Source organism: Mobula birostris, chromosome 7, assembly GCF_030028105.1.
Source record: "Mobula birostris isolate sMobBir1 chromosome 7, sMobBir1.hap1, whole genome shotgun sequence".
Lineage (NCBI taxonomy): Eukaryota > Metazoa > Chordata > Chondrichthyes > Myliobatiformes > Myliobatidae > Mobula > Mobula birostris.
Window position 1 is genome coordinate 186322498 of NC_092376.1, and position 144179 is coordinate 186466676.

The following is a 144179-nucleotide window of genomic DNA, read 5'->3' on the forward strand; positions in this document are numbered from 1 at the left end:
GGTGCTGGAACTCAAGTCTGTCATCCAGGTGCACCCCTGGGTACTTGTATGTCCTCACCACATCCACGTCCTCACCATCAGTAAAAACAGGGAACAATGCAAGTTTAGTCTTCCTATGGTCCAATACCATCTTATTTGTCTTACTGATGTTGAGCTGCAGGTAATTCAGCTTGCACCATTCAACAAAGTCCTCCACCAGGGCCCTGTATTCATCCTGCCATACTCTCTTTATACACTCAACAATTGTTGAGTCATCAGAGAATTTTTGCAGATGACATGACTCAGTGTTGTATCTAAAGTCCAATATATAGATAAACAGGAAGGGAGCCAATGCAGTTCCCTCTGAGGCCGCAGTTCTGCTTATAGCCATGTCTGGCACACTGCTCTGAAGCCACACAAACTGTGGTCTGCTAGTCTGGTAGTCCATTACCCAGGATATAATGGAAGTGCCAACCTGCACTGAATGGAGCTTTTCTCCCAGCAATGTGGGCTGTATGGTATTGCAGGCACTTGACAAATCAAAAAACATGATCCTCAGAGTGCCCTGTTTATCCAAACGGGAGTAGGCCCTGTTCAGCAGGTCGATAACAGCATCATCGACTGCAATGTTCTGCTGATAGGCAAACTGCAGGGGATCAAGCGCTGGAGTTAGGTCCAGGAGAGAAGCAGTGATAGGAAGAAGGAGGAGGGAAGAGGAGAAATTGCAACTGAAGCTTGGAGGTGAAAGTTGGAGGTGGGCAAGGTCTAGACTGGACCTAACTATTACTTAGCAGCTCTTGCTTCCCCTCTTCCTTTCACGGCTACATCCCCTCTACTGATGAAGGGTGATCATGCAAAATGTCAAAGGTCCATTTCCCTCCACAGATGCTGTTTGACCTGCTGAGTTCCTCCAATAATTTCTGTTTTGATCAAAGTACATTTATTATCAAAGTATGTATACATTATACAACCTTGCGATTCATCTCCTAACAGGCAGCCACAAAACAAAGGAACCCATTAAAAAAAACTATCAAACACCCTTAGTGTGCAGAGAAAAAAAAACAAATCATGCAAACAATAACCACAAGAAAATAGTGCTCTGAAGTCCAAAAAGAGAATTAGAGACACATAGTTCAGTGCAGAATTGAGTAGTTAGAGCAGAGCAGAGATTAAAAGTAACATTGGTTTAATACAGCACTAAGAATTCTCATAAATACAAGGGATTCTGCAGATTCTGGTAATCCAGAGCAACACACACAAAGTGCTGGAAGAAATCAGTAGATCAGGAGCAACTATGGAGTGGAATAAACAGTGAATATTTTGGGCCAAGTCCTGATGAAGGGTCTCAGCTGGAAGCATTGTCTGTTTATTCTTCTCCATAGATGCTGTCTGACCTGCTGAGTTCCACCAGTATTTTGTGTGTGTTATTAAGAATTCTAATACACTTTATGCAACACTCAAAGTTCAGAGTACTCTGCAGTAAGTGGAGTTACTTACTTACTGTAGAACTGAATAAACGGAACGTGAGAAGGCTGAAAATTATGGTATGGATGAGCAATGAATCATTGATTATGACTTACTGATTTTAGCACTCAACTGGACACAAGCGGTAATCCCAAAGGTGCACTCCATTTGGCAGTGTAATGACAGCAAACACTAACAGTTTCATTGTCACTTCAACTGGAACATCTAGGCAAACACTTCCAATAACATAGTAAAGTGTTTGACCAATCATGGGAGACGAATTAAGCTTTTGCTTTTCAACGTCACAAGTAAAAATAAGGCAGCTTTAAAACTGCAAGAGGATAAAGCAGGAAAGCACTGAGAGAGCTGTCGGCTACAATTGAACAGCTAAATGTGACACTAAACATATTTTCATTTTCAAATCATGTAAAATTAAAACCTATGCAGTGCTGACAATGGTTAAGCTCAATTCTCAAAATTAAGGTGCCATTTCTGAGGATAGCTAGGCCCTTTGAGTTTGGGATTGAGAGTGCAGCAACAATTGTGAATGTTGATTCTGAAAGTTAAGTGGCAGTGGCAGGGAAAACATATCTTTTTTTAATATAATTGGAGACTATGTAAAGTGTAGGACGATTGAGCAAATGACTCCAAATTCCTTCTGAAATGAGCATTCCAATCATGATTTTGCAAATAATTATTCTTTTGCTTGGAGCTTCTTTTCTAGGTTGCATACCACCTTTGGCTACCTTGGCCATCATTTGATTGTCCCTTTTCTGCCAAAGAATTACTAGGAATGCATTATCAAGTAGTCAGTCTTATACCCCTTGTGGAGTAATAATGGATTTGGCTACCAGCTGAAATCAATGCATATGGTCACTGTCTGTATACATCAGAGTTCAAAGTAAAATTTATTATCAGAGTACATATGCATCACCACATATAACCCTGAGATTCTTTTTCCTGCTGGTATACTCAACAAATCTATAGAACAGTAACTGTAAACAGGATCAATAAAAGCGCAAGAGCATAGAAGACGGCAAACTGTGCAAATGCAAGTATAAATAAATAGCAATGAATAACGAGAGCATGAAATATCAAGGTAAAGAGTCCTTAAAGTGAAATTATTTGTTGTGGGAACATCTCAAGAAATGTGTAATTATCCTCTTTTGTTCAGGAGATGGATGGAACCTACCATGATGGAATGGTGGAGCAGACTTTATGTGTCAAAAGGCCTCATTCTGCTCCTACGTCTTATAGACTTATATTTAAATTATGGAACTTCCTAGCAAGGAATACTGTTTTCCCTTTCAGAATATCATGGTTCAAGAAAGCAATTCAATGTAAATTTGTTGAGACCACAAGACTCAAGGAGGAGGAACAGGCCATTCAGCCAATTGGTCTGTACCAGCATTTGATCGTTGCCTACTTTATTTCCCTCTCAACCCATTTCCCTTGTCTCCTCCCTGTTACGCTTGCCAGCTTTACAAGTCAAGAATGTTTCGCCTGCACTTTAAGTATACCAAATGACTTGGCCTCCAGAACTCTCCGTCGTACTGAATTGTACAGATTCACCGCCCTATGTCAAAATAAGTTCCTCCTCACTTCTGTTTTGAAAGGACATCCTTCTATTCCAAGGCTGTGCTCCCTGATTCTCTGCTCGCCCACCAGTGGAACCATCCTATATGCATCTACTCTATCTAGGCCTTTCAATATTCGGTAGGTTTCAATGAGATCCCTCTCATTCTTCTAAATTCCAGTGAGCACAGGACTAGAGCCATTAAATGCGCCTCATACTTTAACTTTCATTCCTGGGATTATTCGCCTATACCTCCTCTGGACTCTGTCCAATGCATACATTTTTCATATGGGTCTCAAAACTGCTTACAATACCCAAAATATAATCTCACCAGTGCCTTATAAAACCACAATATTACATCCTTGTTTTTATATTCTGGTCCTTTCGAAATGAATGCTAACATTACATTTAACTTCCTTACCATTATCTTAACCTGCAAGTCAACCCTTAGGGAATCCTGCACTAAGGTACACAGGTCCATTTGCACCTCGAATATGTGAATTTGCTCTTCATTTAGAAAATAGTCTACTCCTTTATTCCTTCTACCAAAGTGTATGACTATACACATCCCTACCCATATTCCATCTGCCATTTCTTTACCCATTCTTCTAATCTGTCACGTCCTTCTGTAGATTCCCTGCTTCCCCAATACTACCTGCCCCTCCACTGATCTTTGTATCAACCAGAAACTTTAAAGTTCGAAGTAAATTTATTATCAAAGTATGTACAGTATATATCACTATATACTACCCTGAGATTCATTTTCTTGTTGGCATTCACAGTAGATCAGAAAATGCAATAGAGTCAATGAGAAACTATGCACTAAACAAAGACTGATGGACAACTAATACACAGTAGAAGACAATCTGTGCAAATGCAAAAAAATAAATACGGTCATGTGCAAAAGTCTTGGGCACATACTCTATATATAATTAGGGAGCCTGTGACTTTCGCACTGTACTGTTTTTTGCCAATATGTAAGTTGTAAATTTGGTGGGAGCAAAGGGTGTTGGAAATGGCGAGGGTGGAGCACAGCAGGAAGGGTGCAGGACAGGAGGCAGAGGGTGACATGGGTGCAGACACACCCAGCCCTGAGACACCAGACAGGGTCATTTGATTCCAGACAAGTAGTTTATTGATCATTACAGAATGTCTCCTTGGCTCTTCCTGCTCCCTATCCTCTCCCTTCTCCTTTTCCCAACTATGATTCCATTCTTCCTGCCCCCTTACCACCGTCTGTCCATATTAGATTCAGATCTATCATCATTCGCATACGTCATGAAATTTGGTTTTATTATGTGACAGCAGTACAGCGCAATACATAAAATTACTACAGTACTGTGCAAAAGTCTTGGATATCCTAGCTGTATAAATGTGCCTAGCCTTTTACACAGTACTTTAGATTTACACAGTACTTTAGACAGTAAATGAATAATACTGAAAACATGAGTTGTAGAGTCTATAGGCTGTGTAATCAATTCACTGTTGAAGTGAGTGAACTTATCCACGATAGCTCAGGAACCTGATAGTTCGAGGGTAATTACTGTCCCTGAACCTGGTGGTGAGGCTACTTTGCTTCCTTCTGGATGGCAGCAGTGAGAAGAGAGAATGGCCTCGATGGTTGTGGGGGGGGGGGGGGGTCCTCGATGATGGATGCCGCTTTCTTGTGGCCGTGCTCCATTTAGATGTGCTCAGTAGATCAATAAGCATTTGCAGGGTTGGATAATTAATAGTTAACATGTACCAGAAGATCTTCAATATGTAGTTGCTCTCTCAGGGAACCACATATTGCCAGGAAGAAACCAACCTGCATTTGTAAGTAAGTATATAACAACATATGGTATGTAAAAACTGCTATACATCAGCTAATAGAGAAAAAAAAACAAATGGGAAAAACACCCCTAAAGAATTGAATAAATAAAAAAAAAGCCAAATATACTGTGTATGTTTTTGTGTGAACTGAGGTGTAAGAATATGCACTTCAGAGCTAGAAGCAAGGCAAGTTCCTGAATCTATTCAACTGTGACCATATGTTACTTAAATATTGATACACGCTCTGGCAAACTTTTCCAATAAAGTGGATTGTTCTATTTGAATTGCACCTTCTGCAGCTAAAATATGTGTGGCTCCTCCAAGCTTGGAGAGTCTCGTGAGCCCTTGTAATAATCGTACAATATTTATGTAAAAGATTTCAGATCATTATCAATTCATGTGGAGTTGCACATCACGTTTGTTTTGCACACCTAACACTCATCTAAAATATAAAATAAGTTCCTTGTCATCTTCTTCCTCTTTCCTACTGCATAATTCTTTTCTCTGATTTTCTTTCTTATTTTCCAATTGTGTAGCCGCTATTAATTTAAATATATAAATGGCCAGGAGAGTTTTGTACTTTTCATATCATTTTTAATATGCTCAATGTCTTTTTTACCTAATTAGTTTTGAAGTGAGTTACTGTTGTAATACGGGAAGGATAGCTACTTATTTAAGTACAGCAATTTCCAACAAAACTCAAACTATTAATGATCATATCATCTGGGTTTCAATTGGAGATTCTGGGATAAATACTGGCTATTACATAACTTGGCTGTTCTTCATTGAAACTGTATAATAAAACAAATCATACCTTTCTATAAAGAGTGATGAATAATACCAGTTATTTAATACTTTTTAAAAATATTCTACATTCACATGAAAGAACTTCCAGTTTTAACATTTCATTCAAAAGAAGCATATTCAATAGGGCAAAACTGAAGAAAAAAAATTGTGGCTATTTAAAACTTTAAATAAAGGAAATTCACAAAATATTCAATATCTGCGGAAGGAAAAACAAAGCTAAGAACTGAACTGAAGAAGTGTTACTGACCTGAAATATTAATTCTGAATCTCTCTGCATAGGGAGGCATGGTAGCACAGCATAACAATTGGTGTATCATTTTACCATGCCAATGACCCAGGTTCAGTTTCTGCCAAGTGTGTAAGGAGTTTCTATATTCTTCCCACGACCATGTGAGTTTCCTCTGGGTGCTCTGGTTTTGTCCCACATCCCAAAGATATATGGGTTCGTAGATTAATTGGACACAAGTGTATTTGGGCAGTGTGAGCTCATTGAGCCAGACGGGCCTGTTACTGTGCTGTGTCTCCAAATAAAAATGAATGTCGCCTGCCCTACGGAGTAGGTTCAGCATTACCTCACTTAGTACTCCACCAGGCTGCCCACCTGCAGTTCTGTGGCAGGTAACTAGAAACAGGAACTTGAAATTGTGGAGGAAAGTTTAGAGTCTATCGGTTGGATTATGAATCTCCCCAAGGTAGCAACTGATAATGTTAATGCTGGCAATGAACAATACAAATAATTAATTCACATCCATATGTTTGGAAGGAAGTGACAAAAAGGAGGAAACGTTCAGTCTCCAAGTGCATCTGTCATTTGAAAGAAGACTTAGGTAATGTCTGAAAGCACATCAGAAAGAAAGAACGGCTCTCTTCAAACTAGTTCCAACACATGCATCCTTCTGAAACATGAATAAATTATAAAAGAAAGATGCCAGTTGTACATTACTTCAAACGATTGATGGACAGCCCCATGCAGCCAGCTCTTCAAAGCGAGGTGCCTTGAGGTACCTATGACAAGGGTTTCAATGAGGAGACTGCTCACTTGTTCCTAGTTTCATGTCTCTTGGGGAGAAGTCAGGGTTATCTTTCTTCACTACATCTCTACTCTCTCACATAATAAATAAACTTCAGGCAGATGATTAATGTTCTTATCCTGGGAACCTGAAATATTGACAGGTTGATGGAAAAGTAAGGAAATATTACTTAAGCAAATTATTGATTGTAATGAATCAGTGTCCAGTATTGGGAGTCCTCTGAATAGTAACATTTTAAGTATCTATTTTGGTATGTATAGAAATTAACTGAGTTTTTAATTTACATGAGACTATTTAATGATGTTGTTGATTTCAAAAGCCTCTTGCTCATTGTTTAACAAGTGGCCAAGAAAACATTAAAGCCTGTTACTCCATTCACATGGGGAATTGCTACATTTTTGTCATCGGTCCAAGTCTATTCCATCAGGGTTGTAAACCTCAGAGATAATAGAGTAGGGGAAATTATTATTTATGTGCAGTATAAAATGTGGATTTTCTGTGCCAATGTCCTCTTAATTGGTTGCATTTCTGCGCAAGAGAGTAGAGCAGGACATTGGGCATAAGGTATTGGATGTTATGTTGTGATTATATAAGATGTTGGCGAGGCCGCACTTGGATGCTGTGCATGGTTTTGGTCAAACCATATAGGAAATATATCATCAACCTAGAAAGAGTGCAAAAAAAGAATTACTGGGATCTTCCCTCAATTTGGGAGCCTGAGTTAGAAGGAGAGATTGTATGGATTAGACATTTATTTGCTGAAATGTAGGAGATTGATGCTTGACCTGATAGATAAACATGAAATCATAGGGGAATAGACAAAGGTGAAAGCATATAGTAATTTATTCCGAAGGTAGGAGTGCTCAACTAGAGAACATAGGTTTAAGATCAGAGCTGAGAGAAATACAAAGGAAAATCGAGGACAACTTGTCCACACAAAGGATGGTATGTTTTTGGAATGAGCTACCAGAGTGATCTTAATGGTGGCTTAACAATCACCATTATGAACACTGACCATGTCATCTCTCCCACTCACTTTGGCAAGTCTGATCAAATGTTGTACTTCTACTCCTGGTATATTGGTAGAAACTGAGCACTGCAGCATCAATGGTGAGGGATGCAAAAGATGGTCAAGGTAGGTGGAGGAGCGTTTACAGGACTGCTTTGAATCAGACTGGACAATATCTAGTGAGCAGTCTTCAGATCTTAATGAACGTACGGCAACTATCACTGATTTCATCAAGGCCTGCATGGTTGAGTGTGTGCCTTTGAGAAAATATAGTGTTTTCCTAAACCAGAAGTCCTAGATAACCAGGAGATTCATATTCTGCTGAGGGTGTTCAAGACTGGTGATCCAGAGACCTACTGGAAGTCCAGGTACAACCTATGGAAGGCCATCATGAGAGCAAAAAGACAATTCATTATGAAGTTAGAGACAGAATCAGATGCAAAAGAGCTGTGACAAAGTTAGCATTCCATTATTTCTTTTAATACCACAATTGTATAAGACATTAAATCAGAATTAGTCCATTTGTCCCATTGAGTCTGCTTCACCATTTCATCATGGCTGATCCATTTTGTCTCTCAGCCCCAATATCTGTGGAAATGTGCACAGCATCTTGCATTCCTGTGATTTCTGTTTCAGAGACTGACGTCTGAATAGCTTTCAAGGGGTGAACCTAGTGTGGTGTCAGGCCCTAATATTGTACCTGGCTGGGAACTGAAACCAACTGGCTGGAGTGTACAAGGACATCCTCAACCTCTTACTACTGAGGTCTGAGGAACTCAAACCTGCATCAAAAAAGTGTCAATCATACCAGTGCCAAAGAAGATCAAGGTGAGCTGCTTCAACGACTATCATCTGTCTGCACACACATCTACTGTAATAAGGTGCTCTGGGAGGTTGACTATGGCTAGAATTAACTCCTGGCTAAGCAAGAACCTGGAACCACTTCAATTTGTATTCCACCACAATAGGTCTACAGTGGACGCAATCTCACTGACTCTTCATTCTGCCTTGGAAAATCTAGAACCCTCTGTTGATCAGGGTTGACATAGAAACATAGAAACATAGAAACATAGAAAATAGGTGCAGGAGTAGGCCATTCGGCCCTTCGAGCCTGCACCGCCATTTATTATGATCATGGCTGATCATCCAACTCAGAACCCCGCCCCAGCCTTCCCTCCATACCCCCTGACCCCCGTAGCCACAAGGGCCATATCTAACTCCCTCTTAAATATAGCCAATGAACTGGCCTCAACTGTTTCCTGTGGCAGAGAATTCCACAGATTCACCACTCTCTGTGTGAAGAAGTTTTTCCTAATCTCGGTCCTAAAAGGCTTCCCCTCTATCCTCAAACTGTGGCCCCTCGTTCTGGACTTCCCAACATCGGGAACAATCTTCCTGCATCTAGCCTGTCCAATCCCTTTAGGATCTTATACGTTTCAATCAGATCCCCCCTCAATCTTCTAAATTCCAACGAGTACAAGCCCAGTTCATCCACTCTTTCTTCATATGAAAGTCATGCCATCCCAGGAATCAATCTGGTGAACCTTCTTTGTACTCCCTCTATAGCAAGGATGTCTTTCCTCAGATTAGGGGACCAAAACTGCACACGATACTCCAGGTGTGGTCTCACCAAGGCCTTGTACAACTGCAGTAGTACCTCCCTGCTCCTGTACTCGAATCCTCTCACTATAAATGCCAGCATACCATTCGCCTTTTTCACCGCCTGCTGTACCTGCATGCCCACTTTCAATGACTGGTGTATAATGACACCCAGGTCTTGTTGCACCTCCCCTTTTCCTAATCGGCCACCATTCAGATAATAATCTGTTTTCCTATTTTTGCCACCAAAGTGGACAACTTCACATTTATCCACATTAAATTGCATCTGCCATGAATTTGCCCACTCACCCAACCTTTCCAAGTCACCCTGCATCCTCTTAGCATCCTCCTCACAGCTAACACTGCCACCCAGCTTCGTGTCATCCGCAAACTTGGAGATGCTGCATTTAATTCCCTCATCCAAGTCATTAATATATATTGTAAACAACTAGGGTCCTAGCACTGAGCCTTGCGGTACCCCACTATTCACCGCCTGCCATTCTGAAAAGGTCCCGTTTATTCCCACTCCTTGCTTCCTGTCTGCTAACCAATTCTCCACCCACACCAATACCTTATGTCCAATACCATGTGCTTTAAGTTTGCACACTAATCTCCTGTGTGGGACCTTGTCAAAAGCCTTTTGAAAATCCAAATATACCACATCCACTGGTTCTCCCCTATCCACTCTACTAGTTACATCCTCAAAAAATTCTATGAGATTCGTCAGACATGATTTTCCTTTCACAAATCCATGCTGACTTTGTCCGATGATTTCACCGCTTTCCAAATGTGCTGTTATCACATCCTTGATAACTGACTCCAGTAGTTTCCCCACCACCGACGTTAGGCTAACCGGTCTATAATTCCCCGGTTTCTCTCTCCCTCCTTTTTAAAAAAGTGGAGTTACATTAGCCACCCTCCAATCCTCAGGAACTAGTCCAGAATCTAACGAGTTTTGAAAAATTATCACTAATGCATCCACTATTTCTTGGGCTACTTCCTTAAGCACTCTAGGATGCAGACTATCTGGCCCTGGGGATTTATCTGCCTTCAATCCCTTCAATTTACCTAACACCACTTCCCTACTAACATGTATTCCGCTCAGTTCCTCCACCTCACTGGACCCTCTGTCCCCTACTATTTCTGGAAGATTATTTATGTCCTCCTTAGTGAAGACAGAACCAAAGTAATTATTCAATTGGTCTGCCATGTCCTTGCTCCCCATAATCAATTCACCTGTTTCTGTCTGCAGGGGACCTACATTTGTCCTTACCAGTCTTTTCCTTTTTACATATCTACAAAAGCTTTTACAGTCCGTTTTTATGTTCCCTGCCAGTTTTCTCTCATAATCTTTTTTCCCCTTCCTAATTAAGCCCTTTGTCCTCCTTTGCTGAACTCTGAATTTCTCCCAGTCCTCAGGTGAGCCACTTTCTCTGGCTAATTTGTATGCTTCTTCTTTGGAATTGATACTATCCCTAATTTCTCTTGTCAGCCAAGGGTGCACTATCTTCCTTGATTTATTCTTTTGCCAAACTGGGATGAACAATTGTTGTAGTTCATCCATGCAACCTTTAAATGCTTGCCATTGCATATCCACCGTCAATCCTTTAAGTGTCATTTGCCAGTCTATCTTAGCTAATTCACATCTCATACCTTCAAAGTTACCCCCCTTTAAGTTCAGAACCTTTGTTTCTGAATTAACTATGTCACTCTCCATCTTAATGAAGAATTCCACCATATTATGGTCACTCTTACCCAAGGGGCCTCTCACGACAAGATTGCTAATTAACCCTTCCTCATTGCTCAAAACCCAGTCCAGAATAGCCTGCTCTCTAGTTGGTTCCTCGACATGTTGGTTCAAAAAACCATCCCGCATACATTCCAAGAAATCCTCTTCCTCAGCACCTTTACCAATTTGGTTCACCCAATCTACATGTAGATTGAAGTCACCCATTATAACTGCTGTTCCTTTATTGCACACATTTCTAATTTCCTGTTTAATACCATCTCCGGCCTCACTACTACTGTTAGGTGGCCTGTACACAACTCCCACCAGCGTCTTCTGCCCCTTAGTGTTACGCAGCTCTACCCATATCGATTCCACATCTTCCCGGCTTATGTCCTTCCTTTCTATTGTGTTAATCTCTTCTTTAACCAGCAACGCCACCCCACCTCCCCTTCCTTCATGTCTATCCCTCCTGAATATTGAATATCCCTGAACGTTGAGCTCCCATCCCTGGTCACCCTGGAGGCATGTCTCTGTGATCTCAACTATATCATAATCATTAATAACAATCTGCACTTTCAATTCATCCACCTTATTACGAATGCTCCTTGCATTGACACACAAAGCCTTCAGGCGTTCTTTTACAACTCTTTTAGCCCTTATACAATTATGCTGAAAAGTGGCCCTTTTTAATGCTTGCCCTGGATTTGTCGGCCTGCCACTTTTACTTTTCTCCTTACTACTTTTTGCTTCTACCCTCAGTTTACACCCCTCTGTCTCTCTGCACTGGTTCCCATCCCCCTGTTGTGAACTAACTTCCTCACGCCTAACCTCTTTAATTTGATTCCCACCCCCCAACCATTCTAGTTTAAAGTCACCTCAGTAGCCCCCGCTAATCTCCCTGCCAGGATATTGGTCCCCCTAGGATTCAAGTGTAACCCGTCCTTTTTGTACAGGTCATGCCTGCGCCAAAAGAGGTCCCAATGATCCAAAAATTTGAATCCCTGCCCCCTGCTCCAATCCCTCAGCCACGCATTTATCCTCCACCTCATCGCATTCCTACTCTCACTGTCGTGTGGCACAGGCAGTAATCCCGAGATTACTACCTTTGCGGTCCTTTTTCTCAACTCCCTTCCTAGCTCCCTATATTCTCCTTTCAGGACCTCATCCCTTTTCCTACCTATGTCATTGGTACCTATATGTACCACGACCTCTGGCTCCTCACCCTCCCACTTCAGGATATCTTGGACAAGATCAGAAATATCCCGGACCCTGGCACCAGGGAGGCAAACTACCATCCGGGTCTCTGGACTGCGTCCACAGAATCGCCTATCTGACCCCCTTACTATCGAGTCCTCTATCACAACTGCCCTCCTCTTCCTTGCCCTACCCTTCCGAGCTACAGGGCCAGACTCTGTGCCGGAGGCACGGCCACTGTCGCTTCCCCCGGGTAAGCTGTCCCCCCCAACAGTACTCAAACCGTACTGACCATGGATGTTGTGTCCCAGCTGACTATGTGGTAGGCAAGCCAATACACAAGCCAGGGCAGTACAATATGAAGAGCGAGCTGTTGCCAATGCAACAGGCTCCCCCCTCTTCATGGAGCTGATGAATCCAAAGGAACGGTGGTGACTGATACAGTTTGGCACCGGTGGCATCGCATGAGTTGCAATAAATGTTGAACTCAACTTAGACTTGCCTTAGGAACGCCAGCTCCGCATTTTTCCTCGGGGTTTACTCCAGTGTCCTTCTCCATGAGTGGGTATTGCTGCAAGGTAGTGGAGGTTTGAGATCAGAGTTTTTCTTCTCCTAGATGAACTGCCAACTATAGCTGATGATCTCCATCTGCCCAAAGCGACTGGTTTTAAAGAACCAGTAGCCCACTTTTGCCCCTTCTCCTGTTAGTAGAAATAGTTCCGCTGGGCTTAGTAGCCAATCCACAGTTGAATGCCAGGAGCTGGACTTAGTTGTCAGAGGCTATTTGAGAAGCACACCATTGGGAGCACTTTTGATAGGTAGTGGGGGCTTATCCCCACTATCACTGTCAGCTATAGTAATCTTAAGGAACCAAGTGGAGCATCCAGACAAAAGCAAGACATTTGCCAGGATTTACTGCTTAGCATTCAGCATCATTATCCCCCCGATATTAATCAAATTCCAAATTTGGATCTCTATGCCTCCCCCTTCACTATATTATCAATTTCCGGCTTGGGAGAAAATAGTCAGTGCAGATTGTTAACAACATTCCCTCCTCACAGACAATCAGCAATGGTACACTTCAAGGATGCGTGCTTAGTCTACTGATCAATTATCTCCACATCATGACTGTCTGACTAAGCTCAGCTGAAAGATCAGAACAACACACAGAAAGCGCTGGAGAAATTCAGCAAGTGAGGCAGCATCTATGGAAATGAATCAGTAGTCAACGTTTTAGGCTAGACTCTTTTTCAGGGCTGGAAAGGAGGGAAAAAGTTGCCAGAATATAAAGGTGGAGGGGAGGGAATGACGACTAGCTAGAAGGTGATAGGTGAAGTCATCTGGGTGGGAAATCTAAAGGGCAAGAAGAAGAAGGGAGCTTCTCCACAAATATCAGATAAAAATTTGCAGTGGACATCACTATTAATGGTAAAATATCGGATGGTGATGAGAAGGTGCACAGGAGTGAAATTGTTCAGCTGATTGAATGGTTTTGCTACAACGATCTTGTACTCAGTGTCAGCAATACTAAAGAATGGACTTTAAGATGAGGTAGTAGGGAGAATAGACATCAGTCCTCATTGAGGGGTCAATACGGTAAAGGGTGGGCTGCTCTAAGTTCCTGGGTGTCAACATCATGAAGGATTTATCCTAAACCCAAGTGTTTGATGCTAATACCAATAATGTTTTATTTAGAGTTGGAGGAGATTTGGTATGAAACTAAAAACTAGTAAATCTTTGCAGGGGGACAGTGGATATCATTCTGCCTGGTTACATTATAGCCTGGTTTGAAAGTTCCAAAGCATAGACTTGCAAGAGACAGCAGAGGTGTTGATGTTTGAATAAGTATTGGCAAAATGTCATGTATATGAAAGTAATAACTCAGCATTAACCAAATTGAGTCATCCTGACCTCACAAAAATATTGAAAGAGTACAGAGAAAATTTACAAGGACAGACTTGAAGATTTGAGTCATGGGGAAATAACTGAATAGGTTAAGACTTTATTCACTTCAGCGTTAGAAAATAAGGGGAGACTTGAAGAGATATACAAAATTATGAGGGTTATCGATAGGGTTAATGCAAGCAGGCTTTTTCCAGTGAGGTTGGCTGAGACTAGAACTAGAGGTCATGGTTTTATGGTGAAAGATAAAATATTTATCTGAACCTGAGGGGGGACTTCTCTCAGAGGGCCTTGCAAGTACAGAACAAGCTGTCATTGAAAGTGGTAGATGTGGGTTTGATTGCAATTTTTAAGAAAACTTTGGGTAAGCACATGAATAGGAGGGCTATGGAGAGCTATGTTCTAGGAATGGGTCGATAGTGTTTACTATTCATAAGCTGAACTAGTTTAGGCAACTCACAGGACAGCTCTTAATTAAGCAAAGCTTGCACTTTATTGTCTCTGAACAAACAACAACATAACTATGTTAACTCCAGGCTAGCAATGCAAAACATTAATTCTACTGTTCCTTCGGTACCTCTACTCACTCAAGCCACTTTTCCAATTTATAACACCGAAACAGAAGATTTTCTGTTGGCCACATAATCAACCTTTTTTTTGCTCAACCCCTGGCATGGGGGTTCGTCCTTGCAATAGTTAGTCTCCAGAGTTCTCGCCCCTTTGCATTTGAAGCTCCTGATATTTAAATTGCTCCTTGTCAATTCAAATGGTGTACTTCATTTGTGTTGGCTCTGGATCATCTGACTGACCTATGACAGATTCCCTTTGGATGTAGTCTAAAGGCTACAGCTACACAATTTCACAGTTTAGGTGACTTCTTTGGTTCTCATTGACTTTGGTACAAACCAGTCAAACCACATCACTCAGACACTGAGATAACAAGATTACTTTTGCAGACATGCCACTGTACGTAATACACAGCTTATCTAAGAATTCTCTCAGGATTTAACAGGTTAATAGCAGAAATTCCTCGTGTACATGTTCAAGTGCTTTGATTAAGCTATCCTCGAGCAAGAATTGGTTAATCAAACTGTTCACAAAATGGAAGTAACAGAGCAGCTTCACAAAATGGCAGCCTCCGTTCCTTCAGGCACATGGGAAGAATAAAGACACTTGGTTTGTCTGCTTCCATTGTCCTTGACCTATTCGTCTGGTGTTTACTTCTTCCTTCATGGCCAATGAAAGGACGAAACAGAATAACAGCTTGAAACAGACTAGATGGCCCAAAGGGCTTGTTTCTGTGCTCTAGTGCTCTATGACTAATTATTTCCTTTTATCTTGGTCCCTTCCCCATACTGTTCATTACATTTAATCCAAATGCTATCTTGATGTCAGTTGCTCTCATTTCACCTCCTGGCCTCAGCTATTTGTTGCATGTTTGGACCAAGCCTACAATGTGGACAGGAAGAATTTGACTCTATTAAAGTCCAAACTGACCATAACTGAGTGGCCGTAATGGTGATGTCTTCCATCGTTCTACTGACAGATGAGAGCAGCTGGGTTGTCTGGTAATTAGGCAGAGTGAGCTTGCCTGAATTAAGTGAATGGGCAATTTTCCACACTGACAGCTTGGCTGGAGATGCAGCTACTTCAGGTGCACAGGGTTTCCGTGAAACAATGGAGGTGGGGGGGGTGTTGTTTACTTCAGCAACCTTTGCTATGTTCACTGCTGTCAGCGCTTTCTTCATATCGTGTGGTGTGCCGTCTGAACTGTCTGAAGACTGGCTTCTGTGATTAAGTGTTCTCAAGAAGAAGTTGGAGAGAGAGCAAATCCTTGGCCTGTCTGAATAATTGTGAACACTTCCTTTAGCACGAAGAATCTGAACACTGCTACCATTGTGAAAGTGCTCTTCAATGCTCCTCTTTCTTTTAGCTGTTGAATTGCCCACCGTCATTCATGACAGGAAGGTGACAGTAACTCAAATAACCAACAGTAGTGGGCAGAAGAGTATCTGTGAACCGCACAACACGTCAAATCTTGAAATAGATGGGCTACAGCAGCAGAAGCCACACTAATAAAATGGCCACTGAATGTATCTATAATACATTACTAACACTGGGATGATTATTTGCGGCCTCTGCTCCATGTGCTTATAGATTCTGCACATGCGTACAACATACTGCAGATTCTCCAACTTATACACAGTGTGCTTAAACAGAAAATACACAGTACTCTTTAAATATGTGCCACAGTAACATAACATGACATAAATGGGCTCTCTATAGCAATGTTAGGAATTGCAGTCAGTCTGATCAAGTAGAGGTGGCACGGCAGCTAGTGGTTAGTGCAGTTACTTTCTGGGGTTAGCAATCACTGATCAGTGTTTGCTCCTCACTGTTGTCAGTAAGGAGATTTTACATTCTCCATGTTACTGAGTGAGCTTCCTCTTGGTATTCCAACTTCTCTCCAAAGATAAAATGGCTAGGGTTAGTGAGATGTGGGTATGCTGCATTGACAGCAGAAGTGTGGCAAAACTTGCCAACTATCTCCAACCCAATCCTCATTTCACTACCTGTTTTGATAGTTCGATGTTCATGTGACAACAGAAGCTAATCTGTAATCAATGCCCAAAACATCCCTTGCACGGAACGAGTGGAATTGGCTGTAAAATGGTCCTGAAGTGATAGGGCCCCAGAAGAAGTAAAGATGCAGAGCTTCTTATTGAACCAGGTTCAGAATTACTTACTCACTTACTGCCCATTATGCTGCTGGCACTTAGGGTAGCAATGAAAGTTCTCCATTCCTGTTGGTGCTCAGGGCTTTCTTCATCATGTCAGTAGCTTCCTCTCGATCCTTCCTATCAGTTATGCAAGCCCTGGGTAGAGATTCAGGAATACCATTGCACTCAAATGAAGAAGGATTCTTCATTGAAGCTTCCACAACAATTTTGTTTTACCGATCAGGGTTGTTAGCTCTGAGCTGGACCACTCTTAATCTGGCCTCTACTGCTTGATCTGTTTGGCATGGGTGACCCTAACTAAGAGCCAAATTACAAGACCCTGATGGCAGCTAACATAGATCTTTGGGTCATTGAGGCATGCAAGCCTCCAAAGCATATGAAGTTTGTGATCTTCTTGGGGGCTAGCTCTGAATGCTGCAGCCTTTCTCTCCACCTGCTGGAACCCCTTCTCAAGAAAATCAGGATCTTCTTGGAGTCTTTTCCTTCTGTGATCATTTTAATGTTCAGCATCAGTAATGGGTAGATATGGTGAGACTGTAGAACTTCAGTCTGATCCATTCATCCACTTCTTTCTGTCTATTGCAATTTGCTTTTGCTATTCAGCATACCTGCACATAGTATTAAGAAATGGAGAGGAGCCCTGACCCAAAAGCAGAGCAGTGGAGACAATTTAGGTGTAAATGATATTTTACTAATAAACTACAAAATAACAAGCCAAAAGTGACCTCAAAACAAGAGAGAACAGATACTTAACACAACCAGGCAACAAGGTAAATCAAGGCTAGAAGAAACTGATTGAGACTGGCTGGTTTGAATGAGTAAACAAAGGCTATAGCTTTTTCTTGGCTTTGTGGAATAATCTATGTTCCGTGCCTATTCTGGTATCTGTCCCCCACTTTTCCTTCGCTACATCAATGACTGCATTGGCGCTACTTCCTGCATGCATGCAGAACTCGTTGACTTTATTAACTTTGCCTCCAACTTTCACCCTGCCCTCAAGTTTACCTGGTCCATTTTCGACACCTCCCTCCCCTTTCCAGATCTTTCTGTCTCTGTCTCTGGAGACAGCTTATCCACTGATGTCTATTATAAGCCTACTGACTCTCACAGCTATCTGGACTATTCCTCTTCTCACCCTGTCTCTTGCAAAAACACCATCCCCTTCTCGCAATTCCTCCCTCTCCGCCGCATTTGCTCTCAGGATGAGGCTTTTCATTCTAGGACGAGGGAGATGTCTTCATTTTTTAAAGAAAGGGGCTTCCCTTCCTCCACTATCAACTCTGCTCTTAAACGCATCTCCCCCATTTCACGTACATCTGCTCTCACTCCATCCTCCCGCCACCCCACTAGGAATAGGGTTCCCCTGGTCCTCACCTACCACCCCACCAGCCTCCGGGTCCAACATATTATTCTCTGTAACTTCCGCCACCTCCAACGGGATCCCACCACTAAGCACATCTTTCCCTCCCCCCCTCTCTCTGCATTCTGCAGGGATCGCTCCCTACACAACTCCTTTGTCCATTCGTACCCCCCATCCCTCCCCACTGATCTCCCTCCTGGCACTTATCCGTGTAAGCGGAACAAGTGCTACACATGCCCTTACACTTCCTTCCTTACCACCATTCAGGGCCCCAAACAGTCCTTCCAGGTGAGGCAACACTTCACCTGTGAGTCGATGGGGGTGATATACTACGTCCGGTGCTCCCGATGTGGCCTTTTATATATTGGCGAGACCTGACGCAGACTGGGAGACTGCTTTGCTGAACATCTACGCTCTGTCCGCCAGAGAAAGCAGGATCTCCCAGTGGCCACACATTTTAATTCCACATCCCATTCCCATTCTGACATGTCTATCCACGGCCTCCTCTACTGTCAAGATGAAGCCACACTCAGGTTGGAGGAACAACACCTTATATTCCGTCTGGGTAGTCTCCAACCTGATGGCATAAACATCGACTTCTCTAACTTCCGCTAGGCCCCACCTCCCCCTCGTACCCCATCTGTTACTTATTTTTATGCACACATTCTTTCTCTCACTCTCCTTTTTCTCCCTCTGTCCCTCTGAATATACCTCTTGCCCATCCTCTGGGTCCCCCCCCCCCTTGTCTTTCTTCCCAGACCTCCTGTCCCATGATCCTCTCGTATCCCCTTTTGCCAATCACCTGTCCAGCTCTTGGCTCTATCCCTCCCCCTCCTGCCTTCTCCTATCATTTTGGATCTCCCCCTCCCCCTTCAACTTTCAAATCCCTTACTCACTCTTCCTTCAGTTAGTCCTGACGAAGGGTCTCAGCCTGAAACGTCGACTGCACCTCTTCCTAGAGATGCTGCCTGGCCTGCTGCATTCACCAGCAACTTTGATGTGTGTGGCTATAGCTGAGAGCTGGGTTTAAAAAGGTTGCAGGTGATGAGTTGGAAACGGGTGACATGTGACTCCTATTAACTGGGTGGGGTGTGAGAACTACATGCCTATGCAGGTAGTTCATGTAGTCCTCCTCACTGAAGTACAGTTAACTGGAATTGGTTTATTATTGTCACATGTACCAAGATACAGTAAAAAAGCTTGCCTTGTATACTGTCTACACTGATCAACTCATTGTACAGTGCATTATTTGTTGACATATCAAAACCTCTCGCCTATCTTAGTGTGATTTTTTTAAATGCTGCATTTGATCTCGAGTAAAAATTACACTGGACAACAATTTTTTCAAGTAATGCTTCCTCAGAATATTTTTTACTTATGATAGGCCACCTGAAGCTGAATACAAGTGTAATTTCAGACTACTGGTATTATGTAGGAATTTGGAGAAACAAGAAATTAGATGTTTTTGATTATAATGCATTTAATTGCAAAATGGTGCTGACACTTTGCAATAGTTCAACTAAGCTAACAATGTTCTGTTGATGATTTTCATTTGTACTTAGTGTCTGAGACTTCTTGCCAGCATTGACGGGTTCCATTTTTCCTGATACCGTTTCTCCAAGACGGAAATGTCCGGGTGACACCTTTCATCATGCTTGTCAATGACAAAGCCAGGATTTGCAGGGAAAAAAAGTCTAAATGGGAATGCAGAAAATGAACCTTTAGTGATATGTTGCACTTCATAGTCCTGTATACTTGGTGCATGTTGTCAGTTTGGTGATCTGTGGTACCCAAGAAAATTGTCAACAACATCCTTCCATATGATTTTTACCAGTCCACGAAAAGTTTTTCAAACTGCCTGTCATTGATGACCTTCTTGATTTGTGGACTAATAAAAATGCCTTCCTTAATCCTGGCATCAGTTATTCTGGGAAACATCTGTCCCAAATATTGAAATCCTTCACAGGAATTTATAGACTTTCTCAAATCTGTCCTGCCATTCAGCATCCACCATGCCTAAGCATGCCCAGGCATCCATGGACAAGATAGAAAACTGCACAGTTTACATTGTAGCCCAAATTTTAATTGACTTGAATTATGAATAGAAATGACAAACATAGAAATTTCAAACACTTGGTGTGTGATAGGGAAACATTATGGTGATTTTCATGATCAGCAGCCCAAAATCTATAAGATGCACCCAGAAGTATTCAAGAAGCAAAATCCAGTGCTGTTTTGTTTTCTTTTACACTTGTATACTGTCAATGACATTAAATAATCCTGAATCTTATTAACTTCCTTTAATCCCCTGTTCTTCTGATTTCAGTTGAGTCTTCCTTTCATTCACCTTTGGTGATTAAAACATTCAGATGAATGTGAAAGTCACTTACTTTCCAACCACCTACACTGCCTCCAAGGCCAGATAATTATCTGAATCTTTTAACTTCTTTTCACTCTTGAAAAAAATCTGTCCTGAAGCATATTTATATGACTAATCTTTAGGGCCATTTCCTAACCTTTTCCTGCATTGTTCAATTATTTGGGAAAGACTTGGCCCATTTATTTTCCCAATGTTGCTGTCATTGTTATTCTTGTTATTTGCGATCATACACAATTGTGTCTCGGTCTGTGGGTGGGACGAGCATTTAAACTCCCTGATAAGTGGGAGGAAAGGAAATAATTGCACAACATCACCCAATTCTTTGAGATGAATGTTTTTTTGTAAATGTTCCTATCAAAAGAAAAAAGTTGTTATTTCAAAATTTTTATTCAACATATATCTTTCCTTCCTTTTTTGAAATGAATGGAAAAGTAATTAACAAGCTGATAATGAATTTGATTGTCCAATGTCAACATACAGTAAATGTGGAGAGGTATTGAAAGGCATAATGCTGTACAATCTACAAAAGGAAGGAGAAATAATCTGCTCTCACCCAATCCTCTCGCCACCCCACTAGGGATAGGGTTCCTCTTGTCCTCACCTACCACCCCACCAGCCTCCATGACCAACATATAATTCTCCGTAACTTCTGGTATCTCCAGTGGGATCTCACCACCAAGCACATCTTTCCCTCCCCTCCACTTTCTGCTTTCCGCAGGGATCACTCCCTACGCGACTCCCTTGTCCATTCGTTCCATCCCTTCCGACCAATCTCCCTCCTGGCACTTACCCTTGTAAGCGAAATAAGTGCTACACCTGCCCTTACACTTCCTCCTTCACCACCATTCAGGGCCCCAGACAGTCCTTCCAGGTGACGCGAAACTTCACCTGTGAGTCGGCTGGGGTGATATACTGTGTCCGGTGCTCCCGGTGTGGCCCTCTGTATATTAGTGAGACCCAACACAGATTGGGAGGCTGCTTCGCTGAACACCTACGCTCTGTCTGCCAGAGGAAGCAGGATCTCCCAGTAGCCACACATTTTAATTCCACATCCCATTCCCATTCTGATATGTCTATCCACAGCCTTCTCTACTGTCAAGAGGAAGCCATACTCAGGTTGGAGGAACAACACATTATATTCCATCTGGGTAATCTCCAACCTGATGGCATGAAGATTGATTTCTCTAACTTCCCTTAATACCCCTCCTCCCCTTCTTACCCCTTCCCTTTTTTTCTCTCTCTTTCCCTCTCACAATGACTACTTGCCTGTACTCCATCTTCCTCTGGTGCTCCACTCCCCCCTTCTTTCTTCCAAGGCCTTCCGTCCTATGATAATCCCCCCTCTCCAGCCTTGTATCCTTTCTGCCAATTTACTTCCCAGCTCTTAGCTTCATCCCTCCCCCTCCTGTCTTCTCCTATCATTTCGGGTCTCCCTCTCCCCCTCCTACTTTCAAGTCTTGTACTATCTATTTTTTTCGTTAGTCATGACGAAGAGTCTCGACCCCAAACATCGACTGTACTTCTTCCTGTAGATGCTGCCTGGCCTTCTGCGCTCCACCAGCATTTTGTGTGTGTTGCGAGAAATAATCCTATTCCTTCTATTTCTTCCTTTCAAATCCTCAACTATTAAAACCTTATTTTCCGATGAGAGGTCACTTTACAAAGGTGTGACATAGATCATGTTGAAAATGACTGGTACGAACGGTCATAATTTTGAAGTGATAGGAGGAAAGTATCAGAGGTGACTTTTTTTGCACAGAGTGGTGGGTGTGTGAACGGCCCTGCCTGGGGTAATGTTTGAGGCAGATACTTCAGGGACATTTGAGAAACTCTTAGGTAGGCACATGGATGATTGAGAAATGGAGGAGGGCATTGTTGGATTCCAACAGAGAGAACGCAATTCTAGATTTAGTGTTGTGCAATGAACCAGATTTGATCAGGGACCTCGAAGTAAAGGAGCCATTAGGAGGTGGTGACCATAAAATGATAAGTTTTAATCTACAATTAAAGAGGGAGAAGAGAAACTTCTACAAGAGGGAGAAGGGAAACTCGGAAGTGTCAGTATTACAGTTGAACAAAGGGAACTATGGTGCTATGAGGGATTTGCTGGTCAATGTTCAATGGAACAATACCCTAGCAGGTATGTCAGTGGAACAGCAATGGCAAGTGTTTCTGGGAATAATGTGGAAGGTGCAGGATCAGTTCGTTCCAAAGAGGAAGAAAGATCCTAAGGAGAGTAAGGGGAGGCCGTGGCTGACAAGGGAAGTAAAGGACAGCATAAAAATAAAAGAGAAGAAGTATAACACAGCAAAGACGAGTGGGAAGCCGGAGGATTGGGAAACTTTTAAAGAGCAACAGAAGGTAACTAAAAAGGCAATACGCAGAGAAAAAATGAAGTACGAAGGTAAACTAGCCAAGAATATAAAGGAGGATAGTAAAAGCTTCTTTAGGTATGTGAAAAATTAAAAAATAGTTAAGACCAAAATTGGGCCCTTGAAGACAGAAGCGGGTGAATTTATTATGGGGAACAAGGAAATGGCAGACGAGTTGAACAAGTACTTTGGATCTGTCTTCACTGGGAAGACACAAACAATCTCCCAGATGTAATAGTGGCCAAAACACCTAGGGTAATGGATGAATTGAAGGAAATTTATATTAGGCAGGAAATGGTGTTGGATAGGCTGTTGGGACTGAAGGCAGATAAGTCCCTGGGACCTGATGGTCTGCATCCCAGGGTACTTAAAGAGGTGGATTTAGAAATCGTGGACGCATTGGTAATCATTTTCCAATATTCTATAGATTCAGGATCAGTTCCTGTGGATTGGAGGTGGGTAATGTTGTCCCTCTCTTCAAGAAGGGAGGAAGAGAGAAAACAGGGAATTATAGACTGGTTAACCTGACGTCAGTGGTGAGAAAGATGCTGGAGTCAATTATAAAAGATGAAATTACGACACATCTGGATAGTAGTAACAGGATTGGTCCGAGTCAGCATGGATTTACAAAGGGGAAATCATGCTTGACTAATCTTCTGGAATTTTTTGAGGATGCAACTATGAAAATGGACAAGGAAGAGCCAGTGGATGTAGTATACCTGGACTTTCGGAAAGCCTTTGATAAAGTCCCACATAGGAGATTAGTGGGCAAAATTATGGCACATGGTATTGGGGGCAGAGTACTGACATGGATTGAAAATTGGCTGGCTGACAGAAAACAAAGAGTAGCGATTAACGGGTCCCTTTTGGAATGGCAGGTGGTGACCAGTGGGGTACCGCAGAGTTCAGTGCTGGGACCGCAGCTGTTTACGATATATATTAATGATTTAGATGAGGGAATTAAAAGTAACATTAGCAAATTTGCCGATGACACAAAGCTGGGAGGCAGTGTGAAATGTGAGGAGGATGTTATGAGATTGCAGGGTGACTTGGACAGGCTGGGTGAGTGGGCAGATGCAGTTTAATGTGAATAAATGTGAGGTTATCCACTTTGGTGGTAAGAACGGGAAGGCAGATTATTATCTAAATGAAGTCAAGTTAGGAAAGGGGGAAGCACAACAAGATCTAGGTGTTCTTGTACAACAGTCACTGAAAGCAAGCATGTAAGTACAGCAGGCTGTGAAAAAAGCTAATGGCATGCTGGCCTTCATAACAAAGGGAATTGAGTACAAGAGCAAAGAGGTCCTTCTGCAGCTGTACAGGGCCCTGCTGAGACCACACCTGGAGTACCGTGTGCAGTTTTGGTCTCCACATTTGAGGAAGGACATTCTTGCTATTGAGGGAGTGCAGCGTAGGTTCATAAGGTTAATTCCCGGGATGGCGGGACTGTCATATGTCAAAAGATTGGAGCGAATGGGCTTGTATACTCCGGAATTTAGAAGGCTGAGAGGGGATCTTATTGAAACATATAAGATTATTAAGGGATTGGACATGCTGGAGGCAGGAAGCATGTTCCTGCTGATGCGTGAGTCCAGAACCAGAGGCCACAGTTTAAGAATTAGGGGTAGGCCATTTAGAACGGAGTTGAGGAAAAACTTTTTCACCCAGAGAGTCGTGGATATATGGAATGCTCTGCCCCAGAAGGCTGTGGAGGCCAAGTGTCTGAATGCTTTCAAGAAAGAGATGGATAGAACTCTCAAAGATAGCGGAATCTATGGTTATGGGGATAAGGCAGGAACTGGATACTGATAGTGGATGATCATCCATGATCACAGTGAATGGCGGTGCTGGCTCGCAGGGCCAAATGGCCTACTCCTGCACCTATTGTCTATTGTCTATTGTCTATTGGATTGATCTTTGAGTAGATTGACAGTCAGCATGTCATCAGCTGAAGGATTGTAAAGTTCTATGTCCTATGTTCATTTATAGAGCTAGAAATCTATTAAGTCAACCCCCATTCTAAGCTTTCTGGAGAATATAGATGGAATCCTTTAAATCCTTCAGTCTTTTATGATTATTATAACTTGAGGGTTTTCCTCCAATGTTTGCTCTATCTTTAGCACCTCTACCCTGATTTAGAATAGCAATCAAAATTAGGTATCAAGAGCATGTTTGAGTTACTTTTGTTTTGTCTTATTCTTCCACGTTTACTTTTCTTCTGTGGTAATCTTCACAAATACACCATTATCTGAAGGGATGAAATGGGAAGCCAGAGTTGTAGACTCCTAAAACAATGTGGATTTCCTCACTTACTTCAACATTGACACGATTCCACAACCGATGGGCTCACTCTCAAGACCTTACAACTCATGTGTTCAATATTATTTATTATTTATTTTTTTCATATTTTTTACAGTTTCTTTTTATTTGCACAAGGGTTATTTGTCAGTCTATTTTTCACTAATTCCATTATATTTCTCTGTATCTACTGTGAATGCACGCAAGAAAATTAATCTTGGAGTAGTACTTTGTGGTGACATATACTTTCTTCAATAATAAATTCATTTGAACTTTGAAGGTCAGTATTTGCAGAGAAGATGGAGAAATGGTTATTTCTCAGTGAAGGTATGATGCAAAGTAATTATATTACCTTCTTGACCAAATATTATAACTGCCTTTTTATGGGTTAAATTCTTGTTTGCTGAATATCAGAATGATGTGTGGATGGAAATCACTTTCAGAATTTTTTTTTTTATATGAAATGAAAAGGAAGTTAAGAAACCTACCTACAATGGGAACTATATGAAACACTACATATCAGATATTAGCATCACTGCTGTGTGTAAATAAGAAGGCTTGAAATAGAGTAAGTCAAATATTTCTATTTATTACCTTGTCCTCTGGATACACCCTCTCCATGTTATTGCCCTAAAGCTGGTCTGTTTAGTTTCACAGTGGAAGTGTGATAGCAGCAGGTTAAACCCTTTTTTTGTGAACTGTATTCTAGAAGCCTGACAGGTAGGTCCTCATGTGTCTGTCAGTTTCAATATATATGCTTCATTTTTAATTTTGTTAGTATTTCACCAAAAAAATCCAAACTGGAAGCAAATGATACGCTGTTGAATTCTTGTGGGGTCAATATATTCTTTATTTCTATCTTGAAGGGTAGTCTGAAATAAATTTGAGGAAATGGAATAATGTAGTCATTTCCTCTGCTTGATACAACTAACACCAGATTCAGGAACAGTTATTACCCCTCAACCATTTGGCTTTTGAACCAGAGGGAATAACAACACTCGACTTCACTTACCCCATCACCGAACTATTCCTATAACACGTGGACTCACTTTCAAGGACATTTCATCTCTTGTTTTTAATTTTTTTTTCTTTTGTATTTGTGGGGTTTGTTCTCTTGCACATAGTAGCTTGTCCATCCCGTTGGGTGCAGTCCCTCATTGATTCAATTATGGTCCTTGGATTTACTGATTATAACCGCAAGAAAATAAATCTCAGGGATGTATATTGTGACATATATGTACTTTGATAATAAATTTACTTTGTACTCTCTATTTTGTAAAACAAAATTACATCAGTCCATCTCCCAACCTCATTTATTTGTCAACATGGTGACCTCACTGTTATTGCGCTAACAATCTGCTGCAGTTTTGTGAATGAGTAATACAAGTTCGTAAATAACGTTTCTGATATAACTGAACGCAATGACAGATTGCCTGAAAATTACTTTGGCATAATTGAATCACCAAAGTACTTTGAAAAGCTAATAACACTTGTTAAGTTAGCAATTTCCTTCATGATTACAAGAAAGATTTTTGATTCACATGTGTTTGATTTGCAGACTTTTGACATGGTGTTACTTTGGCAGATTAATTACATTAATGGGTTCTCAATTAATGGGGTGCCATGGTTGGATAGGGATTAGCGCAGTGCTATTACAGCTTGGGGCATCAGATTTCAGAATTCAATTCTAAGGCTGTGTGTAAGGAATTTGTACATTCTCCCTGTGATTGTGTAGGTTTCCTCCAAGTGTTCCAGTTTCCTCCCATGTACCAAAAATGTACTGGTTGGTACGTTAATTGGCTATATGTAAATTGTCCTGTGACTAGGCTAAGGTTAAATAGATGGTTTACTGGGTGGTGCAGCCCATTGAACTGGAAAGATCTGTTCCACACTTTAAATTAACAAATGAACCATCACAAAAAATCACAGATTAATCACAGATAAGAGGTCAAATTGCCCTTTGTCCACTCGAAGATTTATACTTAGCGTCTTCAGTGAATTTTGGACCAAAACCCTAGAGTCAATAAAGAGTGGGGTAGCACAGTGTCACAAATGCATTTACTTGCACTGTACCTTCTCTGTAGTGGTAACAATTTATTCTGCATTCTGTTATTGCTTTTACCTTGAACTATCTCATTGCACCATTGTACTCAAATGATCTGAATGGACAGCATGCAAACAAGCTTTTCACAGTACCTCAGTGCATGTGAACCAATTCAATTCAATTAAATTGGGTGATGCTGTCTCTTAGCTCTAGGAATGTGGATTAGATCCTGACCTTTGGTCAAAGATCAATCTGGCCTTTCAGCCTAAGATTTCTATGCTGACCATCAAGTATGTATCTATGCTAAACTCTCAGTACTGTCTGCTTGGAATTGACAAATTCTCCCAATGAATATATGGAATTCTGTTGGATTTTCAAGTTTCCTGTCACATCCCCAAGTCATACAGGTAAATTAGTCAAGTACTCTAAGTTATCCTGAGTGTTCACCAGTACTACCAAAGTCAAAGTCAAAATACATTTATTATCAAAGTATTTATACTTCATACAACCTTGAGATTTGTCTTCTTACAGGCAGCTACAAAACAAAGAAACCCAATAGAACCCTTTAAAACAAAAGAAGACTGTCAAACATCCAATGTGCAGAGAAAAAAAAGAAAGAAAAATAAGTGCTACCAATAAAAGTAAGCAAATAGCATTGAGAACTATGAGTACGCACTTTGATATTTGCAGGCCACAACCACAGATGGGTGCAGATACGAGAAAACTTCGCGGAGCAATGAGTTGAGATTCAGCTCAGAGATGAGTAAATCTCGTGGAGCAGTGATTTGAACCAGCCCATGCCTCGCCTTCAGCCTTGAAACCTTGTCCTTTTGAATTTGGTCCACTGCTTAAATCATCCCGACCCTGCTCTCAGACCCGGATCCTGCCACTTCGATATGCTGTCGGGCTGGTGCTCCACCACCTCAATTCAGCCTGTACCCAGCTTTTCCACTTTGGCTCAGTGCTTAAATTGATCAAACCTTGTGCTCTTCCTCACTCTCAGGCCCGGGTCCAGGACTCGCCATCTCAACTCTGCATCACCTCGGTTCTGCTGAGTCAAATTGCCTCCAGGTTCATTCCAAGAATGGGCAGGTTCAAGTACAGAAAGATAAAAAAGAAAATTAGCTTTGTTTGAAACACGTACATCGAAACATGCAATGAAAAGCATTGTTTATGTCAAATCAAATCAGCAAGGATTTAGCTCGGCAGCCTGCATGTGTCATCACCCTTTTGGTGCCAACAGAGCATGGCTACAACTCACTAATTCTACCCATACTGTGCACGCCTCCGGGTCCAACATATTATTCTCCGTAACTTCCGCCACCTCCAATGGGATCCCACCACTAAGCACATCTTTCCCTCCCCCCCCCTTTGCATTCTGCAGGGATCGCTCCCTACACAACTCCCTTGTCCATTCGTACCCCCCATCCCTCCCCACTGATCTTCCTCCTGGCACTTATCCGTGTAAGCGGAACAAGTGCTACACATGCCCTTACACTTCCTCCCTTACCACCAATCAGGGCCCCAAACAGTCCTTCCAGGTGAGGCAACACTTCACCTGTGAGTCGACTGGGGTGATATACTGCATCCGGTGCTCCCGATGTGGCCTTTTATATATTGGCGAGACCCGACGCAGACTGGGAGACCGCTTTGCTGAACATCTATGCTCTGTCTGCCAGAGAAAGCAGGATCTCCCAGTGGCCATACATTTTAATTCCACATCCCATTCCCATTCTGACATGTCTATCCACGGCCTCCTCTACTGTAAAGATGAAGCCACACTCAGGTTGGAGGAACAACACCTTATATTCTGTCTGGGTAGTCTCCAACCTGATGGCATAAACATCGACTTCTCTAACTTCCGCTAGGCCCCACCTCCCCCTCGTACCCCATCTGTTACTTATTTTTATGCACACATTCTTTCTCTCACTCTCCTTTTTCTCCCTCTGTCCCTCTGAATATACCTCTTGCCCATCCTCTGGGTCCCCCCCTCCCCCCTTGTCTTTCTTCCCGGACCTCCTGCCCCATGATCCTCTCGTATCCCTTTTGCCAATCACCTGTCCAGCTCTTGGCTCCATCCCTCCCCCTCCTGTCTTCTCCTATCATTTTGGATCTCCCCCTCCCCCTCCAACTTTCAAATCCCTTACTCACTCTTCCTTCAGTTAGTCCTGACGAAGGGTCTTGGCCCGAAACGTCGACTGTACCTCTTCCTAGAGATGCTGCCTGGCCTGCTGCATTCACCAGCAACTTTGATGTGTGTTGTAGGGTATATGCAAACAAGCTTTTTCCAATAAGATTGGATGAGACTACAACTAGAAGGCTTAGGTTAAGGGTGAAAGGTGAAATAGTTAAAGGGAACATGAGGGGAAATTTCTTCAGTCAGAGAGTAGTGAGAGTGTGGAACGAGCTTCCAGCAGAGGTGGTAGATGTGACTTTTATTTCAATATTTAAGAGAAGAGTACATGAATGGAAGGCATATGGAGGGCTATGTTCCAGCTGCAGATTGCTGGGACTAGACAGCTTAAATGATTCGGCATGGACTGAAAGGCCTACTTCCATGTTGTAGTTTTCTATGACTATAATTATATCAAGGTGATAAAATGAAAACAAAGTGCATATATGTTATTGCAATTACATAAAAAATGCAGGGTAGCCAGACAAATAAGGAGCAAGGAACACATCAAGATAGACTGGAAGATCAAGTATTCAAGAGTTCATCCTTTAGAATATATGAGGTTCATTCAAGATAACAGATCTTGATTCCAGTGATATGTACTCCTGGGCTTTTGTATCTTCTGCCCAATGGGAAAGAGGAGAAGAGTGAATGATCAGGGTGGGAGGGGAAGGGGGGGGGGGGTCAATGATTATATTAGTTGCTTCCCTGTGGTAGTGGGAAGTATAGACAGAGTTAATAGAGGGAGAAGTTGGTTTGTGTGGTGGTCTGGACTGTGTTCACAACACGCTGTAATTTCTTGCAGATGCGGATAAAGCAGTTGCCATAGCAGGCTGTGTTGCTTCTGGATAGGATGCTTTCTGTGCTGCATCAATCAAATTGATAAGAGAATCCAGGAATTTCCTCAGGACCTGGTGTATGAAGTAGCTGGAGAAGCAAAGGAGAGCTTTTGGACCACTGAAAAATAATGGGCAACAGGGAACTAAGGAAGGAGAGAGGGGACTGATGAGATTCTCTTTATGGTGCTGACATGAACTTAGTGGACCATATCATATCTATCTATGTCATAATAAGTAACTATGAAATTATAGCATCATTGTCAATGCAATTTGGTTTGCTTTTACCATTCAAAGAAACTTTACATGTTCTTGATACAATACAGTCTTGTTTTTTATCAAGAACATCAGGATGGATTCCCCAATAAACAAGATTGGTGAAAAAGTGGCAGAGAAGAGAGATCACATGGGGCCCTGCGCTGTTCTGACGACCCATCTGGAAATTCAATATGGCTGCTGAGGCTTTACAGAACAGTGAATGGACCATTGCTTTCTCAGAGAAGTGGATTACAGATGGGCCAGAAATGATACACCAAGAAGCTTTGTGTAAATTCAAAACTCAATGCAAGTAATTTATAAAATAACTGATGAAAGACGGATTTCATAAATTTGGTAAAATACTAATTTTAAAGCTGATTAACAGGTAATTTCTTTATATAATATATGGGCTAAACATACGGGCATAATTAGGAGCAGGAACAGGCATCTCAACATCTCAGTCCACTCCAACAAGGTCATAATTAATCTACTTCAGTTCTGTTTATTCCCTTAGTGTCCTGAAATCTATCAATAGGGTGGCCAGTCTGAGATACTGAAGTGCTGGGTAATGGACTGTAGCTTTGATGGACTCTAGATTAAAGCTTCTGGGGGCTTTTGCTATTGCTTGCATGGTGGGGGCAGGAGGGTCGGTGCTTTTGCTGGTGCAAGCGGGGGTGGAGGGGAGCATTGATGCTTCTCTGGTGCTTGTGAGATGGGAGGTGAGAGGGGGGACTCAGGGTTCTGATGTCTCTATCATTCATTCTATGGTGTTTCTTGTTTCATGGATGTCTGTGAAGAGTAAGGATTTCAGGTTGTATACTGTATACATTCTCTGATAGCAAATTGAAATGTTTGAATCATTTGAAGAAGATGTATGGTGTGGTTGCTTTCATTAGTCAGTGTACCAAGTTCAAGGGTAAGTTTCACTCTGTAGGACTCTGGTTTGACCACATTTGCAGGTGAAGAGGTTTGACATAAAGCATCAACTGTATGTTGCCTGTCCTACTGAGTTCCTCCATCATTTTGTTGCTTTCGATTTCCAACATCTGCATAGTCTTTTGTGATTATGATTTGCCTCATTTGCCATATTGTATTCAGTTCTGGTTGCCACATTATAAGGATATGGAAGCTGTAGAGAGGGTACAGAGGAACTTTATCAGATTGCTGCCTGGATTAGAGTATATATCTCATGTGGAGAAGTTGAAAGAACTAGGACTTTTGTTTTTGGAGTGAAGGAGGATGAGAGGTGACTTCATATAAATGTATAATATGATATGTGGCATAGATAGAGTGGACAACCAGCACCTTTTTCCCAGGACAGAAATGGATAGAACTAGGGGACATAAATTTAAGGTGATTGGAGGAAATTATAGGGAGAAAGTGTCAGAGGTAGGTTCTATATATAGAGTGGTAAGCGCACAGATGCATTGTCGGGGTGGCAATAGAGATAGATACATTAGAGATATTTAAAAGCCTCTTAAGTAGGTATATAGATAAAAGAAAACTAGAGGGTTATATGGAGGGAAACATTAGATTGACCTTGCGTTAGGTTAAAAGGTGACACAACATCGTGGGTCAAAAGGCCTGCCCTGTGCTGTACTGTTCTATGTTCAATGTTCTGCGTTCTATACATTTCTGTTTTCAATGGATTCAATGGCTGAGATTCCACGCCTCTGCTGGGCAGAGAATTATAAACTGCTACACAAATAATTGACTCCTGAACTCGGTGCCCCATCTAATAATAGGATCGGAAGATGTTGAATCCTTGTGGGTTGAGTTAAGAAACTGCAAGGGTAAAAAGAACCTGATGGCAGTTATATACAGGCCCCCCAACAGTAGCTAGGATGTACTGCAGATTACAACGGGCAATAGAAAAGGCGTGTCAAAAGGACAATGTTATGATAGTCATGGGAGATTTGATTATGCAGATAGATTGGGAAAAAGAGGTTGGTAATGGATCTCAAGAGAGTGGATTTGTTAAATGCCTATGAGATGGCTTTATGAGCCTACCAGGGGATCATAGAAAACATAGAAAACTTACAGCACAATACAGACCCTTTGGCCCACAATACTGTAGAAATTACCTAGGGTTACCCATATCCCTCTATTTTTCTGAGCTCCATGTACCTATCCAGGAGTCTCTGCAAAGACCCTATCATATCCACCTCCACCACCATCACCGGCAACCCATTTCATGCACTCACCACTCTCTGTGTAAAAGATTTACCCCTGACATCTCCTCTGTACCTACTTCCAAGCACCTTAAAACTACGCTCTCTCATATAAGCCATTTCAGTCCTGGGAAAAAGCCTCTGAATCCTCCCCCATCTTTCATTCTTCAGTCCTGACGAAGGGTTCCGGCCCAAAACGTCGGCTCATCATTTCTAATTGATGCTGCCCAACCTGCTGAATTCATCCAGCGTACTGAAAGTGTTGCTTTGATCACAGCATCTGCAGATTATTTTGTGTTTACTATCCATATGATCAATGTGTCTCATCATCTTATACACCTCTATCAGGTCACCTCTCATCCTCCGCCACTCCAAGGAGAAAAGGCCAAATTTATTCAACCTATTCTCATAAGGCATGCTCCCCAATCCAGGCAACATACTTGTAAATTTCTTCTACACCCTTTCAATGGTTTCCACATCCTTCCTGTAGTGAGGTGACTAGAACTGAGCACAGTACTCCAAGTGGGGTCTGACCAGGGTCCTAGATATCTGCAACATTACCTCTCGGCTCTTAAACTCAATCCCACAGTTGATGAAGGCCAATGCACCAAATGCCTTCTTAACCACAGAGTCAACTTGTGCTGTCGTTTTGAGTGTCCTATGGACTCAGAACGCAAGATCCCTCTGATCCTTCACCCACTGCCAAGACTCATATCATTAATAATATATTCTGCCATCATATTTGACCTACCAAAATGAAACACCTCACACTTAGCTGAGTTGAACTCCATCTGCCACTTCTCAGTCAAGTTTTGCATCCTATTGATGTCCCGCTGTAAACTCTGACAGCCCTGCACACTATCCACAACACCCCCAACCTTTGTGTCATCAGCAAATTTACTAACCCATCCCTCCACTTCCTCATACAGTTCATTTATGAAAATCATGAAGAGAACAGATCCCTGAGGTACACAACTGGTCACCATTCTCTGTGCAGAATATGACCCATCTACAACTACCATTGCCTTCTGTGGGCAAATCAGTTCTGGATCCACAAAGCAAGGTCCCCTTGGATCCCATGCCTCCTTACTTTCTCAATAAGCCTCGCATGGAGCACCTTATCAAATGCCTTGCTGAAATCCATATATGCGACATCTACTGCTTTACCTTCATCAATGTGTTTAGTCACATCCTCAAAGAATTCAATCAGGCTCGTAAGGTACGACCTGCCTTTGACAAAGCCATGCTGACTATTCCTAATCATATTATGCCTCTCAAACTGTTCATAAATCCTGCCTTTCAGGATGTTTTCCATCAACTTATGAACCACTGAAGTAAGACCCATTGGTCTATAATTTCCTGGGCTATCTCTACTCCCTTTCCTGAATAAGGGAACAACATCTGCAAACTTTCAATCCTCTGGAACCTCTCCCATCCCCATTGATGATGCAAAGATCATTGCCAGATGCTCAGCAATCTCCTCCCTTGCCTCCCACAGTAGCCTAGGGTACATCTCGTCTGGTCCTGGCGATTTATCCAATCTGATGCTTTTCAAAAGCTACAGCACATCCTCTTTCTTAATGTCTATATGCTCAAGCTTTACAGTCCACTGTAGGTCATCCCTACAATCACGAAGATCCTTTTCTATGGTGAATGGAGGAACTTAAGGTGGGCAGTTATATGGGAGGCAGGGTTTAAGGATCGACACAACATTGTGGGCCGAAGGGCCTGTACTGTGCTGGACTATTCTATGTTCTATGTTCTAAGAATACTGACGCAAAGTATTCATTAAGTATCTCTGCTATCTCCTCTGGTTCCATACACACGTTTCCACTGTCACACCTGATTTGTCTTATTCTCTCATGTCTTACCCTCTTGCTCTTCACACACTTGTAGAATCAGCTATACTGGATTGGGTGTTATGTAATGAACCAGAGGTGAGTAAGGAACTTAAGGTAAAAGAACACTTAGGAGGCAGTGATCACAATATGATTGAGTTCAACTTGAAATTTGATGCGGAGAAAGGAAAGTCTGACATAGCAGTATTTCAGTGGAGGAAAGGAGGTTATGGTGGTATGAGAGAGGAGTTGGCCAAAGTAACTTGGAAGGAGATGCTGCCAGGGATGACAGCAGAGCAGTGATAGCTTGAGTTTCTGGGAAAAATGAGGAAGATTCAGAATAGATGTATTCCAAAAACAAAGAAATACTCAAATGGCAAAATTATACAACAGTGGCTGACAAGGGAAGTCAAAGCTAATGTAAAAGCAAAAGAGAGGGCACACAATAAAGCAAAAAATAGCAGGAAGCTAGAGAATTGGAGAGCTTTTAAAAACCTACATAAAGTAACCAAAAGACTCATTGGGAGGGTGAAGGTGAAATATGAAAGTAAGCTAGCAAACAATATCAAGTTGGATAGAAAAAGTTTTTTCAAGAATATAAACAATAAAAGAGAGATGAGAGTGGATATAGGACTACTGGAAAATGAGGTCACAAATAATAGCAGGGTCCAAGGAGATGGCAGATAAACTAAATAAGTATTTTGCATCAGTCTTCACTGTGGGTGACACTAGCGGTGTGTCAAGTATTGATGGGTGTAAGGGAAGAGAAGTGAGTGTAGCTACTATTACAAGGGAGAAGGTGCTCAAAAAGCTAAAACACCTAAAGTCACCAGGATCAGATAAACTGCACTAGGGTTCCGAAAGAGGTAGGAATAGTGATTGTGGAGGCATTAGTAATGATCTTTCAAAAATCATTGGACTCTGGCATTGTTCCGGAGGACTGCAAAATTTAAAATGTCACTCATCTCTTTAAGAAAGGAGGGAGGCAGCAGAAAGGAAATTATAGACCAGTTAGTCTAACCTCAATAGTTGGGAAGGTGTTGGATTCAACCATTAAGGATGAGGTTATGGAGTACTTGGTGACACGGGACAAGATAGAACAAAGTCAGCATGCTTTCCTTAAGGGAAAATCTTGCCTGATGAACCTGTTGGAATTATTTGAGGAGATTACAAGTAGAATAGATAAAGAGGATGTAATGGATGTGGTATATTTGGGTTTTCAGAAGGCCTTTAACAAGCAGGCACACATGATGCTGCTTACCAAGTTGAGAGCCCGTGATGTTACAGGAAAGTTACTAGCATGGTTAGACCATTGGCTGATTAATAGAAGGTAGTGAGAGGAAATAAAAAGAGCCTTTTCTGGTTGGCTGACAGTGACTAGTGGTGTTCTGCAGGGGTCAGTGTTGGGACTACTTCCTTTTATGCTGTATCTCAATTTAGATGATGGTATAGGTGGCTTTGTTGCCAGGTTTGTAGATGATACGAAGATTGGTGGTGGAGCAGGTAGTGTCGAGGAAACAGGAAGACTGCAGAAGGACATAGAGAGATTAAGAGAATGGGCAAGAACATGCCAAATGAAATACAATGTCATGCACTTTGGTACAAGAAATAAACGTGCAGACTATTTTCTAAATGGGAAGAAAATCCCAAAATCTGAGATGCAAAAGGACTTGGGAGTCCTTGTGCAGAACATCCTGAAAGTTAACTTGCAGTTTGAGTTGGTGGTGAGAAGGCAAATGCCATGTGAGCATTCATTTCAAGGGGTCTGGAATACAAGAGCAGGGAGGTGATGCTGAGGCTTTATAAGGCACTGGTGAGACTTCACTTTGAGTATTGTGAACAGTTCTGGGCTCTTCATCTAAGAAAAGATGTGCTGGCTTTGGAGAATGTTCAGAGGAAGTTCACAAGGATGATTCTGGGAATGAAAGGGTTATCCTACGAGGAACGTTTGATGGTTCTGTTCTTGTACTCACTGGAATTTAGATGGATGAGGTCTGATCTCATTGAAACCTTCCTAATGGTGAAATCATTAGACATGGCAGATGTGAAAAGGATGTTTCCCATGGTGGGGGAGTCAAGAGCCTCAGGATAGAGGGGTGTCCATTTCAAACAGAAATGCAGAGAAATTTCTTTAGCCAAAGGGTGGTAAATTTGTGGAATCCGTTTCCAAGGGCAGCGGTGGAGGTTGGGTCGTTGGGTGTATTTAAGACTTGGCTTGATAGGTTCTTGATTGGCCATGGCATCAATGGTTAAGGGGAGAAGGCTGGGGAATGGGACTGAGCAGGGAAAAATCGATCAGCTGTAATTGAATGGCTCAGCAGTCTTGATGGACCAAATGGCCTAATTCTGCTCCTATTTCTTATGTCTTATTGTTGAATGAATATAAGTATGTCATATGCCTTCTTTAATGTTTTATCAACCTGTGCATCAACTTTCAGGGATCTCTGGACTTGGACCTCAGGATACATGTATACATCAGTACTGTAAAGGGTCTTGCCTTAACAAGTCAGGATACATTTGGTCTCTCAAAGTTCAACACCTCATATTTGCCCAGATTAAACTTCATCAGACATTTCTTTGATATATCTGCAACTAATCTATATCCCACTGCAAACTTTGGCAATCTTCTACGTTAAACACAAAACCAACAATCTTTGTATCAGCTGTAAACTGACTAACCCATCCATTCACATTTTCATCCAAATCATTTTATGTACTTATCCCAAACAGCAAAATTTCCAGTGTGGATCCTTGCAGAACACTACCAATCATGGATGTTCAAACAGAATCATTCCCATTTACCACCATTGCGCCTTCTATGGGCAAGCTAATTTTGAATACATATGGCCAAGTCACCATGGATCTTATGCATCTTAATCATCAGGATGAACCTACCAAGGGATTCCTTGTCAAATGCTTTACTAAAATCCATGTAGACTACCTGCAAGCCTTACCAATCAAAGTAAAGTGATTAGCTAACTAGACATGCATTACCTTATACTAACTTAAGATTCAATTTCTTGCAGGCATTTACACTGAAAAGAACACAGAATTTACAAAAAATAACATATAAACAGACAAACAACTTCGAAAGGCCAGCTAAAGTACGTAGGGGTAGTCAGCAGACTTCATATCCAAGGGAGATAGGGACATGCCTATCCTAGCATGCATAGTTAGCTCCTGTGGACTGAGAAGATGAAATCAACGGTGAGTTATAATGGTTGGGAAGCTGTTTCTGCAATGTTCTGTGGCGAGTGAAGAGTGTGAGAAGGCACAAAAGAAGTCATACTCATCCGCTACAGCCAAGCAAGACCCTATTTGTGAAGACTACTCATATGATCGGACCTGGAATTCCAAGGTTGAGAGAGCAGAACTGCCGCAGTGCAATGGCTGTTCCACTTGAAAAGCTCTCCCGCACAGGTTCCAGTACAGTCAAATTCAGATATGATGAACAAATCAGTCAATGCCTAAAATATTCAAGGGCATTAATTTACATTATGCGCAATATACACTATTTTAGTTGATTGCTATGATTTTGCCCCAAACTGACCACAATGGCAGTCAAATTTTGTGTAATAAAATGCCTCTACCAGGCACCAAACCATATCCAATTTTGAAGCTGTAACCTACAGTCTTTACCCAGTCTGTCCCACTCTGCACTGTACTTTAACATGGAACCAATAGACCCTTTCAGTTCTGTGGAGGCCAGGTCATTGGGTATATTTAAAGCAGAGGTTGATATAGAAACCTTAGAAACCATAGAAACTACAGCACAGAAACAGGCCTTTTGGCCCTTCTTGGCTGTGCCGAACCATTTTCTGCCTAGTCCCACTGACCTGCACACGGACCATATCCCTCCATACACCTCCCAGCCATGTAACTGTCCAATTTATTCTTAAATGTTAAAAAAGAACCCACAATTACCACCTCATCTGGCAGCTCATTCCATACTCCCACCACTCTCTATGTGAAGAAGCCCCCCCTAATATTCTCTTTAAACTTTTCCCCCCTCACCCTAAACCCATGTCCTCTGGTTTATTTCTCCCCTTGCCTCAGTGGAAAAAGCCTGCTTGCATTCACTCTATCTATACCCATCATAATTTTATATACCTCTATCAAATCTCCCCTCATTCTTCTAAGCTCCAGGGAATAAAGTCCTAACCTATTCAACTTTTCTCTGTAACTGAGTTTCTCAAGTCCCGGCAACATCCTTGTAAACCTTCTCTGCACTCTTTCAACCTTATTTCTATCCTTCCATGTAATTTGGTGACCAAAACTGAGCACAGTACTCCAGATTCCACCTCACCAATGCCTTATACAACCTCATCATAACATTCCAGCTCTTATACTCAATACTTTGATTAATAAAGGCCAATGTACCAAAAACTCTCTTTACGACCCTATCTATCTGTGACACCACTTTTAGGGAATTTTGTATCTGTATTCCCAGATCCCTCTGTTCCACTGCACTCCTCAGTGCCTTACCATTAACCCTGTATGTTCTACCTTGGTTTGTCCTTCCAACGTGCAATACCTCACACTTGTCAGTATTAAACTCCATCTGCCATTTTTTAGCCCACTTTTCCAGCTGGTCCAAGTCTCTCTGCAGGCTCTGAAAACCTTCCTCACTGTCTACTACACCTCCAATCTTTGTACCATCAGCAAACTTGCTGATCCAATTTACCACATTATCATCCAGATCATTGATATAGATGACAAATAGCAATGGACCCAGCACTGACCCCTGTGGCACACCACTAGTCACAGGCCTCCACTCGGAGAAGCAATTTTCTACCACAACTCTCTGGTTTCTTCCATCGAGCCAATGTCTAATCCAATTTACTACCTCTCCATGTATACCTAGCGACTGAATTTTCCTAACTAACCTCCCATGCGGGACCTTGTCAAAGGCCTTACTGAAGTCCATGTAGACAATATCCACTGCCTTCCCTTCATCCATTTTCCTGGTAACCTCCTCGAAAAACTCCAATAGATTGGTCAAACATGACCTACCACGCACAAAGCCATGTTGACTCTCCCTAATAATTCCCTGTCTATCCAAATGCTTGTAGACGCTGTCTCTTAGTACTCCCTCCAATAACTTACCTACTACCGACATTAAACTTACTGGCCTATAATTTCCTGGATTACTTTTCGATCCTTTTTTAAACAACGGAACAACATGAGCCACTCTCCAATCCTCCGGCACCTCACCTGTAGACAGCGACATTTTAAATATTTCAGCCAGGGCCCCTGCAATTTCAACATTAGTCTCCTTCAAGGTCCGAGGGAACACCCTGTCAGGTCCCGGGGATTTATCCACTTTAATTTTCCTCAAGACAGCAAGGACCTCCTCCTTTTCAATCTGTACAGTTTCCATGATCTCACTACTTGTTTCCCTTAATTCCATAGACTTCATGCCAGTTTCATTAGTAAACACAGACGTAAAAAAACTATTTAAGATCTCCCCCATTTCCTGTGGTTCCGCACATAGCCGACCACTCTGATCTTCAAGAGGACCAAATTTATCCCTTACAATCCTTTTGCTCTTAATATACCTGTAAAAGCTCTTTGGATTATCCTTCACTTTGACTGCCAAGGCAACCTCATGTCTTCTTTTAACCCTCCTGATCTCTTTCTTAAGTATTTTCTTGCACTTCTTATACTCCTCAAGCACCTTATTTACTCCCTGCTTCCTATACAGGTCATACAACTCCCTCTTCTTCTTTATCAGAGTTGCAATATCCCTTGAGAACCAAGGTTCCTTATTCCTATTCACCTTGCCTTTAATCCTGACAGGAACATGAAAATTCTGCACTCTCAAAATTTCTACTTTGAAGGCTTCCCATCTACTGATCACATCCATGCCAGAGAACAACCTGTCCCAATCCACGCTTTTTAGATCCTTTCTCATTTCGTCAAATTTGGCCTTCTTCCAGTTAAGAACCTCAACCCTAGGACCAGATCTATCCTTGTCCATGATCAAGTTGAAACTAATGGTGTTATGATCACTGGAACCAAAGTGCTACCCTACACAGACTTCTGTCACTTGTCCTAACTCGTTTCCTAACAGGAGATCCAATATTGCATCCCCTCTAGTTGGTCCCTCTATATATTGATTTAGAAAACTTTCCTGAACACATTTTACAAACTCTAAACCATCTAGACCCCTAACAGTATGGGAGTCCCAATCAATATATGGAAAATTAAAATCTCCTACCACCACAACTTTATGTTTCCTGCAGTTGCCTGCTATCTCTCTGCAGATTTGCACTTCCAATTCTCTTTGACTATTGGGTGGTCTGTAATACAATCCCACTAATGTGGCCATACCTTTCCTGTTTCTCAGCTCCACCCACAAGGACTCAGTAGACAAGCCCTCTAATCTGTCCTGCCTGAGCACTGCTGTAATATTTTCCCTAACAAGCAATGCCACTCCCCCACCTTTCATTCCTCTGCCTCGATCACATCTAAAACATCGGAACCCTGGAATATCAAACTGCCAGTCCTGCCCCTCCTGTAGCCAAGTTTCACTAATTGCTACAACGTCATAATTCCACGTGTCAATCCACGCCCTCAACTCATCCGCCTTCCCCGCAATACTCCTAGCATTGAAATATATACACCTCAGAAGATTTTTACCACCACTCACAACCTTTCTATTAGTGGAACATATTAGTGGATATATTCTTCATTAGTCAGACAGTCAAAGGTTACGAAGAGAAGGCAGGAGAATGAGGTTGAGAGCATTAGTAAATCAGCCACAGTGGAATGGTGGAGTGGATTCAATAGGTCAAATGGTCTATTTTTGCTCTTATGTCTTATGGTCTCATGGACTATTAGTAGTGAACAAGTCAGAAAAATATTCCTGACATAGAAAATGTATAAAACAATATTCTTCTTGGATCATGTCTGATTATGTGATATTAAATGGGTTAAAATTATGTCTATACATTCCATACACCAAAATATTGAACGTGGTATTTTGCCTTAGAGCCAGCTCTGCCTTTGTCTTTGGTTCCAAAGCAACTTGTCAGGCATTCTTTCCCCAGCGAGCTCCATCAACATTGATGCCATGTTTATTCAGCACCTCAGGAACAAGAGGGCAGACAGAGAAAAGGTTATGATGCAAATCAGATTGAAACCAAGGATGAGCATGAAATAGTAAATATGTTAACTGATTGCTTCTTCACAGTATTCACAAGGGAAGATGTAAGCCTCGTGGCCTTTTGAAGAAAGGAATAACCAAGGCAATACTCATGACTTCAATATAAATGAGATAGATGTTATGGGCAAGTCTTAAAATAAATAAGCTCTAGGATTAGTTTGAATTTATTCCAGAGAGCTGGAAGAATTGAAGAAGCATATCTTTGAGATGTTAACGACTTTTTTAACAAGAGGGTCAATTGTCTTCGGTAAGGATACAGCAAAAGACTGTAGCAAAATTCTGTGAAGTGAGGATGCTTTCAAAAATAATGAAATGAAAAGTTTCTAAATATCAAAAAAATCATATAAAGAGCAGTAAACAATTTTTAAAAAAAAGCAAATCAAGTTAATATTTGGTGTGAACCCCCCCTCCTTTGTCTTTAAAACTGTATAAATTCCCTTAGGCATACTGCCATGCAGTTTTAAAAGAAAAACTGCTGGTAAATCATACCAAGCATTGTGGAGAACTTGCCACAGTTCTGCAGACTTTGGCAGTCTCGCTAGCTTCTTTCTCTCCAGGTAATCCCAAACAGCCTCGGTGATGTTGAGATCAGGGCTCTGTAGAGGCCGTACCATCTGAAACCATAGGTGCCTAAGACTTTTGCACACTACTGTATATTGGAAAAAGTTTAATTTAGTTCCCATATTCAGAATGGTTAACAGTTACAGACAACTAAGGCCTATTAGTCGAAGGAAAATTGAAGTCTTTGAGATTAGAAAGAAAATGTAGAACGGATATGAAATAGAACGAAGGTAAAAAGGTGAGAATTGTGAATAATTTGTATTCATTATGTAAGAGGCAATTTAACACAGATAAATGTATAGAAAATAGAAACATTCATTTGCATACATTCCGCATAAAATGTTGAAAATTTTAAATTGAAAATAATCTGTAGCAATTTTCCAAGAGTTTTCAAAAACGTACAAGGAGAACTAACAGAGAAAGTAAATCAATAAATGCAATATAAGATTGCGTTGAAATCTATGCTCCATAAGTATAATTTTATAAAACCCTGCACTTCTGCATCATGGCTTTATGAAGTCAGGAAGGTGTCAATACTTAAGGATCAGAATCAGAAGGAGGTTTATTATCACAGCGATATGTCATGAAATTTGTATATCTATAGAAGTCTTCAAGTGTTTTAGGTGACAAACCAAATCTCTTCTATCTCCTAATGAAATATAGTTGCTGTCTTGCCTTCTTTATAGCTGTGTTAATATGTTGAGACCAGGTTAGATCCTCAGAGGTCTTGACACCCAGGAACTTGAAATTGCTCACTCTCCACTTCTGATCCTTCTATGAGAATTGGTTGTGTTCCCTTGTTTTATCTTTCCTGAAGTCCACAATTAGCTCTTCCGTCTTACTGACATTGAGTGCAAGGTTGTTGTTGTGTCATCACTCAACTAGCTGGTATATTTAGCGTCAGTACACACCCCCATCTCCATCTGAGGATCAGAAAGTTTACCGGGATTTCATTGAAGATATCTGAAGTATTGCATATTGTTCTGGTTGTCCCATTATAGGAATAATGTCGTGGCTTTGGAGGAGGTACAAAAGGAAGTTTACCAGGATGCTGCCTGGATTAGCAGGCATGAGCTACAGTGAGAGGGTGGACAAACTGGGTTTTTTATCTGGAGTAGCAAAGGCCGAGAGTGGACCCGTTAGAGGTTTATGTGATTATGAGAGGCATAGATAGAGTAGACAGACAGTATCTTTTTCCCAGGGTTGAATTGTCTAACACCAGAAGGCATGCATTGAAGGTGAGAGGAGGTAATTTCAAAGAAAATATGAAGGGCGGGTTTTTTATTCAGAGAGTGATGGGTGCCTGGATTGTGCTGGCTCAGATTGTTGCAGACGCAGATACATTTGAGACTTGAAAGAGATATTTAGATAGGCACAGGAGAGGAAAATGGAAAGATATGGACATTGTATAGGCAGAGGGGATTATTTTAGTTGGCCATTTGATTACTAATTTAATTGGGCCGGCACATCATTGTGGGCCGAATGGCCTGTTCCTGTGCTGTACTGTTCTACATTCTATGTTCCATATTGCTGAAAGACTGACTGAACTTCTAGGAAAAGGTTACTGAGAAGTAGCACTGTGCATTAAGTGATAGTTTAATGATCTGAATTATTTAACTAATCTTTGCTGAGTTACTAATGTCCTTCCTTTTGAGGTAATCTGTCTTCAGCTTTTGGTTTCATAGGCCTCCAACCCTGCACAGCCATCTTCTACCTCCCTGCAAATATCTACAGACAGGACTACCTGGGTGGACAAACTTGGGATATTTTCTCTGCAGACAGACAGTATCAGAAAGGTTACAAGGCTTTCCTCTATTGAGTCACAGCTCTGATTCCATTGTTTTATAATTGTTTAATTGTTTAAATTTAATTTTTTGTTGGTTCATAAGGATGACTTTGGGGACAGTGAGGGAAATTAGGTGTTAAGTTAGAGTTAGGGCCAGGGATGTGGGGAATTCATGGTAAAGTTGAAGTCTCCACTCAACGTTTGAATATGAGCTACGGAGACAAAGACACCTGCGGTCGGATATTGGATGTCCGAATGCCAGAGACTGGTTGAGGGCCCTTCCAGTCCGTGAGTTGTCGGCAAGTTCTATGTGGACAGAAGGATCACGTTCCGATGACCTCCTCGGTTCATGAATCAGTGAGACCAGAGTTCGAGGCCTAGTGTTTAGGGTGCTATCATTGGTGACTCTACAGTTTGAGGTTTTGTGTTTGGTGATTGTCATGTCTTAGATTCGATGCTGAGGATTGAGGCCCAATGGATAAATCAGAAAACTGGAAATCGTGGCCTGTTGGCTAGGTCCAAGTCTGTGAATCTGTGTGAGTCTGCAGCGGAGGTCAAAGCCCAATGTCTGCAGGCCTGAGTCTGCCGGAGGCTGGAGACTGTGTATGTGCATGGCTGGGAAGGAGGAATAGGGCTTGAATTTGCTGGTGTTGTTCTGTTGCTTGCTACGTTCCGTTATTCTACTGAGCATTGTGGGCATGCTGCTTTGGTGGCAGAATGTGTGATGACACTGCTGGTTGCTAGTACATCACTGGGTTTGTACTTGTTAACACAAATGATGCATTTCACTGTATGGTTTGATGCACTCATGACAAATAAACTTAATTAGAGAAGTGAAATTCACTTCACCTTTGGTTAAGACAGTTAACTTTGATGTGTAGTGTTCAAGATTCTTCTTTACATAAGTTGCTTGGCATCTGCTCCCAACGTTAACAGTGTCTATGCCACCACCACTAGGGTTGCCTTTTGCATGTCTGACAGCCCAGATCCCATGTTCCATGTTCCACGTTGAAGCATAGCCAGTCATCATCAGTCATGTCTGCCACCTCCAGCTCCAAAGCTCCCTTTGCTAAAGCTCCAGTACCTGTCACCTCTAACTTACAACCTCTCCCTCAATTCTCTGTTCCCTCCCTCATTCCATGTTACACTTGGCTGCTGTTGCAAGTGTAGATTGAGTAAAGGCTTCTGCATTAGTCTCAGTAAAGCAGCTAACATAATCAAAGACCCTGCCCACATCCAACATTCTGTTTTCTCCCCTCTCCCATTGGGCAGAAGATACAGAAGTTTGATAGTACATACTACCGGCTCTCTCCCAGTGTTACCAGACTCTTGTTTAGACCTCTTGTACGATAAAATGGACTCCTGACCTCACAATGTACCTCCTTATGATCTTGCACTTTATTGTTTACCAGCATTTTCTCTGCAGCTGTTACACTTTATTCTGTATTATTATTGCTTTACCTTGTTTTACCTCAGTGCACTGTGTAATGATTTTATGAACAGGATGCAAGACAAGTTCTCACTGTATATGGGTACATGTGGCAAAAATAAATCAATACCAAAATCAATGTAAATAGTAATATCTATTCTATGCAATAGCTTGCTCCAATAACAACTTTTCTATTACACCTTCCATTTCACTGTTGGGTGATCTCCTTGCACCATGCCTTTCCCAGTGTGGAAAGATCTCTAGGCTGTCATTTCTTCACAGTAAGTGCCTTTTAAACTAGCATCTAAATTCCGAAATTCAATAATTAATGCCCCACTGGCTTTAAATAAGTAATGATGTTGACACCTACCATCACATTAATAACAACATTTTAACAAATGTAAATATACTCTGGCTTAATGGATCCACTAATCAGTTTATTGATGGATGCAAATTTATCGTGTAACACTTCATAATAATTGTATAAAACAAATTATTATAAGACAAAACAAATAAAACACTAACACTGAGCAAGTAAATACACAGTAGATTTAGATTGATTCAATAATTTAATAAACATGACTATTTGCTGTTAGAATCCTTTTCTTTTTCAATCTTTTTATTAATTTCAAAATATAGAAACAAAACATAGCAGTAATACAGATAATATGAGATGTATTGTTACATTTAAAAAAAGAGTAATTGCAAAACCAAATAGTGGAAATTACCAAAACTCCCATACATGTAGAACTGATCACTGATAATATAAAGCAAAAAAAAAGGAAAAAGACAAAAAAAAGAAAAAAAAACCCATCCCAAAGAAAGAAAAACAACTAAACTAAACTAAAAGACTTGGGCAAAACTAACAACTTAAAAATGGAAAAGAAGAAAACCTCAGCGTCGACGCCTCCATTCCCCTCCAACAACAGTACAGAGAAATAAAACCAGTTTGGAAATGATCAAATTACATCAAATGAAAATGCTGAATAAATGGCCTGTTAGATTTGCTGTTAGAATCCAAAAGTTTAAAATAGTTTAAACTCTTGAACGGAAAGAAAATGATGAGTAAACTGGCATCTCTTCTTCTTTCCAAATGGTTTCTTCAAGCCACAGTAATTACTTCTTAATTAATATAATTTTGTATGTATAGGGGTTGATGTTAACTTGGACTGGGCTTTATAGAGGAAGGACAAAGAAGTTGGGTTGGTTCTGCTCGCTGCTGTACAACATTTACTCAGCTCTGCAGTGACCTGAAGCTGTGGTCTGCACCAGCTGCAGTGATGCCTGACTTCCTGTATGTCAACTCTCTTTTGTTCTGAATGTTATTTGCCTACTGTTATTGCTTGTACGATTTGTTTCTTTTTCTCTCCCTGCACATTGGGTGTATGACGGTGTTCTTTTATTTTAATGATATCTTTTTGGTTTCTTTGTTTTATGGCTGCCTGCTGGGAGACAAAATCTCAAGGTTTATAATGTTTTTAATTCTTTGATGATAGATGTAATTTGGAATTTGAACTTTGATAAAATACTTCTTTGGGCTTAGGATTCCTTTAAGCATCAGCCTCCTGCACCAATGTGGATAACTTCACTCACCAGAACACTGAACTTATCACCAAACACAACCTATGGGCTCACTTTCAAGGACGCTACAACTCATGTTCTCAGTGTTATTTGTTTACTTACTAAATATTATATTTTTTTTCTATTTGAACACTTTGTTTTCTTTTGCACATTTGTTGCTTGTTAGTCTTTGAATGCAGTTTTTCATTGATTCTATTGTATATCTTTACCCTACTGTAAATGTCTGCAAAAGAATGAATCTCATTGTAGAACATAGGTATATACATACTTTGAAAATAAATTTACTTTGAACTTTGAAATTTGAACTTGGGATTCAGACGTTATTTGATAGATGCAACCTTGAATCCAATTGAGGTGCAAGGATGAAAGTATACAGTGGCTAAAAACAGAGCATAAGGTTGTTCTTCTCAAATTAGTGGCTTTCTGTGGAAGATGGAGACCTTCAGGGAAGTTTCAAGTGATGGAAATATCTTCTAGAATCCAGGACAGGGGAGGTGTTCTCTTCTTGCAAAGAAAGTCAGTGGTCACTGAGATAGATTCTTCATCCTTGTTGTTAACTTCCTGGAAATCCCAACTTCACTTGGAGTATTATGAGTAGTTTTGGGCTCCTCATCTAAGAAGCATATGTGTTGGCACTGGAAAGGATCCAGAGGAGGTTCAGAAGAATGATCCCAGGAATGAAAGGTTTAATCTATGAGAGGCATTTGATAGCTCCGGGCCTGCATTCACTGGAGTTCAGAAGAATGAGGGGGTTCTCATTTAAATCTATTGAATATTGAAAGAGTGGACATGCAGACAATGTTTCCTATAGTGAGGAGTCTAGAGCCAGAGGATACTGCCTCAGAACACAAGGGTGTGCCTTTAGAACAGAGATGAGCAGGAATTTCTTTAGCCTGAAGGAGGAGAATCTGTGAAGTTCATTGCATTGGACAGCTGTGGAGGTCAAATCATTGGGTGTACTTCAAGTGAAGTTTGATAGGTTCTTGATTAGTAACTGGATCAAAGATCATGAAGAGAATGTGGGGAATGGGGTTGAGAGGGATAATAAATCAGCCATGATGAAATTGTGAAGAAGATTCAAAGGACCAATGGCCTAGTCCTGCTCCTGTGTCTAAAACTAAACTCACTCACTTTCTGAATTAGGACATCATCGATGATTTTAATGGCATTAATGGGCATCAACTTATATTTATGCCTGATAACAACAAGAGTATCGTTCATCATCAAACACTGGATATCAGAAGAAGTCCAATGGAAAACTGAGTTCACTATTCACTCAATGAAACTTAAAACGTCTCATGATAAAATATAAAATAAGGCACTTCCTAGTTAATTTTGATAGATGGCAGCATAAAGAGTCTACCCTGCATTACTTCAAACAAAATTATATTTTGTCTCAACTCATTTCCTCTTTTGCAGCTACAACATCAGAAATTCACCCGAATTTCATTCAGCAAAGTGTCCATGTTAGACAATAGTAGCTGAACAATATACTCACACGAGATTCTGCAGATGCTGGAAATCCAGAGCAATGCATACAAAGTTCTGGAGGAACGCATCAGATCAGGCAGCATGGACAGAGAAGAATAAAGAGCTGATGTTTCGAGTTTAGACCCTTTAACTGAGTATTATACTTCAGTCTTGAAAACTGGCTATCATGTGTTTTTTTCACTAACCTCCTCAAAATGAGATTGAAGGTATTATGTCCATGGTACAGGCATGGATTTTATGATAATAATCTGTACTTTTGAAATGGCTTTATTAAAATAACTAGATGCAATTACCCATTGATAACATGTTCAATTAAATCCCATCAGGAAGATTCACATGACTGTAATAAGTATAATTAAGATTTTAAAGCTGTATAAAACACAGTCAAGCATTGATTAAAATCGTATTAGTGTTCTAACGTGAATTTTCCATCTGCTCAATTTGAAGTTTATCCCAAGATCTTGAGCCCACTGTTGGGAATGTGCACACCATACAGTGTGCTTGGCATTAGTGCAGGATAAGTATCGGCTGTTTCTACAATGAGCTTATTTTAATGGAGAGCCAAACTATTAAGTTGGCAATTCCTTAAATACAGCTTACATTTTTATGAATGAATACTCACAACCTGAACGCTCTTGTTCTGAGATTTAATGTCAGGTGTGCATTGGTGGAAAATTATTTTTTGCCCTCTGTAGGACGATAAGAGCAATATTAGGCCATTTGGTCCATTGAGTCTGCTCTGCTATTTCAGCATGGCTGAAGCATTTTCCTCTCAGCCTCAATCACCTATGTTTTCTCCATGTCCTTCTGCTTTAAATATACCCACTGACTTGACCTCCACAGCGGCCTATAGCAATGAATTGCATAGACTCACCACTATCTGGCTAAAGAAATTCCTCCACATCTCCATTTTAAAAGGGTATCCCTTTATTCTGAGGCTGTGTCCTCTGGTCTGAGATTCTGTCTTCCAAATCATTGACATATAATGTAAATGTGCCCCCAAGTACTTCAAAACCAGTAAACTCCAACATCTTCCCAACCACAGAGGTCAGACTGTCAGACTGACTGACCTATAATTTCCTTTCTGTCTCTGTCCCTTCTTGAAGAGTGGAGTAACATTTGCAAATTTCCATTCCTCCCAAACCATGCCAGAATCAATTGATTCTTGAAGGATCATTATTAATGTCTCCACAATCTCTTCTGCCACCTCTTTCAGAACCCTGGGGTGTACACCATCTGGTTCAGGTGACTTATCTACCTTCAAACCTTTCAGTTTCCCTACAACCTTTTCCCTTGTAATCGCAAATTCACACATTTCTGATCCTTGACCCTCTCAAACCTTCAACATACTGCTAGTGTCTTCTACAATGAAGAATGATGCAAAGTACTTATTCAGTTTTTCCTCCATTTCTTTGTCCCCTTTTACTACCTCTCCAGCATCAACTTTCAGTGATCTGATATTACTTTTGCCTCTGTTTTATACTTTATATATCAGAAGAAACGTTTGGTATCCTCTTTAACAATATTGGTCAGATTTTGTATTCCATCTTTTCCTTCTTTCTATGATTTTTTTTAGTTGTCTTCTGTTGATTTTTGAAAGCTTCCCAATCCTCTAACTTCTGACTAATTTTTGTTCGATTATATACCCCCTCTTTAGCTTTTATGTTGGCTTTGACTTCTCTTGTCAGTCACGATTGTGTCATCCTGCCTTAAGAATATCTCTGCCTCTTTGGAATGTATATATGCTGCACTTTCTGAATTGATCCCAGAAATATCAGGCATTACTGCTCTGCTGGCATCTGAAGCTTTGACACCCTTACTAATCAAGAGCACATCAACCTCTGCTTTAAATAAACATGATGGCTTTACCTCCAACGCTGTCTGTTGCAATGAATTCCATTGTGTCAAAATGCAAGATTCAAGATGTTTTAATGTCATTTCCAGTTCACAAGTGTAAAGGAGAACAAAACAATTGTTACTCTGGATCTGATTGGGCACAGAGAAAAGAAAAACACAATAAGATAAAGAACTTAATAATAGAACACAATAAATATAAACACAGAAGATAGCTTATATACATAGATTGAGTATATGTGATGCACAGGAATAGCTGTACATAGGTGATTGACAGGAAATGATAAAGTAGTGCTGGTCGGGGTGTGGAAGGGTGTGTTACCATGTTGAGGTATTGATCGCTCTTAATGATTGAAGAAAGTAACTGTTTTTGAGTTTGGAGGTCCTGGCTTGGATGCTACGTACCCTCCTCCCTGACAGAAGTGGGACAAACAGTCCACGAGCAGGCTGGGTGGGATCTTTGATGATGTTACTGTCCTTTTCTCTGACAGTTTTCTGTATATAGTGTATGTCCCTGATGGTGGGTCGGTTGGTACCAATGATGCACGAAGCAGTTTTGACTGCCCGTTGAAGAGCCTTGCTCTCTGCTGCACAACAGTTTCCATATCAAGCAGTGATGCAGCATGTTGGATGCTCCTTATTGTGCATCTGTAGAATGACATGATTATAGCTGTGCAGAGTCACGTGCTCTTCAGACTCCTCAGAAAGCAGAGATGTTGGTGAGCTTTTCTGATTGTGCAGAGTATGTTCTGGGACCTTGAGAGGTTGAATGAAATGTGAATTCCCAGGAGTTTAAAATGCTCTCAATTTCCACCGCTGAGCTGCTGGTGTAAAGAAAAGTGTGAGTTGTGTAAGCTCTCCTGATAGCCTTCTCCTTTGTATTGTTGACAAAGAACTTTAGCCTCTTACTAAATAAATTCCTCCTCATCTGTTCAAAAGGGATGTTCATTTATTCAGAAATTGTGTCCTCTGGCCCTAGACTCCCCAACTGTAGGAAACATCCTCTCCACGCCCACTCTGAGGTATCGGATGAATGGCCGATCATGGTCTTTCCACGACTATGATTGTTCTTGACAAATTATTCTACAGAAGTGGTTTGCCATTACCTTCTTTGGGCCAGTGTATTTACAAGATGGGTGACCCCAGCCATTACCAATACTCTCCAGAGATTGTCTGCCTGGCGTCAGTGGTCGCATAACCAAGACTTGTGATGTGAAACAGCTGCTCATATGATCATCCACAACCTGCTTTCATGGCTTTAAGCGACCCTGATCAGGGAGTTAAGAAGATGCTACATCTTGCCCAAGCGTGACCTACAGGCTAGTGCAGGAAGGAGCTCATTACACTTCTTTTGGTAGAGAATTATCTCCATATTCAATAGGTTTCAATTCATCTAAATTCCAATGAGTGCAGGCTCAGCCTTAACTTTACTGTAAATAACCAGAAGTACAAATGGATAAAACTTATAATCATCCTGTAAAAACAACACGAAGGAAACCAGAAATAAAACCAGACTGTGTTGGACATCCCCAGAGCAAGTCAAGCAGCAATCTTATCTTTTATTCATGCATGCAAAGTGGCCATCATTGGCAAGGCTGGCAGTTCTTGTTCAACCATGATTGCATAGTTATGAGGTACCTTCTTGAAACCTACATCTGTCTCCCTCACTACTGCTGAGTTGGGAGCTCCATGGTTTAGACTATATTTGAACAACAAAAGAGACATCCAGCATCAAATACTGGAGATCAAACTCTTCTAGAAGTATTGATTGAAGTTAACAGCAACCTTTGATGATACAAAGGTTGGGGCTGCTGTGGATAGTGTGGAGGGCTGTCAAAGGTTACAGCGGGACATTGATAGGATGCAAAACTGGGCTGAGAAGTGGCAGATGGAGCTCAACACGGATAAATGTGAGGTGGTTCATTTTGGTAGGTCAAATATGATGGCAGAGTATAGTATTAATGGTAAGCCTCTTGGCAGTGTGGAGGATTAGAGGGATCTTGGGGTCTGAGTCCATAGAACACTCAAAGCTGCTGCGTAGGTTGACCCTGTGGTTAAGAAAGCATACTGTGCATTGGCTTTCATCAATTGTGGGATTCAGTTTAGGAGCTGAGAAGTAATGTTGCAGCTATATCGAGCCCTGGTCAGACTTCTCTTGGAGTTCTGTGCTCAGTTCTGGTCGCCTCACTATAGGAAGGATGTGGAAACCATAGAAAAGGTGCAGAGGAGATTTACAAGGATGTTTCCTGGATTGGGGAGCATGCCTTATGAGAATAGGTTGAGTGAACTCAGCCTTTTTTCCTTGGAGCGATGGAGGATGAGATGTGACTTGATAGAAGTGTATAAAATGATGAGAGGCAATGATTGTGTGAATAGTCAGGGGCTTTTTCCCACGGCTGAAATGGCTAGCAAGAGAGGGCACAGTTCTAAGCTGCTTGGAAGTAGGTACAGAGGTGATGTCAGGGGTAAATGTTTTACGCAAAGAGTTGTGAGTGCGTGGAATGGGCTGCTGGTGACGGTGCTGGAGGCGGATACAATAGGGTCTTGTAAGAGACTCCTGGACAGGTACATGGAGCTCAGCAAAATAGAGTGATATGGGTAATCCTAGGTAATTTCTAAAGTAAGGATATGTTCGGTACAGCTTTGTGGGCTGAAGGGCCTGTTTTGTGCTGCAGATTTTCTATGCTTCTATGTTCTAACTTGTAGTTAGGTAGCACCAATGATGAAATGTGTTGAGAGATCTTCCACGGTTACTTGCAATCAAATTGTGACTCTAAAACCATCTCAGAATTGGTTAAGATTAAGATTAAGGTCATCTGTATTTGTCACATGTACATCAAAATATCAAAACATACAGAGAAATTCATTGTTTCTATCAACAGCCAATACGTTCTGAGGATTTCTGGGGACAGTCTGCAAATGTTGCCATGCTTCCAGTGCCAACGCAACATGCGCATATTTTACTAATCCTAACTTGTATATTTTACATTTTTGGACTGCTGAAGGATACTGGAGCACCCGGAGGAAATATACACAGTCACACACACATTCCTTACAGACAGCAGTGGGAATTGAACCTCGATTTTATGATCTTACCGCTAGCACTGTAAAGTGTTTTGTCAACTGCTATACTACTGTCCTGTCCCAATTACCACAAGTTCAGTTGAAAATATAGGAGAAATGGAATGGTTGGAAGGAAGGAATAGAGAAGTTTTAGGGAAGTGTTTTCATTATTCATGACGTGGATTGCTTCAGGCAAAGCTTGGCTGAGGGGAATCAAAGAGACCAGAAAAGCAGGAGGAATGGAATCCCAGAAAGTTGTAAAGCTGATGCAGACAAAATGAAGAAGGGAAGATTGAATCCTTGGGGGCTTTAAATAACTGCAATGAGGATAGATGAACAGCAGATGCCATAAATTAATTCCCTTTAGAACGACAAACACAGCAAATGGGAAAATGCAAATCAGCATTGTTACCGGTCCCTTGAGCACATAATCGTAATGCACCAGACCTCTGGGAAATGCAAAGCTTTGGCTCTATTGTCTATTCCTGCACTATCTGTGACCTCTGCCACCATGAAGGATGCCAGCATATGGGGACACCACCACCTGCAGATTTCCCTCCAATCATTCATCATCCAAAATTGGAAATAACTGCAAAGAAATAGTAATCAATGGACATCTGTGTAAAAAGAAGCATTTTTTATTGAACGTAGAACAGTACAACACAGGAACAGGCTCTCAGCCTACAATATTGTGCTGAACTAATTAAATAATTAGTGCCTAACTACACTAATCCCCTTTACGCATGGCACGATCTGTCTCAATGGTGTACAGAGTTTTTCACTGCACTGCATGCAGTGAACTTGTCAATAATAAACCAAACCTGAATACAGGACATTCAGCAGATGCTGGAAATCCAGAGCAACACACACAAAATGCTGCAGGAACTCAGCAGGTCAGGCAGCACCCATGGAAATGAATAAAGAGTTGACACTTGAACCAAAAATAACCACTACCACTCAAGTTTAAGTTCAAGTTTATCGTCACCTGACTGTAGACATATACACCCAAACAAAATAATGTTCCTCCGGACCTCAGTGCACCTACAAAATATATATTGCACACAGTGCTTAAATCAGTTGCCACAAAAATGTAAGTTAATAAAATAACATTCAAAATGTATGTGCATCAGAAGTAAACGGTAAGCAGTTCACCGTCCTAGTGATGAGCCTTGGTGGTGGCAGGGAATCCATTGGACTCACAGTGTAGTCTGGCATTCCTCGTCCTACTGCTCCTGTGCCTCCTTCCTGACATTAGTGGAAGAGATTGTGGGATAGGTGGTAGGGATCCTCAGCAATGGTTTGAGCCCTTCGTATACAACGCTCCTGGTAAATATCACAAATTTACATTAATTCTACAGTATTATATTGGGATTAAAGATTTAAGTGTACAATTCAGCTTCTCAAGGACATTTAAGAATTCGTAATAAATGCTGGATTGGCCAGTTTTGTCCACCTGCTGAAACAAGGAATATTAAACAATCAAGTTGCATATAGCGGCACACCTTTAAATATTTGGTCTCAAAATTTACCTTCAACCAGTTGTTTTCCCAAGCTTCCACTATGAACAGAAAATGTTTAATTCAGCATAATAGGGATAACTTATTTGCATTGCATCAGTCATGCATTTTTCTGAATTGCTACTCAGGAAAATATTTTGCATTTGCAAAATTCTCTCGGAGATTAATGAGAGAAGCCAAGCCAATGGCACTTAGAGGATAAGAAAGGATGTGTCAGAAATGGTTTGTGCTACTGTTCGGAGCTCAGGCAGATACAACATGGAGGGTTTGCACTTGCTGATACAAATGGTTCAAAGGTTCAAAGTGCATTTATTATCAAGGCATGTATACGTTATACAACCTTGAGATTCGTCTCTTAACAGGCGGCCACGAAACAAAGAATCCCAAAAGAACCCATAAAAAAGGCTGTCAAACAGCACAATGTGCAAAGAAAAGGAAAAAAAAATATGTGAGATGTTGCAAGATTTAAGTGAGAATGTCCAGTGTCCGGACAGGGTAAATGGATCTAGAATAATAACTCTCTTTACCTTGGTTGTGTAGGAAGAGTGATATTATTACGGAACATTGTCACCTGAGTTATAAGGAAAATTTGAACAGGTCAGAAACAGATTAAATATCACCGGCACTGTTGTGAAGTTTGTTAACTTTGTGGTAGCGGTATAATACAATACATAATAATTTTGAAAGTTAAATTCAGTTAGTAGCGTTTTTGGGTTTAATGTCCATTTAGAAATCAGATGGCAGAGGGGATGAATCTGTTCCTGAATCATTAGGACTTTATTCCTTGGAATGTTGAAGATTGAGAGGAGATTTGATAGAGGTATACAAATTATGAGGGGTACAGATAGGGTAAATGCAACCGAGTTTCTTCCTGTAGTGGAACTATAATTAGAGGTCATGGGTTAAGGGTGAAAGGTGAACATGAGGGGAAACTTCTTCACTCAAGGGGTCATGAGATTATGGAACAAGCTGCCAGCACAGGTGTTGCATGCGAGATTGATTTCAACATTGGATAGGTACATGATGATAGGGGTATGGAGGGCAGGTCAATGAGAATGGTGGATTAGGTGGACTGAAGAGTCTGTTTCTGTGTTGTACTTATCAATGACTCCATGACTCTATGTGGGTAATCACAGGAATCAGAAAGTTGACCTCTATTTAATGTATCAAGTGCTATCTACTGGAGTCACAGAAAAATACAACATAAAAACAGGCCTTTTGTCCAATGCATTGATGCTGACCAAGATTCCCATCTAAGCTAGTTCCACTTGGCTATGTATGGTCCATATCCCTACACACCCGGATATGAGAGACAACAGCACCAGTCACTGTAACACTATGATGCCACACACTCAGTGAAAGGTTTTCAATGAATAGTTCCTTCTCAAGATAGCCACAACAGTGGCTTAGGAACTTTGATCTCAATGTATAAATTTTCCCTCCACCATATACAAGAAGTAAAGGTAGTGTCTGCAACATGAATACTCCCCACTCCACCATACAATAGGCTTATTTTCTGCTCCTCCACACTCCTACAAAGCCATAGGTGCCTTGATATTTTTTTCCCATTCAAGGATTTAGGTTATTTTTCAGAGGTTAATGTATAGGGATTTCAAGTTCAAGGTTAATTGTCATTCAGCCAAAAATGAATACCCATGAATATGGCACAATGAAACAGTGTTCCTGCCAAACACAATCCCAACAGTTGTACACAGCACAAGGCACATATTGCTTGTTCATTATGTGCTGTATAATATGATGTGGGTGATCACAGTCTTTCCATGACCATGATTGTTCATGGGAAATTTTTCTACAGAAGTGGTTTATCATTGCCATCTTCTGAACAGTGTCTTTACAAAATGGGTGATCTCAGCCTTTATCGATAATCTTCAGAGATTTACTTCCAGGTGTCAGTGGTCACATAACCTAGACTTGTGATATGCACGAGCTGTTCATACGACCATGGCTTCACGTGATCCTGATTCTGGGAACGGGGGGATACTAAGCATGTACTACACTTTGAACCAGGGTGATGTACAAGCTAGTGGAGGGAAGGAGTGCCTTATACCTTCTTTAGTACAGTCGTATTCAACTCAAAGACACATATAGCACATATAATTATGTTAGCAGTGAGCATAGAATCACACAAAAAGAAATAATCTAGCCCTAGTTCATGCGTGTCATGTCCTGTAGATCAATAGTGCATGGGATGTTGTCAGCAAGAGCAAGAGTGCAGCCACTGACAAATGCAATCCAGTTTGTCATCCACCAAGCAAACACTGGCAAGGAGCACCTGTGGAAGGGGCCACTACACCGTCTCCAGTGTTTCCTCTCCTGGGTGGCTGCAGCAGATCTCCCTTGACGTGAGGGCCTGGTCTGCACAACACAAGCGGCCATACAGCTCCCTCGTCTTCAGTCCACCAGTGAAACAGTGAACCAGATCCATAGTGTATCAATGTCAAACAGGGTCTTAAGATCACAGGAAAAACATATAAGACTATCACTCTCACCATTTGTTAGTCCTTGCACCAACTCTGACGCCTTCCTGTACCAGGTGGCAATGTGAGTATGTTTCTAATTTTCTCTATCAATATTTAGTGCATTTTATTGTTTTTCTGAGGGTTGTTAAGGGGCAAAAAAAAAACTGGGTACTATAAAAAATCCTTGAATTGTACAAACTCTAGTAGTTTTGTTTCCTAACTACTATAACATAAATAAGACATTACAGCAGGAGTAGACAAACCTCCCAACACAATTTTAGTTTTGCTTTTATCCTCGTATCTCTTGACTGAGCATTACTGTGCACGTGAATTCCAAAGATTCACAACCCTAAAAGTGAAAACATTTCTCTTGATTTCTAACTTGAAATGGCAGGCCTTTTATTTTGAGGCAATGGTCCTGATTTCTAGGATAGGCAACTTTATCTGTTAAGTCCTAGCAATATTTTTTTTATAGTTTCAAATATGGTTGTCTCTCATTCAACCCTCTAATGTCTAGAGAATCTGGGCCATTCTGCTCAATACATAAAACAAAACATCATCTCACACCCGCATGTGCTGAGAGTTCTGATATAATACCAACCAAATAACTGAAACATTGACCATTCACTGCCCTCCAAAGGGACTTCTCTCCATACCTGACTGCTGAGTTCCTCCAGTACTCAGTATTTTCCTCTAAATTCAGTCTTTAATTGTACAAATATTTCAGTCTCCTTCCGGTGCTAAGGTTTTGGTATCTGCTTCTCAAACTCTCTTTCTCTTTTCCAGCTCTTTGAGCAAGATTTTGGTTACTGTTTCCTGTTGTACTCATTTGCCTGAAAATCAAGGTGGGTAGATGCCACTTGATAGCCCTGTGGGCCAGCCATAGTCTCCATTACTTTGCTGATGATTAAAAGGAGACAAACTTGACGGTAATCTGCTGGGTTGTATTTCCATTGCTCTTTATGAACAGGGCACATCTAGTAGATACCAGTACTGAAATGGTAATGAAACAGTTTGGCTAGATTAGTGCAGCTAGTTCAAGACTGCAGATCAGTTCAGGAACAATTAACATCTTCAACAATCAGCTTCCTGAACATCTGTGGATAATTTCTTTCACCTCAATACTGAAATGATCTCTAAATGCAGCCGATGGACTCACTTTCCAGGGCTCTATGATTCTGGTTCACAGTATTATTTATTACCTCTTTTTGTATTTTACAGTTTGTCTTCTTTTGTACATTGGTTGTTTGTGCTTATTTGTAATTTTTTATGAATCTCATTGCATTTCTTTGTTCCACCAATTCAAGCAAGTTTCTACAGAAATACCACGGAGAGCATATTAATTGGTTGCATCACCATCTGATATGGCCAGGACACCGCAGAGGAATGGAAAAGCTACTCAGTGTTGTAAACACGAGGAAATCTGCAGATGTTGGAATCTCAAGCAATACACATAAAAGTTGCTGGTGAACGCAGCAGGCCAGGCAGCATCTCTAGGAAGAGGTACAGTCGACGTTTCGGGCCGAGAACCTTCGCCAGCACTCAGTGTTGTAGACTATCATGGGCACTAGCCTTCCCAGCACTGAGGCCATATTCAAAAGGTGATGTCTCAAAATGGCGACATCCATAATCTTCTCTGTCTCCATTTCTGGAGACAAACTGTCCACCAATATCTTTTATAAATCGACCAATTTCCATGGCTATCTTGACGATACCTCTTTTACCCTGTCTCCTATAAAAATGCTTTTCCCTTTTTCAGTTCCTTTATTTCGGCTGCATCTGTTCTCTGCATGAGGCTTTCTCTACCAGGACATCAGAGATATCCTCCATCTTCAAAGAACAGGATTTCCCTTCCTCCACCATAGATGCTGCCCTCACCTGCATCTCCTCAATTTCCTGTCCCTTTTTTTCTATTCCCCAATTTGACCTCTTACCTCCTCTCACCTGTCTATCAACTCCCCTTGGGTCTCCTTTTCCTTTCTTTTCTCCTATGGTCAATACTCCTTGCCTGTCAAATTCATTCCTCTACAGCCCTTTACCTTTCCTACCCACCTGGTTTCAGCTATCAGCTTCCAGCTAGCCACCTTCCCCTCCCCCTGCCACCTTTTATTTTGTCATTTTCACGCTTCTTTTCTGGTCCTGGAGACGGGTCTCAGTCCAAAACATTGACTGATTATTAATTTCCATAGATGCTGCCTGACCTGCATTCCTCCAGTATTTTGCATATGTTGTGCTGGATTTCCAGCATCTGTAGAATTTTTCATGTCCATAATTAAGGACCCTATCATCCAGGACACGCGCTCTTCTCATTGTTACCATCGGGTAGGAGATACAGCAGCTTGAAGTCATAAAGTTAATGTTTTAGGAACAACTTCTTCCTCACCAACAAATTTTTGAATAGACAGTGAACTAACCCATGAACATTACTTCACTATTTTTCTTGCTCTCTTATTGGACTTATTTAGCTTTAATATATTTATACCTGCATATAGATGTTTCTCATTATAATTGATAGTATTTTTGTCTATTGACTGTACAACAAACTTCACGACATATGCCAATAATATTAAACCTGATTGATTCTGAATCCCTGCAGGAAAATGCATCTAAGAGTAGTATATGATGACATATATGTATTTTGATAATAAATGTACTTTGAACCTTTGAACTTTCAGACTTACCACTGAGTTGTAACCTGTTCCGGACGAGATATTAACTGTGAGCCCTCTTCTGGAGCAGGTAAAAGACCCAATGGCATGACATTGATGAAAGCTGGGAAGTTGTCTACGTATTCATGCTGGATATTTCAGTGTTTGACAGCTGAATCCTGATGAAATATCTTGGCCTGAAATGTCAACTGTTCATTCCTCTCCATGGACGCTGCCTGAACAGCTGAATTTTGTGTGTGTTTCTTTGGATTTCCATCATCAGCACATTGTCTCGTGTTCATTGCCTGAAAGTTGTTTCTTTTAGAGGTAGTTTGGTGAATCAAGTGTTCTGAAAGTCCTGCATTACATTTTTTTCTCATTTTGCTTTCCACATGTAGCTGGCAACCTCAGCTAGCATGCAGAATATTATTCATTTTAAAATATTCCCTTTTCTCCATTGACATTTTATGAGCTGCGTCTGATTCATTTGTATTTAAAATATAGCTCTGACCATGTTTTATTTAGTAGTCATGGTGTGAGAGTTGCAGAATGATAAAGAGTCTAATCAGCCTGAACAAACTGGTCAGGCATCCTTCAATGTTGGCTACTCATCTACTCTGAATTCAACATAAAATATTAACAATACCCCGCTGAGTATTCAATAACAAATTAGGCCACTCTTAGCTGTGACAAAACATACTAACAAACATGGGATTCCCAGAGATCCTAGATAATAACATCTTTTTCGTTGAGGAATTAGAGTTCACTGCGTGGAACTTGTGAACCCTGTAACCCCTGGATCTCAGACTCTGGAGCAAATCATCGCCTCATAGGCTCACCTCCAATGCATGGTTATTTGTGAAACAGAAGCTTGCAGCTTCTGCCATGTATTTCTTGAATAACTTAATTGATATGCTGTCTTGTATTAAGGAAGATTTGATTGTGGAAATATTGAAGTCTAATATCTGGAAACACAAGAGGTTCTGCAGATGCTGGAAATCCAGAATAACGCATACAAAATGCTGGGGAAATTCCAGCGCAGATGTCACGGTAGCATAATGGTTAGCGAGACAGCTCGGGGCTTCGGAGTTCAGAGTACAATTCCAGCATCATCTGCGGGTAGTTTGTACCTCCTCCTTGTGGAATCTGTGAGCTTTCCTCGGGTGCTCCAGCTTCCTCCCATGGCGTAGGATAATTGGTCATTGTAGATTGTACCATGATTAGGTTAGGGTTAAACGGGGTTGTCAGGGGTTGCTGGGGTGGGGTGGCTCAAAGGCCTGGAAGAACCTACAGTGAGCTGTATCACTAAGTAAATAAACTCAGCTGGTCAGGCAGCATCTATGGAAAGGAATAAACAGTCAACGTTTCAGACCGTTCATCAGGACTCCTTTCCTTTGATGCTTCCTGACCTATTGAGTTCCTCTAGCATTTAGTAGGTGCTAGTCTAATATTTGTGGCATTTCTTACTACATTCATAAGCCATACCCATAACTAATTTCAGCAAAAATTGAGGACCAATTATAACAAAGTCAATTTGTTGCAGAAAAAACATCTGTTTCAATGTCTTTGTAAATGTCTTTGTGAAAAAATCTACAGATGCTGGGAGTCTGAAATAAAAACTGATGATGCTGAAAATATTTAGCCGGTCAAGAAACATACATGGAGAAAGAAACCAAATTAATATTTCAGATCAGTGACATTCCTTCAGATATAAGGTCACAAACTTGAAACATTAATTCTGTTTTCATCTCCATGATATTCTTGATTTTAAACACTGTCTATTTCTGTTTATAGATCATAATGTTAACAAAAGTATTTTTAATGCACACAAAACTACAGACATGATATTCTGAAGATGGTGGAAATCCACACACAAAATGCTGGAGGAACATAGCAGATCAGGCAACATTTATGGAAATGAATAAATAGTCGTTGATTCGAGCCGACATTCTTCATCAGGACCAAGTACCACCAATCCTAATGAAGGGCCACCAGTAACTACACTTCCAGTCTCAAACAAAAATAGAAACTGTAGTTAAAACCCAGCAGGGCCTGCAGCACCTGAAGAAAGAAAGAGTCAATTTTTCTGGCAAGGCGTTGCAGGCCCAAAATGTAGACTATTTCTCCTTCCACACATGTTGGCTAACTGCAGATTTTTTCTCGGCACCTTCTATGTTTGTCTCAGATTTTTGACAGCTGCAGTTTCTTTTTTGATTTACACTTACAAAGAATAGTGGAATGTTCTGTGTGTGTGAAAAGTACTCCAGATATTTAGTTCTTTCCCACTATCCTGAACTCAAAATATTGATGCAGCTACAAAGAAGACACAAAAGCAGATACGTTTCATTAGGAGTTAGAGGAGATTTTGTATGTTACCAAAGACACTCACAGATTTCTACGGATATACCATGGAGAGCATTTAACTGGCTGAATCGCAGCTTGGATTACTGCACAGGATTGAAATAAGCTGCAGGGAATTGTAAACTTAGTCAGTTCCATCATGGGCACTAGCCTCCCCAGCATCTAAGATGTCTTCAAGGAACGATGCCTCAAAAAGATGGCATCCATCATTAAGGACACCCATACATTGGTCATACAAGTTCGTACCTTGTTTTCATTACTATCATCAGGAGGTGAAGAAGCCTAAAGACACACACTCAATGATTGAAGACCAGCTTCTTCCCCCTGCCATTTGGTTTCTGAATGAACATTGAACCCATGACATTACTTCACTACTTCTTAATTTTTATTTTTACAATACTTATTTAATTTAACAATTATATATATAGACGTATCTGCATACATTTACAGTAATTTACATATTTTCTACTATTATAATTTCACTCGATATGCCGATGATATTAAACAACTCTGATTCTATTAATAAAAGTTTCATTTTATAATAAGACTAAGCACAATCATTGGTCAGTAATATACAAGTTTCTGTGTGTATCTTTCATCCAGCTGGACCATTGGCTCAGCTTGGTTACTATCTTTATTTTCTTTCTTCCCTCTGGGATAGTCTAAGACAGTGGCCTTAGCCTCAGCATACAAGGACTTCCCCTTAGAACTGAAACGAAGAGTAATTTTTTTAGGTAGAAGGTCGTGAATCTGTGGAATTCATTACCACAGATGGGTGTAGAGGCCAAGTCATTGGATATATTTAAAGTGGAGATTGACAAGTTCTTGATTAGTAAGGATGTCAAAGGTTATGGGGAGAAGGCAGGAGAATTTGGCTGAGAGAGAAAATAAAGCATCCGTGATCGAATGGCGGAGAAGATTCGATGGGTTGACTGGTCTAATTCGGCTCCTGTGCCTTGTGCTCTTAGAGTCTTTTAGGTGTAAAGGATATACCCAATCAAGCCTGCATTTCACAACTTCTAGGTTCTTTTTAAAGTTCAAAGTTCACAGTAAATTTATTATCAAAGTACATACTGTATATCTCACCATATACAACCCTGAGATTCATTTTCTTATCTGCATTCTGAGTAGAAAAAAATATTATAGAATCAGTGAAAAACTACACACAAGCACCAATGATGTGCAAGAAGCCAAAGTGCAAATATGTTTAAAAACAACAAAATAATAATAATAAATAAGTAATAAATATTGAGAACATGAAAGGAAGAGTCCTTGAAAGTGAGTCCTTAGGTCATGGGAACAATTCAGTGTAAGTGAAGTTGAGTGAAGTTATCCCTCTGATTGAAGAGATTGATGTTTGAGAGATAATAACTGTTCTTGAATCTGGTGATATGGGTCCTGAGGATCATATATCTCCTCCTTGATGGCAGCAGTGAGAAGAGAGCATAGACAATATGAGGGGGATCCTTAATGATGGATAATGCTTTCCTGCAACAGCGCTCCATGGAGGTGTGCTGAATGGTGGGGTAGGGTGGGGAGTGGGTTAACTACGATGGATAGGACCTTATCCACCAATTCTCGTAGGATTTCTCATTCAAGGGCATTTCTGTTTCCATACCAAGCCACGATGCAACCAATCAGTATACTCTCCACTGCATATCTCCAGAAGTTTGTCAAAGTTTCAGATGTCATGGTGAATCTTTGCAACTTCTTAAGGGAGTAGAGGCACTGCCGTGCTTTCTGTGCAATTGCATTTACGTGCTGGGCCCAGGAGAGATCCTCTGAAATGATAACACTGAGGAATTAAAAGTTTCTGATCGCCCTCCACCTCTGATCCCCCAATGAGGACTGGGTTATGGACCTTTGGTTTCCTGCTCCTGTAGTCCATAATTAACTCCTTGGTCTTGCTGACATTAAGTGAAATGATGCTGTGGCACTACTCAGCCAGAATTTCAATCACATGAATCACAATCACAAATGCTAATTTGTCACCACTTTTGATTCAGCCAATGATAGTGAAGCCATCAGCAAACTTAGATATTGGAGCTGTGCTTATCCCCACAGTCAGAAGTATAACGTGAGCAGATCAGGGGGCTAAGCACATAAACTTGTGCTGCACCTGCATTGATGGAGATTGTGGAGGAAACATTTGTTTATGTTCTTCTACTTTCCTGCTAATTGCTCCCATTCACTCATTAACTCATTGCTCAGACATCCTTGTTTATGCCTCATCACTAAATCATAGAAATGTACAGTATTAAAATTGACCCTTACAGCCCATCTTGTCTATGCCAACCATGATGCTAATCACCTTTGCCTGCATTAGTTCTACACCCTTCTTCTCCTTTCCTATACAAGTACCTGTTCAGTGCCTTTTAATTATTTTAATCATATAAACCTCCACTCACTGCCTCCTCTGGCAATTCATTCCAAGCATTCCCCAACTCTGTGTGAAAAGCTTACCCCCGCTCCCCCCCCCCCCCCCGGTCTCCTTTAAATTTCTGTCTTCTCACCTTTCTTTCTAGACACCTGAGCTCCAGAAATCTTTAAGCTTCTTTAATATCATTTCCACTACACAATTGTACAGTAGAATGAAATTATTGTTACTCCAGTTCCAATGTAGCACAAAATAAACATAATATGAAATGTTAAAAAAATTTAAAGTCTGTCCCAAGACTTATGGCCCATTAGGCTAGTGCTTATGCCATTTTCTGTGGCGTGAAGCAACTGAGAGTATGAGACTCCCCCCCAGATAGGACGCCAGTCTATCGCGAGGTTAACCCCCAGCATTTGCTGGTACCCATTTTCAGCTGGGTGGACTGGAGCAGTGTGTGGTGAGGTGCCTTGCTCAAAATCACAACATGCTGCATTGGCCGAGACTCGAAACCATGACCTTCAGATCGTGAGCCCAATGCCCTAACCACTTGGCCATGTGCCACTAACAGCTTTTAAATGATGGGGAAAGTGAGTGTAGTTATCCTCTCTTGTTCAAGAGCCTGATGGTTGAGGGGTAGTAACTGTTCATTTGAGAAGGGCAAGCAGATACCTGGGACAAGAAGTTTTGGAGTTTACTTAGACACCAGAAGAGTAGTTCTTCATTGAAAACATATTTTTCAGTTACAGATGGAGTGGGAAGAAGATAAATTATTACTTGCCTTGATTTTAGAAACCATAACACTCAATAATTGAGTATATTTTCTGAAAGAAAATGAAGTAAATTTTGGAAAAAAAAACTTTCCATCCTGTCAATTCAAACACTAACACAAGTCTGAAATGAGATCGCATCTTGGGAATTAAATCTGTCATAATACAAACACCTTCATTTAATTAAAACTGCAGCTGGCAGACAGATCTCGTTCATTATGATAGATTGCCATATGAAGTTCTGAATATTATTAACAAACACAAGGGGAGAAACAAGGTAATAAATAATAAGATAGTAACAAGAAACTACGGATGCCCCAAACTGTAAGACCCTAAGATACAGGAGCAGAATTAAGCCATTTGACCCATTGAGTCTCAAACACAAGAAAATCTGAAAATGCTGGAAGTCCAAAGCAATGCACAAAAAAGGCTGGAGGAACTTAGCAGGTCAGGCAGCATCTACGGAAAAGAGTCCTGAAGAAGTGTCTCACTTCAAAACATCGAAAGTTTACTCTTTTCTATAGATGCTCCTTGGTCTGCTGAGTTCCTCCAGTATTGTGTGTGTGTGGCCCATTGAGTCTGCTCTGTTATTCCATCATGACTGACTTATTATCCTTCTCAACCTCACTCTCCTGCCTTGTGTCCATAACCTTTGATGCCCTTACGATAGCCTGTCAACCTCCACCTTAAATAAACCCAAAGATCGGACTTCCACAGCCATCTGTGACAACAAATTCCACAGATTCACCACCGTCTGGCTAAAGAAATTCCTTTTCATTTCTATTTTAAAGGAAGTCTTTCTATTCTAAGGCAGTGCCCTCTAGTCCTAGATTCCCCTGCTACAGGAAACATCCTGTCCACATTCACATCCACTCTATCTGATCTTTCAAATAGTAGTATTATAACATGGTCACCACAGTGTTTTCAGCTACATGGTGTTATGTTTAGTTAAATTTTGATAATCTGGCATACTTCAGACTTTGGTAATACTGGACAGGTACATTTTTCTGGATTTTTAGATGTCATTCCTTAAATTCACAACAACTTTTAAATTGGTTTTTAAGCATATTACAGAATATTACAATAAAATCTGTAGTAAATTTGGTAAGTTGCAACAGAGTGTTGGCACAGGGAACCCAGTGATTTTTGGACAAGCACAGGACCTGGAGAATCTCAAGTGCAAATCCTGGTACGGCCAGGGGGGACCTGGTATTGATGAGGCTCAGGGGAGCCTGAGGCCCAGTGAATCTCAGAGAGGGAAAGAAATCACAAGGACTAGTGAGTCTTGAAAGAAATTGGTAAATATGACCTAGTATGTTGAACTAGCAAAATATATGACTGACCATCGAGTACCTCTGCTCCATCCGCCACATCAGACAGGATCTCCCGGTTGCCACCCACTTCAATTCTGCTTTACATTCCCATTCGGGTACGTCCATACATGGCCTCCTCTACTGCCATGATGAGGCTAAACTCAAGTTGGAGGAGCAACACCTCATATACCGTCTGGGTAGTCTCCAGCCCCTTGGTACGAACATCGAATTCTCCAACTTCCGGTAATTCCCTCCCCCTCCCTTCCCCTACCCCAGTTTCACTCTGTCCCCTCCCCCAGCTGCCTATCACCTCACTTATGGTTCCGCCTCCTTCTACTACCCATTGTGTTTTCCCCATTTCCTTCTTCACCTTTCCTGCCTATCCCCTCCCTGCTTCCCCTCCCCAACCACTTTATCTTTCCCCTTACTGGGTTTTCACCTTGAACCTTCCAGCCTTCTCCTTCCCACCCTCCCCCCACCTTCCTTATAGGGCCTCTGCCTCTTCCCTCTACAGTCCTGATGAAGGGTTCCAGCCGAAATGTTGACTGATCATTTCCACAGATGCTGCCCGACCTGCTGAGTTCCTCCAGCGTGTTGTGAGTGTTTATATGACTGAGTGACTGACTATCAGAGTTTTATTTTACTCCTGTGGACGCAACACAGGAATGTGTACTATATAATGATATTCTGTGGTTAATTCATGAGGTTAAAATCTGGGAAATTACTCTCTGAATCATTATGATAAATTATAATAAATTTATGGTAAATAATAAACTTCTCAAAACTTATTGCTGAGCTCCAACTTTTACACTAGCCTTGCACCATACCCTTAGAGAGAACATGCAGCTGGAACTTCTTACTACAGATGGTGCTGCACATTGGCAGGGCCATCCGTAGGTAGAAGGGCAGATAACACCCTAACCCTGCCACAAATTAATTACTTCATTTTTCACAATCTGTTAAGCCACACTCTTAGGCAGAACCGACTGCTCAAAAAATCAAAAATGTACAAGTATTTCTGAAAATACTTGGTAGTAATATTCAAAAACTTTCAACAATCTTAAAGCATTTAAACTGTAATTTCACAACAGAAGATTGACTATAGATCAATAAAAATTTAATAGCAACCAAATAATAAATAATCTGTAACAACAAATAATCCATACTGTATGTTATAAATAATTTTTAATAATTGATTAATATGTAATATGTAATAGTGAATAACACTGCCTAATAAATAATATTACATTATTAATGAAAATTACATAATATTTAACAACCTATAATTTTAAGAAAAGGAAACCTCTGAAAATATTTAAACATCCACAAGAAAGTAAATAAATCTAAATTGAAATTTATTCCTGACATGTCTTTATCTGCATTGAAATCAGTGGAGAATTGTCCTACAGTGGCTACGGCTCCGGCTCAGTATCAGAGGTCCTAGTTTCTATCTAAGGTTTTACACTGTCCCTTGGGTAGCTATTTCAATGTATTATCTCTGGAGTGCTGGTCTTGTTCAATCAACATTAAAAGCAGACAACGTGTTCATTAACACATTACTATTTGTGAAGCTATTCTGACAATGAGATAATTGTCAGCATTATCTAATTGTCTGTCCATAGATGTTGCCTGACCTACTGAGTTCCTCCAATATTTTGCATGTTACTCTAGCAATTTGGTTTTGTTTTTCTTACAGCAGGAGATATCCTGAAACGGATGTGAAAAACTACAAGGTTTTGTTTTCCTCTCTTTCACAATTACATCCAGAATTTTCTGTTTTTCACATCCCTTGAACAAAATTGAGTTTGGTGTTATTTATGTATAGGTACCATGGTTAACTTCACTCGTTGTAAGTGGGCTATTAAATATACAAGCTATATTTTGAAATAAACCCATACTAACCATCAATGGACACCCAATGAGAGAACTGTCAAATCCAGACATCCCAACTCTCCCGGAAGTTCCGGGAGCCTCCCGCATATGAATAGTGGCTCCCTGATGCCCGCAAATTATATACAATATCACGGAAATCAATTTTTTTGCAAGCGAGAGAGCGAGAGAGAAAGCAAGCGACGGAACGAGAGAGCGCGCGAGTGAGAGAGAGAGCGCGAGAGCAAGCAAGCGAGAGAGCGAGAGAGAGGGAGAGAAAGCAAGCTACCTGAACACAAGTCATGGCTTGATCAACCATGGCTGGGTCATCTGGGTGAGAGTGCCTGATGCTGAAAGTGCTGAAGCACCCAATGACGCTAGGTTACATCACTGATGATGTGTTCAGAGTATTGTGAAATGTTTTCTTCAAATCAGGCCAGTTTGTCTGTAGTTAGCAAAATAAAGTGGTGCTGAGGTAAAAGTTGAAGTGGAAACAGTGCAATTGATAAAAGTAGTGAATCATTTGGTCAAGCAGTGGATTTCCAACAGAATATTTATTCTGACTGCCACCATTTCTTTAATATTATGTTCACACCTCACACAGCCTTACAAGGGATAAATCATATCTTTAACCACATTTACAAATCTTCGGCATGAAACCCGTTTTTACAGGATGTTTCTGGAAATGAAGCTCGTTAGCCCCTCACTAACAGCCAGAGGACCCCGTGGCAAGGAGACCACCTTTCTCAGGCTTAATATGTCTAAAGCGTATACGACTTTGGTCCCACCAAATCCGTGAGGCTGGGATGTCTTGCCCACCCAAACCCCGGTTTCTGTGAATGCTGTGTGATTTACTCCCCTCCCCCCAGACAACCGCCCATCAGCATGAAATAACCGATCATACATTGTATGCAATTATAAAGAAAGTATAAAGAAAGACTAGGCTTATACTCGTTGGAATTTAGAAGATTGAGGGGGGATCTTATTAAAATGTCTAAAATCCTAAAGGGATTGGACAGGTTAGATGCAGGAAGATTGTTCCCAATGTTGGGGAAGTCCAGAACGAGGGATCACAGTTTGAGGATAAAAGAGAAGCCTTTTAGGACCGAGATTAGGAAAAACTTCTTCACACAGAGAGTGGTGAATCTGTGGAATTCTCTGCCACAGGAAACAGTTAAAGCCAGTTCATTGGCTATATTTAAGAAGGAGTTAGATATGGCCCTTGTGGCTAAAGGGATCACGGGGTATGGAGGGAAGGCTGGTACAGGGTTCTGAATTGGATGATCAGCCATGATCATACTGAATGGTGGGGAAGGCTCGAAGGGCTGAATGGCCTACTCCTGCACCTATTTTCTATGTTCCTATGTCTCTATACTTAACTTAATCAAAGAGTTAGTTAAGAAAAGAAAGAAAAAAGTAAAAAAAAAGGGCCCATCATAATTAAACAGTCAAATGAATGGGGTTGAGTGGGATCCAGGATCAGCCATGATGGAAGGGTGGAGCAGACTTGATGGGCTGAATCGCCTAATTCTGCTCCTATGTCTTATGGTCTTATGATCTAAATGTGCATACGTTGGAGCTCAAATCTTCCCAAAGCGATATTCACAGGTCCTCTGTAGATTTCCACGCTTTGGACCCCATCGAATTGCGCATTCCCGTTGGAAAAAAATCCTACAGCTGGTTCTGTCCAGCGTCTTCTCTCCTCATCTCCCATTGAACAAAGCCCTCAACCTACACTGGTGTCAGTCACAAAACCTGCTCCCACAGCCTTCTCTAGAACCTTCTCCCAGTTCCACTCTCCTGATTGGATATTACATATTCCTAAGCATCTCTTATCTTTGATAATAACCCAGACACTCCCAGCAAACACATAGCTTCTACAGAAAGACCATTAGATGAAATACCCTGCAATATTAGCAGTAAAACCTTTACCAGGGCATTGCAAGTATTTGATGAATTCTGTAGTCTATGTTTTTTTTTAAATTTCATACAGCATGCTCTTGTTTACAGGAGACCAACCTCTTTTCTCACAGCTGCCATCTGGAAGGAGGGACAGGAGCCTTAGACCCTACACCACTGCATTCAGGAGCAGTGATGACGCTACAACCAGTAGACTCTAAACCAGCATGGATAACTTCAATCACCACAACACTGATTCCCACAATATATTGATGCACTTTCAAGGACTCTACAACTCATATTGTCAGCACTATTTATTTACTTATTTATCTATGGTGGCAGGATGGTGATACGTCTGAACCAAAGGAGATGCAATGTGCTCCTTGCATCCGCTAGCCTGCCAGTCGCCCTTGAACAAGGAGTAGCAGTTGCTTAGCTCCCTGATCAAGGTCACGTGAAGCCATGAGAGCCAGTGATAGATTAATCATAAGAGCAGATGCTGCATATCACAATTCCTGTTTTTGCGCTCACTGACAGCAGGCAGTTGATCTCTGAAGAGTATTGATAATGGCTGGGGTCACCCGTCTTGTAAAGCCACTGCCCAGAAAAAGGCAATGGCAAACCACTTCTGTAGAAAAATTTGTCAAGAACAATCATTGTCATAAGACAATAATCATCGATATCATATGGCACTGCGCATAATGATGATGACTTATTTATTTACTATTATTATTTGAGTTTTTTATATTTGCAGTTTGTCTTCTTTTGCACATTGGTTGTTTGTCTTTGTGTGTAGTGTTTCATTGATTCTATTGCGTTTCTTTGTTCTACTGTGAATAACTACAAGAAAATAAATCGCATGGTGGTGTATGGTGCCATATAAACCTTAAAGTTACTTTCAAATTTGTGGAGAGCTACCTAGTAAGAGATGGGAGAAAAATTCCTGTCCACCTTCCCTAGAAGAAAATGACGGCTTTCAAACGGTGAGTAAAGTGGGCACATAATATTTATACCAACATCTTTTCCTTAATGTTTTATAATGCTATATTCATGCATAATGTATTTAATGAAATAAGAGTGGACAAACCACTCTCTTTAAGTATAACGTATGGTGTCCGTATGTGCCACAGAGACACAAGAGATTCTGAAGAGACGCACACAATATATTGGAGGAATTCAGCAAGTGAGGCAGCATCTATCAGGGGAATAAACAGATGATGTTTCTGGCTGAGACTCTTCATTAGGACCGGAAAGGAAGGGAGGATAAGCCAGACTGGTCACCTCTCAGCTTCTTACATCATTCCTTTTCATCCCTCCTCCCATACCCGCTTAACTTTCCCCTATCAACTGGATTTACCAACCACCTGCCAATTATATAACCGCCCCCTCCACCCTTCACTTTCTTTTTCTGACTTCCACCCCCTTTCTTTCATGTCCTGATGAGGGTATTTGGCCTGGAATGTAAACTGTTTATTTCCGTGTACAGTTGCTGCCTGAATCGTTGAGTTCCTCCAGCATTTTGTGGGTGCTACTTAAGTATGATCTTTGGCCCCTTTGACAGCACTTTTCTAAGACAAGACATCTGGAGTGACACGGGTTACTGGGTCAAAACATTGCCACCAGTTATAAACTCAGTGACCACTTTATTAGGTACACCTGTAAACCTGCTTATTAATGCAAATATCTAATCAGCCATTCATGTGGCAGCAACTCAATGTTTAAGAGCATGCAGACATGACCAAGAGGTTCAGCTGTTGTTCAGAACAAACATCAGGATGAGGAAGAAATGAGATTGAAGTGACTTTGACTGTGGAATGATTGTTGGTGCCAGATAGTGTGGTTTGATTATCTAAGAAACTGTTGGTCTCCTGGGATTTTCATGCATAACAGTCTCTAGAGTTTACAGAGGATGGCGTGAAAAACATAAAACACCCAGTGAGCAGCCGCTGTGTGGGCAAAGATGCCTTGTTAATGAGAAAGGTCAGAGGAGAATAGCCAGACTGGTTCAAGCCTGACAGGAAGGTGAAAGTAACTCAAATAACCATATGTCACAATAGTGGTGTTCAGAAGACCATCTCTGAACACACAACATGTGGAACCTGGAAGTGGGTGGGCTACAGCAGCAGAAGACACAAACATACTTTCTCCGGCCACTTTACTTGTACCTAATAAAATGGCCACTAAAAGTAGTTCTCTTCATTTTACTCAATAACCTGACCTGAAAACACTTTCACTGTCCTGGAAATTCCCGCATAATAATTCTGTCGGAATACTTACAGTATATTCACACAACCACATAAAGGCAGTTCAACACCATCTTCTGAAGGATGTTAAGGATTAGGCAATGAATGCTGGCCTTATCAGTGATGTCCACATACTGTACCTTTAGAAGCCTTTAAAAAACAACTTCAGTGTGCCAGGCAAAGAAAGCAGGTCTAGGATTATGAATGAGTTACAGTTTGGCAGGCAGTAATTGCAGCTCTCTTTTTTCATGCCCTAGGTTCTGTATATTGCGCCATTGGAACACTTCAGTTTGGCAATCCCTAGAAAAAAAATTATCTTTGAGAGAGAAGATATGGGCGGCACATTGGACCTGGCTCCCATCTCCTGCTGGGCATATGCAATACCATCCTTTGTAAAAAAGGGCACAAGACAGAACAATTCCCTTCCTATTGCAAAGCCTCTGCCTTACTAGATAACTCAGTAGCTTTGTCTGTCATCCTGCTTCCTCTTTTCGCAGATTTGTTTCCCATTTTAACATTTGACTGCCACCACTGCTATTGTGCCACAATTTTTAACACTTCAAACATTCTTGTAAAAGATCAAGTATATTCTTTCATGCATTGGCAATTGTTCAATATTTTATAACTTTTTTTTCTAGGGCCTGATCTTTTTTATTTAATTTCACACAGTGAATTGTCCTCTGAAGTGAAATAACTGAAAAGACAGCGGAAACAGTTTCAATAAAAGTCTTCAATGGGGCTATGAATTCATACTTAGAAAGGAAAATATTGCAAAGATATGGGGGGCGTAGGGGGAAGAATCAAAGTACAGGATTGAGGACGGCTTATTTTTAAAGTGTTTCTTTAAAGAGTATGATGAGTTGAACCAAAGTAGCCAGTTTGACCCTAAACAAAAAATAAACTGCTTGAGGAGTTCAATGCTTCAAGCAACATCTGTGGAGACAAATGGTCGGTAACATTTTAGGTCATGACCTTGCATTTCTTGTGAAGCCATTTAACTCTGTGTGGCTTGAAGGTGTTAATTCTTACCATGTGACTTCAAAGAACTAATCTTAGCACAACACCAAATATTCATTTTTTTATTTATTCATTCCTTTATCTATTATTTCCTTTACTTTTCCTTCCTTCCTCCTTCCTTTCATTATTTCCTTCTTTCCTTCTTTCTTTCTTCCCTCCTTCCTTTCCTTCTTTTCTTCCATTCTTCCTTTCATCCTTTTTTCTTCTTTCTTTCCTCCTTTCTTCCTTGTTTCCTTCCTTTTTTTTTGCTTTCTTCATTCTTTCTAAGTCAGTAGTTAGTAGTTAGCAGTGTAACAGACCCATTTGGCCCAACAGGCCCACACCAGTCAGCTGCACCCATGTGACAAACTTCTTCTGTTCTTTATTCTTCTCTATTAATCTTCTCTCCTTCTTTGTCTCTATTTTCCTCCTTCCATCTTCACTTCCTCCTGAGCAAGGTTTAAGAAAGAGATCAGGAGAAATCCATGGAAGTTCAGCTGCCACTGCCAGTATTATCAGTAATAACCTGAGTCAGCGTACAGATTTGAACTGTTTCCTCTGACTGCCCAGGAAAATGTAAACAGACCTGGTTTGTTGCAATAGTAAAGGGCATGGAATAAAATCATTTGCAATAATTACTACACTCGATGCATTGATGTGTATTTTTTTCTCACTAATTACTGCCTTTGTGAATAAAATATCCAATTTATGTTAAACCATTTCCTCTGGGAGGCATTGACCCGGATAAGGGTGAATCTTGTTAATGCATCCTGGAGCATGGTGAGCAACTTCCTTTAATAAAGGAGGCAGAGAACACCATCATATATGGCCAATAGGGAAATATTATTAATGTATGCTCATATTCACAATGATATCCGAATATTTACCATGCAAGATACTTTGTAATGATGCCAGTCAGTGTGACTTTTGACATTTTCATCTGCCAACAGCCTCTTCACCGTATGCTCTAATTACATACATTTTATCTTATGTCTTGCTTTCTTTCAGAAGCTCATATTAAGTTGATCATTCACACATCTCTGCTGTTTGATGTTCTGATTTTCTTTTTACCCCTTTTCTCTTCCATTCTTTTATATTTCACCCATTTCCTTCCCCAACACCAACATTTCTCTGCTTTCTATTCCTTTCTGTGGATCCTTTCATTAGACTGAATAACAGAGAAGATACAAATTTAAAAAAGACAACAATGGGGCATGGAAATCAGAAATAAAATAAGAAAAAGCTGAAAAGTTAGCACTTATGGAAAGAAAACCCATATCAGAACCACAAGAGAAGTAAGTTCAAATTAATTCAATTCAAGATTAATTGTCATTTCACCATACACAAATACCCATGAATACAGGGAAATGAGACAGCACTGCTCTGGGGCCAAAGTGCAAAGCACAGTACTATCAGTTATACACATGTAAAATAGCAAGCACATAAAGATATCAGTAAGATACAGCCATACAAAAAAACTAGTCGAGATATGAACCATAAATACTGCAGAAATCTGCAGTCGACCACAATGCAGCTTGTTTTCTGCCGTGCTAACGCTGTTGGAGGGGAAGGGGGCAGGTAGCACCAACTCCAGCCTGAACACCACCCACACCATACCCAGAGGAGTGAATGTTATGTTGCAGAGAAGGTCAGTTAGAAATGGATAAGTCAAAAATAGATGAGTCAAAGGGAATTGACTCTATAACTTATCCCAACCACAACCTTAACCTCACCCTATCAGAAATATTTGCTTCTTCAGAGTCTCCTTCCACAGATATACTGCGTCCGGTGCTCCTGATGCGGCCTTCTATATATTGGCGAGACCCGATGCAGGCTGGGAGACCGTTTCACTGAATTCCTAGGCTCTGACTGCCAGAGAAAGCAGGATCTCCCAGTGGCCACACATTTTAATACCACGTCCCATTCCCATTCTGATATGTCTATCCATGGCCTCCTCTACTATAAAGATGAAGCCACACTCAGGTTGGAGGAACAACACCTTATATTCCGTCGGGGTTGCCTTCAACTGATGGCATGAACATTGGCTTCTCCAACTTCCGTTAATGCCCCACCTCCCCTTCGTACCCCATCCATTATTTATTTATTATTATTATTAAGTTTTTTTCTCTCTCTCCTTTTTCTCCCTCTGTCCCTCTCACTATACCCCTTGCCCATCCTCTGGGCTTCCCCCCTCCCCTTTTCTTTCTCCCTAGGCCTCCCATCCCATGATCCTCTCATATCCCTTTTGCCAACCAACTTTCCAGCTCTGAGATCCACCCCTCCCCCTCCTGTCTTCTCCTATTATTTCGGACTCCCCCTCCCCCTCCTACTTTCAAATCTCTTACTATCTCTTCTTTCAGTTAGTCCTGACGAACGGTCTCGGCCCAAAACGTCAACTGTATCTCTTCCTATAGATGCGGCCTGGCCTGCTGCATTCACCAGCAATTTTTATGTGTGTTGCTTGAAATTCCAGCATCTGCAGATTTCTTTGTGTTTGTGTTCAGGTAGCATGTGCTGCTGATCCCTATGAACTTGGTCTCCTCATCCAGAGCTGTCTTGAGGCTTTCTCTGCTGCCTCGGTGACGTTGCCGATGGCTCTCTGCCTCCTTGCACTAACGATGTCCAATGTGCAGAGGACTCTGTGAAGAGACTGTCCAGTAAATCAAAGCCCACCGTTGTCCTTGATCACCAATAATCTATTAGCATCATCATGATTAGCTTTATTTGTGGAATGTACATCAAAATATCGTAACGTTCAGTGAAATATATCATTTGTGATTTGCTAGGGACTGCCCACGAGCCTCTCTAGGCTTCTGGTGCATTTGTAGCGTCCCCGCAACTCATGAACCTTAACCCATACATTGTTGGAATTTGGGAGGAAACTGGAGCACTCAAGGAAAACTAGTTATGAGCAGAATGTATAAATTTCATACAGTCAACGGCAGCAATCGAAACCCACTCAGTGGTCATTGGCAATGTGAAGCAGCTGCGATATAGTCATAGTCATGGTCATAGTAATACTTTACTGATCCCGGGGCAAATTGGTTAAACATATTCACTGTGTTCTGATTGCTATCTGTGATTTTTATATTAACCAATAAAAAGTGATAGCCTTCGTTGGTCATGGTTGACCATGGATGCTGTGTACTAGCTGTTGAAGTCAATACACAAGTCAGTATGCAAGCCAGGGCAGGACTATATGGATAGCAAGCCAGAGTAGTATAATATGGACAGCACACCAGGGCAGGACAATATAGATAGCAAGCCAGGCCAGTATAATATGGATAGCAAGCCAGGGCAGGACAATATGGATAGCAAGCTGTTGCCTATATAGCAGGCTCCTCCTCTCCACACAGCTGATGATTCCAAAGAAATGACAAAGCCCAACACAGTTTGGCACCAGCAGCTTCACAGCTAGTCAGTATTCACTCAAATTACAGCTGCCTTCCGGACTCCAGCTCCAGACTTTTTCCTCTGGATTTACTCCCAAAGCCTTCCTCATGAATCGGTATGGCTACAAGGGAGCAAAAGTGTGAGATCAGTGTTTTTTTTTCTTCGAGATGAACTGCCAAACATGGCTGACAAGCCTCATCTACTTGAAATGACTGGTTTTATGGCACCAGGACCCCAACTTTGCCCCCTCTGCAGTCAGTAGAAATGGTTCTGCTGGGCTTAGGAACTAAGCCACACATGAAGGTCGGGAGCTGGACTTGGTTGTCAGAGGCTAGCTGAGACATACACCATTGGGAACATTTAACAGTGTCATGGTCTGGTCCGTGAAGTCCGCATTCCGGTTCACAGTCCGGTCCATTGTGCCTTATTCCAGGTTTTCCAGCTTTCCCTTGTCCTGTTGTGTGCCTTAATTGAGGCACATGATTCTCATTTTGGGCTGGCTACATAAACAGCTCCTGGGTTCAGCTTCAGTTGCTGGACTGTTCCCTTCCCTTCCTTCTGAAGTCTCGCATGCTACCTTCGCCTGAAGCCTCGCCTCCTACCTTCACCTGTGTCCTCGCCTGTAATGTCATCAGGTTCAACCGTCAGGGCAAGATCAGGGCCTTGCTGTGTTTGGAACTGTCTCTTTGTGTCCTCGCCTTCGCTAAGTAGGTCCAGCTGTGTACCGCTACCTTGGGTGGAGTTCTGTCTCTCAGTGTTCTGTGTATGAGTGCTGGCCCTACGTCCTACTCCCTAGGAGGGGTCCTGACTCTGTGTAGAGCCTCGGCCCCAAGTCCTGTTCCCAAGGAGGGGTCCTGGCTCTGTGTTCCTGTCCTCCCCCGACCAAGGCCCTGCGTCCCTGTCCTCCCCCGACCAAGGCCCTGCGTCCCTGTCCTCCCCCGACCAAGGCCCTGCGTTCCTGTTCTCCTCTGTCCAAGTCTAGGCTTTGTGTTCTTGTCCTGTCCATGTGCCTCGCCCAGCCCGGTGCTGGGGTTCTCTCATCCTGCCCAAGAGTCTCACATCCAGTCTTGTTGCCACGTCTTGTTCTGGCCTAGATCCGGAGTCCGAGCCCGAGCCAAGACCCAAGTTCCAGGTCCCTGTCCAGTCTCTGGCTCGGAGTCCTTGTCCAGGTTCCAAGTTCTTAGCTCCTCACCCAGGTCCCGTTTTCCTAGTCTAGTCCTGGCCCAGGCCTTGTATCCTAGCCTCGTTCAGGGCCTGTGTCTTGTCCAGCATCGTTTCTTCCCCACTTACCTTGCTTGCTTGACATTCCTAGTCCTGTTCCTAGTGCTTCGTGTCTGTGTCTTGCATTTGGGTCCGCTCCCAGTGCACTCCCCCCTGTTATGACAAATAGCTTATCCCCCCCCCCCCCGCCAGCTCTGACAACCTTAAGGAAACCCTACAAAGGAAACTGTAGCTAATACAGGTCAAAGGACTAAGCCAGAAAAAAAACATGCAAAGGATGATATCAAATGATGAAATACCTGTTCTTAGATATCTACAATGATGTGGATGGCTCCCATAAGCGAGTTCCATTTCTCCACCGGACTGGAAGGACGTCATGGACAACAGGAGATTGATTTTTTTCTTTTTGCTTTCCCACACTAGGACTGAAGTGATTTGGATCTTGGTCATTTGGCTGCAAGAAAATGAATGCAGATTGGAGCTGGGTCACAGAACCTCTTTAGTGGTATTATTCATTGTAGTGGTTTCAGTGTTGGTGCCAATTTCTTCTAATGTGAACCTGGCAACAATTCTGATGTAAACTTGCCAGATCCGGTAATGCCAAATGCTGGGTAGAGCCAAATAGAATTAATTCCTTGCACAAACTGGATTTAATGACAGGTGTACACTGGGATTCCTGCCTCCTGTGTGTAGCCAATAAATTGTAGTTGGACATCATTGCCATCAGCCCTCTTACAGGTTGATAAGGTCTTAAAGAAAGCTTTTGGCACATTGGCCTTCATAAATCAAAGTACTGAGTGGAGGAAATGTGATGTTGTTCAAGACGTTTGTGAAGCCTAATTTAAAGTATTCTGTGCAGCTTTGGTCACCTACCTGCAGGAAGGATGTAAACAAGGTTGAAAGAGTACGGATAAAGTTTACTAGATTGTTGCTGGAGCTGGAGGGTTGAGTTATAAGGAAAGACTGAATAGGATTAGGCTCTATTTGTTAGAATGTAGATGATTGAGGGGAGATTTCATAAAGGCATACAAAGTTATAAGCAGTATAATTAGGGCAAATGTGAGCAGGCTTTTCGCACTGAGGGGAGAGCTAACAAAAAGTCATGGGTTAAAGGTGAAAGTTGAAAAGTTTAAGGGGAGCCTGAGGGGAAACTTCTTCACTCAGAGGGTTGTGAGAGTGTAAAATAAGCTGCCAGTGCAAGTGGTGCATGTGAGATCAATTTCAACATTTAAGAGAAGTTTGAATAGGAACATGGATGCCAGGGGTATGGGGGGGCTATGGTCCCAGTACAGCTCGATGAGAGTAAGCAATTTAAATTGTTCAGCATGGACTAGATGGACCGGTTTCTGTGCTGTACTTTTCCATAACTCTATGACTCTAATTACAAAAACATTTGCTTATTATTCAGTTCTACACTGGCTCCTGATCTTCTCATCTCAACCTGTGGAATCTGTGCTGATGTGCTTTGATGGCTCGGGGCAGCTTGGTAACAGAGCGGTTACCTCAATGCTTTACAGCACCAGTGACAGGGATTCAATTCTCCCTGCTGACTGTAAGGAGTTCTCCGCATTACTCCCTTTTGGAGTTGTCTTTGTCTGGTACTTCTACAAGGCCTCATTAAAGTGAACAGCGTCTCTAGGTTTAATGAATTTAAACACCGTCCGCATCTTTATTGAATCTGAAACTTCCCTACAATATTAGGAAACAAAGTTTTACTTGCTTTCACAATGGGATGCATAACTTACACAAGAGATTCTGCAGATGCTGGCAATCCAGAGGAACACACACACAAATTGTTGGAGAAACTCAGCAGGTCTGGCAGCATCTATGGAACAGTATAAAGAGTCAATATTGCGGGCTGAGAGGTCTCATCAGAACTGGAAAGAAAAGGGGAAGAATCCAGAATAAGAAAGCGAGGGGAGGGGAAGTGTGTCAAGCTAGAATGTGGTAGTTAAAATCAGGTGAGGGGGAAGCTGGATGGGTGGGGGAAAGGGGAATGAACTGATGAGCTGGGAGGAGATAGGTGGAAAAAGTAAAGGGCTGAAAAGGGATCTGAAAGGAGTGTGGAATGGACCATGAGGCAAAGGGAACAAGGAGGAGCATGAGTTGGAGGTGATACGCAGTTGAGGAGAAGAGAAAGGGTAAGAGAGGAGCCATAATGAGGAATGCAAAAAGAAAGAAGGGAGAAGGGGGTAGAAATTATTAGAAGTTTGGGAAATTGATGTTCAAGCTGTCAGGTTGGAGGCTGCCCATTCGGATATTGAGATGTTGCTCCTACAACCTGAGAATGACCACATCATGGTAATAGAGGACGGACACGTTGGACTGGGAATGGGCAGTGGAATTAAAATGATTGCCACTGGGAAATACAGTTGGGTATAGAATAAAGGTGCTCGACAAAACTGTCCCCAATCATTAATTTCTTTTTATGAATTTGAGGCTTTGCCCACGCTGCACTTTGCAAATAAAACAGATGATGTAGTCATTTTTCCAACTGGATGTGATTAAGTCAGTACTTGTTTATTTAGAGCAACACCTAATGCTCACTGATGGTAAATACATCAAAAATATTGAAGCAGAATGTGTTCTGCTGCATTCCATTCACAGCTGATCAATGCGTTTTTTACAGAGTTCCAGCTCACTCATTCTGTGCCTCCTTATCGGTAAAAGACAATATGTCAGGAGCTCTTAAAATTAATAATTAGCCTGTCTTGGAAACAAGAGACTTTTGGACATATATTGACTATTTTCCAGATTTCTGTATATTGAGGAAGAATTGTATTACATGAATCAGAATTTGAATGGTGCCATTTTAATACTTCTGTACAAGGAGGATAGAATGTGAGACAAAAACATACCATACAAAATGAAAAATGAAAATAAAAGAAATAATGGACAAGTGATACCACAAAAGATTCTGCAGATGTTGGTATTCCAGAGTGACAAACACAAAATGCTGGAGGAACACAGCAGGTCAGGCAGCATCTACGGAGGCTATTTACATGATATGCAAGCTAGGGCAGTATGAAATGGAGAGCAAGCTGTTGCCCACGCAGCTGATGAATCTGAAGAGACGGCAGAGACTAGTACAGTTTGGCACCAGCCGCATCACAGGAATTGACAGTCAGTGTTGAATTCAATGAAGGACTGCCTTAAGGACTCCAGCTCTGGATTTTTCCTCGGGCTTTACTCCTGAAGCCTTCCCCGTGAGTGGGTACAGAGTTTTCTTTCTCTTAGATGAGCTGCCGAGTACAGCTCTTGAACCTCATTTGCCCGAAGCAACTGGTTTTAAGCCTCCAGTAACTAGCCTTTGCCCCTTCTCCTGTCAGTAGAAATGGTTCCACCAGCTTCGTAGCTAAGCCACATGTGAAGGCCTGGAGCTAGACATGGATGTCAGAGAGTGTGTGAGACTGAGGCTACTGGGGTTGGGGTGGCTTTAATAGGTAGTGTTAGCTTTTCTCCATGACCAACCCCACCCCCAGCTATGACATCCTTAAGGAACCAGCAACACCTATTGAGAGGAACAAACAGTCAATGTTTCAGGCCAAGAGCCTTCACCAGGACTGGAAAAGCAGGGAGCAGAAGCCAGACTAAGAAGGTGGATGAAGGGGAAGGAGTACAAGCTGACAGATGATAGTTGGAACCAGGTAGGGACCAAGTGAAAGACTGGGAGGTGATCGATGGAAGAGGTAATGGGTTGAAAAAAAAGGGAATCTGACAGGAGTGGAGGGAGAAAGGGAAGGAGAAGGTGCACCAGAGGCAGGTAAGGAGAAGAGATGGGGCTAAGAGAAAATATAGTAACTTAGCATGTCATTTATCATTTACAAACACAAAATAAGTATCAAGTCACAATTAGCAGTGTGAAATGGGACCTTTGTGATTTAGAATAAGGGAAACATTGTCTGAAATGACTCATTAATATCCAATTGCCTTCAGAGTTTGAGCTGTGTTGGATGTTTGTGTGGGTGGGGCTGATTTATGCTGGATGAAAGGAAAGTTAGGTTGATCAGCACTGGGTATGTGGGCAGGTGAAGCTGTCCTGTTAGTCTTCACCAATCTCACAGAGAACTGTAGACACATTTTATCACTGATTGGAAACATTGCTCCACGTCCTGTTCACAAAAGCTAATTGCTACTGATTCATTTCAGAAGGCTATTTATTACGTGCAATTTATGGTACACACTCAGTGGCCACTTTATTAGTTACACCTTGCATCTGCTTGTTTATGGTACACATTCAGTGGCCACTTTATTAGTTACACCTTGCATCTGCTTGTTAATGCAAATATCTCATTATCCAATCATGTATCAATGCATAACAGCATGCTGATATGGTCAAGAGGTTCATTTGTTGTTCAGAGCAAACATCAGCATGAGGAAAAAAAAGGACTTTCACTGTGGAATATTTGTTGGTGTCAGAGAGGGTAGTTTACTGCTGGATTTTCACATACAACAGTTTCTGGAGTTTACAGAGAATGGTGCAGGAAACAAAAGCACCCAGTGAGCAGCATTTCCATGGGTGAAAATGCCTTGTTATTGAGAGAGGTCAGAGGGGAATGACCAGACTGGGTCAAGTTGGCAGGAAGATGACAATAACTAAAATTGTCATGTTGTAGAACAGTGATGTGCCGAAGAGTATCTCAGAATGCAGTGCACATTGAACCTTGAAATGGATTGGCTACGGCAGCAGGAGAACACACCATATACCACTCCTGTACCTAATAAAGTGGCCACTGAGTGGGTATTCCAGCAGTAGCATTGGGTAGAATGGAAAAAAAAGTCTTTTATTTCCAATTGGATAAAATGTACCCTTTTTTAAATTCTCTTGTGTTATGCAGACATTCAATTGATCATAACTGCTTGATTGAATCACTACTGAGACCCTCGTCTCCCTTCCTGAAATGCTTGGAGAAGTACCCATGTCATCACTGGAGGAAGATTGCAAGAGTGTAGGTTGAAATTTTCCTGATATCTGGTCTGATAGACCAACATTACTGAAAAAGCTTTTCTATTCATTATTTCATTCCTATTTAGGGATCTTGTGTTTTTCAAATTGCCTCTTTCTTCATCAGAGCTAAGATGCCATTTCAGAAGTGTATCCTTAATCCTTACCCTCTGTGGGAAGTCTCAGTGTCACAAAATGCAACAAGGTGGGGAGGTTGGGAGGTTTCCTAACTAACCTCTGCATGGGAGGTTAGTTAGGAAAATTCAGTAGCTAGGTATACGTGGAGAGGTGGTAAATTGGATTAGACATTGACTCGATGGAAAAAGCCAAAGAGTGGTAGTAGAGAATTGCTTCTCCGAGTGGAGGCCTGTGACTAGTGGTGTGCCACAGGGATCAGTGCTGGGTCCATTGTTATTTGTCATCTATATCAATGATCTGGATGATAATGTGGTAAATTGGATCAGCAAATTTGCTGATGATACAAAGATTGGAGGTGTAGTAGACAGTGAGGAAGGTTTTCAGAGCCTGCAGAGGGACTTGGACCAGCTGGAAAAATGGGCTGAAAAATGGCAGATGGAGTTTAATACAGACAAGTGTGAGGTATTGCACGTTGGAAGGACAAACCAAGGTAGAACATACAGAGTAAATGGTAAGGCACTGAGGAGTGCAGTGGAACAGAGGGATCTGGGAATACAGATACAAATTTCTCTAAAAGTAACATCACAGGTAGATAGGGTCGTAAAGAGAGCTTTTGGTACATTGGCCTTTATTAATCAAAGTATTGAGTATAAGAGCTGGAATGTTATGATGAGGTTGTATAAGGCATTACTGAGTCCGAATCTGGAGTATTGTGTTCAGTTTTGGTCACCAAATTACAGGAAGGATATTAATAAGGTTGAAAGAGTGCAGAGAAGGTTTACAAGGATGTTGCCGGGACTTGAGAAACTCAGTTACAGAGAAAGGTTGAATAGGTTAGGACTTTATTCCCTGGAGCGTAGAAGAATGAGGGGAGATTTGATAGAGGTATATAAAATTATGATGGGTATAGATAGAGTGAATGCAAGCAGGCTTTTTCCACTGAGGCAAGGGGAGAAAAAGCCAGAGGAGATGGGTTAAGGGTGAGGGGGGAAAAGTTTAAAGGGAACATTAGGGGCGGCTTCTTCACACAGAGAGTGGTGGGAGTATGGAATGAGCTGCCAGACGAGGTGGTAAATGCGGGTTCTTTTTTAACATTTAAGAATAAATTGGACAGATACATGGATGGGAGGTGTATGGAGGGATATGGTCCGTGTGCAGGTCAGTGGGACTAGGCAGAAAATGGTTCGGCACAGCCAAGAAGGGCCAAAGGGCCTGTTTCTGTGCTGTAGTTTCTATGGTTTCTATGGTTAATTTATTATAAAAGTATACAACTTGAAATTCTTCTTCTCCAGGTAGCCATGAAAACCAAGAAAGAAAAGAAAGGCAGCACAATCATCAACCCCCAAAAATATCCCGTCACTCAGCACAAAAAAAGAACAAAAACAGAACGTGCATATCAACCCCCAAATCTGTCTTCCCACACAAAAAAAAATGAACAAAAACAGAACAGACACATCGACCACCAAATCCCTCCTCCTGCACGAAACAAACAAAATGAAACTGATCCATCAACCTCCAAATCCCCTTCCACACACAAAAAAACCCAAAATGGAACAGGCACATTAACCCCTAAATTGCACCTCCCGCAAAAAACAACGAACAAAATGGAAACCCAGTCCATCACCCCCAAATCCCTTTCCCACACAAAAAAGGCAAGAAAGATTGTATGAGAAACATAGAATTTTAAAAACTATAAGACAGAAAAAAACTATGTAAATATGATTGTTTTCTACATTTCTCTCTTTATTCCTTTGATTCAGCTTTCTCCTCCTTTTTCCTCCTTTCATAATGCTTTTCTTGATTGCCCAGCAATGTCAGGAGAAATGTGAAAAGTCAGGGTCACTAAGGTGTGGCACAGAGAGCTGACTTAAAACAGACTCTTCCTTTACTTCATTTTTAACAACTCCATCAGAAAGTCAATGGAGTAGAGTACCCTGATGTTTACCTAAATGACCGTCAGGACCAAGATGCAGAGGTCTGATTGAAGAGAGTGGAGACCCATTGGGAAAGAGGATTTACTTCTTTCCCACCTTCACTGCTATCTTGGTAAGCAGCAGCAGATGACATCATTTAATATTTAATAGCCATATTCAAAGTTCAAATTAAATTCATTATCAAAATACATATGTGTTACCATATATTATATTGAGATTCATGTTACTGCAGGAACTTACAGGAAAATAAAGAAATACAATAAAAGTTATGAAAAGCTCTTCATAACGGCCAACAAACAACCAATGTGCAAAAGAATATAAATCATCAAAATAATAAAAACAATAAATAAATAATACTGAGAACTTGAGTTGTAGATTCTTTACAAATAAGAATATACTCTAGGTTGTCAAGTCAGTTCAGCATTGAGGTGAGAGAAGTTATACACACTGGTTTAGCCGCCTGATGATGGTTGGCGGGTAATAACTATTCGTGAATCTGCAGATCTGTCTCTTGTACTCCTGCCTGATGCTAGTAGCGAAAAGAGAACATGGGCTGGATAGTGGCGTGGTCCTTCATGATGGATGCTGCTTTCTTAAAGCAGATTTCCTTGCAGATGGGGGGAGGACTGGCCAACAACATGACCTCACTTTCTTCAACTGCGAGCCCAATTCTAAAGAGGATTCTAGTTTCAAGGCAGAGCAGATTTAAAATGGGGAAGAGTTATGCCTCATTTTAGCTCCACAGCATGCACAGCACCATATTTGGCAATGTGGAGTAGAGAGCAAGTTTATAAATCTAGCGGGAGTAAAGGATGTTGGGAACGGTGAGGGTGGAGTGGTGTGGGATGGGTGTGGTACCGGTGGCAGAGAAGGAGTGCCATGGACAGGGTGTGGAGTGGGTACAGACACCCTCAAGTGTGAGACACAAGGCAAGGTCATTTGATCCCGAACAATTGGTTTACTGATCATTACAGAATGTTTCTGGTGCTTTCCACTCCCTCCCCTCTTCATTCTCCTTTTCCCAACCATGATAACCTCTCCCTGTTCCCTTCCCACTCTCAGTCCACAATAGAGACCCATATGAGAATCAGGTTTATCATTGCTCATATGTCACAAATTATTTTTTGTGGCAGCAGTACAGTGCAATACATAAAATTACTACAGTACTGTGCAAAAGCCTTCAGCATTTTAGCTACAGTATATATGTATGTGTGCCTAAGACTTTTGCACACTACTGTATTTTATATAAAATCAGCTCTGATATGTGTGCTAGGCAAAGGAAGAACAGTTAATAATTTCCTTTGTCTGTTGCAAAGCCAGGCACAGCTCAAATGATAGCACTCTCACCCCTGTGCTTTACGAGGGAGTGTTCAATTCTCACTCCACAGCTTTGCATAAAAGACAGCCTAGCTGAGAATGCATTGCAGTTCTGACCACATGTTCATGATTGGAGATGTTGACATTTTGATGCAAATTTATTTGGATGTAATAGATACTGACAAAACTGATTCAGAAGTACTGATTCCCTGAAAATGGCACTGCAGGTAGTCAAGGTTTTCAGCACACTGAATTTTGTTATGCTGGACATTAAATATAAAAGCTGGTATGTAATTTTGCATTTGTGGAGGGCAGTAGTGAGGCCACATTTGGAATACAGTAACACAGGAGGTTCTGCTGACCCTGGAGATCCAGAGCAACACATCACATAGTTTGGCACAGACGAGATGGACTGGAGGGCCTGTTCCTGTGCTATCGTTTTCCATGACTCTAAAATTCTGGGGGAGCTCAGCGGGCAAGGCAGCATCAATGGAAAGGAATAAACAGTTGCCATTTCAGGTCGAGACCCTTCTTCAGAGTTGGAAAGGAAGGAGGAAGACATCAGAATAAAAATGTGGGACACGGGGAAGGAGGCTAGCTGGAAGATGATGGAAGGACTGGAGAAGAAGTAACCTGATAGGAGAAAGTGAAGAAGGAGGAGCACATCGGCAGGCAACGAGAAGAGATAAGATACGTGGTTGTGATAGCAAATTCTGGTGAACAGTCTTGGTCCTAAACATCAGTATTTTATTCTGCTCTATAGATCAATAGTTCAATCATTCCATTTAATATCAAGAATATATACAATATAAAACCTGAAATTCTTGATTTTAGATGCTGCCTGACTTGCTGACTTCCTCCTGCATTCCATGTGTTCCATTTGGAATACTATGTTCAGTTTTAGTCACCCTGCTATGGGAAAGGTGCCACTTAGCTGAGTGCATAAGAGTGCGGAAAAAATCCTGCAGAGAAGTGCAGAATAATATGTGTTGATGTTACCAGTACTTGAGGGATTGAGTTATAGGGAAGTTTTGGACAAGATAGTATATTATTCCTTGGAGCACAGGAGACTGAGGGGTGATCTTATAAACATGTATAAAATCACAAGGGACATAGATAGGGTGATGCATACAGCCCTTTTGCCAGGGCTGAGGAATCAAGAACTAGAGGGCATAGATATAAGGTGAGAGGGAAACTTGAAGGGAAACTTTTTTCACACAGAGGGTGATGTTTGAATGCAACAAACTGCCAGAGAAGTGGATGAGGCCAGTTGGGTAAGAATATTTAACAAGCATTTGGATAGGTAATTCAAAGTAAATTTATTATCAAGTTACATATATGTCACCATCTATAACCCTGAGATTAATTTTCTTGTGGGCATGATCAATAAACCTATAGAATAGTAACTATAGCAGGATCAATGAAAGATCAACAAGAATGCAGAAGACAACAAACTGTGCAATTGCAACTGTAAATAAAAAGCTATAAATAACGAGATCTGGAGAAAGTGAGATAAAGAGTCTTTAATGATCATTGGTCGAGGGAACATTTCAATGATGGGGCAAGTGAGTGTACTTATCTCCTTTTATCCAAGAGCCTGATGGTTGAAAGGTAGAAACTGTTCTTGAACTTGGAGGTGTGAGTCCTGAGGCTCTTATATCTTGTACATAATGGCAGCAGTGAGGAGAGAGCATGGCCTGAATGTTGTGTCTCTAACGATGGATGCTGCTTTCCTATGACAGCATTTCATGTAAATGTACTGAATGGTTGGGAGGGCTTTATCCATGATGGTCTGGCCCGAATCCATGACCATTGTTTGCATTTTCTTGTGGGCATGATCAATAAATGTTCAAAGGCATTGGTGTTTCCACACCAGGCCATGATGCAGCCAGTCAATATACTCTCCACTACACCTCTCGATACATGGAGAAGAAAAGTTTAGTGTCATATGGGACATATGTGGGCAACTAGAACTGGAGTAGATGGACAGCTTGATCAGTATGGATGATTTGAGCCAAATGACCTGTTTCCATGCTTCATGAATCTGTGACTCTGAAGCAAGGGAATTGTCCTAAGTGCTTTGGCCATTATTTATCTTACACACAACCTTGCATTGACAGTAAGGGAGGAGAGCAGAAATCGCAGGAGAATAAATCAAAAAGGTACGTAACCTAAGGCTGCGATGTGCACAATAATGTTTATTCCATAATATTAAGAATGAAGCATTAAGTATGAGACAAACAAATATTCAGGTATTGCACATACCTCTGCTCAACAAGCCTCACTGTTGCAGGTCTGATTCAGAAATCAGATTGATTATCACTGATCTCCATTGTGAAATGTTTGAAAGATGATGTAATCACTGCTCTTTGTGTGATCTTACTGTACACATGATGGCTGTTGTGTATATAAAAAATATACAGTGCTAAGCTTCAGGAGCAATCAGAGGCTGTAAAAAAAAATGACAAACCATCGTTTGTTTCGGTCCAGAACCCATCCCTCTTCCTGCAGAAGTCGACTTGCCTCTTCTTGCTGCACAGAATGTATCTTCGAACCAGGATACAGTCTGCTTGTTTTCACAGCAGGGTTCAGGGAGCGTGCACCTCCGCTTGGGGTTCTGCCTATCGCAGATGGCAGCAGAGGCTGTGAAGTTGCACTTCATAACAGCAAAGGTCACAAATCGCACAGAGAATCCGTGGAGACTGGACTCCACAACACATGGTGAGGAACTGACATTTACCACTAATTCCAAAGCCTGCCAGCGTGATATTTGGGATGGAAATCGATTATCCTGACTCCATTGGCTTTGAAAGCCACTATAGTTTCAAATCTGTCACCTCAGTAAATATAACAGTGTTTGAAATTAGCATTTTTAATAACACCCAGTGTTTCTAAGTCTACATTGATAATATCCAAAAGCATATCCGCTAATCATGTCAGTTTGTGAAAAGGAATTTAATTTATCTATTTTTAAAATGATAAATTTCAATCATTCAGTTATACTATGTCATTTAGAGCTATTTTGTTTTTTTTCTGGCTTTGTATTGTATTATTTCCCAGCGCTCTATAGTTTGCCCTTTCACCTGGATCCAGATGAGCTTTAGCCGTAGAAGCAGGCCATTTGGCCCAACTCATCCATACTGACCAGCGTGCCTCCTAAGCTCCTCCCACTCTCCCACATATCAAAATACAAAATTATTATAAAAGGATGTACAGTATACCATGTGCAATCTTAAAATACATTTTCTTGCAGACATCCACAAAACAAAGAGACTACAGAATCCCTGAAAGACCACAAACTACAAAGCCAGACAAAGATCCAAAGTGCAAAAGTGGACAATTTATAAAAAAATAAACACATAATACATATGTAATTCCCTGGTTAGGATTTTTACTGTTATGCTGTAGGTATTTCATTATAATCAGTTTATTTCTGTAAAAGCAGTGTTCCATATTGGAAGCATGTTTTGGCTTTGACTAAGATAAGGACACGTTATCCAACTCAGGAATGTGAGGCAGCCCATCAGGATTGTGAGGAAGAGTTCTCTGAAGGACAGTAGTCTGGTTCGGGGGTCTTTCCGGCCGGAGCTGCGAGAGAATAGGTGGGAAGGTGGCTGAGAATGCCATCCATGTTGCACAAGATGCTTTGTGCAGGTGAAAGGCTCCAAGGAGCAAGAGCCTGTACTCCCGTGGGAGAGCCCACTTGTTTCAGATGGATTTCGAGTGACATTTGGAATATGGTGTGTGCTTTCATGTAGACTGTGGGTTCAGCATATGAGAGAAAAGAACAACTTCAAGCTGAGTACAACTGTATGTGCACATTTGGAATGGTCTAACTCTAATGGGCTTTATATATTTTTCTTTCCTTTTCTTTTTCCTACTAACTGTTCAACAGTGTTGAAAGTTGTAAACATACTTAATTTATAATTTTATACAGTGTATGATCTGTAATTTCTTGCTGACTGTCAATTGCGTATGGGCAGTATTCATGCAGCATTCACTCAGATTGGAACATCACAACATTCCTGTTTGGTTGAACCCCGAATCATACCGACCTAAGACGTATATCATTTATGAAAGGTGACCTTCTCATCACTGAGTCCCGTGGCTATCTGGGGGGCCTGCAATGAGCCAAGTTTCCATACGAGCACAGTGATGGGGTTGCACATAGAACATTAAGCCCAAGTTCAAGTTCATCGTCATTTGACTGCACTTATATACAACCAAACGAAATAATGTTCCTCTGGACATTCAAGCACCCACAATACATATATCACACATAGAACGTAAAACAGTACAGCTCAGGAACAGGCTCTCCTGATGAACCTGTTATAAAACATAGAAGACTTGACTCAAAATCAGAGCAGCAGAGATGTTTTGTAGTGAGCAATAATTTTAATAATAGACTGCAAGATGGCTAGTCATGAAGGGCCACAAAACAAGAGAGAACATAGACTGAACACAACAGGGAATGAGGTAACTGGCTGAGGCAGGGCTGGCTCGATGAATGATCGGACTATGGATGAGAACTGGGGTTAAATAGGCTGCAGGTGATGAGGGAGAAACAGGTGGCAGGTGACTCCTAAAAGCTGGGTAGAGACTGGTAGGTGCTTACCTGTGCAGGCCTGACAGGACCCTCTCCCCTACGGCTGGCTTCCGACAGCCATGATGACCCAGATGTGATTGGTAGAACTCCTCAAAGAGAGATAGATCCAAACATGTAACTGAATGGCACTAAAGATCTCTCCTCTGGGCTGTACTCTTCACAGTTGATCAATTACTACACACACCATTCACAATGATGTGAATCTATCACCTATATGAACTGAACCACCTTCCACTATCCTAAGTTGAGTTGAGTTGTCCACAGGCTTGAGGCACGACATATGGAAAGGTACTTGTGCTCTAAGCTGCTGTGATAGTAATGGACCAACAGCCCTTCTATACTCTGGCTACATTCTGCTGCAAGGGTCCGGAATTCCATGGCATAATCCAGCGCAAATGTTGAACCTTGATGCAGGTGAACTTTCTGATCTGGCGCCTTACTGGATGGTAAAAGTAAACAGCACATCTCAGCAGCGAGATCTTCATTTGTTGCAAATGTTTTTTTTTATTTTCTCAGTTAGCAGCTATCCCACTCAAGAGAAAAGTGACAAAGGCAATTTTGGCTCGGTCTATAGCAACACGGACAGCTGAAGCTTGAAGCGCAAGATGCACTGGGACAAGAAGTTGCGACACTGCGATTGGGATCCGTCAAAGCGTTCAGGCACGGGTATCTAGAGCTCAGAGGGAGGAGGCTGACCGGCGCAGGGTTGCTGTATTGTGGCAGTGTAGAAAGAGAATGACGAGCTGATGGTCAATGGTTTCCTGCTGCTTCTGGATCGTCAGCTCACATTGACGGAAAACTTTAGGTGAGCGTACTCTGCTGGGTCAATCAATGGCTAACTCATCCTGTCAGGAAATGGAGAAGAGGCTTGAACCAAATGCAGAGCAGTGGAGGCGAACAAGCGGTGAGTGATAACTTTAATAATAGACTGCAAAATAACAAGCCACAAGAGGCCGTAGTACAAGAGAGAACAGATACTAAACACAACTGGCAACTAGCTCAGAGCAACTGGGTGAGACCGACTAGTTCAATGAGTGAACAAAGACTGTGGATGAGAACTGAGCTGAAGTAGGCTGCAGGTGATGAGTCTGGAATGAGTAGCAAGTGAATCCTAATTCAGTGAAACCCCGTTATAACGCGATCGTTTGGGCCCATAAAATGTCATAGCAAAAAAAGCGGGGTCACGCTAAATCAGGGTTGTTGTTACTGTAGAAATTAAAACACAAATTAATTTTTAGTAAAGCTTTTTAATACACAAAACAACAAATAAAAACATACAAGAATATTAGCAATCATCATTTACAGTTTATTTCTTAAAAAAATGATCGAGTGTTCCTTGCTTGAACGTAGCATGTCACTGGCTGCGAGCGAAATCTAGAATGCTTCTGAGTTGAAGGTTCCAGCCACGAAGTGTTGAATCTGGTATCCTGAGGTCTTGTGCAACTTGAGTCTGAATTTTAGTCCTGATCACGTCAAGTGCACGAAGCTTATCTTTCACAGAAAAAGATTTTCTTTTTCTAGCAGTTTGTTCCATTATGAGCAAAAAAAAGTCCAATGACTCACACAAAATGCTGGTGGAATGCAGCAGGCCAGGCAGCATCTGGTTGAGACCCTTCGTCAGGACTAACAGTAAAAAAAGATCGTAAGAGATTTGAAAGTGGGAGGGGGAGGGAGAGACCCAAAGTGATAGAAGAGAGGAGGGGGAGGGATGAAGCCAAGAGCTGGGAAGTTGATTGGCAAAAGGGATACAAGGCTGGAGAAGGGGGAGTATGGATTGACATGGACATGGATGGACATGGAGTTCAGTGACTCATCGCATTATATTCGAATTTGTGTTAAATCGGGGCACGTAAAATCAGGGTTTCACTATAGTTGGGAGGAGACTAAAAAGTGTCTGCATGAGTAGTACTGACGGAACCAAATCAATTAATAATCAAATAGCCAATCGAAACTAATCGCTTATGCCTCTACCATCACCCCAGGCACTCACTTCGCTTCGTGCAAAAAAACTTGCCCTTCACATCTCTTTTTAAATTATCCCCTTTCATGTTAAATACATGCCCTCTGATATTAGACATTTCAGCACTGGAAAAAAATACTGTCTATCTACTCTATTTTTGTCTCTCATAATGTTATAATCATTTATTAGATCTCACCTCAGTCTCTGCCGTTGCAGAGAAAACAACCCATTTCTCCAACCTCTCATTATAACATATGCCCTCTAATTCAGGAAGCATCCTGGTAAGCCTCTTCTACCCTCTCTCCAAAACATCGACATCCTTCATGTGATGTGGAGACCAGAACTGATGAGGCCAAACTAATATTTTATAAAGTTGAAACATAACTCCCAGATTTTTTAACTCAGTACCTCAACAAATAAAGGCAAGCATGCTATGTGCCTTCTTAACCATCCTATTAACCTGCGTAGCCACTTTCAGGGAGTTATGAACTTTGACCTCAGATCCCTCTCCTCATCGACACAGCTACACTGGTAAAAGTCTTGCTCTTATTGTCTCTTTACATTTGACCTACCAAAGTGCAACGCTTCACATTCGGCTGTGTTAAACTCCATCTGCCATTTCAGCTGTAAGTGATCTACAGAGCTTAGAAAAGGTATTCAACACCTTTGGAAGTTTTCATCTTTTATTGTTTTATAACATTAAGTCGCAATGGATGTAACTTACCTTTTTTTTATATGATCAACAGTAAAAGACTGTTTTGTATCAAAGGGAAAACAGATGTCTACAAAGTGATCTAAATTAATTACAAATATAAAACACAAAATTGTTGTTTGCATGAGTTTTCATCCTCTTTAGGTCAGTATTTAGTAGATGCATCTTTGGCAGCAATTACAGCCTTGAGTCTATGTGGATAGGTGTGGGACCCATAGTGATGTGGAGCATATTAATGGACACTGGACACCCCCCTAATTTTCTTATATTATGTTCATATTATATTTATTGCTTTGGTTTGTTTTTTTGTTCATTCACAATTTGATTACTGTTCAGTTGCACTAGCAATGGTAATATTTTAGTGGGTTGGTTGATGGTTATAAGGGGCAAAGCTTGTACAGGGACTTGGGGCAGCTGAGGGGTCCTGGGGGCACGGGAGCGTGCACGTGATGGAGTAGACGGAGACACCCCCGCAGCATGCATGGTAAGCCGATGCGCTGTGTTCCTGTATTTCCAGAAAGGAAAATAAAGACGTTATTTTAAACTTCTGCACACTTGGAAGTCCCTTTTGTGACCAAATGTGCAACATAGGTCTCTATGAGCTTTGCACATCTGGACACTACAAATTATCCCCATTCTTCTTTACAAAACTGCTCGGTTTCTGTCAGATTGCATGGGGATCATGAGTGAAAAGCCCTTTTTAAGTCCAGCCACAATCTTTCAATTGGATTGAAGTCTGGACTCTGACGTGGCCACTCCAGGACATTAACTTTGTTGCTTTTAAGCCATTCCTGTCTAGCTTTGACTTTATGCTTGAGGTCATTGTCTTGTTGGAAAACAAATCTTCTCCCAAATCACAGTCTGCATGAGGTTTTCTCCAGGATTTCCTTGTATTTTGCTGCATTCATTCTGCCCTCTATCTCCACTATCCTTCCAGGGTCTGCTGTAGTGAAGCATTACCACAGCATGATGCAGCCACTGCCATGCCTTATGGTGTGATTATGATGATATGCATATTTAGTCTGATGGCCAAAAAACTCAATTTTGGTTTCATCAGACCATAGAACCTTCTTCCAGCTGACTTCTGAGCCTCCTGCATGCCTTCTGAGATTCTGAAACTCTAGCTGAGATTTCATGTGAGGTTTTTTCAACAGTGATTTACTCTTTGCTACTCGCCCATAAAGCTGCAACCGCTGAAGCACCTGGGCTACAGTTATATGCGCAGTCTCTCCCATCTCAACCACCAAAGCTTGTTACTCCTTCAAAATTATCATAGGTCTCTTGGTGGCTTCCCTTACTAGTCCCCTTCTTGCATAGTCGCACAGATTTGTGTGCTGGGGCAGCAGGCTGAGGGTAGCAGACACCAACAAAATCAACAAACTCATTCGGAAGGCCAGTGATGTTGTGGGGATGGAACTGGATTCTCTCACGGTGGTGTCTGAAGAGAGAATGCTGTCTAAGTTGCATGCCATCTTGGTCAATATCTCCCATCCACTACATAATGTACTGGGTGGGCACAGGAGTACATTCAGCCAGAGACTCATTCCTCCGAGGTGCAGCACAGAGCGTCATAGGAAGTCATTCCTGCCTGTGGCCATCAAACTTTACAACTCCTCCCTTGGAGGGTCAGACACCCTGAGCCGATAGGCTGGTCCTGGACTTATTTCATAATTTACTGGCATAATTTACATATTACTATTTAACTGTTCATGGCTCTATTACTATTTATTATTTATGGTGCAACTGTAACGAAAACCAATTTCCCGTGGGATCAATAAAGTATGACTATGACTATGACTATTTTGAGGATGGCCTGCTCTGGACAGATTTACAGCAGTGCCATATTCTTTCCATTTCTTGATGATTGACATAACTACTCCAAGGGATATTCAGTGACTTGGAAATGTTCTTGTATCCATCTCCTGATTTGTGCTTTTCAATAACAGTTTTGCTGAGTTGCTTGAGTGTTCCTTTGCCTTCATGGTGTAGCTTTTGCCAGGATACTGACTCACCAGTAGTTGAACCTTTCAGATACAGGTGTATTTTTGCTACAGTCAATTGAAACACCTGATTAATTATGTGACTTCTAAAACCAATTGACCGCACCAGTGATGATTTGGTGTGTCATTTTAAAGGGTGGTGAATACTTATAAAATCAATTATTTTGTGTTTTATATTTGGAATTAATGTAGATCACTCTGTAGAAATCTGTTTTCACTTTGACACAAAATCCTACACAAGGACTCCAAAGTCCCTTTGCACCTTAGTTTTTTTTATATATTTTTTCTCTATTTAGAAAATATTCAACCTTTTCTTTTCTTCTACCAAAGTGCATGTCCATATTTCTTTGTCCATTCTGCTAATCTGTCTACATCCTTCTGCAGCCTCTCTACTCCCTTAATACTCCTTGCACCCCCCAACTATCTTCATATCATCTGCAAACTTTGCAACAAAGCCATCAATTCTATCATCCAAATCAGAATTGATCCTGAAACAGACCACTGTGAAACACCACTAATCACTGGAAGCCAGCCAAAAAAGGCTCCTTTTCTTCCCACTCTTTTCCTCCTGCCAATCAGCCACTGATTTATCCTTGCTCGAGTCTTTCCTGTAATAGGCTCATAGCTTGTGAAGCAGCCTCCTGTTTGGAACCTTATCAAAGGCCTTCTGAAAATCCAAGTACACATCAACCAATTTTTCTTTGCCTATCCTGCTTGTTCTTTAGAAACATAGAAACATAGAAAACCTACAGCACAATACAGGCCCTTTGGCCCACAAAGTTGTGCCGAACATATCCCTACCTTAGAAATTACTAGACTTATCCATAGCCCTCTATTTTTATAAGCTCCATGTACCTATCCAAAAGTCACTTAAAAGACCCTATCATATCTGCCTCCTCCACCGTTGCCAGCAGCCCATTCCATGCACTCACCACTCTCTGCGTAAAAAAACTTAACCCTGTCATCTCCTCTGCACCTACTCTGAAGCACCTTAAACCTGTGGCAACTATTTCAGCCCCGGGAAAAAGCCTCTGACTATCCACACGACCAATGCCTCTCCTTATCTTGTACACCTCTATCAGGTCACCTCTCATCCTTCATCACTCCAAGGAGAAAAGGCCGAGTTCAGTTAACCTATTCTCATAAGGCATGCTCCCCAATCCAGGCAACATCCTTGTAAATCTCCTCTGCACCCTTTCTATGGTTTCCACGTTCTTCCTATAGTGAGGCGATAGAACTGAGCACCATGCAGCATTAACAATCCTTCCCGCTGGGATATTAGTCCTGCTCCAGGTCTGGTGCCAACTGTCCCTTTTGCACAGGACCCACATTCCCTAGAAGAGAGCCCAATGATCTAAAAATCTTATGCCCTCGTCCTTAAACCAATTCCTTAGATACATGTTAAACTGTATAATCTTTCTAGTTCCAGCTTCACTAGCACGTGGCACGGGAAGCAATCCTGAGATCACAACCCTGGAGGTCCTGCCTTTAACTGAGTCCCTAACTCCCTGAGCTCACTGTGCAAAATCTTGCCATTCATCCTGTCCATGTCATTGGTACCTACATGGACCATGACTTCTGGCTGTATGTCCTCATTCAACAGAGGTGTCACAGGTTGGATCATTTTGTGGGAACCCCATCATGCAACAAATAATTCTGGGAATGCTCAGTGGGTCAAGACGTCTGTGAAAAGAGGAACGGGGTCAACAATCTTTGGCCTGTAACATTAAGCCATCGACTGATTATAGTGACTCAGCAAAGGTATTTTAGTGGTAAAATTAAAGAGTAAGATCATCCCTTGAAATCATCAGACCTATGCCGTCTTACCCTACACTGTCCTAGGCATGGACTTCCACAGGAATTCATGATAAGAATACAGAAATGTGGTGCAGAGGAGAGTAGGACGCCATTCAGCATAAGTAGCCTGTTGTGTTCATAAAACCACTTTGACAACTGGCGGGGCCCTGCCTCTGCAAAGTTCACCAGCTGTCAAGGCTGTCAGCAACACACATAAAAGTTGCTGGTGAATGCAGCAGGCCAGGCAGCATCTCTAGGAACAGGTGCAGTCGACGTTTCAGGCCGAGACCCTTCCTCAGGACTAACTGAAGGAAGAGTGAGTAAGGGATTTGAAAGTTGGAGGGGGAGAGGGGGAGGCTGTCAGCAATATTGTCCATGATATTCACAAAAAAAATCCAAGTCATTTGGGACCAGTTACAAATCTTAAATGGTTGATAAAAAAAAGTACAAAAATCTATTTTGAGTAGTTAATCCACTAGAACATACAAACACACAGATCACACACACACTCACGCACACACAAACGCGGGAAGATACATAGAGACATGTAAACACACACACAAACAGAAAAACACATGCACACACTCAAACAATTAAATCAAATTAAAACTGTACAGATGTATTTTTGAATGCTTATGCGTTTCAACTTTGTATTAGTCCTACATCCATTCTGGCTTTGATTCATACAACCATAGGAACAAAAGACATTGGAGCAGAATTAGGCCATTCAGCCCATCAAGTATGCTCTGGGATTCTATCATGGCTGATTTATTGTTCCCTGGGTATCATGGCAGAGAATTCCACAGAACCACCACTTCACTTGGCTATAGGGATTCATCTTCATCCTTAATCTATAGGGACATCCAAATCTCAGTCTGTGCCCTCTGGTCCTGAACTCCCTCACTACAGGAAATATCCTCCCCACGTCCACTCCATCTAGGCCTTTCAATATTTGAAAGGTTTCAATGAGATTCCACCCTCCCCCCACCATTTCTTCTAAGCTCCTGTAAATACAGGTCCAGAGCCATCAAATGCTCCTCATACATTAACCCTTTCATTCCCAGTACACCTTCACTGCCCACTCCCATGCTACCACATCTTCTGTAGGGAGTTTGTACACTCTCCCCATGAAACATGCACATTTCCTCTGGATGCTCCTGTGTTCTCCAAAAGTCCAAAGATCTACCAATTAATAGGTTAATTAGTCAGCTTTGAAACAGTATGAATTGCTCATCTTCCTAAAACACTGTAGCTTGTAATATAACTGACACATTTTGGTGGCTTGCTCAACGGTTAGAAAAACGGTGATCAAACAGTGAAATTGCTGGACCAGTAAATCCAGAAGTCTGGGCTAGTAGTGCATACAACCAAGTCCAACTACTACCAGGGAAACCAAAGAATTTAAATTCAGCTTATAAATTCAAAGGCAAATCAAAGTAAAGTTACTATCAAAGTACATACATGTTACCAAGTATTACCTTGAGATTCATTTTCTTTCGAGCATTTACAGGAAAATACAATAGAATTTATTTTTGAAAATTACATTTAAACAAAGACTCACAACCAACGTATAAAAGAAGGCAAATTGTGTAAATAAAAACAAAATATGACTGAGTTGTATAGTCCATGACAGTGAGTTTGCAGGTTGTGGAATCAGCTCAGTGTTATGATGAGGAAAGTTGTCTGTGCCATTTCAGAGGCCTGATGGCTGAAGGGTAATAACTGTTCCTCAACATGATGGTGTGAGAACTAAGACTCCTGTACATCCTGCCTGAAGGTAGTAGCAAGCTAATTTGAAACAATAGCTAGCTTTAATATGGTGATTTTTTTCCAAACTCATCTAGTTAATTAATGTGCTTCTTGGGAGGAATCTGCTGTCCTCGCCCAGACTTTGCTATGATGCAACTCAGGCCAATCTCATGTAAATACCTCCTGAAATGGGCAAGTAAGTCAGTCAGTTCTAGATGCCTCATGCTTACATTCTCGAGGATAATCAGAGGTGAGCTATCAACTCTGGTCAATCCAGTGACATCCAGATTCTGAAGAGCAAGCTGAAAGTAGAAAGTCAATTACATAGGGTTTACATAATGCTAAAATGAGAAAAGAAATTGTAACTTCTTACCTAAAGGCACCAACAAACCAAATAAATTATTATTGCAATAAGGTTGCTTCACAGACGATTCTACTAACAGTTGATTTTTATTGCAGATTTATTTAATTAACTAAATGTAATTCATAGTGTGTTTTGAACTCATGGTGTCTTCAGCTCATTAGTCCAAGCCCCTGTGTTATCAACTCATCAATTTAACCAGAATGTTATTGTTCCCATAGTTCTAAAGTGGAGAGAGAGCTGATGGGGATGGTGATAAAAGAGCAATTTTTTTTAAAATATAGCAACCTGAGCCAGAAATATGTTAAAATGCATATTGCTAAAAGCAAATGACCACAAGCTAAATGCTAACGCTGGATTTGGAGAGATCAAGGAAAAAGGGCACTTTAAAAGTACATTCATATGTGCAATATGCAATAAAGTTGCCTGCTGTTCTTGTGGTGTTATTAAAATATGTATTAAAAAAGCTAGCATATATATAATGGTATCAAATTTTCAAAATGTCTCCAAGTCCTTCATACCTTAAATTACTTTGCAAGTATAATAACCTCCTAAAGTTCTGAAAGGAATTTTTTTCACCTTCTTAATATGTAAGCTTAAATACTCAGATCTGAAATTGAGAGTCATAAACTAGGCATTACATAGGAGGATTTAAATCTTCCCTTGGTCCCAGCCCCCATGACTCTGAAATCTTTATTCACCCTATAATTAAAGAAAAGATTAAGCATTAGCTTTATTTATCACATGTACATTGAAGCATCGAAGCATACAGTGTAATGTATCATTTGAGTCAAATCAATTCAATGAGGATTGTGTTGGTCAGCCAGCAAGACACTCACTCAATGATTCAGAAATAGCTTTATCTCCTCTGCCATACAAATTGTGAATGAACGTTGAACCCATGAACACAATCTCATGACTTTTTTGTTTCTATTTTGCACTAATTATTTAACAATTTAATATAAATATATTCACTGTAATTCACATTTTTTCTGTTATTATGTATTACATTGCATTGTTGCAGCAAAGACAACAAATTTCAGAGCATGTGCTGTTGATATTAAACCTGATTCTGAAGTGTCATCACACGTTCAGTGCTAACATTATCAAGCCCATAACTCATTAACCCTAACTGTACACCTTAGGAATGTAGGATGAAACTGGAGGTCCTGGAAGAAACCTACGTGATTATGGGGAGAATGTACAAACTCCTCATAGGCCTCAGTGGGTATTGAACCCTGATCAGTGATCCTGGCACCTTAAAGCATTGTGCTAACCACTATGCTACCGTGCCGCCACCTTAGCCTGGCCACTTTGACTCCCTACGAGGTAAGTCTTACACTCTAATTATGCCGCTATACCTCACTATTTATTTGTGTTTCCAATTTCCAGCATTGTCACACAGCATTGAAATGGGCATTTTGGCTTATCAAATCCATGGTGACCATCAAGCACACAGCTACATCTATATTATATTAACCCCACATTCTCATCAACCTGCCACTCACCGATACGTCACCGTATATGCCGTTTAATATGATGTGGGCTATCATGGTCTATCCATGACCATGATTGTTCTTGGCATATTTTTCTACAGAAGTGGTTTGCCAATGCCTTCTTCTGGGTAGCATCTCTACAAACACAAAATAATCTGCAGATGCTGTGATCAAAGCAACACTTTCAGTACGCAGGATGAACTCAGCAGGTCGGGCACCGTCAGTTAGAAACGATGAGTCGACGTTTCAGGCCGGAACCCGACGAAAGGTTCCGGCCTGAAACATCGACTCATCGTTTCTAACTGATGTTGCCCGACCTGCTGAGTTCATCCTGCGTACTGAAAGTGTTGCTAGCATCTCTACAAGACAAGTGATCCCCGCCATTATCAATACTCTTCAGAGACTGTCTGCCTGCTGCCATTGGTTGCATAGCCAGCACTTGGGATATGCACCATCTGCTCATATGGCCATCCACCACTTGCTCCCATGGCTTCATGTGACCCTGATTAGGGGTGGCGGAGGGAGCTAAGCAAGTCTACACCTGGCCCAAGGGTGACCTGCAGGCTAGCAGAGGGAAGGAGTGCCTTACACCTTCTTTGGTAGAGACGTATCTCCACCCCGCCATCCAATTGACAGCATCCAGTTGACCTTCCCACCTGTATGTATTTGGGATGAAGGAGAAATCCAGAGTACAAGGAGGAAACAATATGTTTTATGGGAAGTTGTGCAAACTCCACACAGACATCTCCTGAGATCAGGGCTGAACATGGGACTCTGGCATTAAGAGGCAGCAGCTTTAACTCTGCCATCCACTTCCCCGAAAAAAATTGTCATTCAGGAACAATTTGATTATATACAGATTCTGATCCGTTGCTTTATTGTTGATCCTTAGCTATATAATCAATTACCTGAACAAATTTAGCTGCCCCTAGTCCAATGGCAATAAATCTTGGCCTTTCTAGTTATGTACACAATAACGTAAAAAATCACCATGCCCCAAGTTATATTACTAGATGTTCTGTCCGATCTGATCCCATATAGAACATAGAACGTAGAACAGTACGGCACAGAAACAGTCCTTTCAGCTTAAAATGTTGTGTCGAATCAATTAAAATAGGAATCAAAAGCCCAAACAAACTAATCCCCTCTGCCTACACAATATCCATATCCATTCACATTCATGTGCCTATCTGAATGACTCTTAAATGTCCCAAATGTATCTGCCTCTACCACCACCACAGGCAGCAAATTTCAGACACCCACCACTTTCTGTGTGAAAAACATACTCTTCACATCTCCTTTGAAATTATTCCCTCTCACTTTAAATGCATGCCCTCTGGTATTAAAACATTTCAACACTGAGAAAAAGATACTGTCTGTCTATTCTCTCTATGCCTCACATATTCCTATAAACCTCAAACAGATCTCTTTACAGCCTCCGCCACTCCAAAGAAAACAACCCAAGGTTGTCCAACCTCATTATAGCACATGCCCTCTAATCCTGGCAGCATCCCAGTAAACCTCTTCTGTACCCTCTCTAACATCTCAACATCCTTCCTATAGTGGGGCAACCAGAATTGTATGTAATCCCTCAGATGTGGCCTAACTAGAGTTTAATAACGCTGCATCATAATTCTCTGACAATTGAATTTAGTGCTTCAACTAATAAAGGCAAGTAAGCTATATTTCATGATTTCAAAATTTCAAGAGATTTCATGATTGCTTAATGTCAATTTTTGTACACAAATTTTAAAGAGAGCAAAATAATTGTTACTCTGGATCCGATGCACACAACAACAAACATAAAAGATCAAGAATACCATAATAATAAAAAACACAATTAGTTGTACACCCATAAAGTGACGCTAAGCTGTATATAAGGTGACTAGCAGGAAATAATAAAGTAGTGGTGGAGTTAGTGAATGAAGAATTTGATCAGCCTTATAAAGGCATCCGTTAGTCTTGCGAGACCATGGATCTGCGCCTGGAAAGTCTTCACTCTCCAGGCTGCAGGCCTGGGCAGGGTTGTATGGAAGACCAGCAGCTGCCCATGCTGCAAGTCCCCCCTCTCCACGACACCAATGTTGTCCAAGGGAAGGGCATTAGGACCCATACAGCTTGGCACCAGTGTCGTCGCAGAGCAATGTGTGATTACGTGCCTTGCTCAAGGACACAACACGTTCCCTCGGCTGGGGCTCGAACTCACGACCTTCAGGTAGCTAGTCCAATGCCTTAACCACTTAGCCACATGCTCATACTGCTTAGGGAAAGTAAGTATTGTTGAGGCTGGTTATTCTGGTGTGGATGATTTGTGGCCTTTTCCCTGATGGGCATGGGACAAACAGTCATTGAGCAGGGTGGGTAGAATCATTCCTGATGTTACTGACCCCTTCTGTATGGTCGGTAGGCTGGTGCCAGTGGTGTGTTGGGTAGTCTTGACTACCTGTTCACCGCAAAGCCATTTCTGTACTAAGCAGTGACGCAGCTTATCATCCTACTCCCTACTGCACATCTGAAGATTGAAATGAATATGGAAACACACAGTCCAGCTCTCTTCAGCCCAATCAGAAAGTAGAGTCATTCTTAACCACTCTATCAACCTGTGTAGCTACCTTTGCAGACCTATGACCTTTGACCCCCAAATCCCTGAGCTCATCAATACTGTTAAGGGTCTTGTCCTTAATAATATACTGACTCATAACATTTGACCTACCAAAGTTGAAAAACTTCACATTTGGCTAGGTTAAATTCCACCTGCCATTTCTCTGCCCATATCTATAACTATTCTATATCCAGCTGTATTCCTTGACAGTCTTCTGTGCTATCCACAACACCACCAATCTTCGTATCATCTGCAAGTTTATTAATCCATCCATCTACATTTTCATCAAGGTCATTTATATACATCACAAACAGCTGGGGTCACACCACAGATTGTGGTGGCATTGACTTTGCTGACCATAAAGTTCTGAACCAAGCTGAAAACCTTATGCCCTATCAGGTATAAATAACTATGACTACTCTCACTAAAGGGAGATTATACTGTAACTATTCAATCTTTTAAAATGAATTTACTTCCCTTTTTATTCTCCATGGTATTGTAAGTTCAACTACTAATACCCACTTTCAAGTGATGGGATCCTCTCCCCACTGAGGAGAAGGTACTTCCAGCTAACAAAGCAGTCTAAAGCACAATTTTTTTTCAGTGATGTATGTTTAAATCCAACAGCACTCTTAAAACACATTTAAAACTCGCCAAGACTTTTGATCTTCAACATTTCCAATTTCTTATAGAGGATTCCTATCTTATGAAACACTTCTAAATTGTAAACTATTTCATAAACATAAAGGATATGTCACCAAGCACAAAGCATTTCTAAAATGCTAAGTATTAAGGATTGCTTAAGCTCAAAGGATAAAGCATTAAGGATTTCCAAAGCACAGGCACCATCCCTATAGACAAAAATGACACATCAATTTCCAGTGGGATTGCTTCCTCCAAGATTCCCTTCTCCATTCGGTCTTCCCTACTAATCTCCCTTCTGGCATATACTATTGCAAGTGACTGAAATGCTACACCTGTCTACGTACCTCCTCCCTGACTTCTATTCAGGTTCTCAAAGAGTCCTTCAGGTGACGCTACACTTCACCTGTTTGGGTCATCTACTGCTTCCCAGTGCTCCTGATGCAGTCTCATCGATACCAGTAAAATCCAATTTAAATTGGGAGACTCCTTTGTCGAACACCTCCACTCCATCTGCTAACAGCAGAATTCCCTGGTGGCTAACCATTATAATTCCGATCCACATCTCCATTCTGACATGTCGGTCCATGGCCTCCTCTTTTGCCAGAATGATGCCACTTTCAGGGTGGAAGAGCAACACTTTATATTCTGGGTAGCCTTCAAACTGATGGCATGAATATTGATTTCTCCTTCTGGTAAAATAATTTTTTCCTACCCCTTCCATCTTCATCCATTCCCCATTCTGGCTTCTTACCTCATCTGCCTTTCACTTTCCCTCTTCGTCCCTTTCTCCCATGGTCCATTTTTCTTTCGTATCAGTTTCTTTCTTCTTCAGTCCTTTATCTTTCCCACCCACTTAGCTTCACCTATCAGCTTTTCGCTAGTCCTCTTTCCCTCCTCCCACCTTTTTATTCTGGCATCTTCCCCCTTCCTTTCCATCCTGAAGAAGGGTCTTAGCCGGAAACATCAACTGTTTCTTAATTTCCATAGATGCTGCCCAACCTGCTGAGTTCCTCCATCATATTGTGTATGTTGCTCCTTTTAACACAGATGGATTAAAAGCTTTTAGCGGATAGCCTCAGTTTAATGTTCACAGTTCACAGTTAATGCTATAAAGCTAACTTCATTTGAGTACATCAGATATTGATACGCTAAATGATATTATCCATCTGTTCTGCAAGCTTCCTAGAACTAAGCAACCTAAAGGACAGCTTGTCTGTTTGAAACAACCCATTGCCTTACATTGGTCTTTGAACAACAAAGCAGGTGCAGAAACTCTTTACAATCAGAGCATCTTCAAAATAGAGTCTGTTTGCAAAGCTGTGTTTTTTTTTAACTTTAAGCTGATTACTGGTTTCCATTTACACCTGCAGAATTGAAGACAGACTTCCTTTTGTGACCAGAAACTAAACAAACTTACATCTGTTGTGATCTTACAAGTGGTTGTTTAGAAAATGAGCTTAGTAAAACATGAGAAGGAAAGCAAATGTCTATCAGAAGATCCTGGTAGAAACCATTCACCACAGACCTCCAGACATAATAAATTCCTTTAATCAGTATCCCTCTGACTTCTATGGACATGGACAGAGAACATCTTCAATCAAGCACAACTTCAAAGTATAGTGTCTCAAGATGACAGCATCCATCAATAAAACCCCTTCTCATCCAGGATATGTCCCCTTCACATTGTTAGCATCGGGGAAGAGGTACAGGAGCCTGATGACCCACACTCAACAATTTAGGAGCAGCTTATTCTCCTACACAATCAGATTTCTGAACAGTTGATGAGCCCATAAACCCTACTTCATTATTCATCTTTCACATTATTTATTAATTTTTGCATAATTCATTATAATTTGTGTTTCTTACATTGTTCTGCTGCTGTAAATTAATAACTTTCATAACATATCAGTAATAATAACACCATAAGACCTTAAGACAAAGGAGCAGAAATAGAAATAGGCCATTGTGTCTGCCACACCATTCTATGATGACTGATTCATTATTACGCTCAATCACATTCTCTTGCCTCTCCCTGTAACCTTTGACATCCTTACTAATCAAGAACCTATTAACTTCCACTTTAAATTTAGCTAAGGTCTTGGCCTTCACAGCAGTCTATGACAATGAATTCTACAAATTTGCGACTTTCTGGCTAAAGAAATTCCTCCTGATCTCTATTCCAAAGGGATGTCCTTCTATTATGAGACTGTTCCCTCCGGTCCTTTCCTAAAGTGTGTTTCTCACTATAGAAAACGTCCTCTCCAGGTCAACTCTATCACAACCATTCAATTTTCAATAGGTTTTAATGAGATCCTCCTTTCATTCTTCTAAACTCCATTGAGTATAGGCCAGGCAAGAGCTGTAATAAATCTGTTCCAGTTTCTGACTCTGACTCTGAACGTCCACTGAAGATCCTGTATTTACTTTTAAGAGAGTACCAGATTTTCTCTGTGTGATGTATGCGTGATCAGTCTTTGAGTAGCACTCCTAATGGTTTTTGGTGTTGAATGACTTCAAGTGATAAAGTGGAAGGAGACCCAAGTGCTAAGAGCATTGAAGAAGATTTATTTTATGTCTGTGAGTATTTTATATTAAACTTTGTCACTGGAATTTGTGAAAAAAATGGTTTACTATGATGGAACCTCTGCCATTTACAGTGCTGCTTCTTTCAGACTTGGCATATCTATCATGTTTGTTTTCTCGCTGCATTACTGAAGCTGTAGATAACACACTGGTTCCATGTGCAAAGGCAGAAAATAATAACTTGAATTCTAATTGGCTACTGTTCATTTATTTAACTTGCAGGCAAGATTAAATGTTTCAAACCATGATTGTGCTAAATGCTTTATGAAGGAGGCCAGAACTGAATACATGATGGGCTCCCTGATAGTTCCTGAGCAGTAGGAAAATTGCTTGAGCAAACCACCCTTATCCTTCCGATTCCAAAAGACTTCTACAACAGTTTTCCCAGGTGCTGTGGTAATGACCAAGGACATAAGCTATCAGTCTTCCAGGAATGATTTTCTCATGTGTGCTAGACTGTCTTTTGTTCTCTTCTGTCATCCAGTCTTCTAAATAGATCCTACTTACAGTATATTAAAACAGAGCTCCAGCCTGACCTTCTCAACATAAATTCATATAGAACTTTCTCAGTCCCGTTATTCTTTCAAAAGGGTTTAGTTGTCACATCCTTCTTTCTAGACATCTGAGTTCTTCCCACATACAGGTCTTTAATTCTTTTTTTTTTCTTTCCCTCATTTCTTAAATAGTGGAGTTATAACTACTATCCTCTAATCCACAGGAATCCAGAGAATCTTTACATTCAATCATCACAACATCCACTATCACTAAACCCACCTCTTTCTAAAATGGGATATACTGTAGAAAATCAGGTGTTTAGAATTTATCAGCTTTCAAGGTCATCAGCTGATTTTTTAAATAAAATCTTTCTTTCTTCAATTTCTCATTCTTATAGAGTCACAGAGAAAAAGCCATAAAACACCACAGTACAAAAAGGCCCTTTGTCCCATCTACTACATGTCCATGTGTTATTCTGTCTTGTCCCATCGACCTGCACCTGGACTTTCCAGTCATTCATCCCCCTCCAATCCATTCTTGCTCAGCTCTTGATTCTTGGGTATATCCAAAAGGTTTTGCACGACAAATTACCTGAAGACAGATGTAAAGTGTATTTCCTTATCCCCCATTATATATTCTTCTGTCTCTGCCTGTAAAAGACCCAGATTTTCCTTCACTATTTTCTTTTTTCCACTTTACTTAACTGTAAAAGATCACGCTTGCCAGTTTTAGATGATATTCCATCTTGCAGTTTTTAATCAATGCTCAGTTCTCCTTTGCTTTTCTAAGATGTTTCCAGTCCTAAGATCTTCTGCTCTATAAGGCTCTGATTTTGATACAATATTTTCTCTGGTTAGCTAAAGATGAACCACTTCTTCTTTTGGCATTTTGTACCAATAAATACACTCAGTGGCCACTTTATTAAGTATAAACGTTTGTACTTTATGCAGCCACTGAGTGCATGTTCGTGGTCTTCTGTTACTGTGGCCTATTCACTTCAATGTTTGAAGGGCTGTGCATTTCCACACACCACAGTTGTTATATGAGTTACTGTCAGCTTGTTCCATTCTGGCCATTCTCCTCTGACCTCTCTCATTACCAAGGCATTTTCACCCACAGAACTACCGCTTATTGGATTTTTTGTTCTGTTTTTCACTCCATTCTCTGTAAACTGTAGAGATTGTTGTGCATGAAAATTCCAGGAAATCAGCAGTTTCTGAGAAACTCTAACCATCCTGTCTGGCACCAATAACAATTCCACAATCAAACCCACTTCGATCACATTTCTTCCATACGAGTCTGTGGTGGCCAGTGCTATCATGTTTGTTGTTGTGTGCTGGGGCAGCAGGCTGAGGGTAGCAGACACCAACAGAATCAACAAACTCATTCGTAAGGCCAGTGATGTTGTAGGGATGGAACTGGACTCTCTCACGGTGGTGTCTGAAAAGAGAATGCTGTCTAAGTTGCATGCCATCTTGGTCAATGTCTCCCATCCACTACATTATGTACTGGGTGGGCACAGGAGTACATTCAGCCAGGGATTCATTCCTCCGAGATGCAGCACAGAGCGTCATAGGAAGTCATTCCTGCCTGTGGCCATCAAACTTTACAATTCCTCCCTTGGAGGGTCAGACACCCTGAGCCGATAGGCTGGTCCTGGACTTATTTCATAATTTACTGGCATAATTTACATATTACTATTTAACTATTTATGGTCCTATTACTATTTATTATTTATGGTGCAAGGTGTACCTAATATAGTGGCCACTGAGTGTATTTGTGCTTTGTGACAGGTACAACATTGCTTTAAATGCTAACTACTACCTTCTCAACATTGCACCTTTCAACCTACTCCAGTTAACCACAGCCGAATCCTTTCTTATAGCTTCTGTGTTTTAATTTAAAGTTAAATCTTATTTTCACGTTGACCTGTATCACTTTGTGTTGGGCACGTGGCCAAGTGGTTAAGGCATTTGTCTAGTGATCTGAAGATCGCTAGTTTGAGGTTCAGCTGTGGCAGCGTGTTTGTGTCCTTGAGCAAGGCACTTAACCACACATTGCTCTAGTGTCTGTGCGAGGAGTGGCACTCCACACAGACTTCCAATCTGCGGCTTGTAAGGCACGAAAATGCCTGACGCAGGCCTCTCATGGTCTGAGTCGATGTTCGCTCCCCTCTCCTCCCTGTATCACTTTCAAGCCCAATTCTATTATATCTATCAAATCTTCACCATAATACTGATTATTCTGTACTGGTTTTGAAATTGCAATTTGTTAAATTTTCAACTTTGCTTTTAATTATCTTGGCTGTTTTCTTCTCAAAGAAAAGAAAAGCATTCTAGTCATAGTCATAGTCATAGTCATACTTTATTGATCCCAGGGGAAATTGGTTTTCGTTACAGTTGCACCATAAATAATAAATAGTAATAAAACCATAAATAGTTAAATGGTAATATATAAATTATGCCAGGAAATAAGTCCAGGACCAGCCTATTGGCTCAGGGTGTCTGACCCTCTTAGGGACGAGTTGTAAAGTTTGATGGCCACAGGCGGGAATGACTTCCTATGACGCTCTGTGCTGCATCTCGGTGGAATGAGTCTCTGGCTGAATGTACTCCTGTGCCCACCCAGTACATTATGTAATGGATGGGAGACATTGACCAAGATGGCATGTAACTTAGACAGCATCCTCTTTTCAGACACCACTGTCAGAGAGTCCAGTTCCATCCCCACAACATCACTGGCCTTATGAATGAGTTTGTTGATTCTGTTGGTGTCTGCTACCCTCAGCCTGCTGCCCCAGCGCACAACAGCAAACATGATCGCACCGGCCACCACAGACTCGTAGAACATCCTCAGCATCGTCCGGCAGATGTTAAAGGACCTCAGTCTCCTCAGGAAATAGAGACGGCTCTGACCTTTTTTGTAGACAGCCTCAGTGTTCTTTGACTTGTTCAGTTTATTGTCAATTCCTATCCCCAGGTATTTGTAATCCTCCACCATGTCATGGCCAAGCAGCTACCATTCTCTGGTTAAATTAAGTGCACTTCAAGTTTCAATGTGAGACTGAATTGTCAGTTTTGGTACAAGTGTATTCTCTGAAAGACGAATATTGACATCTGACCAGGTTCTCAAAAAGACCCGGGAACGGGACTCACAACAGCATAAGTGCATAAGAGATAGGAGTAGAGCAGGAGTAGGGATAGACAAGGGTCTGATACCCCACAGATATATCCTGCCATTCAATATTATGGTTGATCTTCTGTTTCAACAAATGTCCATTGGGTGCCTATTTCCTTCAATTCCATTGACTTCAGTCTTGCAAGTATTCAAGTTATAAGCATGCACTGTCCTGTGAGGAGAAATTCATGTCCCTCTGAATAAAATATGTATCTGCCTATATTGTTGACCCCTAATTTTGTGATTATAATCCTGGTCATTACCCTAGTCTCTAGTCATAGAGTCACAGTGTCATGGTCCGGTCCGTGAAATCCACATTCCAGTTCACGGTCCGGTCCGTCGATTTCTTATTCCTGTTTTCACTTGTTCCATTGGGTGCCTTAATTGAGGCACCTGATTCTCATTCCGGGTGGCACATAAATACCTCTCAACCAAAGATTCCCTGCTGGACTGTTCCCTTCTCCTTCCTTCTGAAGCCTTGCCTGCATCCCTGTCAAGTTCAACTACTGGAGTGAGAGACTGGAGCCTTGCCACACCAAGATAAGGAACTATCTCTTTGTGTCCCTGTGTTTAGTGTTTGTGTCAACGAGGAGTCCTGGCCCTAGGTCCTGTTCCCAAGGAGGGGTACTGACTCTGTGTAAAGCCCTGGCCCTAAGTCTGTTCCCAAGGAGGGGTCCTGGCTCTCTGTTCTGTGTTCTGGTCCTGTCCACATCCAGTCCAGGAGTCCCTCATCCCGTCCACCTTGGCAAGTGTCCTTGGCAGTCATCCTGGCCCTGCGTCCTTGAAAGGATCTTGACCCTGTACTCAAGAGCCTAGCCAAGCTGAGTCTGAGGGCTGAGCCAAATCTAGTCCAAGAGCCTCATCCAGTCCATGTCCAAGACTCTGTGTTTCAAGACCAAGTCCAGGCGTTGTATTCCAGCCCTATCCAAATCTGAGCTTTGTGTCCTTATCTAGTTCCGGTGCCTCGCCCAGCCTAGGAGTTCCTTACCCAGCCTGGTGCTGGAGTACCTTGTCCTGTGCTGGAGTACCTCGTCCTGTCCCTGCGAAGATCCTAGTCCTGAGTCCTAGCCTAGACCTGGGTTCCAGTTCTGAGTCAAGACCCAGGTTCTAGATCTTGTCCAGGCTCTGGTCCCGGAGTTCTGTGTTCCTAGTCCAGGCTCCTCGTTCCTAGTTCCCCATCCAGGTCCTGTGTTTCTAGTCTAAGTCCTAGCCCAAGTCCTAGTCTCGTCCAGGGCCTGTGTCGTTTCTTCCTTACTCACCTTGCTATCTCAATAAACCTAGTCCTGTTCCTGTACTTCAGTGCCTGTGTCATACATTTAGGTCCGCTTCCAGTGTTCCCCGTGTAACACACAGAAATGTACTGCACAGAAATAAGCCCTTTGGCCCAGCTAGTTCATGTTGAATCATTTAAACTGCCCACTCCCATTGACCTACACCTGGACCATAGACTTCCATACTGTTCCCATCCAGATACCTATCAAAACATCTTTTAAATGTTGAAATCAACTCGTATGTACTACTTGTGCTGACTGCTCATTCCATATTCTCACAAACTTCTGAGTGAAGAAGTTTTTCCTCATGTTCCTCTTAAACTTTTCACCTTTCACCCTTAATCTGTGACCTCCAATTGTAGTCCCACCCAACCTCAGTGGGAAAAGCTTGCTTGCATTTACCCTATCTATACCCCTCATAATTTTCTCTACCTTTATCAAATCTCCCCTCAATCTTCTATGTTCCAAGGAATAAAGTTCTAACCTATTCAATCTTTCCTTATAACTCAGGTCCTCCAGTCCCTGCGACATCCTTGAAAATTTTCTCTGTACTCTTTCAACCTTGTTTACATCTTTCCTCTAACCCTAGACTTTGTAAGTGAATTGGAAACTCCTTTCCAATTTCTTTGCAATCATGTGTTATTTTTCAACACTTAAGCGAATGCTGAGTATTACTGCCCAATCTCTGTTCGTGGCAGGAATATCAGATAATGATCGTGACAATCAGATGAGGATCCTGCTGTAAATCCGTTTTGCCTTCATTTTCTATCATTGTCTTTTTTATAGCACTCTGAATAACAAGGAGATAGTCCATATAGATTTGATGGTCCCTCCTAAAATAGCTGCTCCCCCCATGTCAATGGATAGAGAAGTGGGTAACAGTATCCCCCGAACCAACACATCAAATATTAGTGAGATGTGGTTAGAAAGGAGAAGGCACAACAATCAAAGAAAATGGAACACATTTCTTTCCAGAAAGCAAGTGACTTGGACTCCTGATTAAGGCTTTATTTAAACAGGAAAGATTTTGATGAGGTGGTACTGGGGAAAGGGACCAGTTTTGTAGATGAGTCCTGAGCAGAGATTGTGATATCACCAATCCAAACTACACAGATGCTGGAAACCTGAATTAAATCTTTTATAGATGCGTTGTGAGAATATATTCACTGGCTGCATCACAACCTGGTATGGAAAAACCAATTACTTTGAATGGAAAGTTCTCCAAAAGTAGTGGATATGGCCCAGTCAGTCATGAGTAAAGCCCTCCCCACTATTGAGCACATCTACATGAAACACTATTGCAAGAAATCAGCAGCACACACAAAATGCTGGTGGAATGCAGCAGGCCAGGCAGCATCTATAGGAAGAGGTTCTTCCTATAGATGCTGCCTGGGCCTGTACCTCTTCCTATAGATGCTGCCTGGCCTGCTGTGTTCCTCCAGCATTTTGTGTGTGTTGCTTGAATTTCCAGCGTCTGCAGATTTCCTCGTGTTTGCGTTTTTAAATCCACTATCAGCGACCCCCACCACCCAGGACAAGCTCTCTTTTCACTGTTGCCATCAGCAAGGAGATACAGGAGCCTTAGGACTCACATCACTAGGTTCAGGAACATTTAATACCCCTCAACCATGAGACCCTTGAACCAAAGGGGTTAACATCACTCACCTTCACTTTCCCCATCATTAAAATGTTCCCATGACCAATAGACTCACTTTCAGGGACTCTTCTTCTCATATTCTTGATATTTGTGGCTTATTTGTTTGTTATTTTTATTTCTCCTTTTGTATTTGTACAGTTTCTTGTCTTCTGTAATCTGGTTGAACACCCTAGTTGGAAGTAGATTCTGTTGAAGTTATTATTCTGTAGATCTATTGAGCTTGCTCAAAAGAAAATAAATCTCAGGGTGGTACGCAGTGACATTTATGTATTTTGATAATAAATTTACTTTGAACTTTAAAACTAGAAAATTTTGGAAGTAGTCAGCATATTGGGAAGGGTCTTACTTAACTGGAAGTCAATATAGATAAGTAATTCTGAACGTGTGGCGGAGGGAGGAACTCCCATCAGCTTGGAAAACTTGGTGAACCTTTATGATCATGTGCAATATCTACTTCTGGATTATTGTTTAATTTGCCAAAACTGGCATGAAGTTGTTCTGTTCCACTCCCTGAGAAGATGTTCTATCTGTCTCTTTAACACTGTTCCAAAACTCCAATTTGGTGAAGGCTCTTGCACCTGAAACACGAAGTGTTTCATTTTCGACAGACACAGCCTGACCTGATGTATCTTTCCATCATTTTCTATTCTTATTTCAGATTTTCAGTATCTGTAGTTTTTTTTAAACCATGCTTATCATCATTTCTATTTTACTCATTTACATTTTTGACCAACAATCCACCCAAAATTACTTTTATCCCTACATCTCTTTCCTTTGTGAATGCCTCACATTTTCCAACTTCTCTTCAAAACAAGGGATCTGTATTGGGTCCAATGTTGTTTGTCATATATATTAATGATCTGGATGATGGGGCGGTAAATTTGATGAGTAAGTATGCAGATGATACTAAGATAGGTGGCATTGTGGATAATGAAGTAGGTTTTCAAAGCTTGCAGAGAGATTTAGGCCAGTTAGAAGAGTGGGCTGAAAGATGGCAGAGGGAGTTTAATGCTGAAAAATGTGAGCTGCTACATTTTGATAGGACTAATCAAAATAGGATATACATGGTAAGTGGTAGGGCATTGAAGAATGCAGTAGAACAGAGGGATCTAGGAATAATGGTGCATAGTTCCCTGAAGATGGAACCTCATGTGGATAGGGTAGTGAAGAAAGCTTTTGGTATGCTGCCCATTATAAATCAGAGCATTGAGTATAGGAGTGGGGATGTAATGTTGAAATTGTACAAGGGATTGGTGAGGCCAAATCTGGATTCTGTACAGTTCTGGTCACTGAATTATAGGAAAGATGTCAATAAAATTGAGGGAGTACAGAGAAGGTTTACTAAAATGTTGCCTGGGTTTCATCTCCTAAGTTACAGAGAAATGTTGAACAAGTTAGGTCTTCATTCTTTGGAGAGTAGAAGGTTGAGGGGGGACTTGATAGAGGTATTTAAAATTATGAGGGGGATAGATAGAGTTGACGTGGATAGGCTTTTTCCATTGAGAGTGGGGGAGATTCAAACAAGAGGACATGAGTTGAGAGTTAAAGGGCAAAAGTTTAGGGGTAACATGAGGGGAAACTTCTTTACTCGGAGAGTGGTAGCTGTGTGGAACGAGCTTCCAGCAGAAGCGGTTGAGGCAGGTTTGATGTTGTCATTTAAAGTTAAATTGGATAGATATATGGACAGGAAAGGAATGGAGGGTTATGGGCTGAGTGCAGGTCAGTGGGACGAGGTGAGAGTAAGAGTTCGGCACAGACTAGAAGGGCCAAGATGGCCTGTTTCCATGCTGTAATTGTTATATGGTTATAAACTGATAAGAAGGTAGAATTTGGTGAATTACTGTATGCAACACGGAGTCATAGAGTGATAACAGCTTGGAAACAGGCCCTCCAGGTTGACCAAGATGCATTTCTAAGCTAGTTCAATTTGCCTATATTTGGCCCTATCTCTCTAAACCTTTTCTATTCATGTACCTGTCCAGTTGAATCAGAATAGGTATCTGAATCTGGTTTAACATCACTGGCATATGCTGTGAAATTTGTTAACTTTGCACCAGCAATACATGATAGAGAAAAAACAAATAAGTAAATAATATAATAATAAATTAAGAATCGTGCGTAAAAACAGAAATTAGCTTTTTAAAAGTGAGTAGTGTTCATGGGTTCAATGTCCACTTAGAAATGGCATGGCAGAGGAGAAGAAGTTGTTCCTGAATCGCTAAGTGTGTGCCTTTAGGCTTCTGTACCTCCTTCCTGACAGTAACAATGAGAACAATTGTCTTTTAAATATGATTAATGAACGTGTGTCAACCACTTCTTGCAGACAATTCCATATATGGATCACCCTCTGAATGCAAAAGTTGCCACTCAGGTTCCGATTAAATCTCTCCCCTCTTACCTTAAGCATTTGCGCTCTAATTCCTGATTCCCAAACCCGAGAGAAAAGATCATTTCTCATTCTTCTACATTCCAAGGAAATAATTAAAATTTGTACAAGGATGCATTTAAAAGAAAACTCAAAACTGTATACAAGAGCGAGTCAAGGAGAGATCACCTGATAGTGGGACCCATGTCTGTGCTTTTTAAGAGTATGTAATTGCAGATACTTCATCCATTTTAGAAGCATCTAGTGTTGCAATATAAAGGCAAGCTGTAAGTACGACTTAATGCTTTGGGAAACGATAATACCAAGATATGCTGATATTACCAAGATAATGGTTAAGATTTGAGTGCCATGAGACAATTTTCACGATGGTAGGTTTTGCCTTGTAGGAAGTAATGGCTTGCGAGCCCTACCAGAGATGACATGCTTCCAATTCCATCTCTAACCTCAATCAGAATTTATTTTGCCTTTAAAATAGCCTTCCGGAAGTCATATCTGTACTACTTGTATCGTTCCAGATTACCGGTGTTGAATGTCACAGACAGACTATGAATGCCTCAGAAGACTATGAATCTCCTAGTTCATCCATAGTGCTCGGCTTGATCATAAGACTTAGGAGCAGAATTAGGCCATTTGGCCCATTGGTTCTGCTCTTCCATTCAATCAAGGATGATCCTTTTCTTCCCTCCTCAGCCCCATTCCGCGGTCTTCTCCCCATAACCTTTGATGCTGTGTCCAATCAAGAACTTATCAAACTCCGCCTTAAAAACACCCAATGACCTGGCCTCCACAGATGCCTGTGGTGATAAATTCCATAAGTTCACCACCCTCTTGCTACAGAAATTTCTCCGCATTTCTGTATTAAATGGATGCTTCTCTATCCTGGGTTTGTGCCCTTTTGTCCCAGCCTCCCTCGTCATGGGAAACATTCCTTCCACCATCTACTCTGTCTAGGCCTTTCAACCTTCAAAAGGTTTCAATAAGATCCCCCCTCATTCTCCTAAATTCCAGAAAGTACAGACCCAGAGCTATCAAATTTTCCTCGTATGATAACCCTTTCCTTTCTGGAACTATCATTGTGATCCTTCTCTGAACCCTCTCAAATGCCAACATGTCTTTTCTTAGATGAGGAGCCCAGAGCTGTTCACAGTACTCAAGGTGAGGCCTCACCAGTGCCTTATAAAACTTCAGCATCAGATCCCTTCTCTTGTATTCTAGACCTCTTGCAACGAATGCTAACATTGCATTTGCCTTCCTCACCACTGACTCTACCTGCAAGTTAACTTTTGGGATGTTCTGTACAAGGGCTCCCAAGTCCCCTTGCAACTCAAATTTTTGGATTTTCTCCTTCTTTAAAAAATAGTCTGCATATTTATTTCTACTACCAAAGTGTATCACTATGCATTTTCCAACATTGTATTTCATTTTCAACTTTCTTGCCCATTCTCCTAATCTGTCTAAGTCCTGCAACCTACCTGTTTCCTCAACCCTACCTGTCCCTCCATCAACCTTTGTAACACATGCAAACTTGGCAACAAAGCCATTTATTCTGTCATCTAAATCACGAATATACAGCATAAAAAGAAGTGGTCCCAACACCAACCTCTGCTGAACACCACTAGTCACTGGCAGTCAACCAGAAAAGGATCCTTCTATTCCTAATCGCTGCCTCCTACCAAACAGCCAATGTTCTAACCATGCCTGTAACTTTCCTGTAATACTATGGGCTCTTAAATTGGTCAGCAGCCTCATGTGTGGCACCCTGTCAAAGGCCTTCTGAAAGTCCAAATATACAACATCTACTGAAACCCCTTTATCTATCCTACTTGTAATCTCCTCAAAGAATTGCAACAGGATCATCAGGCAAGATTTTTCCTTAAGGTTTGATATGTCTGATATGTCCTCAAAGTTATACACTCATCCTCACAGGTTTTGATGAAGTTGGTGACAACTGTGGCATATTAATTCAGACACAACGATGAATTTAAGTTTATAGCTCAATTAAATCAACAGGTTGATTAGGTGGTTAAGAAGGTAAATGGCATGCTTTCCATTAGTAGTCAAGGTGTTGAATTCAAAAGTCGGGATATTTAAGTTACAGCTTTATAAAACTCTAGTTAGGCTGCATCTGAAGTATTGCATTCAGTTCTGGTCATCACATTTTAGGAAGGATTTGGAGAGGGTGCAGAAGAGGTTTACCAGGATGCTACCTGGATTAGAGTGCATGTGCTACAACAAGAGGTTGGACAAACCTGGTTGTTTTCTCTGGAGCACCAGAACCTAGAAATAAATCTGACAGAAGTTTATATGATTATGAAAAGCTTAGACAAATTCGACAAACAGCATCTTATCCCAGGGTTGAAAGTCTAATGCCAGAGAGTATGCTTTTAAGGTGAGAGGGGGTAATTTTAAAGGAGATATTAGGGGTATGTTTTTTTACGCAGAAAGTAGTGGGTACCTGAAAGAGCTTCCTAACTGTTTTCGAGTCTGGTGGTCCAGGCATGGATGCTACATAGCCTCCTCTCTGATGGGTGTGGGACAAACAGTCCATGAGCAGGGTGGGTGTGATCCCTTATGGTGTTATAGGGCCTTTTCCAACACCTTTCTGTATATATGTCCTCGATGGAGGAGCAGACTGGTGCTGGTGATGTGCTGGGCAGTTTGACTATCCATTATAAAGTCTTCCTGTCTGCCACTGTACAATTTTCGTACCATGCAGAGATGCAGCTTGTTAGGATGTTCTCTGCTGCACATATGTAGAATGACGTAAGTATAGATATGCATAGTACAGCTTTCTTCAGCCTTCTCAGAAAAGAGGAATTGGTGAGCTTTCCTAATTGTGTAGAATATGTTCTGGGACCATGAGAGGTTGTGTAAGATGTGCACTTCCAGAAGTCTAAAACTGTTTGCAATTTACATTTCTGTGGCATCAATGTAAAGAGGGGTGTGAGTGGCGTGGGTTCTCCTGGAGTCAGAAACCATTTCCTTTGTCTTGTTGACATTGAAGAAGAGGTTATTTGTCTGGCACTGGGTCTCAAGCTCTTCCACCTGTTCTCTGTAGGCCACTTAATCATTGTTGGTGATTACTTGATAAGCCCCACCATTTTTGTGTCATTGACTAAATGACAATGTGATTATCCAGGCGTTTGGTTGTGTGTGAGCAGAGCATATAGCAGTGGGCTCAGCACACAGCCCTGTGGGAGGGGAACACAGGCACCTGTGTTTAGGATATGGGAAGAGAGAAGTGCTTGTGCATCCTGACCATTTGAGGTCTGTTGGTTAGGAAGTCCAACAACCAATTACCTAGTGGTGTATTTAGACCTAGGTTTCTCTGAACTTATTTATAATCTTTCAGCATTTAGCTAATCATCCAAGTTTTAGTTCTTCTTACTGAAGAGCACGATCCCACATACCTCTACATTAAGCTCCGTTGCCTGTTTTCTGCCCGATCATTCAATCTAGCTATATCCATCAAAGGTTGATTTCACATACTTTTGGTAACCACTCACCTCTTGTTTTCCCTTATTCCTCTGTCCCTGTCACTCCTTCTGTTTCCCCTCCCCACGCTCATGACCTGCCATTGCCCATAGCTTCCTTTCTCTTGGTCCCCACCTCCTTCCCTTTATTCCTTGGTCTGTGTCCTCTTCTATCAAATACCTTCATCAGCCCTTTACATTTCTTACTTCCCTATTTATCTACCTTCGACCTTCTCACCTCGCCTGGATTCACCTATCACCCATTGGTTTGTGTTCCCTTGACATGCTGTGAGCAGAATTATCTGCAGCTTAATGTGAAAAAGACTAAGGAGCTGGTGGTAGACCTGAGGAGAGCTAAGGTAGTGGTGACCCTTGTTTCCATCCAGGGGGTCAGTATGGACATGGTGGAGGATTACAAATACCTGAAGATACGTATTGACAATAAACTGGACTGGTCAAAGAACACTGAGGCTGTCTACAAGAAGGGTCAGAGCCGTCTCTATTTCCTGAGGAGACTGAGGTCCTTTAACATCTGCCGGACAATGCTGAGGATGTTCTATGAGTCTGTGGTGGCCAGTGCTATCATGTTTGTTGTTGCGTGCTGGGGCAGCAGGCTGAGGGTAGCAGACACCAACAGAATCAACAAACTTATTCGTAAGGCCAGTGATGTTGTGGGGATAGGACTGGACTCTCTCACGGTGGTGTCTGAAAAGAGGATGCTGTCTAAGTTGCATGCCATCTTGGTCAATGTCTCCCATCCACTACATAATGTACTGGGTGGGCACAGGAGTACATTCAGCCAGAGACTCATTCCTCCAAGATGCAGCACAGAGCGTCATAGGAAGTTATTCCTGCCTGTGGCCATCAAACTTTACGACTCCTCCCTTGGAGGGTCAGACACCCTGTGTCAATAGGCTGGTCCTGGACTTATTTCATAACTTACTGGCATAATTTACATATTACTATTTAACTATTTATGGTTCCATTACTATTTATTATTTATGGTGCAACTGTAACAAAAACCAATTTTCCCCTGGGATCAATAAAGTATGACTATGACTACCTGCACCCTTTTATTCTTCCATCTGCCCTTTCTTTGTAGTCCAGATGTCAAGTCTTGGCCTGAAATTTCGACTCCTTTGATACTGTGGACCTTTTGATTTCCTCCATTATTTTATACTATAAGACCATAGGATATAGGAGCAAAATTAGGCCATTCAGCCCATCAAGTCTGCTCTGCCATGGCTGATCCCGGATCCCGCTCAACCCTCTACACCTGCCTTCTCGCCATATCCTTTGATGGCCTGACTGAACAGGAAATAATCAACTTCTTCTTTAAATATACCCAGGCACTTGGCCTCCAACGCAATATGTGGCAGTGCTTTCCACAGATTCTTTTGTGTTACTCCAAATTTCCAGCATCAGCAGGCTACCTTGTGTCTCTTTCGTTTCCCACCTTCTGTCTTCTTCCCCATTTGAGCTAGGGCATTGTCTGGTCTATTTTCCAGTCTTTTAGTACCACCTTTTGTAAGTTACGATGAAATAACTTGTGGATTCACTATATCTGCAGCCATTTACTTTAATTTGTGGATGCCATCCACTTTTTAGCCCCATCTAGTTTTTCCTTTTGACTTGGACTTTTACAAGTTCCTTCATATCTTTTGAAATTGGCCATCTTAGGAATGTTAGTAGTGTTCTCCATGGTGACCTGATGCAAAAATTCAATTTAACATACCCTACCATCATCATATCTGCCTCCTTCATGTCTCCAGGATAACCCAAAGCATTCTAAATTTACTGATGTGCATTTCAAATGGTCCCATTCTTACAATGCGGTAAATGGGGTGTGATGGAAAAATTTAGAAAGAAATAAGTGATTGACGGCTATAGATATTTTTTTTTTCCTGAAGGATAAATATTGTTGACAAATGGTCTTTTTAACTGTTCTATATGTCTGAGTAGAAAAATAAGTTTAAACATAAACATTTTCACAAATTATCAATAAAAATGGATTCAGATTCAGATTCATTGTTTCAATATGATGAATTAATCAGTGAAATTCTTTGTTTGTTTTAACAACAGACACAACCTAAGGATGTGCTGGGGGCAGCCGGCAAGTGTTGCAAAACATTTTGGTGTCAACATAGGTTGCCTGCAATCACAATATTCAGCACAAGCAAGAAGAAGAAGACAGCAACAACAAAACAATAGCAAAACAAGCCCATTTCCTCCCACCCATCCACTCACCCACACATTGACAATCCTCTAACTCCAGGACGGGCCATCTCTGAGCCTCCACCCTCTGGTAAACTCACAGACTTCCAAAATCAGGGCTTGAGCCATCAGAACTCGAGTTCCAGACTCGTCAAAGAATAAATGTATTTTTGAAATTTGCTTAACTGCTGCTCATAAGATAACACCTAAGGATAAGGTAAAATAAAAGTAAAGAAGCTGCTTCTTGTACCTCCAACATAAATCAAGGCGAGATGGTTCCTGCCTCTAACAGCACCTCTGCTGATATGAAGCTGAGGTGCCAGATGAGGTCCAGTTGCTATGGAATCAGAATCAGAATCTCACACTCAATGTTTTAGGAACAGCTTCTTCCAATCTGCCATCAGATTCCCAAATGGACTGTGAACCAATCTATGAACACTACTTCACTTCTTTTACTCTGCTTTTGCATTACGTATTTAGATTTTATACTTTTAGATTCTGCATTGGTCAGGGCATGAAGGGATATGAGGAGAAAACAGGAAATTGGGGCTGAGAGGGAAAACTGGATCAACCCTGATGAAATGGTAGAGTAGATCTGATGGACTAAGTGGCCTAATTCTGCTCCTGTATATATATATACTATATATCTTATTGTAATTTATAGTATTTTTAAGTATTGCACTGAACAACAAGCTTCACAGCATATATCAGTGACGTTAAATCTGATTGCGATTCAGAATCAGATTCAGGTTCAGATTTATTATTGCCTATTAATATGAAGTGAAATTTGTTCTTTTGTAGCAGTAGTACAAAAATAAATAATGCAAAATAAGAAGAAATAAAGAGTTAAAGCTCATGGTTTTATGAACAGTTTGGAAATTTGATGATGGAAGGGAAGAAGGTGGAAATAACTTGGAAAATGTGAAATGTGTAGGTTGGGTGGTTGGTGGCTGGGTTGAGTTGTTCTCCTTTTCTGAAAATGGTAGAGTGTGAGTGTCTAGGCTCTTGCACTTCCACTCCAAAGATAGTGATAACAGAGATCAGAGTCCTTATTGATGGATGCTGCCTTCTTGATCATTAGATCATAAAACATAAGATTCGGATCATTGAGTCTGCGCCACCATTCCATTACAGCTCATTTAATATCTTGAGACAATGCATCTTGAATATGTCTTTGATGGTAGAGAAGGTTGTGTCCGTGATGCAGCTGGCTGAGTCTACAACCGTCTGCAGCCTCTTGCGATGCTGCACTGGAGTCCAATGCCAGAGCTGGAGTATAAATGCATTGGCTTGTCACTATTTCCTGCAGCTTAATGACAAGGACAGAAAGAGAAAGATCCTTGTGGAGGACATTTCAAGTCTCAGCAGGAATATCGGCCAGATGTAAGCATGATTTGTTCCACTGAGCAGTGCAGTAATATTAACAGTAGCTTCCCATGAGTATGCATTGGAAGACATAAGGTCAAGTTCTGAATGATTCTCTGGCCTTTTGATGCAACTGTCTTGCTAATTGCATTGAGCCCAAGGTTGAAATCAGGACCAGATGGATGTTTATCCTAATAGCCCTGACCATGTAATGAGCAATCAGTACTGCGCCAAAGTTCCAGCTGAGGATGTGTGGTCAGGTTGAAGAGTGGGGTTTAAGCTTTGTCTTTCTGTCTTGTGTCACTCATTCAATAGTCCATAATGCGCTTAATTAAGAAATGCTCATTATGAACAAGAAATGGAAGAAGTGGGAATGTGTAACGTGTTTCTGTTCTATAAATTGTGATTTGTTTCCATCAATTACATTGCCCTACTCACAGCATCACATTAACAGAAACAAACTGGGGCAGCAGATTTGGAAACTAAGGAAATGTTCCCTATAAAAATTTGAAATCATTTACTATTAAGAAGTATGTGCATTTTTTGAGTAAACCATGGGGAACAGGCCCGAGACCGTATTGAAGTGGCAGAGCCTGGTTCTGAAAATGAGGAACAATCCAAGGTTTGGATGATTTAAGTGCCAGGTGTCATTGAAAAGGTCACAGTGTAGGAACCAGAGGCAAAGTTAATTCAGTTCTGCGCAGCACTGAGGCTGTGCCCTGTAACTAACGGGCTCCTGAATGGGCTACAGTGATGTCTGGCTTTGTGTCTGTGGACTGAACGTTACTTTCATTGTTTGCACGGTTTGTTTTTTTCCCTCCTGCAGATTGGGTGCTTGATGGTCTTTGATGTTCTTTTTAATGAGTTTTGTTGGGTTTGTTTATCTTGTGGCTGCCTGTAAGAGATGAATCTCAACCTTGTATATAGTATACATACTTTGATAATAAGTGTACTTTGAACTTTTTGACCTTAGTTTTTGCATCCACTGCTACTGCTTTACCAGCTGAATTCCTCCAGTGTTCTTTTCTTCTACTGACAAGGAAGTACCAGCCAGATTTGATCCCTTCAACAAGATTTATTATGGGGACTCGTTGAATGCAAACTGGCTGTCATGATTCTTGTGTTACAACAGAGAATGCACTTCAAAAAGCATTTCATTGGCTGTAAAATGTTCTGAGAGTGGCGTGGGAGGTATTGAATAAATAAAAGCCTGTCCCTTGCCTGAATCTGTCACTGGAGCACAAGACAGCTGCACAAGGCAGCTACAACAGGCAGGTAGAGGAAGGTGACATTTATTCACTGTGTTGGATTAGATTGCATAATTGTTACTTCCCTTGTATTTGAACTTTCTTATGATTGTGTCCTTATAAACAGTATTGTGTGCACCCTCTTACAGAGCTCAGTAGCTAACTGTGCTAACAGCCATGTGATTCAGCTGTGAAAAGGCCAACTTTCATATGCAATATACATCTAGGGTTGGTATGATTTGGGTTCAACCATACAGGAAAGTTGGAATATTCTGATTATGGAGCATTGAGGGCAGTGAAAACTGTATAAATACTCTTCCATGCAAAGTTATTGTTCCCCAGAAAATTAACAGATCATACACTGACATAAAATTACAAAGGAGATATATTTACCAAATTTTAAACTTTAACAAACAGTTACAGCGAAAGAAAAGAAAAATAAAAGAGCCCATTTCAGTTAAACCAGTCCAATGTGCACATAAATTTTGAAGCTCATTTTGGGAGTAGTTGGGTGTATCACTTTACGCACACGCTGAAACCTCCCCCCCCACACGCACATTCTTTGTGAAGGACACCAGCCACAGTTTGAACTTCCTTTAAAGACCATCTCGAAAGAAGTGGCTAATTCCGGAGTATTGACACTTCCTCCTTTGAACCATTCATCTGCACAAAGCACTTTTTACAATGGGGTCTCTCTTGCCCGCAGCATTCAGCAGGTATCTTCCCTTGTCCCCCACTCCCGCCAAAAGACCCCAAACCAGACTACTGTCCTTCAGAAATATGATCTGGCCCAGCTCTCTTGAATCTTCCCTAGCATCCCACTGAACAGAAAGTTACAACCACCAAGAAAATCCTGATTGACTGACACAACGTTCTTAAGTTGGGCAACATGGTTCCTTATCTTTAGCCGAACACAAGACCCTCTTACTAGCAGCAGGGCACACTGCTTTTGAAGAATACTGCTAAAATAAAATACCTCACAGCACAGCAATAGAAATCTTAACCAGGGTACTACATGTTCAAAAGTCTTAGACATATATACAAACGTGTGTGTATATATATATCTAGGGTGCCTAAGTCTTTTGCACAGTTGTGAAATATGATGTTTTGTGGCAGCAGTACATTGCAATACATAATAATAAATCATATAAATTAAAATAAGGAGTAGCTATAAAAAAAATATTAAATGCAGTAGTGCAAAAAAGAGGTAAAGTATAGTACTGTGCAAAAGTCTTAGGTACACTAGTTACAAATATGTGTCTAAGAGTTTTGCACAGTACTATAGTTACTTGTGCGCATGTAAGTTTTCAGTGTGTTTTCAAGTGGTGGCAGTTGCATTTCTACCAACTTGGTTGAAATTGCGGGTATTGCATTATTTCAATAGCGGCTATTCTACTGGTTCATTCCAGAAACATAATTTGAACGGAATGTTTGCCATCTATAGAATTAGCAAACTGGTATAAGAGGGCCAGACCATGCTGGTTCAGTCTCTTTCCTCTGCCACTAAGGTCTTTTCTTTTTCTCTCTCCCTCTCATCCTCATGCTTTATCTTCATGTCTTCATCCTCTTTCTTCTTCGAACACTTAGTAAACGATTGCAAGCAATAAGTTTTAGGCCTTATTCTTGACTTCTGAAGAAACTTGGACCAAAGACATCAGCATCTAACAATTGGGTCAGAGGAGACATTTAATCCATCCTGTTTTTCATGGAAGCTAACCATTTCTGTTGGGGTATAATCATATTTCTATTATCCAGAATCAAATTCTGTTCTCCTGATAATTTGAAATGACCAATTTGAGTTTTAAGTAAGCAAAAAAGACTTTATGGAAATTTCTTTTAATGGTCATAGTTGTAGTTTTATTGAGTGACGGTATCTTGGCACTCTTCCCATTCAATGTTCAATGGGCTAATAGCAACGTTAAGGCCAACATTTTTGTTATCGAGTTTCTTTATTTGTAATCTCATACACGTGAGCATTCTTCTATATATTGTAGATTGGCATTTTAAAGAGGGAAAGCCAACCATCGACTACCAATCTGATGGATAGGTGTTAAACCCAAAATTTCATTGTGATTTCCTTTCAAAAGAAAGCACAGCTGGATGCTCAGAGTTGAATGATGCCAATAGGATGTTCCATAGGTAGTTGGAACCATTTTATTGATTTTACCTTTGCTATAAGAAAGATGTTATTAAGCTAGAAAAAGTGCAGAAAAAGTGAGGAGTTTCTATAGTGTGGAGAGAGACCCTTTGGACTAACTGGTCCATGCTGACCACGATGATCATCACCTGTATTTGTATTTGGCCTATAATCTTCTAAACCTTTCCTAACCATGTACATGTCCAACTGTCTACCGTATAATGTAGCTTTATTTGCTTCACCTACCTCATCCAAATAAAATAAGCAAAAAAATCTGGCACCTCATTCCACGTTTATAGTATACCAAATTTAGTGTAAAATAAATGCCTCTCACGTTCCAATTAAACCTTTCCCCATTCACTGTAAACTTATGTTCTTTAGACCTTGATTCTCCAATCTTGGGAAAAATGCTGATTCACCTTATCTATTCCCCCTCAGGATTTTATACATCTTTATAATATCACTCCTCCGTCTCCTACTCTCCAAGGAATAATGCTATGGTACGCACCTGACCGTGTCAGCCTCTAGGGTTTGGCCTCTCTGATTCTGCAGAATATGAACAGCTGATGTGGTTCCTTTAAGGATTCTGGCCCTCTCTCCTAATTGGCAGCCATGTTTTGGTGCCAAGATTTGGATATTTAAAGAGCACTTGAACTCAGGTTTGGTGCTGAATCGTCAGCTCAACTTTGTTCAGTTTGCAATTGAGTTTAAGATTTCTGTCTCATTTGGATTCTTTGAAGTTTCATCAAGTTCTTGTCTTGCATTTAGTCAAAGACATTATTCTTGTCTTAGTCTCAAAATCATGTCTCGATCCTAGTTTCGGATATCCTAGCACTTAGGTCCTTAACAACCTCGTCTCGGATTCTCATGAAAAATAAAGCCCTAGTCTGTCCAACCTATCGCTATAATTCAACCCCTTAAGTCTTTGAGACCATTGTAGAACAGAGAATTTTATGGTGAGATATGTGTTCAGATCATTTCTGTGCCACTGACATCTTTGGAAGAGCAAACAATTATGTTGAAAGGAAAATGTGCTAATTGTGGGCACATTGAGAAAATGTAGAGCAGTAGAAAGGAAAATTGGTATGTTGATGTTTGTTCAATATTGTCAAACACACTGAGATACAGTGAGATACCTTGATTTACACACCATCCATATGGACCATTTCACCACATCAGTACGTTAAACGAAAAGCAAACACAGAATGCAGAATAAAGTGTTACCATTACAATGCTGGCAGACAATAAAGTGCAAGGACAAGGTAGATTGGTAAAGTCAAACGGGCCATTCAATAGTCTTATAACAATGAGATAGAAAGCCTGGTGCTATATGCTTTCAGCTGGTTGTATCTTCTGCCTGAGGGGAGAAAGGAGAAGGAAAAAATGTATGGGGTGAGTGGGATCCTTGATTATGTTGGCTGCTTTACTGAAGCAGTGGGATTTGTAGACAGAGTCCATGGTGGATACTGTTTTGGAGGATAAAGTTAACAACACAAACATAATGCATTTATCATTTTTATATTTTGATCTTGAGAAAATCAAAGGATATGACACTAGTGTAGGAGCGAGGTATTGAACCATGATCTTAGTGAATGAGGATGGGTCTGAATGCTTATGCATTATTCTTCCTGCATGAGTATCACATACCATATCTAAACACACAAACCTCATTTTCTGACGGTAAATTCCTGGTTTATTGACTGATCTCGAAGTTGCAATTTTATCTGATACTCACTTTTTCAAAATTTGAGCCCACATCAGCTTGTTCGGATGGAATTTTATTGTTTTCTTCAATTAAAAACTTATCAAAGTTTGAGCTCTTAAATAAATCTAGAACATATTATTATTGCATATGCTGGTGATTTTGTATGTTATGTGTGATTGAAATGGATATATCTATTCAGTAAGTTATTCTTGCTTGTTTATCCTGTAATATTATATCCTGATGGTTATTATGGATTGTCCTATCTGTAATAATGGACCGGACATAATATAGCTTGTAGGTGTCTGACTCTAAAACTGTCGGGCTTGTATTTATAATAAGATATGGCTTCTTCCATGAGTCTGTATTTTAAAACAAGTTTTTAGTGAATGATGTTTGGCATTTGATTGTATTATCACTGCTGGTATTGTAACATCCCTAAGTAGGCCAGAATGCTTCCCACCAAATACTGCAGCCCTTGAAAAATTAACTGCACCAGTGAATTGAAACATCCAGCATTTTGAAGAAAGCAAGATATCTCAAGTCACTTCACAAGAACATCATCAGTTAAAAGTGATGCCAATGGGCCAGGTGAACTGCTTCAAAAAATAAACAGAATCAAAAAATGAACTGACCTGCGCAAGCCTGACCTTGCCTCAGCGGTGAAACACTGAGTGACATGGTCGTGTAGCGGTTAGTGCAACACTTTACAGCTGTAAAATCAGAGCTCAATTCCCACTACTGTCTGCAAGAAATATGTGTGTTCTCTCCATGATCAAGTCAGTTTCCTCCAGGTGCTCTGGTTTCTAACCACATTCCAAAGATGTACGGTTAGGGTTAGTGAGTTGTGAGCATGCTATGCTGACTGGGAACTGTGGCAACGCTTGCGGGCTGAGCAGAACAATCCTCACAGGTAAGTAGTGCAAAAAGGAAAAACAAAGTAGTGAGGTCGTGTTCATGGGTTTAATGTCCATTCAGAAATGGGATCAGTTAGGGCGTGAATAGATACGGAGAGAAAGCAGGTGAATGGAGTTGAGAGTGAAGTGGATCAGCCATGATCAAATGGTGGAGCAGACACATTGGGCCAAATGGCCTGATTCTGCTCCCATATCTTATGGTCTTATTTCAAAACATAATTACAGAACCACCATCAGAATCAGGTTTAATATCACCACTATATGTTGTGCAATTTGTTGACTTTGAGGCAGCAGTACAAAGTAATATATAATAATGGAGAAAAATGAATTACAGTAAGTATATAATAAAGAGTTAAATTAAACAAATAGTGCAAAATATAAAAACAATTAAAACGTATTGAAGTAATGTTCATTGGTTCATTGTCCATTCAGAAATCGTATGGCAAAGGGGAAGAAGCTGTTCCTGAATCATTGAGTGTGTGCCTTCAGATTTCTGTACCTCCTTCCTGATGGTAGCAATGAGAAGAGTGCATATACTGGGTGATGGGAGTCCCTACACCACAGCATTGTACAGGACCTTCGGTCCACAACGTTGTGCTAACTTTTTAACCTACACTAATATCAATCTGAACCTTTCCTCCTACAACACCCTCCATTTTAGATTTCCAAAAGAAAAGTGAATTGACTCATTTTTGGACTTGGATGTGTCTTTGCATGGCCTTTTTCTCTTTCTCTTCAATATTTTGTATAATGTCTGTATAATTTATAGTCTCTGTATTGCCTGTACTTTGGTTCTGTTGATGTTCCTGCAAGCCAGTTTTTCAGTCCACTTGCCCCTCATCATACTTGTGCACATGATAGTAAAATTAACTTGACTTAACTTAGAGGAAAAGAATAAGTAAAGTGGCTGAGAGTTTTAGGTAGGATCTTCCAGACGGTTAAGTCTCTAATATTTCATATAGACTTTAGAAGGCTGTAGAAAAAGGGAGAACTAATCGAGAACTATGAAAGAAGAAATATCCCTGCTCAATTCAGCCAGGAACCAACAAGTGCAAAGACAATAGGTTCACAGACCTTTGAAGGGATTGGACTGCAGACAGCAGTATTTTGGATAATCAGCACTTTGCAGAGGCCAGTCATGCGCTGTGCATGTCAGGACTGTTAATCATAGCAATAACAGATGCACTGGGGGTGAGAGTTGCAGCAGTTGAGCTAAGAAAGGGGCAGAGTTAGGCATTGTTATGGAGGTAATGTTGCCGAAGTTGATAACAGCTGGTTTCATTTTCAGATACCTGTCAGAATGTTAGAAATTCATGGTGAGCTTCTGTGTTGAAAATGTGGAAATCTTATTTGCAGTAATCATTTTGGGTAGGACCTTTGGAAAGTTTTGCCCATATTAGTTTATACAGTGTATTTTTTTTTGCATTCTGGAACAGTGCCTTCCGGAAGATCGGGTAACATTTTAAACATGAAATTAAACAAAGTGTTGTGAACATAAATATTAATTCATGGTTCAAAGTTAAAATCAATGACTGCCCCCAGTAAATTAATATTAAATGATGATTGTTAATAATGTAAAATATTCAAAAAGATTGCTTGCTGGAAGGATGAATATCATGCTTCGGGTGCGTACCTTGCATTGCTTGCAGTCTGGACATGGAACCTATATTGTCATGCTGATGACAAGCATCCCTCCTCCATCGTAGATGATGGTGATTCACTCACAGGTGTTTTGAGCACTATATGACCTTAAACCATGCGTGGGAAAGTGAAAACACACAGTATTGTAGCTCAGCAGTACTTCAATATTGAAACAGAAGCAATTTATTGAGCTCCTTAATTGTACCCTACCACCTAAATAAATAGTAGTTTTAGTTCCTCGAGTCATACAACACGGAAATAGGTCCTTCAGTCCAACTAGTCAATGTTGGCAAAGATGCACCATCCAAGTTAGTACCATTTGCCTGTATTTGGCCCATAACCTTCCAAATCTTTCCAATCCATGTAACTATCCAACTGTCTTTAAAATTCTTTATTATTCCTGCCTCAAATATTTCCTTTGACAGCCCATTGTACATACATGCCATCATCACCATTATGTACCATGTTGTATAACATTGGTGATCCTGGTCTTTCCATGACCATGATTGTTCTTGGCAAATTTTTCTACAGAAGTTCTTTTCCATTGCTTTCTTCTGGGTAGTGTCTTAATAAGACGGGTGACCACAGTCATTATCAATACTCTTCAGAGATTGCCTGCCTGGTGTCAGTTGTCGCAAAACCAAGACTTATGTTATGTACTATGTACCAGCTGCTAATACAACCATCCACCACCCACTTCCATGGCTTCATGTGACACTGATTGGGGGACTAAGCAGGTGCTACATCTTACCCAAGGGTGATTTGCAGGCTAGCGGAGGGAAGGAGCGCCTTACCCTCATTTGGTAGGGATGCATCTCCACTCTGCCACCCTCTGTATAAAAAAGTTATCCCTCAAATTCCAATGAGATCTTTCCCCTCTCACTGTAAAGCTATGCCCTAGAGTTCTTGATTCCTCATTCTTGGGAAAACTACTGAGTTCATTCACTCACTCTATGTCCCTCATGACTTTGTACACCTCTTTATAGGGAAAATGTTGAAGCTTCAGAGAGGGTACCAAGGAAGTTTACTAGGATCCTGCCTGGATAAATGAGAGTGTCTTATGAGGAAAAATCGAACCTCCATGTGCCTAGTTAAGAGTATTTTAAATGTACTTCATGTATCTTCCCCTACCACCACCCTGGCAGCTCATTCCATACACTCACCATTCTCTGTGTAAAACAACTACCTCTGGTGTCCTCTCTATACTTTTCTCCAATGTCCTTAAAACTATGTTCATCTATATTCACCATTTCCACCCTAGGAAAAAGGTGCTGGCTGTCCACTATCAATGCCTCTTATCATTTTATACACCACTGTCAAGTCAACTCTCATCCTTCTTCACTCCATTAGTCTTGCGAGACCATGGATCTGCGCCTGGAAAGTCTTCACTCTCCAGGGTGCAGGCTTGGGCAAGGTTGTATGGAAGACCAGCAGTTGCCCATGCTGCAAGTCTCCCCTCTCCACGACACCAATGTTGTCCAAGGGAAAGGCATTAGGACCCATACAGCTTGGCACCAGTGTTGTTGCTCCAAAGAGTGGAAAAGGTAAATTGGAAAGGAAAAGGTTACAGAAAGTGCTGAATACAGACCATTCCAACACTGATAATGCACTCTCTGTCAGGGAGTACATTCACATAAACACCCACCATCCAGGCTGCGCTTTCTTCTCATCACTACCATTGGGCAGGAGGTACAGAAGACTTAGATCCCACACCACCAGGTTAAAGAACAATTATTAACCATCAGGCTCCTGAACTGTCATCAATAACTTCATTCACCACGACTCTGAACTGATTCTACAAACTACAGACTCTGTACAACTTATGCTTTCAGTAATATTTTTATTTGCATGGTTTATCTTTTTTGGCACATTGGTTGCTGGCCTTTGTTTATGTGTAGTTGTTCCTGAAATTCTACGGTATTTCTTATTTTCCTGTAAATGCCTGCAAGAAAATTAATCTTAAGTTATTTTATGGTAACATATATGTTGTCTAATAATAAACTTACTTTGAACTTTAACACTTACTTTGAAAGAGAGAAAAGCCCCAGCTTGCTTAACCTATCCTCATAAGACATGCTGTCTAATCCAGAATGCATCCTGGTAAATCTCCTCTGCACTCTCTCTAAAGCTTCCACATCCTTCTTACAATGAGGTGATCAAAACAATAATAAAGTTTTGCTGCATATGGCACAGCTACACTTAATTGCCACTTTATTTGATGTCTGCTGTAGTCCATCCATTTCAAGGTTTGACGTATTGTACGTTCAGAGCTGCTCATCTGCACACCGCTGTTGTAATACATGGTTATTTGGGTTACTGTGACCTTTCTGTCAGCTTGAATCAGTCTGGCCATTCTCCTCTGAACTAGCTCCTTAACAAGGTGCTTTCACTCACAGAACTGTCACTTACTGGATTTTTCTAGTTTCTCACACTATTCTCTGCACAGTCTAGAGACTGTTGTACGTGAAAACTCCAGGAGATCAGCAGCTTCTGAGATTCGAACCACCCCGTCTGGCAAAAACAAGAGCCAAGGTCACTTAAATCACATTTCTTCCCTCATTCTGATGTTTAGTCTGAACAATAACTGAACCTCTTGACCATGTCTGAATGTTTTTATATATGAAGCCGCTGTCATGTGATTGGCTGATTAGATAGTTACATTAATGAGCAGGTGTACAGGTGTACCTAATAAAGTAGCCACTGAGTGTATCTGTTTGTGAATAGTTTTCAGCAAAGGCATAAAACCCTTGAAACATAATTTAAAAATCCTCTCAGTAAATATACACCATCATAATCTATATTGATAGACAGGGACCTTTTACTCATCACACAGTCCATTACCCTGATAAACTATCACTAAATATTTTTGTTCCAGTTAGGTTATTATTAACAGTGATGTGAAGACCTTCCAGCTGCTAATATAAATGCACAAGAGATCTGGGGCTGTCAAAGCCTCCAAATTGCTGCCATTTTTGTCTTGAAAACCCACACTTACAATCAGAATTTCAAGAACATGGTGGTGAACTTATCTCAAAATAATGAAGCTACAGAACCGAATTATCATCACAGAAAGTGTATCACTTCAATATTATATGAGGCAGGGGTTGGCCTGGAGTTCTTTGGTTAACATTGAAGATCCATGATATAAAAAATGGTTGGGAAACCTTGTATGAGGTAAATTGCACAAGAGCTGGAGAGAGTACAAAAGAAAATTGGTCTATTTGGGAGAACATTTAAGAAAACAACAACATTGTCAACAAGTTAAGGTGACACTGTTATTCATTTACGGCATAGGACAAAAGATCCCCAGTTGATGATGTAAGAGAGAAAAATGTCAACATTGTTGTTTCCTGAAAAAAAATGCTGAGCTACTGCCAATCCCCGTTGTCTACTCAAGCATCTTCCTTTATATGTCTTTCTGGACCCCTTTTCTTTTCAGATCTACACCAGATACCAGCTGAGAAACATCTTGAGTTTAATGTTCTTGTGTTTGTGTTAATTGGTTTCCCTCATCCTTGTAATTTTGTCTTGTTCTTTTTAACGCTCTAAGGTTTAAGCTGTGAGGGTGAAAGTTTAAAGGAGATATGCTAGGCAAGTTTTTTTTCGCACTGAGATTGTAAATGTCCAGTTCACTCGGTCAGTGGTGAAAGGGAGTAGAAATGTTTTCTCCATGACAGAGATATCTAAGGGAGCTCCTTCATTACAGTTGACATAAGCGTTACCAGATGGCAGGTCACCACATTCTTCTTTGGCATCAGAGGAATAGATGCCTTTTTGAAGCAGGGAACCTCAGATAGTAGGAGCAAGAGGTTGAATATGTTAAATTTTAGGTGAAGATTAAGATATTTAGAAGGGATATGAGGAAGATTTATTCTTATCCAGTCCAGGGCACCTTCTGGAAGGTACTGCCTGAAGAAGCACACTCAAAACTTCTAAGAAGCACCTGAACAAACAATTAAATTCCAGATGTATGGTCAGCTATGGAGCAAGTGTTGGTAATTTATCTGTCTTTAACACGTCCTCTGGCAGCTCACTGCATATGCCAACCATGTTCTGGGCAGCAGAGTAGCATAAAGGTTAGAGCACCACACTACAACACCAGCTATCACCAATCGGGGTTCCAATCCTGCTGCTGTCTGTAAGGTATTTGTTCTCCCCATGACCACAGCGCTCCAGTTTCTTTCCAAATTCCAAAGATAGTCAATTTGAGATGGTAGGTCATGGGTGTGCTATGTTGGCACCATAAGTGTGGTGGTCCTTGTGAGCTGCCCCCAGCATAATCCTCACCAATTTGATTTGATGTTAGCAAAGCAATTCACAGTGTGTTTCAATGTACATGTGACAAGTAAAGCTAATCTTTCACTAATCTTTAAAAAATTGGTCCTCAGATCCCCCTTAAGTTTTTTTACTCTCACCTTCAACCTCCTTCAATTCATAAGTTGAAGAGCTACTTTTGCTTGTTTTTGAATTTCAATCACCAGCTAGCTAACATTAGCAAACTAGTACTTAAGGCAGTTCAATGCCAACAAGGTCAATGGCTTCAGCTTCATGCTACCATAGATAATAAGTGAAAGTGACTCCAAGGTCTTTAAGTTAACTTTTCGACTGATTCCTGATGAGTAATGTGGAAATCTGAAATCAAGACAGAAATTGGCAGAACCTGATGATGGAGAATTTTAGATACTTAGGTCTCTACTGGACATGAGTGAAGTGCCAGATGACTGTAAGATATAGGAGCATGAATTGGGCTATTTCCATCAAGTCTGCTCCGCCATTTCATCCTGGCTTATTTATTATCACTCACAACCTCATTCTCCCTGTAACATTTTGCAGCCTTACTAATCAAGAACTTATCAAACTTTGTTTTAAATATACCCATTGATTTGGCCTCCGCAACCATATGTGGCAATGAAATTTACAGATTCACCACAATTTCTTGCTCAAGTTTGTTGCTCAAGATTCAGGCATCTTCAGCCTTTTCTATGGCCTTATGAACAGCGACCACACCTCAGAATTACTACTTAAATTCCTTTGAAACATCCTAAAATTGCGAAAGACTCTGCATAAGCCCTGTTCTTCCTAGGTATGGAAATCAGTAGTAAATCCCTTCATAACATAAATAATAAATTTGGAAACCATTTTCAATTCATTTCCCTTAATTTTTACACACTGCAGACGTGTTAATGACCTGGTTACTACATAGTCAATCCCATGATGCCAAGCTGGTAGTACCTACACGTGCAAGACCCTGTGACTGATACAGAATTCATAGACTTCAGTAGGCCTTTGCCAATGTTGATCCAAAAAGTTAAAGCCCGTGGCGAATTAGTTCCAAAGCTGGCTTGGTAATAGGAGACTGAGAATGATAGCATAGGCTTGCCCCTGTGGTTGGAAGCCTGTATTGTAGGGATCAGTGTCTGAGGCCCTTGTTGTTTGCCACTGTAAATACATTAATTATTTGCATGTAAGTGCAGGAATAGGATTAGTATGATCATGTAAAAGTTATTAGTGTTGTTGATCGTAAGGGGGTTATGCTAAGCTCACAGAATGATATTGGCCATTTAGCAAATTGGTCAGGGCAAGGGAAGATGGAAGTTATTCTTAAAGTATGGGATGTATTTTGGGGTCAGGTAGAGGTAAAACATTTTCTATGGATGGAAGGATCCGTTGGAGTATTATGGAAAATAGGGAACTTGTTGTACATGTTCAACAATTTATGAAAGGGGCAGCATATTCAGAGTGGGTGGGGCATGGAGAGTAAGAGTGGGGTGGTCCTGGTGCAACTTTAGAAAGCTTTGTTTGGGCCCCAATTTCTCCTGGTGTCTGGGTGGGTATCTGGGGACAGTTTACAGCAATGAAAGGTGAAGTAAATGAATGGGACTAATGTAGAGTTGTAAGTGGGTGGTTGATTGGTCAACAGATTGAAGGGCTTTTGTCTGTGCGCTATCTATCCATGACATCAGGCACATGGAAGTGCATCACCATCCTGACTTGTCAGTCTTCTTACAGAGCGGTAGGTGCATGGAATACTCTGGTAGAGGCAGATGTACTGGGGATATTTAAGAAACTCTTAGATAGGTACATAGATGATAGAAAAATGGAGGGCTGTGTAGGAGGGAAGGATTAGGCTGATCGTAAAGTAGGCTATAAGGCTGGTAAAACATTATGGACCAAAGGACCTGTACTGTTCTGTTGTGCTGTACTTTTCTATGACTGTATGGCTCTATTACAAGTAAAACTATACTTTGATACCAGAATGGTGGCCACAGGAAGATTTAATTTATTAACAGACTAAGTATTGATTGCAGAATAAAATGATTGTCCACAGGTCTAACAAAAATTAGATTAGATTAGATTAGGTTTAACTTTATTGTCATTGTGCCGAGTACAGATACAAAGCCAATGAAATGCAGTTAGCAATTGACCAGAAATGCAAAGAATAGTGTTACTTACAAAATAACTGTGAATAAAAAGTAAGTGCTACAGCACACAAATATAAAAGTACTGAGACAGTGCAATATGGGTGCAATACTGCTTAGGCTGTGATGTGAGGTTCAGCAGGGTCACAGCCTCAGGGAAGAAGCTCCTGTTCCCGCTGGTGCGGGAGCAGACGCTCCTGTAATGCCTACAGGAAGGGAGGAGAGTAAAAAGTCCATGGTAAGATGCATCCTTGATAATACTTTTGAAGCCTAATGTATTACAACAATGGGTCCACGCTACAACATAATCAGTGAAGTTCCAGAAAATAGGGTGTTATTACTGCTGTATTTCATGTTTTTCTCTGTGGTTCTCGGTTAACCCATTAGCACAATCCATATATCTATTTACTAACTATTAGCCCTCAAAATTCTTTCCTCTACAACAGTAATAATATTGGAGTACTCACACTGCACAGATGTCCGGTGGATCAGACTGCAGATCGCAGTCACGTTTTAATGACAGTAAATACCATCTTTGCCATTGATATCCTGATTTTATTAATGAATTTAAAAGTGCTACAGAAAATTCCACATTGCTGTTTGCCACACTATGGGAAGGATACGACTGTGCTCGAAAGAGTGTAGAGGGGATTCACCAGCTTGTTGCTTGGATTGGAGGATATTATCTACTGGAGTGATTGAAGAGCTTAGGTGTGTTTTCACTGGAGCAAAGGATGCTGATTTGTCACCTAAAATATAAGGTTACAAGAGGGGGCAGATAATCAGCACCTGCTTGCATTGGTAGGGGCATCAAGAAGTGGAGAATTTTACAGCGATTTTAGGGGTAAGTTTTCTTACATAGGGGATGGTTGATATCCAGGGTGTACAACCAGAAGAGATGGTGAGATCAGACATATTCAGTACTTTCAGGATATTTCTGGACACATTTCAACATGCAAGGTTAGTAGGGTGGGTAAATGGAATTATTGTAGATTGGCAAAAGTGTTAGCATAGATGGCCTGAAAGACCTGCTTCTGTGTTGTATATCTCTATGAATCCATGACTCTGTCTCTTTTAAAGTTTTTGATAAATTGCCCCAATTTCTTCCTCAGAAAAGAAGAATATTCATCAAATTAATTGGAGTTTGTGCCTGGATTTTAGAAGTGAATGTTCCATGCTGTGACCTTCTACACAACTGAAGGACAACAGCTTATGTTCTCAAGAACAATATAAAAAGCTATATTAAAGTTCTTCATTTACAGATGGTTGCAGAAAATTGAAAATGTTCATCCTCAATATTGTTGGGAGTAGGGCAACAAAATTGCTAACCATCCTCTTCTGAAATAATTTGTTTACATGAAGAGCTGCCCTTCCCTCTGATATCTACAGCATAGCTTTAGATAGTCCCTTATAGCAGCTGCAGATCCAAAACCCATCACGCTGTGACAGTTTGGACAGGAGCATTGTGCACAGAAAATTGAAATTCTCCATAACCAAATTGCACACAGATTTTATCATTAAAATATTCAACTTCCGTTTTCCTTTTCTCATGTTCCATCTCCCGAAGCATTTTAGCAGTAATCGCTGTCTATGGAATTCACTTATCTACAAGATGAATAGAAGCTATGTGCGCACAGTGCTGAGAGACCTTTTTTGTTATCACTTTCCATGTTTCTGCTTTTAAGTGGCAGTGAAGTACCCGGTTACCTTTTTTCAGCTCCTCTGACCAAAATTTCCAACTAAATGGGAAAGTATGAAAATGAATTAACTGAAATTTTAAGGCCACGGTTAATGTATGAACTCATGCCCCATTCTATGTGAACCTAAGGATCCTTGCAAGCTGTCTCTGTGGAGATAGGCAAGGTATGATATTTTGCTCTGCTCATTGTGACATTTGCACTGTACTCACTGTAACATTTCAGACCACGAGAAAAGCTTTATTGGCAAAGTGGGCTGCATTTCATTTCTATTAAGTGCAGCATACAGTACTGTACCTGGAAATGGCATTCAGCTACATTTCAGTATTCTTCAAAGTGCTTTCATAAAGATGTTCCATTAGAACAGAGCCGAGGAGGAATTCCCTCTGTCTGAGAGTAGTGCATCTGTGGAATTCATTGTCACAGATGGCTGTGGAGGCCAGGTCATTGGGTATATTTAAAGCTGAAGTTGATAGGTTTGTAATTAGTAAGGGAGTCAAAGGTTATGTGGAAAAGACAGGAGAACAGGGTTGAGAGGAATAATAAATCAGACATGATAGAATGGCAGAGTGGACTCAATGGGCCACATAGCCTAATTCCAATGTCTTCTGGTCTTGTGAGCGTTCTTTGCATTGTGAATCTATCAGTCAGTTTCATGGCTCTTCAAAAGACTATGGAGGCCAATTTATCACTCATGGAGCACCTGACTCCCTCCCTCAACCACCATTGTAGCAAGTACTTCTTCCTTGCCAGCTGAAAGAGCAATCGGGGGGGGGGGGAGGAAGGGAGGGAGCATGTTCTACTCTGATCCCTTGAAAAGTAGCTACTGAAGATAATGCTATGAAGAACGGTTCCATTAATGTGCAGAATTCACCCCTATCCAGATGCCAACTTTTTCCTCATCTTTGCACAAGAAAGTTTCCTAGTAGTATTTTGGAAGAAGCGATGTGAATAACGTTTACAGTTTTGAGTTTTCAAAATGTGTTCTGCAAATTACTAATTCTGATCTAACTTTTGAAACATGGTCGACACATATTTCCAGCTTTAGTTTCTCCTACATTTTGCTTGAAAACCCTGATGTTATATTGGAATATGTTGTTGTTGTTGTTGTTCGTCCTTCGTAGTCGAAGATGACCATGGCTTCAAAGTCAAATGGGAGATTGGTGGCTGTGGGTCCGGAGGTGACTGGTGAGGTCAATCCGGGCCCTGAAGCCTCGCCCACATGTGGGACACAAGTGGGTAGCTGCTGTCGTGGCAGTGGATGCTGCTTGGGCCTTGCGCACAGCACGCTTTCGTTGCACCTCAATGATGCGCCTGACTTCAGCTGCACGGGCTCCTGTGGTGATCTTGCTGTGCCAAGCTGGACGGTCGAGAATGAAACAAAAACACAGGAAATTAAGTATATGATAAAAACACTGAATGTCCACTTTAATAGGTACATTAGTACACCTGCTCGTTAATGCAATCAATCATGTGGCAGTTACTCAATAATGTTCATACATGATCAAAAGGTTCAATTGTTGTTCAGACCAAACTTCATAACGGGAAATAAATGTGATTTTAGTGACTTTGACCATGGAGTGATTGTTGGTGCCAGGTGGGATAGAAACATAAAAAAAACATAGAAAACCTACAATACAATACAGGCCCTTCAGCCCACAGAGTTGTATCGAACATGTCCCTACCTTAGAAATTACTAGGCTTACCCATAGCCCTCTAGTTTTCTAAGCTACATGTACATATCCAAAAGTCTCTTAAAAGACCCTATCGTATCCGCCTCCACCACTGTTGCCAGCAGCCCATTCCATGCACTCACCACCCTCTGCGTAAAAAAAACTTACCCCTGACATCTCTGTACCTACTCCCAAGCACCTTAAACCTGTGTCATCTTGTTGCAGCCATTTCAGCCCTTGGAAAAAGCCTCTGACTATCCACATGATCAATGCCTCTCATCATCTTATACACCTCTACCAGGTCACCGCTCATCCTCCGTTACTCCAAGGAGAAAAGGCCGAGTTCGCTCAACCTGTTTTCATAAGGCGTGCTCCCCAATCCAGGCAGCATCCTTGTAAATCTCCTCTGCATCCTTTCTATGGTTTTCACATCCTTCCTGTAGTGAGGCAACCAGAACTGAGCACAGTACTCCAAGTGGGGTCTGACCAGGGTCCTATATAGCTGCAACATTACCTGTCGGCTCCTAAATTCAATTCCACGATTGATGAAGGCCAATACACTGTATGCCTTCTTAACCACAGAGTCAACCTGCGCAGCTGGGATGTTTTGAGTATCTTAGAAATTACTGATCTCCTCGGATTTTCTTACACAATCGTTTCTAGAGTTTAGAGAGAATGGTATAAGAAACAAAAAAAAAGAGCAACATCTAGCGAGTGTCAGTTCTGTGGGTGAAATGGCTTATTAAAGAGAAAGGTCAGAGGAAAACAGCCTGACTGGTTCAAGCTGACAGGAAGGAGATAATAACTTAAATAGCCACTCATTACTATATGGGTGTGCAGAAAAGCATCTCTAAGCTTACAACATGTCAAATCTTCAAGTTGATGGGCTAGAACAGCTGAAGAGCACAAACATGCACTCAGTCGCCACTTTCTGAAGTACAGGAGTGCAGAAGGCTACTTGGACCTACTTCACCATTCCTTGAGATCATGGCTTATCTCTTACTTCAAACACTTCCTTTGTGTATTGAATTTGTGGGATGCTATAATGAATTATTTGAGCAGGGAGAGAAAGAAAAGGGTAAGATAAGGTCAAAGAACAAAAATAAAGGAATTCCGTGGGTCAGGTAACATCGATTGAAGACAATGGATAGTCAAAATTTCAATCTGGGACACTTCAGCTGGACATACTCTATGTGTGGCCCTCCAGATTCCTGGCATTCTCCTGTGTCTCCCCATCTAGGTTAAGGGAACATAATGTCAAAGTCAACACCGGCTCATTCAGTGGTCGTCTTCAAAAATATTTCCTCAAAAATAATGGCTGATCTAAATGTAGAGCCATCTCTCTCATAAAACTTGTGGCTGCTACCTCAATTAATAATTAAAATTCTTAAAATATTGGTGCATTGAAACATATAAATCCAGTGTTTAAGACATGAATCAGCTATTATCTCATTTTTGTCAGAGTGGACCTGAAGGGCTGAATAGCCTTCTCTTGTAACTTTGTTTAAAGTAAAGCCATTAGCCATCAAGTCTGTTTTAACTTAAAATTTCTAAAACCAGCTATAGAAGTATGCATATAATCCCTAGTCATTGATAATATTTCACTCTTAAGTATCATAATATTCTATTTCCGTTTTAGTTAAAAGATCATAAGAACATAAGACATAGGAGTTAAATTAGCCCTCCATAGCCATCTGTGGCAATGAATTCCACAGATTCACCACCTTCTGGATAAACAAGTTCCTCCTCATCTCTGTTCTAAAGGGATATCCTTCTATTCTGAGGTTTTTCCCTCCGGACCTAGACACCCCCATTATAGGAAGCATCTTCTCCATATCTAATCTACCTAGGCCTTTCAATATTCAATAGGTTTCAGTGAGATCTACTCTCATTCTTCAAACCTCCAGTGAGTTTGAGCAAATATACTATTATTTGGCATATATAACATAAATGTAAATTTCAAAATTTATAAATAATAACTTTTAAAAGTTCTGGTGGAAACTAATTCAACAGACAACTGTACTGGGCTGGAAAAGCTACAAAAAATAATAGCTGTGTAACCGTTTTTAATAAATAATCAACTGACACATATTGTCACAACATTCAATTTTTCTCATCTCAAGTTTTCTGGGCATCATCTTGTAACTTTTTTAAACTTCCTTTGCCTGTCCTCGTACTGAAAATAGGAAACAGAGTTTTCACTGAGTATTTTTTTTTTGCCTTTCAGTATTCTTTAATCTTGGAGGTATTTGATTTCTGATCATGCACCATTAAAACATACAGGAAAGTAAGATTTGGATTTAGACAGTACATTTCGAAATTTCAGGATGTCCTTAAAAAATAAATAACGTATTTGTATTTTGCATACCTACCCATTTTATTTGGTTAACTCTCAACCCTATTTTTTACCCTGTCAGGGAGTTCATTCAAGCATAATCCAGAGTTAACATTTAGGTTAATCTTCTCCCTTCTTTAAACTTTCCCTCAAACAGACAGCTAATTCCTGACTTGAGAAATGATTAGACAAATTCTGGGTTTCCAGGCAATGAGAAACTTTTGGAAGAGTAGCCACTACTTTCGTGTTAGAAACTTGTCAACCAATTGAAATATCCCACAGATATCTTTGTGATCTATGGCCTGGAAATCTTTTTTTATATGTATTACTGAGATATTAATATTGACCAGGATACTTGGAAAATTACTTGTAATAATCCGATGGGAGCATTTGATCCATTTAACTAGATCAAAAAGGAAATCAGTTCAAGGTCTTATCCAGAAAGGGAATATTCCCTGTAAACAATAATATTGTATCAGCCTTATTCTGTGATTCATTCTCAAAGTTCAAAGTAAATTTATTATCATATAAATATATTATTACATAAATGTCACCATATACTACCCTGAGATTCATTTTCTTGTTGCTATTCACAGTAAGTGCGAAGTAACACAGTAGAATCAATGAAAAGCTGCTCACGACAGAGACAATCAATGTGCAAAAGACAACAAACTTTTCAAATGTAAAAATGAAAGAAACAAAATAATAACAATAAGTAAAGAAGCAATAGGTATTGAGAATGTAAGTTGTAGGGTCTGTGAAAGTGAGTCCGTAAGTTGTGGAATCAGTTCAAAATGGAGGTGAGTGAAGTTATCAATTCTGGCTCTGGAGCCTGATGGTTGAGGGGAAATAATTGTTGGTGGTGTGGGACATAACGCTCTTGTACTTCCTTCTTGATGGCAGCAGCAAGAAGAGAGCATGGCCCAGATGGTAGGCGT